General features: G+C 34.9%; 4 protein-coding genes across 5 annotated transcripts; 2 read left to right on the top strand and 2 right to left on the bottom strand.

Annotated features, from left to right (window-relative positions):
- Positions 1–8439: 8439 nt before the first annotated feature.
- Positions 8440–15162, top strand: LOC110100286 (homeobox protein knotted-1-like 13). Of its 2 annotated transcripts, none has more exons than XM_028699233.1 (6): positions 8440–9082; positions 13396–13516; positions 14060–14259; positions 14340–14471; positions 14565–14701; positions 14774–15162. In XM_028699233.1, the coding sequence occupies exons 1-6, from the start codon at positions 8540–8542 to the stop codon at positions 14844–14846; spliced, it is 1206 nt and encodes a 401-aa protein (XP_028555066.1). In that variant the 5' UTR covers positions 8440–8539; the 3' UTR covers positions 14847–15162. The 2 variants fall into 2 exon arrangements, with proteins under 2 accessions (XP_028555066.1, XP_020683382.1); XM_020827723.2 differs by having other exon boundaries at positions 8441–9082; positions 14782–15162.
- Positions 15163–19342: 4180 nt separating this feature from the next.
- On the top strand, positions 19343–19728 carry LOC110100292. The gene has a single exon (XM_020827730.2). It carries the CDS (start codon positions 19343–19345, stop codon positions 19679–19681), a length of 339 nt encoding a protein of 112 aa, XP_020683389.1. The 3' UTR covers positions 19682–19728.
- Positions 19729–28105: 8377 nt separating this feature from the next.
- On the bottom strand, positions 28106–88141 carry LOC110100284. The gene is made up of 19 exons (XM_020827721.2): positions 88019–88141; positions 82542–83205; positions 81130–81218; positions 80945–81034; positions 75227–75932; positions 74050–75108; positions 73801–73906; positions 54449–56049; positions 53881–54016; positions 53634–53739; positions 53471–53554; positions 49151–49630; positions 48855–48950; positions 47904–48068; positions 47649–47822; positions 34447–34560; positions 34150–34332; positions 34000–34044; positions 28106–28450 (listed from the first exon to the last, which is right to left on the bottom strand). Exons 1-19 carry the CDS (start codon positions 88100–88102, stop codon positions 28316–28318), a joined length of 6117 nt encoding a protein of 2038 aa, XP_020683380.1. The 5' UTR covers positions 88103–88141; the 3' UTR covers positions 28106–28315.
- An 8412-nt stretch (positions 88142–96553) lies between these two features.
- On the bottom strand, positions 96554–105888 carry LOC110100281 (40S ribosomal protein S11). The gene is made up of 6 exons (XM_020827717.2): positions 105738–105888; positions 105200–105240; positions 105019–105119; positions 97774–97918; positions 97591–97680; positions 96554–96854 (listed from the first exon to the last, which is right to left on the bottom strand). Exons 1-6 carry the CDS (start codon positions 105747–105749, stop codon positions 96758–96760), a joined length of 486 nt encoding a protein of 161 aa, XP_020683376.1. The 5' UTR covers positions 105750–105888; the 3' UTR covers positions 96554–96757.
- Positions 105889–144179: the final 38291 nt, after the last annotated feature.

Genomic DNA, 144179 nt, shown 5'->3' with positions numbered 1-144179 from the left:
GTCGAATAATGGCGATTTGAAAGTCGTGTTCAAAGGATGGTGATACAATGACAGTGATGGGAAGGCAGTGGTCCAATGATGGAGGCCAAATAGCAATTAGATGTCCCCACATACCATCAAATAGCCTACATTGATATTATGGATATATTATTATTTATTTAATATTTAAATGTCATAATGTTTAAAAAGCGTGATGCCTAACCAAAGAGCAATAAATAAATTTTTTTAAAAAAAGAGCAATAAATACCTCATGATAAGCATTTTATGATAATAAATACTTTTTTATCTTAATAAGTCAGATGGATATACGTTAAAAATAATTTATTTAGTTTGGCCCGTGCCAAAGAAATACTCAGAATCGCGAGGTGTGGGGACCACGTTGGAAGGAGCGATGCAAGCCAGTGGGTAAAGTAGTTGGGGTGGGACCACCGACTCCATTTAAGATACAAAATCACATGCGGATGTGGCGTCCCTTTTCCCGCATAATTAATGACGCTTATGTCGTTACGGCATGGCGGGCTTCACAGTTCAGCACTTAGTGGCTTGATTAAGATTTATCAATTGTTTTTTGCTTAAATATATTTATGCAGCCGGCATTCAGTCCCTTTCATGCGACTAGGATTAGGCTAATAACAAGTTTTAAATTAATTAAGATTAAGTTGTTCAAATAAAAAATATGTGAAAATGGGAGGTCCAAACTTTTGCCGTATGGAAGGGAGTAAGATAAAATTTTAATTTAATTATTTAACGACTCAACAAAAGTACAAATATGCATAAAAAATAATAATATATATTTGTTAGATTCAAATTTGTCCATGAGAGCCATTAATACAAAAACCTATTTTCAATGAGGTTATAGTAGAATACGAAATACAAAGAAGAGAGAATTCTAAAGAGAAAATTGAAAATTTTATTGCTAACATAGAAGCCAAGAATCACTGTGTTTAAACTGATCATCTAACCTCATATTTATATGATTTTTAGGTGTTACGGGAAAGGATACATCTTGATCTAATAATAAATGAATACAAGATATATGATAAGATAATTAGAGACATGTGGACAAATATCTAATTTATGTATGTAAAAATATAGTTATAATGTTTATGTGTAGATGAAAATAGCTCCCCAGGTGAGTGGTGGGAGGAGGCTAAGACCAAATAGATGATGTCACAAATCATCCAAAGGAATACTAATTTACCGATGCAGTCACTAGCTCAGGATGGGCATATGTGAGTCTGTCTTGCTGATTGGACAAGTGGTCCTATAGGCTTGGGTGAGTGGTCTCATAGGCTTTTATGAGTTTGTGCTGATCCATAGCGACTGCATCTAAACCCCTGATGCATATGGTTAAGTGGCACCTTAGGCGTATTTAAGTTATATAAAATTAACTCCAATAACATTTTAAAAGAGTCATTACTTAAATTGAAATTAGTCATGTTAAATACTATCATCTGCCCATAGGTCAATCAACCACCATCATTATATTCATTGTTCGATTCCTACAATCTAATCATCATCACCAGACCTTTATTTCCTACTATAAGCTGATGTTGACAATCATTGTTGCCATATCGCCTTACCCATTTATTGAACGACACTAATTCCCATCATTCCTCATTTTTCTTCTGATTTTATCATTTTCCTCGTACGAGATTGAGCCAACAATCCAGACATTGCAATTCATCTTCTCCAATTGAAAGGTATGGAAACTTTTGTAATATTTTGCCATATGATATATTATTTAAATTTGATCCAACGCAATAGTTTTTTCCACTCTTAATTTTCCACATAAAAATTATTGAGTCTCTTATAAGAATCTTTTATTCATGTGTGTAGAATTTTATATAACATGAAGACAAGAATTTATTCTCTATTGCTCTAATTTTTTTAACAACAACATCAAACATTTTATCTCACTACATGTGATTAGCTACATGAATCCTTCTTTATTTATTGTGTCCTATTAAGAGTCAAATTCCCATTTAAATATAATAAAAAACTTCATTTCTAATACTTTCTAACCAAAACTTTTTAGATCTTCTTCTATTTTTTATTAACACAGTTTAGATCTAATACATCATGACATGAATTCTTTAAAATTTTTAACACACAATAAAAATTCCATTATTTTACCTTTGAACTCAATATTCTCTTACAAATTTATTTTACAGGCTTATGTTTTTTCATAAAATTTCATTACAATGGAGTAAAGAGCTTCTAAAGCTTATAAATACCAAGTTGGAGAAAGGTAGAAGGATAAGACAACCATTACAAAATCTACACACATAAGTGAAAGAGAACCAAACAATTAAGAAGGTAGAGGAAGAAAATTACGGATGGAAAGCTACAAGGATAAATATACAAATATCTATTAGGGTGGGTCCCTCACAACACATCATATTGACAAAAGAGCCATGCAAAACAAATTTGGTTGCTACCTTTTGACCTAATCAAGCTTTTTAACATTTCATTTTCCATGTCGACTAGTTGCTATTTGTTAAGGTTTGGATTTTTCTAAGTAGAATAAAAAGTTAAGTTAATTCATATTGATTCTCTGTTATGTAAAAGGTGCAAATGAGTTGAGTTCGAGTGAGTTAAGATATATTCAACTCTGCTCATTAAATAAATGAGCTAACTTTTTATGTTCGGTTTGTTAACTTATCGAGTCGAGCTGGAGTTATTCATGAATATAAAACCTTGTTGAAAATCATATACATTGAAGAAGATATAAGTCGCAATATATATGAATATTTATTCGTGTTGATGTGAATGTACAACTATGAGCATAAAAAATGCACGTATATACATGTAAACTCAAAAACATGCATGTACACATATGAAAAAAAAGCATAAATTCTTATATGTATACACATAAGTATGCTACAATCGAGGCGAATACAACCTAAGAGGATCATGTTCATCTTTAACTCTATTAACAAACAAGGATGGAACTGTATAGTGGTGACCCCCCTAAAAAAACACTACAGGAAAAACAATGAAAACCGGCGGTTTTTTCCGGCGGTTAGTGTAAGATTACCGGCGGTTTGACAAATTACCGGCGGTCTAACGGCGGTTTAGTGACCGCCGGTAAAAACGGCGTAGGTTTTCCTGTAGTGAAATTAGAACTCTTAATATAATAATGGTTATTTGTAATCTACATGCATGCATATACATGTAAACTCAAAAACATGCATATACACATATACAAAAATGCATAGTTTCTTGTATGTATAGACATAAGTAAGCTACTATCGAGGCGAACACACCCTAAGAGGATCATGTTCATCTTTAACTCTACTAACAAATAAGGACAGAATTGTATAGTGGTGACCCCCCAATTAATTTTTTGCCCCCAACCGACCATTTTTTCTCGCAATTTGTCCCTCCAAAAATCAAAAAGCCTATTTGCCTCCCGTTATTTTCATACGATTATGTTAACATTTTCTAACAATAACAAATAAGTCTGCGAAAAATAATTATATGCAAAATAAATTATTTTACACCATTATATATATATTATAAGTTTGTCATTTGCTCTCTCCCTGAAATGTTTGCAATTTTTTACTTGGTTAATTATAATTTCACTTAGTTATTATTTTCTTACGATTTTTTCACTATATTTTAAAAATTAATGTAATAAAAAATTTATTCTTTATTATCATAATATCTAAGTTATTTTCTCAACATTAATCTCCCAATCAACTTTATAAAATATTATAATCCTTCCAAATAGATTATAAATCTAAGATGGTGTGTAGCCATTAATAGAATGCAACTTTTGAACTTATATAAAATAGAAATCATATTAGCATGAGGACAAAGCTTCTTGGCAAGCAACAGTCAAACTTTTGCTTTGCATTGAGCTTATAATTTTTATTTTTCACAGTGTTGCGTCCTGGAATATTCGCGGCGGTAGAGAAATATATAGTTTAACGTCTTAGCGTTGTACGAAGATCCAGCACACAATCAGATAAGTGAGAGGGTGTAGCGTTCATAAGAGACACCAAAGTTTTGATGATGTATCACACAGGTTGAAAAACCTCTTATTACTTGAACACTTAGATGACTAATAACAGTGAAACTTTTTGAACAGTGAAGCTATTAAGTAGGGAAATATATAGCATAGAAATTTCAACATTGTCATGCTGTCAATCTTTTTGTAAAACAAAAAATTTATCAGCATATACTATTCGGATATTAAAGAAGGAAAACGCAGAGTATAAGTATTGAAATAATTGAGAAATTAAGCTGCCTGCAATATATAATATTGTTTTTTTAGGGAATTGATATAAATATTATAAAAATTGTTATGTGTTCATATATCTAATATCTAAATTTTTATATTTATTTTTATATGTCATAAAAAAATTATGATGATCAGACACGAATCCTGATGACTATATAACTTGAAAACCTCTAAAATTAAAGTTAGGGCCATCACAACTTGGATTTCAATATAATTATAGTCAAATTGAGCGTCATCATGAGATAAACCCAATGATATCAAAGGTGACCCAATTCGAGTACGAATAAGCCCATATTGAGTAATTGAAGTGTAATTTAAAATTTCATGACATTAATTGGATGACCACATGATCTCTAAAACTCACATGCTTATAATCGAATCGAGCATTTCGACAAGACGAATAAATAAGCCAAAGATTGTTTAATTTCAACATCATTAAGATGAACTTTTATTTAGTTCGGTCACATGACGTAGCTCTACGTTCGACCGCCAGTAGAATCACACCACGTGTTCTCACTATTTACCGCGCGCCCCGACAACTTGACCCAGAACGGACCCAGGATGGCTCGGTATTTCTCGATTTTACTAGGTATTGCTCGATATTACTCGGTATTGCTAGGTATTGGTCGATTTTGCTTGGCAATAACCAATACCGAGCAAATACCGAGTAATACCGAGTTGTATCGAGTTTTTCTAGAAAAACTCGGTACAACTCGGTATTACTCGGTATTTGCTCGGACCATTTTGTAACTATGATCGTCAAAACACTAATCAACCTCTATTGTTGCCCAACTATAAACTTTCTATATACCCTTCCCCAGCTATGATTATCTGGCCTCCATCATCTGACTGCAGTCCTCCAATCACCATCATCCAAGTATATTCCTCCAACCATTATATCATTATTATACTCATATGATCACCGTCGCCGATTACAATCCTTCGATCATCATTATTAGACTATAATCCTTTCGACCACCACTGCCCAACTATGCAATATCAACACCTACAAAATACGTTGTACATATTATATGTGTAACACATTGCATAAACACCTCCCTAAGGAAAGACACTATTTATAATCAATGACAAATATCAGTTGAATCTTTTCAACTATTTCGGGCCTAATACTTTTTTCCCTTTGTGAGTTTTGTATATAAAATCCAATTGTCCCTTACAACTCACTTATTTGTTTGTGTGTTGGATCTTTGCATAAAGTTAAAACGTTAAACTATATTTCTCTACCGTTATGAATGCCTTACACGCAATAATTTATATATACTTTATGTTAAATAAGTTAATATTAATAATATTTTTTATGTGTAAAGATTTGAGTATTATATAAACATTTAAATATTAGATATTTAAATTCATAAGAATTTTACAATATGCATGTATTTAAATCCTTTTTTAAAGATGGCAAACATCAAAATATAATTTGTTAGAAACTAATAGTTAATGTTTCAAAATCAAGCCAAAATAAGAAGCGAAATAATAATAGTTTTATCTGCTACTGTTTACATTTAAAAAAAATCAAATCATGAAATAAATAAAATGTAAAATACTTTGTGCCTTCTCATTCTATTTTAAACAACTATAAAAAGCCCTACCAACCAACCTATGAATGAGCCCTAGCCTAATTTACAATATTACCGAATTGTGAGCGCACACTTCTACAATTAAGATATCTACAATGCAATCACATGTTGGATTAGAAACTTCCCCTATATATATAGAGAGGAGGGTGGATAAAATAGGATTAGAGTTGGTATTTAAGTGAGACAAGTCAACTCGTGAGCTTACTCAGGCTCGACTCGATAAATATCGATCATGAGTTGAAATTGAAGAGCTAAAAAGTCAAGCTTGAACTACCTCTGACTTAACTTGATAATTCGTGAGCCTGTACGTTTAAAATAAACTTAAAAGATATTAAATTCATGATTTCAAGTTTAAGATTATTAAAAATATTAAAAATATTTATATTGTGATTATCTATTATTTTGTTCTAATTTTTCATTATTTTTATCATTTTATTATAATAATTGCTTGGAACATATCTTTTTTTTTTCTTTCTTTCTTTCGTAATAAATGAGTCAACTGATGAATCGGCTCGAACTCGTAGAATAGAGCTCATGCTCGAGTTCGTATTCTTAAGCCAAGGATGACTCGTGATTGGCTCGACTTATTTACACCCCTAGACCAAATTAAGCATGCATAATCTTAAGAGTGAAAGAGAACACGTAAAATCATAAATACACAGATAGGGTTGGGAGTTTACCAAAGCTCCCAACCAACATACCAATTTATTTATTTATTTAATAAAGTTGAAATTTTCTAAAGAACATTAAAATAAATTAAAATAAAATAATTATAGTTGTTGCTTTTATGAATTTAATTTCCGTATATTTTCAACTGCTACCAAACTATTAAATGTCACCTCCTCTAAGCCATACAATTAAACTAAAGAATTAGTGTTGACATATTATTGTATAATACTAATTGATTTGATCAACGAGATTTCGTGCGAGGTTAGAAGATTTATTAAACGAGTGAGTTAATATAAATATTGAAGACAAAGCCTTCTTTTTTTTAATATGTTGCAACTTGCCTTAATATATAATAATCATTTTTATGTCGATGTATAATGCATAATTATTTTATCTCAAATTTAACTCACTCAATAATTTTTCTCAGGTCAAGAAGTGAAGCTTCTTAAGAAAAAGTTATGGTTAGTAACTTTTGAGGTGTAATTAAGCAAAAATAATTAGAAAAAGATATTTCTTAGAAATACGGATGTCTCTATCACCGTTTTTGTGGTGAGAAATTATTCTGTGCGGATGTTGAATATCGTTCGGAGACCAATCAGAATAAGCCATGTTGGTACTGCAGCTCAGCCCTGCTCGGTACGGCTCATATCATTCTCGGTATTGCTAACGTGGCTCTAACTAGTTGGTCTCCGGATGTAGAGCTACGTTCGACGGCCGCATAGAATAATTTCTCTTTCGTGACAGAGCGTTTCGTTAGATTAAACGACAGATGTGAGATGTTTGGTGAATGAATGAAAATCCAAATGAACTCCTCATGATATGTAGTGTTAGATGGATATGCTTTTTCATAACATTTCACGAATTTTGATGAAAATTAATGGTGATCGATCTAACATTACCTATTGCGTGGAATTTCCTATAGTCCTATAGATATTTGGTATGAAGATCACACAGGTGGCACTATGAGCACCAAGTCGTGAAGTTGATCCACGTACACGCCCCTCTCAAGCCCATCTTGAATAGGTCAAACTACTTGTGCCCCACAGTTGCCACATGGCACTCTTTAATTGGTGTACTCTAACACAATCCTTGTTATACCCATAGTGGCGGTCCCCACTTCCTCGTGGTCCAACCGTCTAACTCTACTTTGTATGCCATGTGTTACCTTTACTTAGGTAGTCAATTTATGTGGTCCTCGCTAGTAGAATTCCTCTCTAATCAAGAATATTATCATAAATAAATAAATAAATAAATTAATATTTAATTTCTTATCATAAATGAGGTTTTGAAGCTTTTTATAAGAAATAAAGTACAAATAAATTTAACTTCACTATTTGATAAAAATAAATAGGCACACATGTTTTAATAAAATAATAAATTTATTTTTAATCATAAATTTAACTAATATTTATTATAAAAAATGCAAGTTGGAAACACTCTAAAATATGAACAATATATTATTTAAATTTATGATGCTTAAAATATTTTTTGTCATTAAATTTATTTATATTTTTGTAATTTTCAAAACTCTAAGAAATTTCAACTATTTAGTAAGTGATAGTCTTTTAATCTCTAAAATTAAAATTAAAAATTTAAACCCTTATAATAATATTTGATGGTTCCAAAAAAAAATATATATATATGAAAAATATAAATTCACATATAACAGTTTATGTACTAGGATTAAAATGTCATGACAATGACATGTTGTTTTACCTTAAAGTCCTTGTTGTTCTTTTATTTCATCATTAGCATTTTCAAAAATTACAGACATAATATGGCGATTCTGAATTTACATTCCCCACCCCGTCCCATATTTACCCTCTTACATTCGGCCCAATCGGCCGGCAGCTCCTTTTCCCAAAACACCCTTCTAATTTTTAATTATTTTAATTAAGAACATAAATAAATAGTCCCGGAAAATAGAAAAGTCTTCTCTCTCTCTCTCTCCCTACTTCTTCGTCTCGTCGTCCTCTGGAATTTCAACTAATCTCTCTCTCTCTCTCTCTCATCTCTGCAAGAGATGGCCTACCACAACCACCTGACGCAAGAGATAACCCTTCCAGCCTACGCCGACCAGCATCTAGTTGAAGACGCCGGAAAATCACCAACCGTTGCCGCAGCCGCCACGGCGCGGCACCTCGCCGGCGGGCCATCGTGGCTGAACAACCCCATCCTCCGACAACCCCACCAATTCGTGGACGGCAGCTTCCTCCACCTCCAAACCGCCCCGGCTCCCTTCCGGTCCGCCGACGACGAAGTCCCCGCCTCCAGTGACTCCATAATCGTCGCCACAGCCGGCGATGAAGAAACCCCGGCGGGCAGCGGCGAAGCTGTTGAAGGCACGTGGCAGAGGGCTCGGTACAAGGCAGAGATACTGGCCCACCCTCTCTACGAGCAGCTCCTGTCGGCACACGTGGCGTGCCTACGGATCGCCACGCCGGTGGATCAGTTGCCGAGAATCGACGCTCAGCTCGCCCAGTCGCAGCAAGTTGTCGCTAAGTACTCTGTCATGGCCGGCGGCCAGATGCTGGCTGGAGAGGAGAAGGAGCTCGATCAATTCATGGTTAGCCTTAAATTCTTCTTCTTCCTCCTCCTTTCCCAATTTCTTCAGTTTCTCCTATCGATTTAAAATTTCACTCTTTCTTCAAGTTCTTAAATTGAAATTAAAGGATGATAAATTAATAAAATCTGCTCTGTTTTACCCTGCTCTTGACTCGTTTGATTCAGTTCGTTAATTATCAAATCTGTTATTCAATTTTAAATTTTGATTATGCTGTATTGTATTTTGGATCAACGGCTTGTAATTTTCTTAATTGAGAATATTCCTGAGCTATAATTAGGTTAGGAGCTCTTGACCTAATTTTCACAAAAAAAAAAATTAAAATTTTTATATAGAATATTTTTTATAATAAATAGGGTAGGGGGGGTTCCTAGCTAGGCCTGTGTTAATGCTATAAGTGCAGTGTTTGTAGGCTGAGAGCTGCACTACGAACTCTGCATCACCTTCCACAGTTTCTTCAGGCTTTATTTAACTGCATTAATAAGCTGCAGAGTTGCGAATAAAGCTTCTTTACTCTTTCCATGAAAGAAGAAAGAATTACATTCATAGGATGATCATCATAGGTGTATTTTATTTTTTTAAAAATGTTTAGTGCCAAAAATAAATCACAATTTGCACGTTTATCACATTCCTAAGGCCATCTCCAACTGAACGCCAAAATCAGAGTTTGTCATCGGAGAGCTGCTCCATCCGAACGTTAAAACCTGTGACATTTTCGCCTCACGAACAGTGACATGTCAATATTGGGGCCCCACTGTTCAATACCTCTATCTTTTCATGTTATGAAATAGAGCTTCGTTGAACATGAGTTACTATATTATGAGTGTTGGAAAATGAGTTTTTTCGCTTCTAGTTCCCTAAATCCAAATTTTGTTGGATGGAGCCTAAGAAGCTACCAATTGTGCTTCATAGGAAAAAAAATTTAGTTTGAACTTTTTTAATAGATTTTTACATGATGTATTTAATTGGTGCAATAAAAATTTTAATGATATATATATTAAAAATAAAAAATCAAATAACTTTGAGATATGTTAAGCACAAATTGAAGGTGCTACTATGCTTCTTATATAAATTCATATAATATAATATATATTATTATAATATATATTATAATAATATATATAATATATTAATATTATAATAAAGTGGGCTCATCTGTATTTTGGTGACTATTTAAAGTGAAAGAAGGAGATTATATTAAGTGCAGAGACCGAATATAGAAAATCATTCGGTTTTGTCTTTGCGAATAGTAAAAACGCAGTGATGAATAGTAAAAGCGCAGCTCTGTGCATTTTATTATTTACAGAGACAAAATCGGCACGATTCTCTGAGTCGATCTCCACGTAAATAATTTCTTTGAAAAGAGTCGCATACCCTTCTTCAATTTGATTGATCCATTTATAGTAAGTGAGCTCAATCTTATTTTTATGGAAAATTATCATCATATTTATTATAATATTGGATTTATTAAATTAACTCTCCTCTCTCTCCTCTCTATATAATATATATATATATCATATTATATATGAATAAAATACATAAATAATCCTCATTAAATTATATCCGAAATTCTAACAAATTTTTTTTCTACTTTTGTATAAGAATTTATATGAAAGGGCTTCACCAGAAAAAAAAAAATTATTTACTGCCTTACCTAAATTATATCATCCAAATTGAATGCTTAATTTGGAATAGATTTGAGGAATTAGAGAAAAAAATAAGAGTGAATTTTTTTCTCATTTTCTATTTTAGTCAATAAAATCTATATAATATATATATGAATATTTTTAATTTTTTTGAAGGAAGAACTTAATATATATTTATGAGATGTAATCTGTCTAACCTTTTAATATGTTTGCTAAATGTAGCAATCCGTTTCTCCTTTAGAAAGAGTGATATCAATTCCTTGTTTGTTACCTATGTCTTATTAGTTAATGCAATGTTCAGTCTTCAGAGTTTAACTATTCGCAGTGGCCTACGCTATGTTGGTCATCTGCAGGGAACAAAATGCTGACAAATAATTTAAATACGAATATAATATAATATTATATATAAAATATAATATATAAATATTATATATAAATTTATTCTTCGATATACATGTTGAGACAAAATTATTTATGTATGAAAACATCTCAAAATATTATAGATCAATATCATGATACCTCAAAATTTTATTTTATCAGGAGCATATATTTGCTTGAAATAGACTAAGGACGTTTATTTACTCCCTTTATTTTTCATACCGATTATAAATAACTTTTATTTTAACAACTGCTTTCATACAGAAAAAGCCTTTGTATCGATGGACTAAAATCTAGATAATATCCCGAAATTACTTTTTTCGTGAAAAATATCCATGTAATTCGCTATCATCGGAAAAATCTAAGACCGGCGAAGTTTCTAACACGGGAACTTTTCCTCTGGTGGCTTTTCGGCCAAATTACTTAGCGGAAAAATGAGTGTGAAAACGTTGTATTCTCCATTATTATTTCGCGTAATATTCCCACTCTAGTTCTTGAAAGTCCGACGATAAAAGATTTTTTTGATGTTCTGGTCTTTCAAAAAATAATAATATGTAGTCATTTTCTACACGTAAAATATAACTACGTTCTTCAAATCATTTGCAAATAATAAGAAACTGTCCAAATGAAGCTGAAGTTGATTCTATTTGATTTAATACTATAATATGATTTGAATATGTTGAATTTAAATGTAAGACTTATGTTACTACATTCAAATTCCTTCTATCATCTTCTCTCTCTATGGGCCAATACATCTATTTTGTTTAATTAATCAATTCATTATAATATATTTCCTCCAAATTTCTCAAACATTATTGGCTCATGTTATTCTGGCGCAATAGGCTTACTATATAGTTCATTTTGTCTGTGAATGCTAATACAATAAGCAACCATTGCACTCATTTTTTGTCTTCTTCTTCTTGTTCATGCTTCTTTTTACAACTTTAGTATGAAGCTGACAAGAACCTGGTACTTTTTATCTCTTTGATTAGCATCTTGTGTCTCAGTTACGTGGATGCAGCTTGTAGTGATTCAATGAATATAAAAAGAAATGCGCTTCCTGAGATTATTGTACTATAATTGTTTCTATGTTATAACATGTAGGCCTATGGTTTCAGATTATTTGTCATGCCTTCAACATTTCTTATTGCAAACTATTCTTTTATAACTATTTCTGACTATTCTCCTCTGAACTATATCAGAATGCAATGTCATTCTTCAGGATGTTGTCTTGGTGATGCTATTACTTAGGCCTCGTTTGGGGCAACTTTCTTTTTGCTTCTTAAACTCGAAAGCTATTTTAAGAAGCAGAAAGAAACCTGTCACAAATGAAGTCGTAGACACGTTAGACTTAAAAATATGATAATTTATTAATGATGAATTTGTTTTTATTCATGTTGTGCCTGAAAGTAAAATCACCCAATTTGAGAGACTTTTGAAGTATTTTTAGAGTCTAAAAACAATATTGATTTATAGTTCCATCAATCCAAATGAAAGAATCAATAAATTTATAATTTGTCAAAATAAGTTTTATAATTTCGGGCAAGCAAATTGGGTGCAAAGAAAAAAAAAAAAAAACTTAAGCTTCGTTTTAGACAGTTTTTTTTATTGTTTTGTAAAACTTTTGTAGAGAAAGTAATTTTTTAAAGTTGTTTGAAAAACATGTTTCTAAAAAAAATCTTTTTGAAAGCAGCGGGAAAAGTAGTTGGCCTAGTGGCCAAAAAAATTGTGGTTGCGATTTGAAAAGTTGTCTCAAATGAAAACTTAGGTTTCGTTTGAGACGGTTTTTTTATTATTTCTTAAAGCTGCTTTCTAATAAAAAAATTAAAATATAAAGCCGCTTAAGAAGCAGTAAAAAAAGTTATCCCAAACGAAACTTTAGTGTGAAGAGTTTCTAATATATTTTGTGTGATATAACAAGACATTTATTGAGAAATATGAGATAATTTGTAACAAGACATCTAGTTTAACTACAAAATTAAATGAAACTTAAACTTCTTTAGACAAAACTGAGATGTCTTGTGTTTCAGATCTAATATCCTCCTATGTTTAGTCATTTGTCTTATAGTCCAAAACATAATTAATACATTAGTATAGTTTTTTTTTATTAACATGCAAGTGACATCAATGTGCTTGCAAATGAAAATTATTTCAGACAAATAAATCTCTACTAATTAATCAATAAATTTATGACAAAAGCACGCATGCCTAATTAATGAACTAATTTTTGAAATAACAGAAATACAATGACTCTTTATGTTCGCTTACTCCTATTTTTTGTTCTTTGGGCAGACGCACTATGTATTATTACTTTGTTCATTCAAAGAACAACTACAACAGCATGTTCGTGTGCATGCAATGGAAGCAGTAATGGCCTGCTGGGAGTTAGAACAGTCTTTGCAAAGTTTGACAGGTAATTCTCTAATACATTTTCATGAGATTAAACATATATTTTAAACAAAACGATTTTTTTATTACTTTTCATTAGGGACCAAATTAATTTTAAGAAGATTATTTTATATCTTCAAATAGTAAGAACAGTGGTTCTATGGATTATATGAATAAATTGTTGCTAGTGGCTTAGAAATCTGAAGAAAAGACTGAAGGAATCATGTTGATGTTTAGCACAACTTGTTTGCGAAAAAATTCATGATAAATTTTACTTAGAGCATCTCCAACTGAACGTCAAACATGCGTATGGCGTCGTTCGGTTGCTCCAGCATTTACAACCGTTACCTTCGTAGAAGCGCACAAAAAGGAGTTTAATTGGAAATGAATTACGGCATTTTTGAATTTCACTGCATTTTGGAGTGAAAAATGGGATTTTCGGTTGGAGATGCCCTTATCCGATGAACTTTTTACTTATTCGATCTGAAACTCTTCTTTTAATATTCCTTTTGTATAAATTTGTAATGGTTGCCTAAAACTTTTATGTTGTTTAATCTATATTTGTTAGGTGTCTCACCTGGTGAAGGCACTGGTGCAACAATGTCAGATGATGACGACGATGATGATCAAGCTGATGGTGAAACAAACTTCTATGATGGAAGTTTTGATGGCTCAGACAGTATGGGCTTTGGTCCCCTCGTACCTACCGAAAGTGAAAGATCACTAATGGAGCGTGTTCGACAAGAACTAAAGCATGAACTGAAAAATGTAAATCAAACATAAATAACTTCATATATAACAATGCCTCAGTAACTTCAAAATGCTAATCGACCTTGTATAATATATAGGGATACAAGGAGAAGATTGTAGACATTAGAGAAGAGATTTTACGTAAGAGGAGAGCTGGAAAACTCCCTGGTGATACAACTTCTACTCTAAAGGCTTGGTGGCAGTCCCACGCTAAGTGGCCCTATCCAACGGTCAGATTCTATTTTATATTCTTTATTATATGTCAAGTTAATTTTCCATTGTATGCAAGCATTTACAACATTTTAATGTTTAACTAAATTTAGGAGGATGACAAGGCAAGGCTGGTACAGGAGACTGGGTTGCAATTGAAACAGATCAATAACTGGTTCATCAACCAAAGGAAGCGAAACTGGCACAGCAATCCATCCTCCTCAACTGCATTGAAGAGCAAGAGAAAAAGGTAGATCCAGAAAGGCCAAAATTTCATTTGATTATATGACCACTCGTTTGCCTACTTTAGTTTATAAGAAAGGATTGCAGGTGACAGAAATCTGAAGGGATTGGAAGGGACACAAGGAAAGCTATTGAATTGGTCTGAAATTTAAGAAGGCCTCAAAGAAGAATGAACTGATGTTAGGACAAGGAGGAGGTAGCTCTGCAAGCAAATTGTTCCTTCTGTGAACATAGTAAACAAATTGTTACATGCAGAGGCAGTCTTTGTATCTCATTAGATAAAATGATCCATGATTAGCATTACATGTTCAAAATTGTTTGCAGACTTTATTCTCTCTCTTTTCAAATTACCAGCTAAATTAAAGTTTAATTTTAATGTTTTACTTGATTTTCTTAATAAGAGAATACTGGTGTGGTTGTACAGTAGTGCGATAATATTTATTGCAGCATATTGATTACAGTGTTTAACAGTTGAGTACTTTTAAGATAATATTCTGTGGAAGATAATTTTTTGCAAGGTAAAATACATTAGTTATAATTAATGGCTTGGTGTACTAATTTGGAATTTAATATTTAATTTTATCGGCATATCTTTCCAAAGCAAACATGGCAACAGTTTTCCTGTTCTTGTTAAGAGGTTTGACTACTGTTAGATCGGTCCAGGCGGTCCACACGGGACAGGCCCAATGCAACAGAGGCGGAATTTCTCCACCTCCTGCGCATGCCGCGAGATCAGTGGGAGCTTTTTTTGGAAGGTTTTTGAAGGAATTGGGAGGGAAATTTGAATGTAGGGACTGTTTAGAGATTTTCTTTTGATTTGTATGCATTAAATAATTTATTTTCCTAGGATTAGAGCATCTTGAATTTGGCTGAAATTTGATATCTCTTAGATTTAGGTTTTGTTTTGGACTCTAGCAGCGTCTAGAGATTTGGGAGAGATCGATCCTCCTCTCTTACTGAGGATCACTTGTATCTTGTTTGTTTTTCTTCCATTAGTTGATTTCTTGCAATAAAATCTACTATTTTCCCTGATTTTAACTGGAGTTTGGAAGAATTTTCTCATTGTTTTCCAAAAATTGATAGGAAATACTTGAGATCTACAAGTGTTTCCTATCATCTACCAACCAAAAGTTCGAGGTCTTAGATTCAAGTCTTACGTAGAAACTCAATTTGCCTTCTGCACCCTCCCTACTATTACTGTAAAAGAGCAAAGATAAAAGGTGGGTTAAATTATGCTAGATCTCACTGGTAAAGAATTAATGTTGCAGAGGCGAAGTTATAGCAGCATAAAATAATTGATAGAAGTGCTCAGAATACAGATGTACCTGCTGCTAGACTTGTCCCTCAATACAGATTGCTGGTTTCCTCTCAAGAATTGGCGTACCGTTAATTCAGCTCAATATTCACAATTTTTGTTTGAGAGAGACCTCGTTCTTCAGTAAAGAAGCTACATGAGATCATTTAAAAACAAGGGGCCAGCATAACTTTTACCAAACTATCCACAGGTAAATAGGCTATATTCCTAACAATCAATACTAGGGGAAATTATTGGGCCCGGTCATCGGACACAGCGTACCGTTCGGAACTGAAGTATCGAACGGTACTGAGCTTAGTACTGTGAAGTACTGAGTTCGGTACTTCACAGTAACAAGTATACTGAGCTCGGTACTGAGTACTGCTTGGTACTGCTCAGTACCGAGTTCAATATCGAGTAGAGGGTGATATGATGCATTTTCATTGGCTACGGACGGCGTCCAGTGACCTGACCCAATAATTTCCCTTGTGCCCATGAAAGGTTCCCATCTCTCCCTACAAAAAATGCCATTGAGTTGGTCACAAAGAACTGTAGGAGCTTGTGTCCTGTCAGAAAAGAAGCTTCCATAAAATGCAGTCCAATTGCTATTTCAGTAAAGTTTGGTGATCTCCTTGATGGATCTGCAGACCAACATTGTTCCATCAGAGCTTTCCACTCAGGACCGGATCACATGGTTCTTGGGCTCAATTGCTCTTGTTGGGCATTTAAATATCTTAATGATATTAAAATTTGGCAATCTTGAGCTCGTTGGATTCGTCTCGCCAAGCCGCTCAATTCGACTATAAGCATGTCATGTTTAAGAATTGTTTGGTAATCCAAATTAGGGTTTGAACCTTCTAAATGTGTTTCGGGTCTTTGATTTGGACCCATTCGGGCTTGGATTGAGTCGAATTTGGTGTCGCTGTGTTTGTCTTTTCGTGACGTTTAGTTTGACAGTAAGTTTGTAGAAATCAAAGTTTAAATGGTCTCGGATTTAATTTTTTAAGTTTCCAACTTGATTTTGCCTCAAGATTCGTGCCTGATTAAGATAATTTTTTAATGATATAACAATCATAATGAATAATTTTTAATTTTTAAGTTTCCAACTTGATTTTGCCTTGAGATTCGTGCCTGGTCAAGATCATTTTTTAATGATATATCAATCATAATGAATAATTTTAATAACTTGGGGTATGTCCAGTCAGTTACTCTAGAGGATTTACATTTTTATTGCTTGCATTGTAAATCCTTAGGTCATTCAATTCAGAATGTATTATCTTGCACCCGCGTTTATCTAAGCCACAATTGCAATGGGATGTTCCCCCTCCTACTTCTGTGCCGGATTTAGGGGATAATACTATTATTATGTCGAGTCCTAACATAGCTACTTTGTCCCATGTTGCTTTACCATCTGTGAATCCTATTGTGGTTAATTCTTCCCCTGCTATGTCGTCTGTTAATGTGTGAAATTGTTTGAATGTTGCGACTGCGATAGAATGTGAACTTGTTTTGATTCCAGCTGAGGAGGTGGAGGCATCTTTGGGAAATTTACCTGCATTTATTTCTCTTTATTTTGCTCAGGAGGATTCTGTAGTTGTTGAGACCGAACTTGTTATCTTGGCCTCTCGTTTTTGTGTTAGTGACGTTGGTTGTTGTTTTAATTTTAAACCGTCTTTGTCTTGTGTGGGTAATGTGTCTGCCTTGTGTGATTTGGATGAGACTGAAGAGCCTGGTGTGGTTGCTGAGCAATCTGGTTCCTCTTGTTCTCCTATTCGGGTTGTGGCTGGTAGGGGTGTAAACGAGTCGAGTCGAGTCGAGTTTATACCCTTATCGAGCTCGGCTCGTTACATGGAAAGCGGGCTCGAACTCGAGCTCGAGCAGGCTCGCGAGCCGGCTCGACAGCCATGGACGGGAATTTTTAAATTTAGGAGGGATTTTTAAAAATTTGAAAAATTAGGCGGAATTTTTAAAACTTAAGCGGGATTTTTAAAACTTAGATAAAGTTTAAAATATATATATGAAATGTTTAACATTTAAATAATAATTAGGTGATTATTATTATTTTTTTATATTTATATTTAATAAATAAAATAAAATTATTTAAAAATATATTAAAAATTATTTGAGCCGGCTCGTTAGCTCATTTTCATAACTGAGCTAGAGCTCGACTCGTGAGCTAGATAAGCTCGGCTCACGAGCGTATAAACGAATCAAGCTCGAGCCGACTCGCGAGTCGGCTCAGCTCACTTACATCCCTAATTATTGCTTATACATTGATCAATGTTAAATCTAGGCTCACTTATAATTGTGATGTTGGGAGTGATCACATTAGTATAGATGATCCTATTAGTGTGGTAAATAATTGCCCTAGTATTGTTTTGCCTCTGCTTGAGTCAGTTGTTTCCTTGGGGAGGGCGGTTGAGTTTGATTCGATGATTCCTGTTGTTGGTGCTCCTTCAACAGAGCATTGTGGAGTTGTGTGTTGTGATGATGGTGATGTGGGTGATCATGTCTTGGTGGTGACCCCTTGGGGTGGGATTGAGATGGTTCGGGTTGACCCGAATAGTGCCGGGTCAGTTTCGAGTTCGACCCGAACCCGACCCGTGACCCGAAATTGACACCCCTACTTCGTGGTTTGTGCTGGGGGCCTCCTACCTAAGTCCCCTCTCGCGCTTTCTTTTGTCTATTTGGTGTTTTTGGTTGTTTAATTTCTGTACATTGGTCTGTTTTGGCTTTGACTTATTGATTCACGGATTGCTGACATGTAACTGATGTACTTTTTTATCTCCTTTTATTTTAAAAAAATTTTGTTTTTTGTTAAAAAAATGAATACTTTTAATAACTTTAATATTTTTAATCTTCATATTGTATTATTCTGAAAAATAAATAGGTTCAAAATTAATTGCCTCTTAATTAATTTTAAAACGAATGAAATATCTGTTTTACTGATTAGATATATATGCGTTTATATTTTATTTTATTTTTAAATTAGTTGAATGGCAAAAAAAATTGGTAAAATACTTCAAAAATTAGCCGTTGCGGTGATTACGGGATGTAATCACCGCTCCGCGGCGACATTCATGATTTATGAGAAGAGCGGCTGTTTCTTTCGGCCATTGGAGATAACAAAATTATTCCAATTACCGCGAAGATCGTGAACTACTCCCATGAAAAATGACGTTAATGCCTTCGACGCGAAGGTTTTTTCCACCGAAACCGAAACGGTCTTTCTTTCTTCGGCCGCGTCGTCGTTATCCACCCCTTTCCCTCCGAAGCTATAAATGGACTGCTCCGCCTTCATCACCTTGCTCCGTTCTTTCAAAACCCTAACCCTAGAGTAATTCTTCACTGGAAATGGAATGCCGCGACCAGAACATTGGCGCATCACCTTCTCCATCGCCGCGCCATAAAACCCGGCCGATAATCAGGTTCCCTTGTTGCAGTCGCGTTGCCAATTCGGAAGATCCGCCGGTGGTAGAGGCATCGGTGATTCGATCAACGCCGTCATGGATCCGTGCAAAGGCTATGGAGCTCCCGGAGATGAAGGAATGTTGCCGGAGGCTGATCGGGAAATCATCAGGCCGCCAATTTGGAGACTTCAGGTACGACCCTATCAGCTACGCACTTAACTTTGACGACGGAGACGATGGCGCCAATGCAGAGTTGTTCCGATTGCGAAACCCCACGTCTTGATTCCTGATGTTGCCGTCGGATCCTATTGACGGCGCATGAAGATACAATCCTCGCTTCTATGAATAAGAATATAAGACATGCAAGGCATAGAATACTATAGTGCTGGATGGTCTTATGAATTTATTGAGAATTTAAAAGTGATTATTATATTCCATAACCCTATGTAAATTTTATTTTATTTTATTTCTCATTAGCTTTGATTTTTATATATATTTTTTTATTATTTTCCCTTCCTTTTTTGGCATTTTATTTTTTATTTAGATTAATAAGTGATTTAGGGGGAAAAACTCTCATCTACTGAGCTGTTTATTTATCTAATTGTTTCATTTATTGTATTAGATTTAATGATACTTATCTTGCTTTATAAATCATTCTTATTTTATAAGTCAAATTTATTGATCGTTTTTTTTTTCAGAGATTATGGAAATTATGATATACTATATAGATATGATAGCATATTTATCCTAATGATTACAAATCCATCATAGTAATTACAAATCCATTTTTTTTATAAAATTAATAAAATAAAAGAGTTTTATATGAAAATTTATAATTTGTAATTTTGATAATTATATATATTATTGTCATTAATATAATACCATAATTATGATAATTATAAATTTTTATGCATGACTTCTAATTTTGGTTATTTGTAATAATGACTTGAATTTGTAATTATTATGATAGATTTATAATTATTAAAATAGATTTACTTTCATATTATCATATGCAAGTCATCTCTAATACTCCACTTCAAGAAACTATCCCAAAGAGCAAAACTCAATGTTTGAGATTTTTTTTTGGAACGGGGTATCTATTCGCTTCCACTCCCCAGGAGGCGCTTAGCTGCGTAACTAATCACTTAGCTAGCCTACCAGCAACCATCCCCATAGTTGCAGGACCCACAGTTAATTTCTCTCCACTTAAGGGCCGCATGATAGGGGATTCGAACATGAGTTGGTGATTCCCAATCATTCCCACCCACCAAATCAGCTAAGCCCGGTGGGGTTTGGGAATATTTCTCCGATGTGAGACGAACACTTAACGACATACTTACTAACTAACATTTCATTAAAATTATAATTTAATTTTCTCAAAGTTAAAAAAAAAATTAAAACAATACCACAAATTACAGAAAAAAGAGGATTGAAAAGACAGTTCATAATACAAATTTTAAAACCAATTATAAAAATTATAATCAGCTCATCTGGATCTATTAGGAGCTTTGACTATCAACTAATATATCTAAGATTATATAATATGTACTATATAAATTTATTTTAATTGACCTAAAAGTCCCAAAAAAAACCATAATATGTGATATATGCTCACAAAATTTATGTCTTCTATTTTTTGGGTCTTTGTCAATGCATCACAGAGCTAGCTCTAGGCGATGCTGCCATTGCCGCAACGCCGGGAATTCTCCTCTGTATTCACACCATCATCCCCGTCATCGAAATTAAGAGCGTAGCTGATAGGGTCGTATGTAAACTCTCCACGGCGGCGGCGCGGCGATTTCCCCGTCAACCCCAAACAACAATCCTTGAGTTCAGCAGCCATTTTCCGAATCGACGATGGTGGTGATCGGACCGTCGATGCCTCTGTCGCCGGCGGCTCTTCCGAACCGGTGGCGCAAATACAAGAAGGGATTAACTTGGTTGCCGCCGCCGGGCGTGTCGTCTTATGACGCGGCGATGGAGATGGAGATGTCTCAATGTTCTGGTTTTGGCTCTCCATTTCCGCTAAGGAGTCGTTCAAGGGTTAGGGTTTTGGAAGCGCAGAGCACTCTGATAAAGGCCAGGCCGGCTGGCCGGGCGGTCTATTTATAGCTTCCGAGGGAAAAGGACGGATTAACCTTAGAATGGTTTAAGGGCATTAATGTAATTTATTTTTTAGTGCGGTTCACGAATTTATTAATATAGTAGAATTATTTAATATGATTTAGATATTAAAATATTTATAGTCATTATTATTATAATATATTCACATTATTAAAGATATATTTAGTACTTTATTATATTATCTGTATATAGACACTCTTCGATAAGCTATTATTTAATGAAATAAAATTTATTAAAATTTTAATAAGTATTTAGTTGAGTCCCATAAAATATATTCCAGTTATAAATTGTTAAATAACAGCTCAATTGAACGCACGAATTTCTTCATGAATATATATAAAATTATTTGATTCAATATCTTCATTAATAGATACAAAAGTATATAAAAATATAAATTTCATTTCAAATATGAGAAATCTGTGTCATATTTCATATATAAAAACACGAATATATCTCTAAAAATAATTTGAAACACTACTATTAAAATAAGTTATGCTAATAATGCGACACCAATATTGACATCATGATATTCACAGCAGAGAAGAAACGTGATAATGTGTTTGCATTTGGGACTCGAATGAGTGGCTCGCAATAACTGCAAAGGCCCATTTGCAGTTCGATTGGAGATGACATGCATCCAGATTCAAACTTTGTTGGTTGTTACCCAATGGGTAGAGACATGCATTCAGTTTATTTCCATGGGTTGGTTGACAGATTTATTTAAACCGATCGATTTTAAATTTAAAATTTAGAAAATCAAACAATATGTATTATTGAACCAATATAATTGAAATTTCGTTCCAATATTAATTTATTCAGTTGAATTTTGAATAAATTATTTTTTTAGTAACAATAATTTTTTTTAATAAATCAAAAAACTTTTTCTAATAAGAATATAAATAATAAACATGCTGATATTTGTATAAAGAAAAATGTGCATTATATTTAATTTACCTCACTTCAATCATATTTAACATCATTTTATAAATAAAGTGACAAATTAGAATAAGTAAAAAACTAATCTTAAACATTTTAATAGATGGAAAACTCCTATAATATATGCAATAAAATTAAAGAAAAACTTGATTCTTAAATAAAGATGCTTAAAATATTTCTCAAATTTATAGAAACTCAGTCACCCAATCGCTCTAAAATCACCTGTTACAAAATATATAAAATAATCCAACGGTCAATATTCATTTTTATTTATTTACATGATAAATATTTAAAATTTTATTCAATTTCACTCAATTAAATATATAAACAAACTTTGTATAAATGAGCATCAAATTATTCACCCAATGTAATAATTCATTTATTTTCCTATTTGACATCAAAGTGAAGAGAATCCTAAACTGCTCACCAATATGGCTATGTGAAGCATCTTTTATGACTTGGTGATTTACAAGTAGTTTATTGTGTTATAAATAGGGCTATAAATGAGTCGAGCCGAGTCATTAGCCAACTCATATTTGGCTCAATACATAACTAAGCTTGATAATTAAGCTAATAAGTCAAATTTGTGCCGAGCTCAACCCGACTTGTTAGCTCATAAACTTGCTATTTTAAAAAATATTAGTATAAACTAACTTAAATAATATTGATTCAACAGTTAAACTAAAAAAGTTATTAAAAATATTTTTTAAAAAATTATCTCATTCTTTATATCAATTATTTCATATCATTTATCTAATTTCTCTTTTTTTACATTTTAATACAATACTTCTTGAATCAAAAATAATTTTATCTTTTTCATAATAAATGAGTCAGCTCATAACTCAAATCGAACTCGAGCTTATTCGGGCTCAAGTTGATGATGACTAATTTACCCCTCTAATTATAAGTTTAATAGTGGTCTAAAATCAAGAGAACAATTCAATTTTCATGGTAATCATTCCACTGAAAAGGAAGTACATGGATGTTCTTCCTATACTTTAGGATATACTTAATATGTCGTCAAAAATTCTTGCTCGAACACAACCCTAAATGTATATTTAAATTGAAAACTTCTAAAATTAAATTCATAACCATCTAAACTCTAATTTCAGCAAAACATATAATCGAATCAAAGGTCTCGACGAGACGAGCCCACAACACGAGACGAGCCCACAACACCAAATGTAATACGATCCAACACTAAATGAGCCTAGGCCCTAGATCAAGCACTTGAAGCATAATTAAAAACTTCAGGATATTAACTGACAACAAAATAATCTCCAAAACTCACATTCTTGTAGTCAAATCATGCATCTTCACAAAATGAATCCAAAGATTCTTAAATAGTCTAATTCTAACCTCATTATAACACTTAAATGTTGAATAAATATTCTATGACCGAAGCAATCAATATGAACATTTTGGAGAGTTTAAATTTTAGATACATGTACGCGACATGTCACTCTTAAAAGTTTATAAATAAGCATTCACTTTACAAGACGAGAGAAAGTTGGGGCTTGAACCATAACTCGAGATTAAAGGCAGGTAAAAAGCTTAAAGAATCTCAAAGCTCTACCCTAACATCACTGCCCGACCTCCGCCACCCAATAGCCGCAACCAAACCATCACCATTCAATTAAAGCCATTGGACCGTCAATTAGCCATCAACGTCAAGCCACCATCGTCAAACCACCACCCTACCATTATTGTTTGACCATTATAAATCAACTATGGCCCTCCGATCGCCACTATTCAACCACGGTCCTTTGATCACCATCAAACAACCAGGTCATCCCAACAACCATCACCAAATTATGACCCTCTTACCACCGTCGCCAAACTACGAACCTTCAATTATCATAGCCATATATAATAGACATTATTTAATTAGGACTCACTTGATTGCTTGGACATAAACATGTTCTAGAGAATCATTTAACATGTAAAAACAAAATTATTATAGTTTAACATATTGGAATTACATCAAATCAAATAAACAGATCCAACAAATTTTACTAATTTTCAAATAGCAAACTATAGCTTAAAATAATTCCCAACAAATTACTTTTGTATTAGAATTAAGTACTTGACTGTTAATGGGACAATGGAAAAAACAAATTCATGTAGCCAACGCCACTCAGTGAAATAAAGACTTAGTTGTTGATGTTTTAATAAAAATTATACGCCAAGCTGCCAATAGAATTTATCTAAAAATAAGATGAGACCAATACCTCAAGCACCCCCTAGCTTCCACCAATTTATGATGTATTTGCACACTATACCAGCACCTAAACTTTCTTTTATATGAGCAAAAGAACATTTTTTTGTTCAAAATTATACTTTCTACCTACAAGCAACTAAATGGACTCAAAGAAATTCCACAAATATTTGCAGCATTAGCCATTCAATTGGAATCAAACAAAGAGCTTGGTATTTCGTCGTCGGAGGAGGAAGAAAAAGAAGATGCACATGGATTAATATGATATGCAGCATCAGCAGGAAGAAACGTTACAACGACAATCTCGAAATTCTGTAACTAATGCGAGACTACCGACTGTTTATTAATCTCTTCACCATTTCTTCCATTTTCACTTTGTTTATCATTGCTAAACTCTGAGAAGCAATCATTTTATTAATCTCTTCTTTTCATCCTACATACATTGACTACTTAACAAATATTTTACTAAAGCTGCTGCACTTCAATGTTCCAAGAACTTTTGAGGGGTAAAAATAAGTTAGCACCTAAAAGAAACCTTAATGTTCTATGCCACCATATCTAGGACTATTTGTAGTTCAATATGAGCAACATTAACATCATGTGCTCTCAATAACTCCATAAAGCTGTAAAGGAGCAATCTATGCTGCACCGATACACCTATTTATGAAGGCGTGCTGTATCCGATACAACGATACACGAATACACCTCTGATACTCCACCGATACGTGTCGGATACGCCAAAGACGTATCCAATTAAAATACTATTTAATTTCAAAAGGACACGCATATCCGATACACGTGTCCGTTGAAAAACAAACGTCGTATTTACTTCCACGGCAGCGAGCAAAGCTCTCTCATTTCCGAGATGGATTTGAGTCTCTTGATGATATGAGAATATTAGAAATTACTAAACTTTCACTTGATGAGCCTGAATTAAAAGCTATGATATTTATTGAAGATGATATAGAAGTTCAAAGACAAACCACTGAAGAAGCTAATCACATCATTCCTTCTATTGAATATTTAAAACTTTATGTGCTAGACAATTTATGTTTATGCTTTTGTTGTTGTACTAGACATTTAATGCTTGCTTATATTTTGATATTATAAGCTACAAGGCTACAAATGATGTTGTTGTCATTTTTTTGTAATTTCAAATATTAAGCTTTGATTGCTTTCTTAATTTTTATGTATGATTTATAAATTATGATGCCGTGTCCGCGCCGTACCCGTATCATGTATTTTTAAGAATTGACGTGTCCCGTATCCGTATCGTATCGTATCGGTGTCGCCGTATCAATATCGGTGCAACATAGGTAGCAATGGAGTAGTCATTTCAATACACATATTGTTGAGGATAAGTTGTGGACTGATGGGATAAAAATAAATGGCTCAGCAATAGCCATCTAACATCATGTGACCACCCCCAATAACTCCAAAGGATGTCATTATCAAATCATTAAGCAAACAAATTGTTTTAGGCTTGTCCAAAGACGACAATAGAACATCATGAAATCCGATTCAACCATAAACAGTGTGCGAACCAGTCGTCTCTCTAACCCTATCTACTTAACAAATTTCAATGAAGAAACTCCAATTTTATCAAGCTTCGAAGGTGTGACATTTATCTTGTCAAACACTTTTAACCATATCAAACAAGGCCTAGTTTCAGTTCTCTTGATCCAACTCCCCATAGGGAAAGAGGAATCATGTATGCCAGTGGAGTACAATCTTTTGTTCCTTACTCCACCATGAGTCAATCCATAAAGTTATTAGAATATCTCACAATCCATTCTACAATGGAGCAACCAACAAGATTTAACCTCAACAACCATGTGATTCTTGTTAGTAGCAACTGGATCAAATAAGCATGTCTATTTCCTCGTAAATCCCTCTCAAAAGTAGAATATTGTGGATGCTAATCACATTTCATCATATAAGCTATCATTAAGGGCTTCACAAGAGCTATCAAACTCAAGTCCAAACATTATATGCCCCATCAATTCAATGCTAAAAAAATCACAATTAAAAAGTAGATTATTATGCCCATTCAAATGGAATTGAAGAGACAGCTATGATTCTATATTGCAAAGAAAAAGACAACTTTTATGGCTTTATAATCAAACATATGGCATTGAAATTAGTAATGATCACCCGACCAATCTCTAGGCCGCTGATTTCAAAGGAGTGTAGCAATTTGTGGGCACAATATCTCAAAACATCCCATAGATATGAAAAAAAAAAAAAAAAAAATCATCGATATTGCACCCCTTTTGCACGTATTAACAGTGTAATATACGCCAAAAATCCTCAACAAAAATACACATTTTGTATTATTGACATTGTAATTTATATTGAGAAGTTTTAGTTTCATAGTAGGATATGATTGTGTCGATCAATCAGGCCGTACTATTGACTCAAATCTCAATTTCGTCGGTCGAGCTATCCATACAATGCCGCGACATTGTAAATCCAATGTCAAAGCGCTAAGAATCCCCTATGGGATAGAGAGCTTGGTGTCGCAATACTATAAACATTGTGCCACAACACTATGGACCCACTATTGGACAAAAAACCTAGGGCCGATGCACTACGAGCACAAGGCCAAGGCGCTACGAGCCCAACACTGCAGCATTACGAGCCAACTAAGTCATTTTTTTCCTGCAATTTTTATACGATTGTAAACTCAAAAGATGTGTGCATGAAAGGATGTGAATACTAGGAGAACGTGAGTAAGATCTATATAATTCCTCCCATTTTTTATAGTGGATTTCTTGGCTTCGTGTGTCTTAAGGATTTTTTATCATTTTCGAGTTCTTTCAAGTTAAATATTAATATGTTTTCTCTGTTGTTTGTTTCATTCTTTGCTTACTCCCAAGTCTCAACATGAAGCTAAGTAAAATACTACTAAGTAGGTAGACATTGGATTATATATCAAGATCTCCACCACTACCACCACCACCACCCTCCTCTTAGAAGTAGATTATTGTGGATGCTAATCACAATTCATTGTACAAGCTATCATTAAGGGCTTTACAAGAGATGTCAAATTCAAGCACAACCATTATAAGTCTCTAAAACTCAATCCTCAACAAATCAAGTTCAAAAAGTAGAATAGTATGCCCCTTTCAAAACGGAATCGAAGATATTATTGTGACTATATATTGCGAAGTGAGACAATTTTGATGGCTTCAAACAGTGTGGGGAACTTCAAAGAATGTGGGGCACTTCAAAGAGTGTGGGGCACTCTGTGTCAAAAACATCCCATAGGCCATAATAAAATTTTCATCTATGTTGCACCCTTTTGCATTTGACATTGTAATTCAAGCTGAGATCCTCAGCAAAAAATACACCTTCTGCATGTATTGTGATCATAATCTATATTGAGATTCTCAATAAAAAATAAAGGATGTAAAAGCAAGGGGAAGGTAAAACCAACCTCATCACAGCAATCTTATTTATGTTGCAATGATATTATACAGGTACATTACCATTTTTTGCGAAAAATTCAATTGACGCTTAAACGGTCTTTTCAAATTTAGCAGGAAAACCTCATTAAAATCAAACTGGCACAACTTCTCAAGAACAGAGTTAGAACCAATGAGCCTAACGAGATTCTGAATTCCGGAGAAAAGCTTCCTAGTTTAGATACCTCCTACAATTTTTTGAATTGCAGAAACAAGGAATTTTCTTACCTTCATCCTCCCGGTTGAAATGGTAGTCATAAGTAATCTCCTCCCCAGGGTTAATATCCCTTTCAGCAAAAAACACAACCTGCACTTATAAAAAGGAACCTTAATCACTTCTTATGTTTAAAGGTTACAATGCCTGGCAAAATAAAACAGTAGATATAAAGATTCTGAAATGTTTATTAGTAGAAAACAAAAGTTGGGTATTTAAAAAGACGTGACGTTTTTAAATGCAATCTTGGATACTAACTCAAAACTCTGAAAAAAAAAACTCAAAACTCTGAAATAACTTCTCAATTTAAATCATTTTTTTAAGCTAGTGGTGGAACTAGAATTTCAAATGTACCAAAAATTTATGAGTGGCAAAAATTTTATAACATATATGATTAAAACTGAATTTAAGAAAAAAAAAATTATATTAAACATAACTACATGATTTTCTCAAAAAACCTAAGAGGGTTTGAGGAAAACCTGATTCCAATACTCCTTGTAGCATATGGCAAAAGGCCTTTTTTTAAAAGCATATGCTGCAGTTTGCAGGTGGTAATTTTGGGATAGGATCTCGGTCAGGGTCATAAAGAGGAATTTTTATTGCGTCCTCCCACCTGACGTAGAGATACGTCCTCCCACCACCAAAAAACTCGGTTTTTGCTCGGTATTGCTAGGTATTATTTGATAATAACGAGGAATATCATCATGTGAAGACCAATACCGAGTTATACCGAGCTGTACTGAGCTGTACCGAGCAATACAAAAAAATACCGAGTTCGTTCTAGGAAAAACTAGGTATTTTTTTGTATTGCTCGGTATTGCTCGGTATAACTCGGTATTGGTCTTCACATGATGATATTCCTCGTTATTGTTTGGTATTGCTCGGTATTTGCTTGGTATTTCTCGTTTTTTAGCGCGAATTTAGCTCTGGGCTGACGTATCTCTACGTCAGGTGGGAGGACGCAATAAAAATTCCATAAAGAGACAAGAACTTAAATGAATTTCAAGCATTGGTGATGCTCTCAGGTTGTAAAATTTGAGAAGCATTATAATGAACGTAACAAAGCAACCACTTACATTGGTCGTACGAGAAAATGATCAAAATGGTCCCTCAATTCTTTGTGACAGACCAAAATGATCTCATACTCTTTTGAGGGCCCAATTTGTTCACTCAACTCCTTAAAAGGAGACATTTTTTATTCTAACATCAAATTTTGAGGTTAATGTTGTTAAGTCAAAAAGTATTTTGTTCAATTTTTAATTAAATTATTTATTAAATGAAATTATCAAATAATAGTTTTTTTTTATTTATTAAAAATTTCTTTAATAAAAAAATTTATTAACAATTCTAGTCTATAATGATCAAAAATTAAAACTAGAATTATTAATAATTTTTTTATTAAATAAATGTTGAATATTTAAAAAAATACTATTACTTGATAATTATATTTAATAAATAATTTAATTAAAAATGACTAAAATACTCCTTGATTTAACACCATTAATCTCAAAATTTGATGTTAGGACCAAGAAGATCCTTTTTTAAAGAGATAAGAGATCAAATTGGTCCCTCAAAAGAGTTAGAGGACCATTTTAGTCCCTCATAAAGTGTTAGGGGACCATTTTATGACTAGTTCTTCTCCACAACAACTACCATAATCTTCGTAGTTTCAAGGAAAAAAATGAAAAAAAAAAAAAAAAACTAGATCAAGATTCTAGCACTCAATAGCCAAGAAGGCAGGTATTAACACTATACTATTTCCAAAAAGACCCACATACATAAAAAAAAAGTGCTATTATCAAGGGAAACTTCATTTAGCCTCAATGCTACTCCAGACTGGTCATTTATATTTACATGTGTACAGCACAGGAATTGCAGCCATGGTTAAATCTTGCGTGCATCACTTATCAAAAACGTTCATAGAACATATACAATGATGGATAGATGGACAGTGCATATTTTATCTGAGGCACCAAAACAGGAACAAATATACAAAATAATCATATAAATTGAATAAATAAAATAAGTCCCTTGCTAAAAATTTAGCAAAGTAGCATCATTCTGGCCACATCAGTTGGCCAGCAAATCGCATGAGGGCGGGTGATTGTGGTACGCTTCGGTGATCCTGAAGTGAACCAGCGTGGCAGGAATGGTGCAAAGGGGTTCCTTTTTCCTATTTATTTATTATGCCTTTCCAGATAAAATCTGCCTGATAGAAGGGTACAAGAAACACATCATACGCAAATTGTAGCCATCCATGCACACAACTTGCATTTAAAAAGTACTAAATTGATCAAAAATAATGTCATTCACTCAATCAAGATTCTAAGACATTGCATGGATCCCAATTTATATTAATATAGGTGATACATCACCAAAAATTGTCTTTATCGAGCACGAATCTCAAGGCGTATTCAAGTTGGAAACTTCCAAAATTAAATGAGGAGCCATCTGAACTATAATTTCAGCAAAATCTATAGTCAAGTTGAACATCTCAAGAAGACGAACACGACAACACCAAAATAAGTTCAATCCGAGCCCAAATGGGTCCAAATCAAGGGACTAAAGCATATTTGGAAGCTTTAAATCATTAATTGGATGATCGGATGGTATCCAAATATGGCATGCTTATAATCGAATCAAGCGGCTCGACGAGACAAATCCAACAAGCCCAAGATCGCTTAATTCTGACATCATTTGGGCACATAAATACTTGACAAACACTCTATGATCGAGAAGATCAACATGGGCCATCGGATGGAGCACTCCGAATTTGCACCATATCTTATCCATATTTACGAGGCATGCCACTTTCAAAAATTTATAAATAGACCCCCACATATTTACGAGGCATGCCACATTTGGTTCGAAATTGAAGAAAACTCTGAGGCTTCAAGGATCTAGAGCTCCTCCAACCATCGTCACACACCAACTACGGTCCATTCGACCACCGTCACCCGCCGAATACGGTCCCTCCGACCTCCTTCACCCACCGACTACGCTCCCTTAGACCACTGTCGTCCTCCGACTACGGTCCGTCTGACCACCATCGCCCACCAACTACGGTCCCTCCGACCTCTGCCGCTCGTCGACTACGGTCCCTCCGACCTCAGTCGTCCACCGACTATAGTCCCTCCAACCCCATCGCCCGCCGCTGCCGACTACAGTCCCCCCGACCTCCGTCACCGGCCGACTATAGTCCCTTTGACCTCCGTCATCCTACTAACCAATGAATAGGACAATCTTCTCTTGAGAATGACTCCCTTATCATTGGATTCTTCAAACCCCAACTATGTAATGTGTTTTATATGATACATTGAGCCAAGGCCTTCCCCATGAGAAAGATCCTCATTTATAATCAACAATAAACATTACTGGAATCATTTTAACAGGGTCAAGACCCGTGATTTTTCCACTTTTAAATAAAAATTCAATCATATCCAAATCAAACAAGCATTTGAATTAAAACATATTCCTGTGCATAATAAAATAAAAACTCTATAAAATAACTCAAATTTACAAAATTATGGAAGCTCCTACCAAATGTAAAAAATAGGTTAGCAAAGACTTGAAAATGAACCCTGTTCAGATTTGCTTTAGCTTGGATTGAGCCCTATAATTGGCTTTTGTTGGCAAACTTGGCCAGATTTGCAATGCATAAATTCACTTAGCCAACAAAGAACTCTTCTCCTCGTGAGTATAATGTTGACCATGGAGAAGGAAGTGACAGCGCTATATATCTAATGGAAGAAACGAACGTATAATGAAAGGAGCATAAGGAGAAGAAATACACAAAACAGGTAGCTATATGGATATTTTAGGTATTCAGTGGCTTTAAACATCATGCACTTGTAAGGTTTTGATAATGTGGACCAATAATTGACTAGGAGACTTTAATTAAATTCACATTACAGATTTACATCTCTATTAGGCTTAACAAAAGAAAACAATAATCATCTTAAGTAGCAGAACTCTCCTGTCATAATGATAAATGAAGTGGAGATATTCAACTGCGCCTACAAGAGAAATTGCCTCTCGTTGAACAATATTCTGAGGCTAAAGCACTTAATAGATGGATTTCATTTTACTTCAATATAATATTTAAAAATCATCCTCAACCACAATAATAATCTCAAATAAAAAAAAAACACAATAGTGACCTAAAAATCCATCACCACAGAGGCAATAAATATCAACATCATAAGTACAAAAATAAGAGGTGTTGGCAATTTACGAAACATGCAGTAAAAGTGGAGTCAAAAGAATTTGTGGAGCTTGTGTAACAAATTGTCTAGAATCTATGAGTAAAATTTTGAGTTGGATTGTCACATAACATAACCCTTAATATGCTTCATTACTATATACGGATCTAAGGATTTTCATCATAAGCATGTGAATAAGTCATCAACATACAAAGTTTAGGAAAATTTAAAAGGATAAACCTTATATCCTTAAGTATTATATTTGCAAAGTGTAAAATAATATTGATTTTCATAAAAAAAAAGTGATGCACTTTTGCTAAAACCACATGATGCATCTGAAACTTGAGAAGATGGTGGTGAGGAGATTCACAATGTTGTCGAAGTAGAGGTAGTGACGACAAGGAAGTTTAGTAGGTCAAAGTTGAGCGTGACAGAGATATGAAAGAGGGTATGAAAGTGTATATTGAAGAGCTAATTGATTCGTAGGCAAGATCAATTACAACAAGTAGATGGGATCATAAGGGTTGGTGCTCACGAGGGTGTTCAATGCGAGTCGAACTGACATGGCTCAAGTGTGATGTAAGTGGCAGGATAAGTAGGCAAGATGCCTGAAAAAAGGTGGCCAAGAGAGTGCTCCTAACTTGGTGCAAGCAAATCACACATCACAAGCTTCTATGAGCAGAATGTGTAAAAAAAAAACTTAAATAAGTAAGCACTCAATTGGCCACAAATAATTTCATTCATTCAATCAATATAATCTGTTACATAACAGGAATCCTATCTATACAAAATAAAATTACAAAGCTAAGAAAACTCAATCATATTAAAATCTAATAAAAATTCAAATTTAAACTTATTCTTAACCAAAATAAAATAAAGACCTAATATAGTTATTAACATTTAAAATAATGAGAAATTCAAGCATGATTAAAAATGAGCCTACAGAAGGCTTGAAAATGGTTTTGGTTCAATCTATTATAGCCTGAACTGAGTTCTTATAATTGTCCCATAGCCAATTGAGCTTTGCAAGTTGATTCGTACTACATCAGTATCACTTCTTTCAAGGTAAATGGATAAGCTTTACTTTCTCTACTTCTACTAGCGTGATATGTGATATCCCTTGGTAGCGCCACCATGCATTTGAGAATTAAGTTAAAACATAGTTATAAATGTAGTTTACAACATTATCATTTTATTCATCAATTGCCACCAAGTTCAGTTGGTATTTTCAAAACTTCCATAGGATAAATGGCCCAAAGACTCATAATTATGTTATTCACAGTATTGTTGGACTTGCAAACAAACGAAGGGACAAAAGTAATCAATTTTAGAGCATAGGATTACATGAATAAGATTGAAAAAATAATAATAATGGACAAAAGATAGTCTTTACTAAATTTTTGTTTAGCGACAGTTGTAACATGTTTTGAGGTAGCTTACCTTCTTCTCATTCTTGATGGATATTATTTTGGCAACGCAATTTGGCTAAACAAAATCAAATGAAAGTGCAAATATCAGAGTCCAATCAAAATGAAGCAAAACATTGAATCTTTTGAAGATGTATCGATGCATTGGGGATGTCAAAAGTACCAGACATGAGTGGTTGACAAATCGAGCAATGCCCCCTTTCCGAGTAGCATCTATAATATGCTCCTTATCAATCCTAAAGAAGTAACATGCACTTTTGCATTGTAGCCGCCTTCCCGACTGGTACTCAATTTCTCGTTTATCTGCAACTCTAAGTCCTACAATCTCACCCACATACTCAACTACCTGTGAATGAAGGTTAATGTAATTAATAGCCAGCATAAAAGTTTTCAGTCACACAAAGGGAGTAAAATTACATAATCGTAGCAAAATTAAATCTTGTAAAACAAGTTAGGTTACCATAGCTCCTCGAGCTATGAATTGAGATGTATAAAGACCAAGAGCATGAATGCCAGACTTGTACACAACCAAACGCTTCCACCCTTTTGACAATTTGTATCTAATATATTCTTTCTGCAAAATATAGAAGAAACAATAATGCATCATTTTCAAATCCATTTATAGAAAAAAACATTTAGCTTTTCTTAGATCCAGAGATGCATAAATTTCATGAAGGAGATGATTTTCTACCATTTACATTAACAAAGGAAAAAAAAAGGAATAACTTCCAACGTGTAGCATATGAACTTTTTTAAGTTTGATAAACATATTGCCAATGACTAGAGAACAGAATGTCATCAAGAAAAAGGGGCTCTTAATTTATTATATATCCTTATATATGCAAAAGATACTGGTGATCATAATTTATTAATTTTTAGCTAAGAAAAGAATGTGATGCAAATCATAGCAACTTGTAAATATATTTTACATAAGGAATAATCTGATGAAAGTAGATCGACTTTAAAATGGAATATGAAACAATTAGAAAATAAACCAAATTATCTACCATAATTATTTTTCTAGTTGGTCTAGATGAGAATCTTGACAAATAAGGGATGCATTAATTTGGAAGATTAAATACTTCTTTAGGATAAAATTGGTAAGAGAAATCATCAAAAGATCACCTTAAACTATAATACTTCCCCAATTTCTTTCTTATGAAATCCAACAATACATCCATCATCAAATTATTTGCAATCATTACCATCATCATCCTGAGATCATCAGCTTGTTTACAATAGCAAATCTAATAGATAAGAATAATATGGAGAAGTTACTGGATTGGATTTAGCAAAATCAGATAGATGAAAGCTTTAAAAGAGAGAAGATGCAAGAGGAAACCTTATTCTTTTGTGGCTTGTTTGCATGAAAGTTATTAAATTAGAAAAATATACCATATTTAGTGGACGGTGAATGCTTATTTTGTTGTGTCAAATATTATTTGTATTTAATCCTCTATTGTAATAGAGGAATTGTATTTGTTAAAAACAAAGAATTTGTCCTTCTAACATGGTATCAAATCGGGGTTAGTAAAAAAACCTGCTTCTCCTGTCCCCCACTTTTTCCCACTCTCTCTTCACCTGCAACCCTCAACCACTCGCTCACAAATCACGAACCTTGCCCACTGCAACCTCCCCTAGACCCGTAATGACCATCTCACACCCACACCTTATGCATCCAGTCTGCACACTGTCCATTCGCATGTTATGTTGTTCATGCATAGCCACTTTATGCATGTGCCTAAATGTGCACCCACCCATTCAACACTTGCTTCCTCCCACTACCACATTGATCTACTACATTCATAGCTGGGGGAGGATTTCTGGTGGAAATGTAAAGCTTATAAGGGATTAAGCTAGAAGAGAGGAGAGATATTCCTCTTTCAGTACAACCACTCATTCAGTAGTTCATAGAGGCTTTTCAGCCACCCCAAGGCCTCCCATCACTCAGGAAGCAGAAGCACGCCATCACCTTGAGGAAAGGGGGTGTCACCAATTAGCATTCGTCCATATCGTTACCCTCAGATTCAGAAGGACGAGAAAGAGAAGTTGATCCGTGAAATGCTGAGGGCGGGGATTATTAGGCCAAGTGTGAGCCCTTATTCTAACCCAGTCTTACTGGTCAAGAAGGATGGGAGCTGGAGATTTTGTGTGGACTACCGGGCCTTGAATAAGGAAACTGTGCCTTACAAGTTCACTATTCCGGTGATCGATGAGTTACTAGATGAGCTGTATAGAGCAGTGGTATATACCAAGTTGGATCTGAAGTCAAGTTACCATCAGATCGGGATGAAAGAGGAGGATGTCTAGAAGATTGCATTTAAGACACACGAGGGGCGCTGCGAGTTCTTAGTAATGCCATTTGGTCTCACCAATACTCCAACTATCTTGTAGTCCTTTATGAACAGGGCATTCCAACCCTATCTCTGAAAGTTTGTACTAGTTTTCTTTGACTACATACTGGTATATAGCAAGTCCAAGGAGGAACATCTGGAGCATTTGAGGATTAAGAGTTATATGGGAGTATCAGATGAGGGCCAACCTAAAGAAATACAGCTTTGCATAAACTATGGTGGAATACTTGGAGCACGTGGTATCTCAAGAGGGGGTGGTTTTCGATCAAACCAAAATTGAGGCAATACAAAAATGACCTCTACCTAGTAATTTGAGAGAGTTGAGGGTCTTCCTAGGGTTGATTGGTTATTACAGGACGTTTGTGAGAAGATACAACACCATAGCCTAACCCTTGACAAAGTAGTTGAAGAAGGATTACTTCCTGTGGGGAGAGGTAGCTACCCAGGCCTTTAAGCGACTGAAGAAGTTCATGACCATCATACCAATTTTAGCTCTACCAGATTTTCAGTCAGATCTTTATAGTGGAGATAGATGCATCGGGGTATGGGTTGGGGGTCATGCTCATGTAGAATATCGGACCCATTGCCTACTTTAGCCAAGTGTTGACAATCAAAGCTAGGTTGAAGCCAATCTATGAGGGAATTGATGGTCATCATGTTAGCCATTCAGAAGTGACATCCATAATTGTTGGGTCGGCAATTCATTGTTAGAACCAGCCAGAGACGCTTGAAATACTTGCTAGAGCAAAGGATGGTGACTGAAGAGCATCAGAGGTAGCTGTCCAGATTGCTAGGCTCTGATTTTGAGATTTAGAACAGACCAGGATTGGAGAATAAGGCGATTGATGTCTTATCTAGATGTGGGAGGGAGCTCCAGGAGATGTCCATTTCAGTACCACTGATGGTGGATTGGGGGGCTATCAAAGAAGAAAGTGTGCAGGATGAGGATCTGAGGAAGATTAGGAGGAATTTACTAAAGGATGAAAGAAACCACCCACGCTACTCCCTTGAGAGAGAAACTACTGTACTAAGGGAGGTTTGTGATGCCACGAACCTCAGTTCATATGCCCCACCTGCTGCAAGAATTCCATGAAAGCATGGTTAAAGGTCATTCAGGGGTGCAGAAGACCTATCGAAGGTTGGCAGCAAAACTGTATTTGAAAGGGATGCACAAGAATATGGAGGAGATGGTAGCTCAGTGTGAGGTGTGCCAGAGAAACAAGTGCATGGCTATGACTCCAGGGGGATTACTTCAACCCTTAGCTATTCTTGACAGAGTATGGGAGGAGGTGATCATGAATAGATGGGCTACCACTATCTAAGAGGTTCACAGTGATTATGGTGGTGGTTGACAGGTTGAATAAATATGATCATTTCATTCCCATGCAACATCCCTACTGATGCATGCAATTACTAAAGAGAAGAGACAAATTGGAGAACACCAGGACAAATAGAAAGAATCAAACTCAATTCACTATAGCTTGCAAACAACCAAACAAACATACGAAGAAACAAAAGTAAAGATCAAACGAAGAAAAAAAAATGCTATCTTCAGTAAACCCGTTCAGCGGGTTTCCTCACATGCAACGAAAGTAAGAAAATATAAAATTGTGCTTAGGCTTGCAAACCGAGGGTCCACCACTGCAAATGAGTCCAACGTCCTACCAAACTCCTCTGGCAAATGTCTCCAAATTTCAACCAACATACAACTTCCAAAGCTCAAGAAGAAGGATACAGGTGAAGTGGAACTTGCGTACATAAGAAGGGGTTAAAAGCCAAGACGAAATAGAGAGGAGGAAAGGGGGTGGAACAAGCTCTCAACCTTTTTCAAGAGAAGAAACCCTTAGGTTTTTGTAGAGACTTTGCTCACAACATTCAACAACCTTTTTCATCCCAAAACAACTCATTTTTATAGCAAAAGAAGGTAGACAAATAGCCATAACACCTCCAACCAAATCCAATTAGAATTGGGGAAATGAAAGGCCAAAAGTCACTAAATAGAAGGCCAAAAGATAGCAAAACAGCAGCAGGAAATCTGCACAGAAAACAGGGAAATAGTCCACGAAATTCCCACCAATCAGCCACGGGAAACCAGCCAACAAGGGACCCGAAAAGCCAGCACAGGAGACAAGGCAACAGGTCACGAGAAACCAGCCAGCAAGGGACCCGAAGAGCCAGCACTGGAGACAAAGAAGCAAATCACGGGAAACCAGCCAGCAAGGGAAAACCGAGAAGGCAAAGGGAGGTGAAGAGGCACAAGTCCACTCCATAATAAACTCTTGAAATAATAGCATACCTTTTTGAATTAATGAATTAGGAAGTGCATTTATTCCCCAATCATTGAGCTAAACTTCAGCTCAAGCATTTATAACCTAACTCCAAGTAGAATCTAGCATTTTGAGCTCAATACCAAGCAGCCAAGGCTCAGCCGAGAATAGCAACCAGCTCAAAACCATGAACAGCAAGCAGCTCAAGGACTAATTGGACCCAGAAGCCAGCAAAACCAAGGTTTGCCATGCCTCTCCATGCTAAAAAAAATTAAAAACACAACTATATATTGTTCAAATTACATTAAAACAAAATAGACTAAAACATGTATGCATCACCTACACAGCCGTTACAGTAGCAGCAGCATTCATGGAATCTCAGAGTCGATAGTATCTGATCGAGATAAGGTGTTTCTCAGTCAATTTTGGAATCTAGAGGGAGTTGTTCAGGCTGCAGGGCACGATTCTCAAGAGCAACATCGCCTACCACCCACAGACAGATGGGCAGACGGAGGTAGTCAACAGAATCCTGGAGACTTACAAGCGGTGTTTTGCGTCTGAAACACCTATGATGTGGGCCAAGTGGCTAACATGATCAGAGTATTGGTACAACACGTCATATCACTCAACTTCTCAGCTGACCCCATTCAAAACATTGCACAACAACAACCTCCACACTTAGTGCATTTTGGGTAGAGGAGCACACCAGTCTCTTCAGTAGAGTAGTACTTAAAGGAAAATGATAAGGTGCTAGAGGAATTGAAGAGACACTTATTGAGAGTACAACAAATTATGAAGAAGCAGACAGATGGGCTGATGGCATTGTGGGGCCCAACTGGTTTAATAGAGAGTAATGGTTGTAATTAGTGAAGGCTTTGGGAGGAAAAAATTCAAAATTAATGACTGTTTAAGGATTTCTTACTTGTATTTTTCTTTAAGTAGTTTCTTCCTAGGGGGAGGAGATCATCTGAAATTTGGGATCTCTTGGTGTTGTTTGGGCTCTAGTCATCGGCTAGGGATTGGGAGAGCCGGATCTTCTTCTCATATCGAAGATCCATTGTATCGAGTTGTTTCGTTCATCCATTATTCAATCAAAAGCGTATTTCCTTGCAGTTTATTTACAGACTTCTAAAAATCTATTTTGAATATTGCTGAAATTTTGAATTCAGCACAATTTTCTCTCTGGTTTCATTACTATTTCCTACCACATGCTTGGTCCATCTCACCTCTTAGATCAGCATTTTTTGTGACCACTTTCTTAAGGTTGTTGGCAATAAGGAATATACTCTACCAAATCAGCATGAGCCTCCTCATCACTAATATGTGTAGATTATTCAATGATGGCTTGTATAGGTGGCTATGTACATATTTCGAAAATATGTCGAGCTGAAGATCAAAAGCCATTGAAGTTAGATTGGTCTTTGTGAGAAGAGGATCCATGTTGATGTCCACGATTATTTGTCGACTTATGTTGAGGGACTAAAATTAAGTGCACAATAGGGATTGTAAAAGAAGAGTAAGCTCACTCAACAAAAGCATCTTGGTGCAAACTCAGCCTACCTCCACTCTTCTCGGCCTCTTTTCCATCACTTAAAACTACTTGCCTCTTCTTTGATGGAAGCTAGGGTGCAAGATTTTTTACAATCACTTTAAGGAGCTATTCAATGCACATGTTACATCTACAATCACTATTGCATGCTTCTCAATTGGCCAAGTTGATGGAAGATCATTTGGTAGACAATCGCCATCCACAAACTCCAATAATTAAGGGAATGGCTGCAGAGTCAAAAGAGAAAATTTTAAACTTCTGAATCACTAAAGGTCTCAACCATTCCCCCTAGAAGCAAGCCATATTTAACCATGGTTGTTGATGGAGATGTCAGAGGCACTAGGCGAGACACTTGTAGGGCAGAACATTTCCCAATTTTACAACCAGTCTAAATAACATTACTCATCGCTCAAATGGACTCCAATTCATTTAACTATTTATTCTACACAAATAACCTTCACTGTCTTGAGCATCCTATGCTCTATTTATTCAACTCTCTTAATCGAATTGGGCTAATCAAATCAACAACGAGAATCCCAAACATTTAAGCTTTTGGGTTGTTAAAGAGTGTTACCTTATCCATCATTGATGTCTTCTCATATTTGTGTAATAGAACTTTTACCACTCTTCATACTCCGCATGTGCTCCGATCTCTACGTCAAGATGGTAAAAGCAAGATCTGAAAATGTGACGCCCCAAGATCTAACTTGGAAGAATTATTCAATCGATCCTTTAAATTATAACTTACCAGAGATATCTATAATCATCAATCAGATAAACCGTATAACAAAATCTACAATTTAAAAAAAAACATCAATGTACATATTCTGATCATTCCCAAAAGTTCATTTACAATACTCAGGATCTACACATCAATCACAAGTAATCTATCCTGTCATGAGTACAAAAAGAATCACTATAACAAAAGAACAAAAACCTGAAGATTCCTGATCAACCTCAATCTCCTCCTGGTCCCTTACCCTGACCTGAAAATATTAACCACATATAATGAGCTTCAAAAAGCCCAGCAGGTCACCTAATACTTACAATTGAAATCAAAGCACGGTACTGAACAATATGCATGTCAATCAGTCAAATCCATAACAATCACTTACACATGATCATTGAATCTATGCAGATACAAAAAATCAGTAATCAATGCATGATCGGTAGATACCAAAATCATCAGTAGAAGGATCGATAAACAGTAGAGAAATTCATAGAGAAAATCGTCAAATCAATAATATCAATCAAATTAATATCGTATCAATAACCTCAATCAATCGCATCAATAGGATCAATCAAATCAATGAATAAAGAAATCATCCCCGGTCAATAGTATCAATCGGTATAAAATCATATAAAATAATCAATCAATACATCGTAAGAACAATTGAAATCAAATCAATACAGTAAAAACATATTCTATATCATATGGTCAATGTATCACATGTAGCAGATCAATATTCAGTGTATCAATGAATCAATAGTATCAATAAATCTATATTATCAATGAATCAATCATATCAGTGTCCGCAGTATCAATGAATCAATGCAATAACAATATCCATATCAGTATCAATATTCAGTGACATGAGTATGCAATATCAATGAAATCATACAGTAACAGTAAACCCATAAATCCGTCAAAAAATCCATTCAATAGCAATAAATCAATTTCATATCAATAAATCAGTCAATCGATAAATCCATAAAGAAAGTATAAGAACAATACTTTACACATGCATTCAATACAATAGTCTTACTGAACAAGTACAATTACTGGCTATTAAGGCATTTTTCGGTCTTGGAATATCGATGAATCGTTGTATATCCGTTGGCTCAATAATAGAGTCGTCACTCTTTGCCCATCGGCCGCCCGTCGGCATAATAATCTCCTTATGACTCCCAATCGTTGTATCAATGATCAATAGAGGATAACACCAAACCCTTTTTAAAGGAAAGCCCGTCGGCCCACCATCCAGTTGTTGACCTCTGTGTAATGCACAAAAGAAAACAAAAAAATCAAATCAGACCAAACCTCGTATCCACGAAACCGGCCGGAAATCCCACAGAAATCCCGCTAATTTACTGCAATCGGCGCCGCTAGTGTCGCTTCTCCGCGATTCCTGCAGGAGTTCCGTTGGATCGGACTCTTTTCGTGTCGTTAAATAGGAGACGAGGAAGCCGCTCTTCTGGCTGCTCACACGGAGTTCCTCCCACGCACGACTCCTCTCCAACTCCTCCACACACATGAAGCTCTGCTTCCGTCGCTGCTTCCACGACCGACCCCCTCTTCACGATCTCCCTCTTCTCCCAAATCCTTCTTCCTCTGCCCGACATCCAGCCTCCCGATCTCCTCCCAGATGCATTGCGATCAATAAACATGATTTGGCCCAATTTAGAAAACTCCTTAAAATATCGTATAGTAGACAAAAGTCGTTATAAAATGCACAGTTCCAGAAAATTTCCAAATTACTAGAAATCGAATAAAACAACATTTCAAAGCTTTACTTGTACTGAAACACTATTTTTCAACAGCCTGATAATTTTTTATTCGATAAAAACACAAAAGACTACAAAATACCCGGTAAAAACTTTCCAAAAGATACTCAAATCGTGTAATATCATTATTTCAATAACATATCAAAAGTTACGCGGTAAAAGTTTCATCCATACAAAGATAGGGGTCATTTTTCGGTAACAGAAACACAAAACTGAGTAGAAAAATACCAAAATACGAAATCTTCAAAATCAGACATAGGATTCGGATTCCTTACTTTGAGACAAACAAATCTTCCAACTGCGTCGTCGGACGAAAAGCGCTCCGTGGCCACCGAAATCAAGCTTTTCTCTTCTCTTTCTCTCTCCAGCTTTTTCTCTCTCTTCAAAATGATTCCAAAATATCTCAAATCTGATACTTATTAAATAGGATCGTCCCGGACAATTCCTATTCGTCCCGAGACGATTTGCCCTATGGACAAATCTCGTCCAAACGAAATGGATTCGTCCCTGGACAACTTGCTCTCTGGACAAATTTTGTCCCGACGGTTCATCCTGGCTCGTACAGGTTCGTCCAGACGAATCAGGCAGATTCTTCACAATTTTCTTCAGTTCGTCCCGTACTAAATTCAATTCGTCCGAACTAACAGTACTCACAAAAATGAAAATTTGAGGGGTTTTAGAGAAAATGCTTTGCGGATTTGCTAAAAATGCTCAAATCCCGATGATGACTGTGTTTACAGAAAATCTCAATTGGAGGAGACCTTATTTTCAAAATACTCAAACCTCAATGCAAAATACAAATCTTTTAAAATGTTCTATCACCCTAATGATGGCTGCGTTGAATGTAAATCTCAATTGAAGGGGTTAATTCTCAAAAGCATATTAAAATTTCAAAATTTAATCTATACCAAGTTCTAAACATTTAAATAAAAATTTGATCACAAAAAATTTAAAACTAAAATCCATCAATACTTCGCAATGGTTTAACGAGGATGATAATTTGAAGAATAACTTCATATTACAAAGCACAGATGTTGTGTGGAATGCATTACAACAATTCATTCTCAGTTGATTCATTACCATCAGGGATGTAACACGTGCCCTTTGACTGGGTGATTTTATTGCAAAATGGCGGTCAAAGCCCATATATCATCTAAGGGCTAAAAGCTCCTTAAGTAATAAATTATAGGATGCACTATATAAAATATAAAGTCCTCTGTTAACTAAGATTGATTTAAATTCATCACCTTAGAAAAAACATACACCCTAAGTCTAAAAGATATTTTTGGACGACGCAACTCATGACTGTTGACAAAGTTTCTTCTGTCAGGTTGAATCGACTATCTCCTCCAACTAAGTAGACTAGGGAACATGACAGCCTGGGATGATGGAACCGTGGAATTTTGATCAGACCCATCATCATTCCCCCATCACCTGCTTAAAGTATACATTAATAAATTTAAATCATAAAATCCAAAACCAGATTCGATGCTATCATACATTAGGTAATTATTGCGGCCTATTTAATGATTAGTCTTAATCGAAACTCGAAAGTTCTCTTTTATTCTCAGGGGGTAATAAACCTATTGTTCAACTATTTAAATTCAATTTCAATTTCAATTTCAATTATAAATTCAACCCTAAAAAGTGACATTTTGATGTAGAACGAGAATGACGGCTTTGCTAGGGAGAGCTTGAAGGCAATAATTTGTTACGATTCCTATCAGGAAATCTGAAACATTTCAGATTTTTCTCACAAAATCTGAGAGAATTGGAGGTGGAGAATAGCTTCACGCCCTTTCCCAATATTCTGAGAATTACTTCAGGTTTCCTTTCTAAAACCTGAGAAGGAAATCTCAAGTTCAAGTTTATTCGTATCATAGAGCCAAGGTTCTTAATTTCATCATACTAAATCTTATTTAATATTTAAATATTATTAAATGATAATTATCAAATTCATAGCCATCAACAATGCATATGATATATATTATATTAATGAAAAAATAATTAAATTGGTATGTTGACTCTTTATAAATGATCAAAATGATCATCAACTATATTAAGGACTATTTTGATCCTGAAGTATTTAAAAAGGAATCAAAATAATCTCATGATGAGACTACTTGGTTCCTTTTTTTAGGAGTTGAGGGTTCAAATTAATACTTTAATATAGTTGAAGACTATTTTGATCTTTCATAAAGAGTTAATGGACCATTTTAACAGCCCTTTACTCTTATATTAACCTTAAGCACCTTACCATATAAAAATTCTTGGTTGATATAACTTTCACTTACTTTAGTGCCAATAATATAACTTTTCACTTACTTTAGTGTAGGACTCCGGATGCACTACGTCACACATTTAAACTTATTAGTATTGAAGTATGTTTCTATTAGACATGTCATATTTAGCCAATTATGTTATGTCATTTGACAATATTTTGACATTCTTTTCAACCGTCGGAGCAAAATGGTTATTTATGATTTTAAACATATTTATCATTATCTTACAACAACAACAACAACAAGCTTTTATCCCACTACGTGGGGTTGGCTGCATGAATCATTTTTCTCCATTGTGTCCTGTTAAGAGTCAAATTCTCATTTAAATTTAAGAAAGAAAGGTCATTTCTAATATTTTTTAACCAAGTCTTTTCAAAGTCAACCTCTACTTTTTTTAACATAAGTCAAATCTAATACATTTACTCTCCTAAAAGAATCATCAAAAGGCCACCATTTATGTGACCAAACCATCTAAGGTAACTCTCTCTAATCTTATCTTCCATTGGAGCTACTCCAACCTTTTCACATATATGCTCGTTTGGTAACCTGCCTCTAACAGTAAAGCCACTCATCCACCTGAGGTTCCTCATCTCTACTACACTTAACTTAATATTATGCTTCACTTTTAATGGCCAACATTCTACACCATAAAGCATTGCAGTTCTAACCACCATAAAGCAATGCAAGTCTCATTCCGTATCATTATTTTAAAATAAAATTAAAATGATCATGAATTAGACTACCATTATATAATAGAGGTCATTAGGTTGTAACTAAAGATAATTGAGTAATGAATAAAGAAATGGCATTTGATCTAGCAATTTTTCTCCTAATTGAACTTCCACCCTTTCCCTTACCATAAGCGTCATTCATGCTTTGTTTCTCTCAACATCCTACCTCCCTACTCTAAGGAAATCTTTATTTCAACCCTCTCAATCATCTTCATCTTTTTACCTCCCTAATTAGTATTATGCATTAATTCTCATCTTCCCAAAAATAAGGTATCAAAGTCCATTATTTCCATTTCCACTAACATGCTCAAATATGAAATCTCATTTCAAAATTATGTCATCTACTAATGACGCATCTCATGATAGCTTATTTTGAACATCTTATGTAAGAATCTATATAAGATAGGATATAAATGTAATGCTCATATGAAATCCAACTTTAATTTAGGAAAACTCTATAGTCAATTTACAACTACTTATATAGATAGCCAGTAATCATTTTACATATTTTTATGACTTCAACATAACTTTGATACAGACCTTCATTAACACCTACAAAATTGATTTCAAGTACTAAACAAATGACTCTTTAAGATTAACCAAAATATATATATAAAGATCCTTTCATTCTATCCATACATCTCCCAATATCCTTAAAATTAAAGTGAAGGGTATGCTCCAGAAGCAAAGTGAAACGAAACAAAAGAGCAAAACATTGTTTTACCAAAAAAGTCGGGGAAAAACTAAATAATGCTTTGAAGCATTGAAGTATGTGTTTCTTTTTAAAGTGGAAAATGCTTTAATTATTCAAGCTTTTTTATGTGACTGCCATTATTTTAACTTTTTTTTTTAAATTGGTTTGATCATCATAGGCTCTCTTTATTAAAACTATGCTTTGATCATATTGTTGTTTTTTTTTTCATTGTAAAAAAACATCCAATTATTTGTTAATAAAAATTAAATCATTTGAAATACAATCTTCTTACTTTTTAATTGTCAAAAAACAACATATTGATTTAAAGCTATAAAGTTTTTTATATTGTTTTTTATATTATGATGAATAATAGTGTTTATGGCTAAGTTTAAACTTTCAAGTGCTACTTACATAATTTATGCTTCATATTATTTAGCATCAGGCCTCCTCATAAATCATAATCACTGCTCTATCAAATTTAACTTGAGAACGGACCTAAATCTTACATGCTCTTAATTGACTATATAAAATAATTTCTTTATTAAGCTATTGCTACATGTATAACAATATATGCAACTATAAATGGAATGGTCTTCAGTTAACTAAAGCACTAATTTACTTTGCACTTTAAACTTTGAAGCTAAAAGAAATCTTGTACACTTCACTTTGTGGATTGCACTTTCAAATCAGCAAACATTTCGTGTTGTAAGTGTGAAAAATAAATTTGCTTGAAAAGTTCCAGTATTGCCTATCTCTGAAAAGTTTGATATTTATCAACATTTAATGGTTGAACCCTAAATTGACTCCAACTGCTATCACCATTCTATTTACATAAGGTGAAGAGATTTTGCGGTCATCAAGGATCTTGGTCGTTGCAAAATAAAGAATAAAGTTTCTTCATGGCATATATTTGGTATATTAGTTTGACCAGAAGTTAATAAATTAAATGGGGCTTGTACTCCACTACCAGTCATTGAGGTTAACATAGGCTCCTTAGCATTCGTCAAAGAGATAACAGTTTGATGAACCAATCAGTCTAGACAGTTTCAACGGCATATTCCTTGCCTTATTTTCTTAGCATGAAAGTTGTACAGCCAAAGATCTGATGAGTATTACAGAAAGCAATGGCTGCTTCTATGCCCCAATAAGCAAAAGATTTCACTGGAAAGAGAGTGATTATGAAACAGCCAGTTTACAGCAGCATCTTCTATATCCATTAAGTCCTACTTTAGATTTTGAAAATTAAACAAGGATTAGCTTCAAAAAGAACTTGAAATTACCCGAAGATCATACTCAACATCAGAACATTCTGATTTTACACCTCGCATGCATGATTTCTGCCCATTGATATGAAGCCATGCATTTATCTGCACTTGAGACACAATGCAACCATCACCATCAGGGAATGACTTCCGATAGTTGAGAATGAAGCATCTATCACGGCCTCTAAATCCCTATGTAACAGGCACACATTTGTAGAGATCATGAGACAGGAAACAAAAAAATGGATAAAGAAAACTCAATAATGCATATACCTCTGTACGAGCACAAGCCCACTCCTTTATTCTAGGATTTGGTGCTTTCACATTCATAGGTTGACTATCAGTATGATGATAATTATTTCTGGCATGCAGTATACAATTTCCATAGAAGCCAACCTTTTCATTATCTTCTCCTTCAAGCTCACTTTGCAGTAAACCCTAGGAAAGAGGAAAAGCAGGAAAATTAAGGAATGGGCTGACAAGACGAGCACCAATTTTCACTTACAAAACAAAATTTTCCAGAAAGTATAAACATAGAGGATGCTAGAGTCATGATCAACATCAGTCCATTCTGGATTTCTGGGTTAATTTGGTTGCATGTAGATAATAGTTTTCATACTTTAGAAAATGATTTTATCTTCAAAAAAGTGTGAAAAATGAAACAAGTGCATTTGAGGAAGTCATGAGGAGTTTGGAATAATTACTAGTTCCTAACCATATCCAATCAAATGATAGGCTTAACAATTTTGAAATTTTTTCAAACTTTGTTTTCTGTTTTCTAATTTCAACAAATGACGCTTTGTCTTTTTTAAAAAAGATATATTAGCATGAGTGTATTAAAAGATGTGAGGCAAACATGTAATATCTCTTCACAGTCGAAGTTTTATTTCCTAATAATTACCCTCAAATGATAACTGTTGTCAGCACCATAATCTATAAAATTCTGACTGAAAAGTTAATAATAAGCAAGAACAGGCTCAAATAGCAAACGTTTCTGCCAATCAAAACTAAGATAACACATCTTGATGTCAAAATAATGTGGCCTAAATACTACGATTAAAAAAGGATTTTTTCTTCCCCAAGATATTCTATAACTAAAGATGTATTTGTCATGATTGAATTGATGTATTTAGAATGACCAGGAAGAACGAAACTGTAAATAATACAATGGACGCAATGATAACAACAAAAGTAAAACGGCTGGATTCAATTAATCAAGCATACTTTCTGGTGAGCACACCAAGGATGGAAATGGATAGAGCAATTTGAAACTCTGCACTTAATGCACGAACCCCCATGACGGCCACAAAGAGAGCAAACCTGGAGCCAAGGAATTGCAGCCGATAATCAGTAATGTAGATTGATAAAGAAAAGTAAATTATAAGAATAGGATTGCATGATATTACATTAATAAGTTTTAGCGTTGCATAAAGGTATTACATTAAAAAAAACCCTTAAATGATCATCTTTTTTTTATTCTGAGATTTATTAAGAATGCATTTCTGCCCAAGGCAACTTACAATATCTTGAATGGCAGGTTGAGCACCACAAACATCAAAAGCGTTCATTTTGCCAACATTTGGGCATCGTGTACCAGGAGTCCATAGCCCACAAACTACATGCACCCATTGCGTAACAGATGGATCAAAAGCTCCTTCAATAATACTATTATTGACATTAATTTTGTCTGCAAAACCATCAGTCTCTTCAGTAGTATTCTTCTGGTCGTGCTCATCTATGTCAGCAGCAGCGCCTGGAAAGGCTTCAAAGCTTCTAAACCCAACAGATGGAAAAAAAGAATATTCATCATATTCAGCTTCATCTAGTTCTAGCGAACTTGGATTCAAAACTCCATCCTTCATACTTTCAAATGGCCAAACTATTTTTCTTGAAGTGGATCCAACAGTAACTTTCCAGACTTTTAATAGACTTTTCACAATATTTGAACTTCTCAGTGCCCGTGTCATTGCACCTCCATCATAGCCACACAGAACACAAGCCTACGTACCCATTGCAGGAACAATAAGAAAACAAGGATAAGGCCATAATAACAGTCTTGTACATTTCAGTGACAATATCATTCCATTTTCCACAGTTATATATGTAGCACTCGCCTCTTATACACGCACAAGAAGAGGAAAAACCAAAGAAATAAAAAACACAGCTAGACAGCATTAAGACAATCCCAACGAGAATCCACTAAAGCCTAGCAGCAAACAAAAAAGAACAACATAACACATTATGGATTCTTTTTGAAGTGAAATTTTATAACTAGGAAATAATATAGGTGCATCAAGGGAAATTTTTTAAAATTGCTATAAGGAAATAAAAAGTTCATAAGACAATATAGCATTTTATGTAGAGGTGTGAGAATTGAGGAAGCAACTCATCACGATGATAAGATGTGCAAACTTCTAATTCAAGAAGCAACTTCTTCAGTTTTTTTGATGGGGACATCGACAAGAAGTTTCGACGCATTTATCAAAGGCGACACAGGAGATCGATGGCCATGATGGAGAGTCTTTACTTTTGATGCATTTTCTATATTAGCATTTTAGGTATTAATCATGTTATTTCAGTTTTTCCGTTTTTGCCCTTATGGGTAGTTGGTCGCTATTGTAGCCCAAGGGGCATTCTAGTCTTTTGTTTTCTTTGTCATTTTAGAGGCCTATATATATGGCCATCTTCTTATGTATGAGGATTGATTTTTGATGAATGAAAAGTTATTTTATTGATCTCTTTGTGAGTTCCAAAAACTCCTCTAGATCTCTTTGTGAGTTCTTGAGGAGAAAGCATTGTTGATCTCTTGGTGAGTTCTATTGGAGGAAGAGTCAAGGTTTGTGTGTTTTGATTTTCCTTTCCCTCCTCCAAGAACCGTGACTCTCTCCCCTTTTTTTTTTCTCCCCACAACCTTCTCCACCAAGCCATCCCGCCGCCCCTCCCAACCTAGCCGCCGGCCAAGAGCCACCCGCCGACCCCCCTTGCAGCCGACCCATCTTGTCGTCGGCTCCTCTTGAGTCTTGCATTTGAAATTCAAAATTTTCTCATGAGGGATTCATTACTTTCCTAAAATAAATCCTAGAATTTAGGCAATCATCATAATTGAATTTCAATTCCAATTTGAAATTCAAAACGTTGCCTAATGTTTGCATTCAAGTTTTCCTTTTGTTAAAATCTTTTAATTAAACATGTGGGCCCAACTTAATTAAATCTTATTCCCCTCCCCTTTCTCTATTTTAGCAGGCCCTTCATGGGCTCCTTCTCTCTCACGCATTAATTCCCAATCTCCACAAAATCAGCCCCTCTCTCTCCCCATATGGCCGGCCACCTCTCTCCAATTGTTTCTCTCTCCAATTGCCACCTAATCACCACTTAATTACCTCATTAATGCCTTTCCCTCCCAAGATCTAATTTCAATTTCAAAACTTGGAATTGAAATTAAGATTTCTTCTTTCTTTCTTAATAAAAATCTGAAGTTAAACTTCAGATTTTCTCCTCCCCCAAAATAGCCTCTTCTTCTCCCCTCTCTCCCTCCCAACCGTGACCCCATCTCTCCCCCAATCCCACGGCCCAACCCTCTTCCCCTCCAAGCCGCCACCTCTTCTCCCCTTCTCCCTTTTTCTTTGCTCCGTCAATTCCCGGCAATGATGTATGGCGGATCCCGAAGTTGATCACGGCTTCGCGTACCACGAGCAAGGGGAGATCGACATCTTTCTCTCCCCCTTCTACGAACCGGATTGGGAATACGACATCACCGTTGAACGCTACGTTAACCGGATCGTGTATTGCCTTGCCCACACCATTGAGCTTCAACAACCAAGGACCCCGTGGTCCCTCACCAGAAGATACGTGCCACCTCCACCTCCGGCTACCTTCCCAACAACGACGTTCCTCGGCTCGTCCGTTCTAGTGGCTACTTCATTTCTAGTGTAGAAGATCTTTCTCCGCTCAACCTAGATTCGTAGGGAAGAGAGTAGATCCTCAAAGGTGAACACCTCATTATTAACTTTTGGTTACAAGCTTTTACATTACTTCACCTTGTATTTGATTGAAAGTGTCTTGGTTAATCTCCATGCAATTCTTTGCCTAAGCAAGTGGAAGACTGAGAATTCTTGTAACCTACTTTGAATTGACGCATCATTTTATAAATGTTAAGCTTCTATTAAATTCTCTTGATAATCTTGTGTAACTCCAAGCATGTATCACATCACTTTTTGTATGTAAAATTGCACTAGAGCTAAAACTAAGTATGAAATGCATTAAAAATTCCTTATATTGTTGAAAGCATGTCTATAACTTGGTATTCGTGTGCAAATAACAACCTATAAATTTTAATGATGTAAGCTCAAAATTACGTGCCTTGTAACTATATAAATATTTCACTAATTGATAATACTTTGAAAATAAAGACAGTGTGTTAACTTTCTCCTTTTTTTTAGATACTTGCATTGCATTACTTATTTATTTTATATTAATGCATGAAACGTTTAACTCCAAGTTATATAAATTGATAATAAACTGTTAAACCTAAGGAATGTCATATTAGATAGTGGGAGACAATAAAATGTTATGATACTTGCACAGGTGGGACAAAAGGGACCCCAATTGAGACATCAAGACCTCAATGTAATTTAATGATGAAAATGCTAATGTTGGGTTTTACATGGGTTTCATTGAACATTATTATGAAACCTTAAAGGGCTAATTTATGTTATAATGAAGGCCAGAAAATGTAGACATCTAATCAAGACATATTCATAGGCTTAAGATGAAATGAGATGTGAAAAAGAAGAAATTATTAAATGAAATATATATAAATAAATTCAAGGTTGGTCCTTTAAATCATTAAATGACATGATATCATCTTACATATAAGATTTTGCATTATGATATTATTAATTAATGGTAACATCTAAATGTTAATTCATTTTATAAGAAACTTATGAATTTTAGTATATGGAATGTAAAGGGTGTTCAAATTATGAATTGTGATCGGTTAACGTTAGAGATGCATATCTTTATAAGTCTCATAGCTCACCAGATTTTTATTATGATTGTTTTTACATGAAAAGGTAAGCTAAAGTTGAAACCTTGAGTAGATTTAGGTCAATTTAAAACTCATCTTTTATTGTATAGTCGAGTAAAATAAATCCTAATATGAGGTATGTAAGATATTATTATGGGAATGTTTTGGGGGTTATTAGTGGCTCTATATATATTTGGAATGGTTTCATTTTGTTGATGAAAGTGATAAATTCCATCAAGAATATTATTAGAATGTTTATAAATTATGAATGTTAGATGATTTGGATATTTTTCAGTGTTGCATCATGCATCATTTGGTAGAGAGGGTCAATGTGATACGTGACAGTATATATCCCTAACCACTTTTTTTTTTTATATATATATATATCCCTAACCACTATGAATCATGAACACTTCTAATAAGACTATCCAATTTGCTTTCCTTTCTTATAGCTCTCTAATAAAAACTTATGACACTTTTCAACGCATCATGGATACTTCATGAATACCCCCTAACATTTTAAGTATGAGAACAATGAAGTGTACTACTTGATTTAGAAATCCTGAGACAATAAAACCTATAGTTTACTCATATTTTTTTCTATACTTGATTTAGAAGTATATCATATCAGTAAAATGCCTTTCTTAACAATTTAGAATCACATTTTAGATTCCATATCTAGCTAGTGTTTGTGCATCATAATCTCCACCAATCATACAACTTTTTCAGAAGTTGAACAAAATGTCCATGTTATCATTACTAGCATAAAGACCTATATATTTTCATAGATGTAAATAGGCTAGTTATTGCTCACAATGTTCTGAGAGTTCGACTTGCAAGGTCTGCAATACCAAAGGTCCTTTGGAAATTTGGAAATACCATAGCAGGCCTGGTGCACCTACATAACATTTTTCGCATTTTTATTAACGCTAAAAAATAGCCATATGGATTAAAAAAAAACTTCATTAATCACGCACTCTAATCATGCATCGGTTGCATTCCAACAAGCAATTCATTGCTTCTTTGTTTGAACCTCCACAAACACAACACAATGCTTCTGCGTCAACTGGAAAGGGCTCACTCCTGCTCCAAATAATGAACATCAGAGTTTCTAGTAGTGACAAGGGGAATACTAAAATATAAAACAATGAAATCGTTAAATAGAATATAGCTCCACAACTTCGATGGCCTTCCTAAGCACATAATTCCTGAACATGCGCATACCTTCTTCTGTTCGTTTGCAATTGCTCGCCAGTATCAACTTTATTATTCACAGAATTGCTTCTAGATATCATGCTAGCATACCATGTATCTTTTATAGCCTTCCCGAAACCTAAATTCAACACATGAGATTCCGTACCTGGGTGCAGGATGCGTTTAATTACCATTAGAGAAGAGAAGCATAGCTCAAATACCCTGAAGATGCCAGAAATCAGATAAGCCTATCAAAATTGAAGCATTTTTACTCCAACTAACATTGAGCATGAAATCCAATGGTCAAAATATAAGGATTAGCTTAATAGCCGAACAAATATCACCCAAATCAGTTCAATCACTTTTTAAAGCTAAATTTCTAAACATCAGGAATACAGATATCCTTTGTTGTATGATCAACCATTCTTCTCGTGACATCAAATATGAAGTTCCTTATGCCTTGTTTCAATTGGAAATCTCAATTATCATAGCATGAAAAAGGTTTTTTTTTATATTATTTGAACAAGTTGTAATTCTAAGAAATAACTATTGGCATGTTATGTAAATACCATTAGTTGTAGTCATTTTCTTATTTTACCTGACATGAAAAGTTTGCCAATGTATGGATTCCCACTGTCATTCGGTGATTTGCAAGTCGATAACTCACTGCATTGCTGGTCTTTTGCATCAGTACATTCCAATTTTGACAATCGATATGTTTTAGGCTCAACTTCCCAGTAACTCTTGCATCTTCTAGCCTTTTTAAGAATTAAGTTAAGCGGAACTATTTTCGCAGGTTTTTGTGGAGCATTCAACGCACCCCCAGAAATGATACCAGAATTTCCACAAACAACTGGCCTTTTGCTTATGGTAGAATCTTCTGTTGCATGGTTCCTAGAGTCCACTATACAACTTAGTGACATGTACTTGGGTGGTCTTTCACCAGTTAGATGATTCAAACTCTGATAGAAATGCCTTTTCCCATGTACAGTAAAATTATCTTTCTCCGCCATTGCAAAAGAAAATTCTAATTCTTCAGAAGGATTTTTACCATTTTTCAACTGAAAATTATGGTTCTCAAACTTATTCAAAGATATGAACTTGGAGGAGGTGAAATCAGATCTCTTGCGCTTGACGTTCGAGGATCCACTAGAAACCATGCCTGTGCCTTCCACAACATTGTCAGGTTGCATAGAGACACCATCCCGTGTTGATGATAGGAGATGCTTTGCTTCATCAATAGAGTCGAGAGGCTCTGAATGTGCAAAATGGGAAACTGATTTAGAAACTGTTTTCTCCAACTTGTAAGCTTTAGGAGATTCCTTTCTACTCCCTAGTTTCCAAATGTTAGTTAACTGCTGTCTCTGACAATTATTTTCTTGATCTGTACATCTAGTAGTAATTTTATTTCTAACATTCTTTTGATTGGATGCGTATCTAAATTTAAGCTCATCCATATTGTTAATGGATGAATGGCTCGACATGCAGTCAGGCCCAGTGTTATTACCTGAAACCTTGCAACAGGTATCAGGAACTTCTTTACATTTTCCAGCGTCTAGCATTTCATCAGAGGAACTGCATTTCTCAATTGCTGATCCTTCATCAAACTCAGAATTATTTAAAATCATGGTGGTTTTAACATTTGAAAACTGGGCATCTTTCTTGTTGACTTCAACTGAAACTTCAGTAATCGCTGGAGCTGAAGATCCAGAACGATTGGACAACTGTTGCTCATCCAAGGACGTGGATGCCTTGAAAGTTGCATCTGACTTCTTAGATGCAGTCTTTGTTTGTCTGTTTACTCGAGGGACCTCAGAGGTCCTTCCATGATTGTCAGAAGTAGCAGTAGAATATCCTATGATCTTACCGGAAACAACCCTCCGGAAACCAGTCTGGCAGTTGTTTTGCATGACAATCCTTTTCTTAAAGCATGCACATTGATCTAATTCAACTGTTTTTTCTTTCTCAAATGCGGAATCCTGATCAAAAGTTGGATTTACGTGCTTCAACGTTCCATTAACATTGGGGTCATTAATGGTATCAGCAGCGCATACAGCCTCACCAAAACAATAACCCGTCTTGCACTTGGAGATTGTAGCACAACAACAATTTCCAGAGACGGGAAGATTTCCTGCCTTACAGATACGCATTTCATGCTGAACATTATCTAAAGATGTATCAATCAAGATATCCCTTGGTCTACCAAATAAAGGTAAGCTTGTAAGATAAGGTAAATATAACAAAACTGCAACTCAGAGAAATTTTAACATAGACCAAAGAAAGTTTTAAGGGGAAAAAACAGAAATGAGAGCAATAACTAGAATCCAAGCAATCTATAAGAGAGTATCAGTAAAAGAGAACAGGCCCTAAACCTTGAAAAAAAAGGGTTGCTGAAAACTTGTGAATCTGATATAATGTCATTGTCTTTAGCCATAACAATAAGCTATGGTTGCACCCATCGCCGGCCCCAACATCACACACCAATAAACATGTGTATGCCATAAAAAAGTTCCCAGACCCGTACAAATTAAATCAGTAAATTGATAGTTAAATACAAGAAATAAGTGCACCAGGGGGGGGGTTGACAGCAGGGCTGTTGGGGTCAAAGTCAAGACTTTATTTACACATTGGACAATAATAAGTCAGTTCAGAGGAGATATCAGAGTTGTTGGCCTTCATCTATAAGAATAAAGATACATGGTGGGATGCATTTTTAACTAGTTTATAGAGAAAAACTCAAATAGGCTGTCATCAGTAGGATTAAACTTACATGGTGAGATGCATCTTTAACTAGTTCATAAAGCAAAACATAGTCTAGAAAGACTTCTCATCAGATTCCATCAGTAGTTCTTAAAATGTTAAAAGAAATATACCAATGCCGATGTTTGTTAAGGCACACCAAGAATAAGGTACTTTAAAAATGAAGGGTGTTACCCCAACCCACCCACAACAACACCACTCAGTGTTTGTGTGAGGATACCTAGAGTAAAAATGCATATGTTATTAATATTTTATTTAAAAAACAGATTTTATTTTATTAAGAGTTATATTATAGTGCGCCTTAAAGAAACGCTATAATTGTAAATAGCATGACATTTCAACCATTCTGGAATAAAAATGAAAAAAAAAAATGAGAGAGTTTATTGGATATTTAATCAATGGTTGGAGCATTTTAACAAATTTGAATGTAATACTCACCCAAAAAAAATTATAATGTAATATAAATTTAATAAATATTTAAAAAATGTTATATGCATTAAAACACTTCAAGGACAAACTTCAATATATACAAAAAATCCCAAAATAGTCTCCAGATTATCCGTGTGTGGCCAATTTAGTTCTAAAGTATCACATTGCAGCACAAAGAAAAAAATATTCATTTTGTTTTGACCCCCCCTTGCCTACATCAAAACCCCAAATTAAAAATTATATGTTGTCATTTGCACGTCGTCTTCTGTAAACGAACTCTTCTCATTCTATTATTTCTAAATCTTTGGAGACTTACCTGAAACATTTAATTAGTTGAATGTGTTTACATAATAAACTCAGTGAGTAACAATTAAAATAATTTATATGCTTTAAAGTACAATATACATATATATATTTATATAGACATAACATTTGATATTGGTTCATTTATTTAACATTTGAGGCATATTTTCTTTCTTTATTTCATTTCATTTCATATACATATTATATCATATTCATTTCTTTACTTTTTACATACCATAGCATGTTCATTTATAACATTTACTTTAACAATTATTATTTTTTCCTTATTTCATATTGTACAAGAGAACCATCTAATTGTACCAAAGATACAACCCTTTCCATTTCCATAACATTTTCCTTAATTTTTTCGTGCATGGGTACGTTGTTTCCCCAGCCAGTATCATACGGGGATGAACTCCTGTAAACTTTGCATGCATAACATTTTCCTTTTCCCATTTTCTTAATTATATTTATATCATTTCTTAAACATTTATTTATTTACATTCTTATGTGTATAAGTATATGTATGCCTTTCATTTTCACTTCTCATTTCTTTCACATGTCTTGTTCATTCATATATTTTCTTATCTCATATACGTCTTCTTTCACATATCCATACTTGTAAAAAAAAAATTCTTCGTATAACAGTTTTCTAACATTATATAAATTATAAGCTTTAAGCAATTAAATGCATGCTCCTTTCAATGCAAACTAAAAAAAAAATCAATAAAGAAAATTTCATAAATACCCACTTTGAATCTTCTAAGTCTTTGATTTCATCACCACCTAAGGAGATACACAGTAAAGCAAGTTACATATAATTAATTTTATCAAACTTCTCAATAACATCTATTTAGGGAATGATGGAATCGAAGGAACAACCTGCATCAACGTTAGATACATCTATCCTTACTGTCCAATCATTTAATAGTAATGATGGAGATCATCAGAAACGAGAAAGGTCTTGATGTGATTATTGGAAGAAACTAGGTCATTATAAGGAAACTTTTTTGAAGCTCCATGACAAATCAGTTGATTAGAAATCAAAGTCATGGTTTGTGTCATGCCCTAGAATCAAATTGGAAGAATTAGCTATCTTTTTAATCATTTGTCAGAATTTCTATAAATTACAAAATAATTTAATATATCAAGCAAACGAAAGTAAATATTGTACTCCAAAAAATATATCACTATATTCTTTTACCAAAATCACATTTATAATAGTCAAGAGATCACTAACAATCAATAAGTCTATCAATAGCTCATAAATACAAAATAATATAACAAAAAATAAACCCAAAAAGAAGAAACTTGAAGATCTCAATACACCTCACTGCACAAAATTATGGCCCCTTCCCTGACTTGAAAGTAATAAAATCACATATTGAGCTTAAAAAACTAGTAGAAACTCAAAACTAGGCAAAGCCTTCAATAAAAGATCTAGGAAATAAATATGCATGCTCATCTCAATTAATAGTATCAATAACATCAAACATCATCAATACTCGGTCATCACTGATACAATTCAATATGATCAAATGAAAAGTAAGAATCATCATGCTTAAAAGTAAGAATCTGGCTTGAATTCTACTAATAATATCCCCAGTTTTCTTCTTTTTAATCTAATCATTGAGTTGGATCGATAAAAATGAAGAATAAATCAAATTCAGTTCATTTGTGCCTTCTCTATAAAAAAATATTTGGTAACCTTCTAAAGAAAGACATGATTGCGAACAAGATACCAATTTCAAGACATGCAAGCAAACCACTGCACGTCTACATTTGCATTGGCTTCTAGAATGCCCCAAAGCCATAGTGCATTGCATGGATGATAGCTAGAGGTAATCACGCGAAGATATATTTAACTATATCATTCGACTTAATCAAGATCATTCATTCCAAACAAGGGAGATTAAGTCACATATATCCGGACACTATTTGTGATGACTCAAATATGATCAAACTGACCTCCTGTGAACCAGACCAACCCTCATCTCATGCGACAGCATGACAAAAAAAATTCTTGCCTACAAGTCTATTTGCATGTAATTGTTTTCATTGACCCAAATACCAATCCCAAGTTTTTGCAAGATTCTCCTGCCCTCCACTTGCCTCCACACATGCCCTTCTCCCAGTTGCAGCCCTTGAGCATCTTCCTTCTTCTCACCGCCTCTCTCTCTCGTAGTAATAACTTTCATTCTCAATAGATAAGTGATACGTAAATGACCCAAAAAGAACATGACCTGAAACCTTACATGCATAGAAATATGTGCTAGCGAGCACAATGACGCTTGCCTCTCCGTTTAAAAAGTTCTAGTTGATCGAGCGTCGTGGCACTAATGAGCTGGGCACAGCGGCACCGGCTTCTCTGGTCTATAGCACATCGAGCGAGCGGTACAACACAAAGATACATCAACATCAACATCATCATCAAGCCTTTATCCCACCACGTGGGGCCGACAACTTGACTCTTTTTTCCTCATTGTGACTTGTTAGGAGTTAAATTCTCATTTAAATCTAATAAAAAAATATCATTTCTAATATTTTATAACAAAATCTTTTTAGTTCTACATCTACCTTTCTTAACATATGTCAAATCTAATACATCTACTCTTCTAACCGGGTCATCTAAATCATCTAAGGCGACTGATGCCGCCAAGATCTGCGTGACACTTAGAGGAAGGAAACGCAAGCAATGGAACAATAAAAACAGAGCAGATATGCTCTTCAGGCTTTTCTATTGAAGAAGAAGATTAAAAAACTGCTTACAGCTTTCACATATTTCCTATATATATTATCTTCTAGAAAGTGTAAAGTTGCTATAAAAGAAATTGCCAGAAATAAAGTAAATAAGTAAAGCAGCTAACGGAAATAGTACTGTAGGTAATGGGAACGTATCTGGTAGTTAGCCCTGGTAGTATGGCTCGCGGGTATAGCATAGAGTATGAGCTGCATCAGTCCTCCCCTGGTTCCGAAGAGCTCGACTCCGACGAGCTAAGATTGATGATGTCGTCATCAGGAGGATTATAGGTCCAAATATCGGACACATTAAAGGTTGGTGATGTGTTGCAACCCGCGGGCAGTGCGACAGAATAAGCATTGTCATTTATTTTGGCTGTAATGGGAATGGGGCCTATTTTGCGATGAGCTAATTTGGAGTAGGTACCAGGTGGAAATCGCTCCCGGCGCATCCTCACCATAACGAGATCTCCAACATTAAATAGTCGTTGAAGGCGTCGTGTATATGCCGCCTCTTTGTACTTTTGATTGGATTTAACAATTTGATGCCTCACTTCATATAACATTTCCTCATATTGCTTTGTGAAGTTGGTGGCTGCCGAGGACTTGCACTTAGGCAAAATAGATATGTCAAGAACTGTATTCGGATGTTTGGTGTAGACAATGCTAAAAGGGGCCTTGCCCGTAGTTCTGTTGACCATTGAATTATAGGCAAATTTTGCCTTGCTCAACACATCTTCCCACTGTCGGGGGTGCTCTTGGACTAAACATCTGAGCATGTTGCCCACGGTTCTGTTGACGACTTCGGTCTGACCAACCGATTGAGGGTGGTATGCGGAACTGAGACGTAGTTCGGTGCCCAACCGATTCCAAAGCTCACGCCAAAAGTGGCTTATAAATTTCACGTCCCGATCCGAAGTAAGACTACGAGGTAAGCCATGGAGGCGAACAATTTCTTCAAAAAAAAGATTGGCAACCACGAGAGCATTGGAGGTCTTTTTGCAAGATAGAAAATGCGCCATTTTCAAAAATTTGTCAACAACCACCATAATAGAATCGTTACCTTTCTTAGTCCTTGGTAGCCCCAGAACAAAGTCTAAACTAAGATCTTCCTAAATGGAATCTAGCACGGGTAGTGGCATGTATAAACCGGTATTTTGGGCACCTCCCTTATAGCTTTGACAAATAGGCAGCTATCAACAATTCGGAATACATCCCGCCGTAACCGGGGCCAGAAAAACCTTGCTTGTAGCTGACGGAGTGTATTATCTCTTCCCACATGAGCTGCAAGAGCCCCTCCATGAGCTTCGCGAATCAAGTGCTAACGCCAAGATGATACCGGAATACATAGCCGGTGTTGTTTAAACAGAAATCCATGTCTCATGGAGTAATCATCTACTGTGGGCTGCTCTTGACATTGGCTCCAAATGGTACCGAACTCTGGATCGGAGGCATACATATCCTTGAGACACTCTAGTCCCGTGAATTCTATTTGCAAGGTTACCAACAAACTTCTTTTCCGACTTAAAGCATCCTCCACTCGATTGTCGGCTCCGGGTTTGTGCTTAATTGTGAATGAGAACCTTTGCAAAAACATTAGCCAGCGAGCATTGCATGCGATTGATGGTTTTCTGACTATTGATATATTGGAGTGCTTTGTTATCACTGCAAAGTAGGAATTCTTGGTGCAACAAGTACGGCCCCCACTGTTTCAATGCACGAACTACGGCGTAGAGTTCTTGTTCATATGCTGCCCACTTTTGGCGAGAAGAACATAATTTCTCACAAAAGAAGGCTACCGGTTTACCCTCCTGAGACAGTACCGCGCCGACGCCGACTGCCGACGCATCCGTATTGACTATAAATAACTTGTCAAAGTCGGGCAGATATAGAACAGGGGCAGAGCTTAAAGCAATTTTGATGGCATCAAAACTTTTCTGTTGTTCTTCTCCCCATGTAAATACTTTGAATTTGAGGCATTCAATTACCGGGGCCATTATAACACTGAAATTCTTGATGAATTTGCGGTAAAAGTTAGCCAAGCCATGAAAGCTCCTAACCTCAAAAAAAGATTGAGGAATGGGCCACTCGATAATAGCCGAAATTTTCTTTTCATTCATGCGAACGCCTGCTGCGGAAATCACAAAGCCTGGAAAATTTACGGTGCAGACCCCCATTTCACATTTCGAACTATTTATGACTAGTTGTTGTGTCTGTAGAGTGTCGAATAGGAGAGCAAGATGTTCCAAATGTTGTTGCCAGTTACTACTATATAACAAAATATCATCGAAATAAACAATACAAAATTTTCCCAAAAATGGTTTAAGAACCTCATTCATCATCCGTAAGAAAGTGGAGGGAGCATTACATAAACCAAACGGCATGACCTTCCATTCAAATAAACCTTGAGGTGTTTTGAAATCCGTTTTCCATTCGTCTCCGGGACGAATGCGAATTTGATGATAACCGCTCCGCAGATCCAACTTGGAAAAAATAGAAGCTCCTGATAATTGATCAAGCAATTCATCAACTCGAGGTACGGGAAATCGATACTTAACTGTTATTTTGTTTATTGCCCGGCTATCTATGCACATATGCCAACTACCATCTTTCTTCGGAACCAATAAAGCAGGTACTGCGCACGGGCTCACACTAGCTTGAATCAGCTGTTTCTCCATTAAATTGTCTACCAATTCTTGTAAAATTTGCTTCTCCTTTGGATTAAGACGATAGTGAGGGAGGTTCGGTAAGCTTGCACCTGGCACAAAATCTATTATGTGTTGAATTTCTCGAGTGGGGGAAGTCCGGAAGGCATATGTTCTGGCGTGATACCCTTGTATTGTTGTAGCAGCTCCAGAATTTCATTCGGCCAACTCTTAGTAACTGAGGGCACAGATTGTTCAGTCATCACTAATGCATACAATGGAGCAGGCTCCTTCCAGCTTTGTAACAACATAGCACCCGATACAATATGCAATGTGGTATGGCTTGAAGACCCCGCTTGGGATTTATTCTCATTTGAGCTGGGGAGTAATCGTAATATGCGTCCCTTCCACTCGAGGGAGTATATATTAGTTCGACAGTCATACATTGCTCCGGCATCAAATTGCCAAGGTCTCCCAAGAATAAGATGACAAACGTCCATTTCGACGACGTCGCATACCACCTCGCAAACGTATTGTTTGCCAATTGAGAACGTTAGACGGCACGATTCGGTGACTGATATTTCCACGCCTTTCTTCACCCAACTAATCTTGTACATATTCGGACTCTTCGTCATTTTCAATTGTAAACTGTGTACTACCGAACGGGACACGATGTTTTCAGTGCATCCACTGTCAATGAGAAGCTCGCACACCTTTCCCTCAATAGTGCATCGTGTCCGGAAGAGAGCATGTCGCTGTGATTTGAGGCTTTGTCTAGGAGCTAATAATAATCGTTCTAGAACTGTAATTACAGGCTCTCCCTCATCCGCATAGACATCTTCAGCTTCTCCTTCGTCCTCGGATTCAACCTCCCGAGAGCCACCGCCCTCTTCTAATTCCGCAAAGTGTGCTTGTTGTCGTTGTGGGCATTCGTTGGATTTATGGCCTTGCTGAAAACAACGAAAACATTTGATAGTAGATGGCTTAGCATAAGGATTGTCCTTACCTTGAGGTATCGCCCTCAACTGAGTCTTCGGTTCCGCAACGACATTTGGGGAGGTGGTAAGGTTGTTGGGAACAGGAACTGGAGACGTTTTCCCCACAGAGGCTGTAGTCTTAGTGTCTTACTGTGACCAACTCCTTGATCTTGCCAATGCCGCCGGTTGACAGTAGGTCTGGATTGGCGATTTTGCTGCATCTCTACCTTCATAGTGAAATTTACTGCTTGTGCCATCGACCATACCGAATTCAGCTCGAGCTTGTCCTGGATGCTGTCTTTGAGACCGCCGATGTAGCGAGCGACAAGTTGGTTAGCAGATTCGTTCAGGTTGTTTCTAGCACTCAACCTGTTGAATTCTTCGGTGTATTCACTCACCGATTTGGTTCCTTGTATGCAATGTTGGTAACGCATATAGAAAATCTGCTCAAAGTCGGTGGGTAGGAATTGGGTTCGCAGCAATTGCTTCATACGAATCCAATTACGAACAGGTCCCTTTCCATTTCTTTGCCTCAATTGCAATGTCTATGCCCACCAAGCACTGGCTCCTCCTCTCAATCTACAAGCCACGTACTTCACTTGTTTGCTGGGATCGATCTCCATGTAATCAAAGAAGTTTTCGACGGCTTTTTCCCAATCGAGGTAATCCTCGATGTGCAAATGACCGTCAAAAAACGGGATATCTAATTTTACTTTGAATTCGTTATGATGATACGGCATTGTTCTCCGGCGGGCTTCAAAGTAATAAGGATTACCAGTATTTTCTTTTCGCCTGAGTCCACGGTGGTGATACCTCTGTGCCATTGGGTTTCATCCTCCGAATCTGAAACTTCCTGCAGGATCGTGTGATTCTGTTGCCATTGACGTTCCGGGGCTACACCCCTTCTTCGCATTGGTCTGGTGACCGCCGGTAGCTCTTCTTGATGAATCCGATTGAACGGATCTCGCCTTAATGAGATTAAACTCACGGCGAACTTCTATCGTCAGTCGTTGTACCTCGGCAGCGAGCTCGTCGATTCGACGATTGACGTTGTCCTGGTTTGCCCATAGCGAATCGAGACTCCGCAATTCTTCGGATGCAAGTGCCTTGCCGCGATCTCCCATCTCCTCTCCAGCCCACTGTGGCTCTGATACCAAAATCTGATGCCGCCAAGATCTGCGTGACGCTTAGAGGAAGGAAACGCAAGCAATGGAACAGTAAAAACAGAGCAGATATGCTCTTCAGGCTTTTCTATTGAAGAAGATGATTAAAAAACTGCTTACAGCTTTCACATATTTCTCATATATATTATCTTCTAGAAAGTGTAAAGTTGTTATAAAAGAAATTGCCAGAAATAAAGTAAATAAGTAAAGCAGCTAACGGAAATAGTACTGTAGGTAGTGGGAACGTATCTGGTAGTTAGCCCTGGTAGTATGGCTCGCGGGTATAGCATAGAGTATGAGCTGCATCAGCGACTCTCTCTAATCTTATCTGCCATTGCAGCAACTCCAACTTTTTCACATATATGCTCATTTTGACTTTGGTCTCTAAGAGTAAAGCCACTCATCCACTTGAGCATCCTCATCTCTGCAACATTAAATTTAATTTATGCTTCTTTTTAATGGCCAACATTTTGTGATAAAGCATAGAGCTGTCAACATTTGACCCGACCTGAAAACCCGACCCGGGGTCGAAAATTTCGGGTTCGGGTCAACCCTAACCCGAACTGGGTCGGGTTCGGGTTAGAGATTTCGACCCGTTTGTAAAACCGGGTCGGGTTCGGGTTGACCCGGAAACCCGAAATCAACCCGATTTGACCCGTTTTTAATTAATTTAAGAGAATTTTAAAGGATTTTTATGAAATAAGTAAATGATATTTCAAAAAATTATAAACAATGTTGTTCAAATTAAATTAATTTTGATTTATTTTAAACTAATTGAAGTAAATATTACCTTAATTTGATTTAAATTTAAATAAATTGAATTAAATAAAAAAAAATTAATGAAATACACCCGAAGCGGGTCGGGTTCGGGTTGACCCGAACCTGAAGCGGGTCGGATTGAACAGTGTCGGGACAATTTCGGGTAAAACCCGACCCATGACCCGATTTTAACCGCCCTAATAAAGCATTGCAGGTCTCACCACCATCTAATAGAATTTTCTCTTAAGTTTGAGTGATACTTTTCTATCATAAAGCAGGCCCAAAGCATTCCTCCACTTCAATAATCCAGCTTGAATTCTACAAATAATATCTCCATTTATTTCACCCTTAGATGCAAAAACATTAATACATTTGAAATCAAAAAATCAGTGACTAATAAGTCAGTGTTGTAGCATTAACATGCCAGTGTCAATGTCATCAAAGTCATCAATCTTGTCTATCTTATCAACTATCTAAAATATAAATCAGTACATGTAAACATTCATATGACACCCTATCTATCAATGTCATCTATCATTGTTATCGATGTATGTATGCATCAGTATATGATTCAGTGATTCAGCAAATCAGGACATACAACTTTAATGTGGTATTTTCATTCTTTTATCTGTATTCATTGCATCATTATATCATCTTTATTATCATTATCTTTATTATTCTTATTACAGGTGGCTTTTCATAAATCATTTAACAGTCATCACCCACTATCCGTAGGTGTAATTCGGTCATGAATTACAAACTACAACCGAAATAACACCACAAATAATGTTTAAAGAAAAATCTATCGACTCACCCTCCTGTACAGTATATTATGTTTTAATAGCCGACCCATACTATTATGATGTTAACAGCTAGTCTTTCATGATTATATGCAAATACTACATTTATTTTATATATGTTCTATTATTTTATCTTTAATATATGAAATGCTCAAATCTATAAAACATAGGAAAATCTGTATAATAATCGATAGCTTCAGAAAAGTAAAATTCTCTTTTACCCGGTGAAATTGAATAATATTACAGTCAAAATGTCCATAAAATTTGTATATATCGTATATGAAAAATTACACCGTAAAAGTTCGACAAATCAGAAAAAAAAATTATATTTTTATCAATTTATGAGAGATTAAATTTAAAATCATTGAAAACTAAAATGAGATTTCGATTACTTACAACGATCAGAAGACTTTTCATAAATGAAGCAACAGGCGAAAATGACCAAAATTAACTTTCTCTCCCTTCCATCTTTCCTCTTCCTCTCCCATTCCCTCTCTTCCTCCACGACAAGCATGCAAGAATGGAAGAGGTGGCAGTGTTGGAAGGCTTTAGTTCTCAGGATTAATAATTATATATATATATATATATATTGTTAGTGGTGAACTATACTCCGGACTTAAAATCGGAAAAGATGATTGGCAGCGTAGAACTATACTTCGGGCTCTATCTCCTCCCATGCGACCAATCCTCAAACCAAGATTCTCAAGCAAGTTGTGTCCAATCTCAGAGTTTATTATAATCATTCAATTGTGTCAAATTCCAATATCAATAAAGATAGTAAAATTATATAGTTACACTGTCATCTTGGTCATCCTAACTTTGTGTATCTTGCAAAATTATATCTCAAATTATTTATCAGTTAAAGTATTGCATTTTTACAATGTAAAACTTGTCAGAATGCAAAGCATACTTGAATTGTATATCCTCAAATTACATACAAACCTTCAACTGCATTTCTTTGATTCATACTGATGTGTGGGGTTCCTCAATGATAAAAAATATTTTGGTCGCTCGATGGTTTGTAACATTTGTTGGTGATCATATAAGGATAACTTGAGTTTTCCTTATGAAAAAAATATGAAGTTGGGCAAATTTTTCAAACCTTCAATTTTATAGTTCAAAATCAATTCAACTCTAGAATTCAGGTACTCAAGTCAAATTGCTAGGGAACACTTCACTAGTGGTCTTAATACCTATACCTACCTTCAGAACTATGGGATTATCCACATAAGTTCTTGTGTTGACACCCCTCAACAAAATGGAGTGGTTGAGCGCAGGAATAGACATCTTTTGGAGGTTGCCTAGTGCCTTATGTTTTTCTTTAATGTTCCAAATTATTTCTGGGAGGAAGTCATTCTCACAGCTACTTATAATTTGATCAATTGTATACTATCTAGAGTCCTTAATTTTCAATCTCCATGTCAACTTCTTCCGAAAATTTTCCTAACATTCGTGCAGCTTCATCTGATTTACCACTAAAGGTATTTAATTGCACAACATTTGTTCATGTGTATCCTCAACATCATAGCAAATTTGATCTAAAAGTCAATAAGTGTATTTTTCTAGGATATTCTCCAACTTAAAAACAGTACAAATATTATTCTCCAACCAACAAAAGATTTTACACCACCATGGATGTCTCTTTCTTTAAGCATGTGCCATTCCATCCCAAATCTCATGTTCAAAGGGGGAGCATGAACAAACATCAAGTTTGGGATTTCTTTCTCGAGTCTATGCCCTTTTCCCACTCAAAGTCACCAAGTTCTTCTCAACCCACGCTTGTTCCCAAAGATTGTACACAAGACTTGTACACACTCATGCATGTTCAATTATCAATCCAACCTCAATCTGTGACTCCACAACTAGCTAATGAAAATTTTTATATTTAAATCAAGAGTAGAAAAAGACATGAGCTAGAGTACGGATCACAGCAAGCATGTGACCAAGATATTGACTCAATATTAAGTCCACCTGAAGAAAACATATGTACGAAAAAGACTGGAGATGTTCCAATTCCCAACATTGATGGCTCTACTATGCTAATTACATTGAGGAAGAGTGTTAGAAGATGTACAAGTCATCAAATTGGGAATTATCTTACTTATGAAGGGCTATCACCATCTTGCAAAGCATTTGCCACTTCTCTTGACAATATCCAGGTTCTCAGCACAATACAATAGGCATTACAAAATTCAAAATGGAAAAAGGCAGTACAAGATGAGATTGATGCACTTGAGCAGAATAGACCATGAACTATTACTAATTTTCCAAATGGAAAAAGGCCTATGGGGTGCAAGTGGATTTTCACTATAAAGTACAAAGCATATTGATCAGTTAAGAGATTAAGGCTCGGTTAGTAACTAGAGGATTTACACAAGAAAAATAATCAAAAAAAAAATGCTCCTATGAATCTGTCTACTAAAATTTAGGAGAGAATTAAGCTAGTTAATAATTTTCTTTATTATCTTTATTAGGCACTTTTTTAGTATATATATGTAGATTTAGTATATTTTTTAAAAAGAAAAATAATCAAATAAGAAATTATTCATCTTCTAGAATACAGGTTACACTATTGATAATACCAGTGACAGATATATAAAAAAAAAGAATACACACCTAATGCCTTCCATGTATAGCTCGTTGTACGCTCAAGAAAAATGTGCCCAAGCTCTGCCTTCTAAGCTAGGATTTCATTCCTCGTGAAATAGATTAATTTTTAATTAACTAAATTCCCCCCCCCCAATATTTATGTCGGGGGTTAGATCTCAAGCCTAAACTTTATAGACGCAACCCCTCATTGTTAATTACCCCTCCCACTAACCACCTCACAACCCCATATCATGAACGTTAGCTCCCCAAATGACACGATTGCATGCAATAGAACCACCCCTCACGTAACTCCCCTCACAGAAATAAAACTACCAAATGAACAGCTCACCCTCTCATTCGATAGAAACCGCAAGCAAGATCATCCGGCTTAGTCCCATTTGCGACTTCAAACTCAAGCCAACACTCGTCCTCAGCATACCTGCACGGGCAACATCAACTGTGTGGCCTGATGTGAAGACCAACCCCACGACATGCTTCGCTCATGCTTATACCCCAATTTGCCTTCCACTTGCACGACATGGCGTCCGTCCCAGCCCGTTGTCCGCTCGAGTTACCCAGCTTGTACTCCCGTGCCTGCATGTTTGACTTGAAGCCCACCCACGTCCGTCGCAAGACTTAGCCCAACGTGCACTCTTGCACTTCTGTGTGCCCGACCCGCATTCCGTGAACACCATAGACAGCTTCCACGCCGACCCCAGACCGCTTCTGCGCCAAAGATCCTGACCTCCATACCACGGCCAATCCCGCACCCGTGCAATCGCCAGTAACCGTTCTAACTCAAATAGCTACCACGCCCGGCCTGCCTAACATCTGCCTCTAATCCATCCAAGCTCGTATGCACACCAAACCAATCATTCTGAATAATTTCCTAAGAGCATATGAGTTCAACAATGGAGTGTTTGTAAAGAGAGAGAGAGAGAGAGAGAGAGAATAGGAAAAAAAATCTACTACAAATTGAAGACCCGAAGACCTATGTCGGGATCAATTGTCCTGAAGCCCTCGCGACGTCGTATTTTTGATCCGACCAAACGGATTGAAAGATAAGTGCTTTCCCTACCTCCCTTCACAGGGAGTGCCAGGAGGCTGCTGAAATTTTGACGAAAGACCTTCACACAATAATTTGTCGCTTTAAATGATTTAAAAACACATACAGACATATATATGTAATAAATTTAATTATGTGTAATTTTAATTAATAAAAAATTACTACACCTAGTAGCTTAAAGAAGCAAGCATAAAATGGAATTTAATATGAATGTTTCAAATCACTCAGAAATTCTAAATATTTAATATTTTTGGGGGTGGCGCTATAATTCTTCTTTTTTGGAAGACTGCTCTTCCAAGAATTCAAACTCTATAATTAAACCAGCCACATTTGTGAACTACAACCTCTTCCAAGCCAAAGGACAACACTTCCAAGTACAAATCCACTCTTCTTAGTCACATATATACTCTTCCTTGTATTAGATCTACTTTTATGAGCCAAAGGACTACACTTCCAAAGCATGGATCTATTCTTTTAAGCCAAAGGACTAATTCTCCAAAGTACATATTCACACTGAACTCTATAATATCTATGTATGGAGATGGTCGAAGAATAAGTGAAATGAAAAGGAGTATATTGGGTTTCAACACATGGGCATTAAACTTGATCTGACTATATTCAATTTTTAATTAATTCATATGCTAAGGTTGGAAAGTACGAGAAAATGAACAATGTTATGAATTTAATGAAGGGAAAGTATTTTTCTCCCCATAATTACATTCAATACATTGATTGAACATTTTGGGAGAGCAGAAAAAGTTGATAAGATGGAGTATTATTTTAAGTTAATAAAAACTCAAGGAATCAAACCAAACTCCATTACTTACGGTGCACTTGTTAGTGGATACGCAAAGCAAAGCTTGTAGAGAAGGTTCCTTTCTTCATTAGAGAAATAGAAAACACTAAACTAGTGTTGTTCTGGATACTCCCTCCTTTAATAGGGTAATAAATGCATATGGGCAAGCTAGAGATATAGATGTAATGAAAAAAATGTCCTTGCTCATGACAGAAAATAAATGTAAGCCTGATAATATCATCCTCGCCACAATGAAAAAAGCATACAATCACATGAGCATGGATGCAAAGGCTCAAGAGCTGAAGGATAAGATTCTTAAATTGAAAAGTGAAATCATGGTTAATGGAGTGATACCACATAATTATAAAATCCAGATATTAAGAGGGGAATAATGAATGAAAGATAATTACTCTGAAAAGGCCAATCAACGAAAGAACTAAGGTGGAAACATTTTGATATTGTCAATCCCAGAAGCCATAGACAATGTATTCTCGCTAAGAGAGCTAGTTCTATATCCCTTCCCATTAAAGAGTCTTAGGCCGTCGTCAATAAGCAATATTAGATTCTGCATGTGCTGTGATCTTTACATCAAACTCCTAAATACGAGATCTAAAAATGATTTGCATATTCGCTAAAAGTGTTCAAACACCCGACAATAGCACCGATCTATACGCTAAAATATATTTTGCATGTGCTACGATCTTTATGTCAAGCTCCTAAATGCGAGATTTGAGAATGCTTAGCAGATTTGTTTAAAATGATTGCAAAATCACCTCGATAATAGCCATGTTGACAGAAAATCTCAACTGGAAGGGACCTTACCTTTCAAAATACTCACTCCAATGCAAAATACAAATATATTTAAAGTAATAATAAAATTACCTCGATAATGGTTGCTTTGAATGTAAATCTCAACCGGAAGGGTCAATTCTCAAAGCCTATTAAAATTTCAAAATCTAATATCTATCAAATTCTAAACATTTAAATGAAAATTTAATCACCAAAAACTTAAAACTAAAATCCATTCACACTTCGCAACGATTTGACAAGGATAATGAATTGAAAAATAACTTCAACTCACAAATAGCAGATATCTTGTTTAATGTATTACTACAATTCATTCTCAACTGATTTCACGCCAACAGGGACATGACATGTACCCTCTGATTGGATGGTTCTGCCGCAAAATGGCACCACTATAGTACGGTCACAGTCAAAGCCCGTATGTTCCCTAATGGTTAAAAGCTCCTGGAGTAATGAATAATGTAATGTGCTTGATAAGATATGAAGTCCTCTGTTAGCTAAAGTTGACTTAAATTCACCAACTTAGGCAAACATCTACCCCAGATCTACAAGGTATTCTTGGACAAAGGAATCCATGGATGTCAACAAGGTTCCTTCTATCAGGACAGGTCGACTACCTCCTCTGACTAAGTAGACCAGTGACCTTGACAACCCGAGATGACGAAATTATTGTCATTCCCCCATCACCCGCTTTAAGTTTATGGTGATAAATTTTAAATCATAAACTTCAAAATTCAAACCCTAAAATTGTTGCTACTATATGCTACCTAATTATTGTGACCTATTTAACGACTAGCCTTAATCAAAAGTTCTATCTCATTATCGGGAGGAGTAATTAACCACAGGGAACTCGTCTATGGAAAACCAGAACTCATATCATAAAGTCCTTGCAAAATTAGGGCAAAATTTGAGTAGTATCTTATCTAAAAATCTAATATGTCTTCTGAAAATCTACCCCAAAACCTAAACTCGTTAAAACACTCCCTCCGTCAACAAAAGAGACGCGGAGAGGCCGGGGCAAGAATTTTTGGAGCCCACAGATTGTTAGCATAGAACCTTTGCAATGGAAAGCAAAGATAAGTTTTTCTTCGCCAAGGCAGAATCTTATAAGTTCTCAAGAGAAACCCACTCCGATACTATAAGAGAAATTATCATCTTTGCTTCATAATTTCTTATGTAGCTCAAGGTAAATCATTTATAATCTAGGCGATGGATACATTATATAGGAAACATTAACAAATGTAAATTATTCCTAAATTAATGGCTTATTTAAAGGAATCTGATTCTTAGAATGATGGCTTATTTTGACTCATGCCTTCCAATGTATACCTCACCTTAACAAAATCGTATGTCACTTTTTAAATAGTAATATAGATTATTAGATTCCAAATTTTATTAATTTAAACAAATTCAAGAATATTAACAAGACATTAGCAAGCTCAATAAAAGTAATGAAAGAAATTATCAAAATAAGAAATCAAGACCGCACAACCATTTAAGGAGACAACTTCTTCGAAAATCAGTATTTGCATTTGTATTGTGTTCAAAGGAATCATATATCCAACTTGCACACAAAAAACAAATAGAATAAGTTTTTATTCAATCAAAGATGATAAGTTATATGCTTCAAAACATTTATTTATAGACTTCTCATCCCTAAATTTATAGATAAGGGCTGACAAAGTATCAGCCCAATCCAATTTCAAGTCTTGGCTAGATAAGCAAATAAAATTTTAACTTCAAACCCTATAATTGAACCAGTTCATGTAAATTCATTGAAAGATGCAGGATAGCCATAAGGAAACTCATTTTAAGTACAACAGCTAGCATAATAATCCCCACAAAGATGACACGTAGTAGTGCCTATAACAATACCAGCAGGAATAAGCTTAACAGCCAAACCCAAAAATTGGATATAGCACATCCGAATAGCAGCAGTATAGCTACAGTTCGAGAGCGGCTACAGCCCCACATAGAAAAAGCATGAAAATAATTTTCAAAGAGGATTAGAAACAAATTAACGCACCTTGGTAATAAAATAACAAAAAAATGGTATTTTAAAGAGTGAAATTTCAATTAAAGTTGAACAATTTAATAGCAAAGAGACATGTTATTTTCACCTAAAGCAAATATGGCTATCAGTACCACAAACATGATAAGATGAAAACGTTGAACATGGAGTGGTGCTTTGGGTTGAAGCTGCACAATTGCAGTATTTGTATGAAGCTGCACAAAAACAAACAGGACAAATGAATAAGAATGATGAGAAAAGTATAATTATGGCATTCACAAATAAAGAAATCATGATAATCAAGGCTTTTATATATTTCTAAGCAATTGATATAACGTGAAAAGAATAAGAGATGCACCCGCAGAACCACATTTGCAAAGCGAAGCCCCATGATTATTACAGTAACAACTAGGCAATGAATGCAAGTCTGACGCATTCTGATGAATGTTACAATAAGTTATATCCTTCCGTTCCACCAAGTCATTTGCGCATGAATTCCGGTGGGGTTCCATAGGTGAGAGACAGCAAAGTTTTCCATGTTGTTTCATCTTAAATGATCTGCTTAATGGTTCGTGTTTAGCCATCAAGTTTTCATGCCTTGCAGAAGTCAATAGCCTTATATCTCCATTTATCAATTGGTCTGAAAAATTTTTGTCATATTTACATGACAAGCAACTTGTTTCTGAAATATAATTGGAGTTAGAAGATGCCCGAGTTATTGGGGATTTTGAATCTGGACAACATAAACCTGTCCAATGGGAGGCTTGAATCTCAGAACCATGAACAAAACGCTTATGATGACACCCATTTTCAAGGATATACAAGTTTCCCTGTTTATTTGAGTTCTTGGCATCAGGTCCCTTGTGTATTCTTCTTTGTAGCTGACTAGAAAACAAAGACGACTTTCCCATGCCCACAGGACAAGGGTGAAGGCATTTCCCACTAATAAAAGGTGAACTACTTCTATCTTCAATCTGCTTACTATTTGCACCATTATTCCCCACCATATTGCTACAATCAGTGATAACATTCGAAGGGTTTCCTTTATCATTAAAATTATCGAACTCATTGAACGAAGATACCATACCAGCTTCACCAACTTCATTTCTAGCACATAGAGAAATGTTTTCTCTAGAAGATAGCAAATCATAATGAATAGAACCCGTCATATTACTTATTCCATCATGAGCTTTGCTAGAAGTGTCAACTAAGCCAGTTCCTCCACTTAGGTGTGAGAGAAACAATGAGATTGATGAATCCTTATTAGCATAGGTCAGAAGGTCTTCTGACTCAGAGTTGTGTAGACAAGTGGCAGTTCGACATTCAATATGTGCCGGTCTTCTATCTGAGGATGATCCTTCTACAGGAGTATATGGCTGATTCAGCCTTGCTCTCTTTACTTCCCTGGCACAATCAACTGCAAAAAGGTAGATGGAAGTCCCCATTTGCAAGTGTTAAAAGAACAATCTACAAAGTTGAAAAACTAGGCAAATTGTTTAAGCTAATCTTTGAGAAGAAAAAAGATTGCATAATACCAGGCAAATTACTTTTATCAGATGGTTGGTTTTGTTGCTGGACCTTTGGGGACCTGCATGCTTCCTGTAATGGTAAATTCATTGCCGTTGAAAAGGAACATAAAGAAGAATGCTTATGCTGAGTTGGTTGCCCCAGCCTCAGATCAGATCCATCCCCAACTACAACAAATGTTTCATTTGATGTGTTAGGTCGGGTACTAACGTTCTTGTCATGGCGGAAAATTTTCTTAGGCCCTCCGGATGCGTAGGAAACAGATGTTTTTCCAGAGTTCGGTCTGAATTTAAGATTATTAGATAATAGTTGAGAAACAACATTTTGCACTTGTCCATTTGGAGTTGAATGTCGCGTATTCATGTTCACGAATTCGGGAGTCGCCTTTATGGAATGTAAATTATTGCTCTCGGATATCACTGGCATGTAAACTCGTGCTAAATCCGTAAGGCCTGTTCGATGAAGACCATTGACCACTAAGTTTCTCTTTTCATGATCGTAATTCAAATCATTTTTCACTGGATTTTCCATAGAAGCATGTCCCACCAAATTAGGATGATGAGCATATAGATTCTTCCTAAGCTCTCCGGATCTTCCTAGCCCATCAAATGCCTCTGAGTTGATTGTTTCAGGATATTTAGATCCAAAAGAAGACCGTTCCACTGAGGAATCTTTTGGCTGTTCCGATCCTCTGAGATCACCTGAAGCCCGATTCTAGAAGCACCAGTGAAACATTACAAGATTGTTCCACAAACTTCAAACTGGATTGTGACCACCCAAGATCGATAATCAAGATTTTCAAGGTTATTACAACAAGAAAAGCAGAGTAGAATGAACGCATACTCATATGCTTGTCTAGAGAGAAAGAGGGGGGACCAATAACCAATCGAGTGAAACAATTTTTTCCCCGACCTCATTGGTCAGTTACAACAAAGTTTCTTGAAAGCAAAATCGTTATTGCTGATCTTGTTTTACTACTAGCAAGTGACAAAAAACAAACTTCACGATAGTTTACAACAGTACCCTAAGCATCAAACATAGATCAAGAGGGAAACTGTACGAGCAATGATACTAGAAAAGTTCAAAGATATATTATTTATTTAAAAAATCAAAAATAAATAGTTTTGTTTGAGACATGATGATGGAGCATTCGAATTAAATACTTCCAAGGGCTTATAGTTGTTGTAAGTGTGTTCAAATATACCTTAATAACCCTAGCTTTGAGTTTGAAGAGATGTGGATTGGTGTAGGAAGGGCTAGGTTTGGCTAAGCATGATAAACACTATTTGGCCAAGAGTGTGCTTGTGCATTTTCGGGAGGCTAGGATTAACAAAACGAGGAACATATGGATAGACTTTCAAAGACTTGGAGATGGTGAAAGAACATTTAAAGAAGTGATCTAGGGTTGAGTGGAATTTTCAAGGTCTTCTGTTGCAAGAGTCATGCCACTCAGAACAAGCCTAGTCTAGGCCGACAGCATATAAGCTAACTTAGAACAACCTGAATTTTCAAATAGGAAGGCTTTTGGACTTGAAATCACTTGTAGATTATATCTAGATTTTGCTGAATTTTAAGTGATTCAGATGGTTCAAAAGAGAGCGAAACTGAGATGAAATGTGATTAGCCTGTTATAAGCTGACCTTTGTAAGTTAAGCACATATTTCACTTTTCTCAAAGGAAAAGAAAGGAAACAGCCATGTGATATTAGGAAAATTTTAGGGGAAGATTAAAGTCAAGCTTAATAAATACTACATTAGAAAAATAAGTTTCAAAATTAAAAAACCCTCACCAAAGTGATTATCGGCCACACCAATAGAGGAATTTTTTGGACAAAGATTTCAAATTTTCATTCAAATTAACATTCTTCATTACATCATTCAATACAATTTTATACAGTCTTTCAGGTTTGATATTATTCTAGACAAGTGAATTTTGATAATTTAGTGGCTCGTCATATGTTGAAAACTATTAATAGTAGAAGATGCATAAAAAATTTATTAGATATTAATTAATATTAGTAAATAAAATTTTAAAACTGAGTTCAACAATCTGTCGTCACCTCAATACTCTTAAGCTCTTGTACCAGGCCATGGCACATTATAATGCAACCTTACAGTATCAAAGACTCGTGAAATGTTTTTATAGCCCTCATTTAACTTAAATTACAAAAACATGGTCCAAACATATAATTAAGTTAACATATACAACAATACGACAGTAATTATCTTGATACATCAATAAACTCATAAATAATAACAATTACATCACAGCCAATAAATATGACAGATAATTATTTAATAATATTTAAAATATTCTTGATATTTTCATATGAAGGTGGCCATATATCTAATAATGGTTGTGAAATTGAAAATTCATTAAGATCCAACAACTTATGATGCCACATTAGTTCTACAAGAACTCTACTCTAATTTGAAGAATTCTGCTTTGCAGAGTTATGATCTTTATTGTTGGTATGAATATTGGGAGGGACTCAACGGGCACTTGTTGAGTAAGTGCACATTGAAATGACGCACATGATGTTGCTTCACATGGTGGATGAGAGTGGAGTTTTCGAATAAATAATTTTGCATAGCATATTGGAGAAGAATGACTAATTATGTTATTCATATTTTATGTTTATTCTTTATTATCTCATAATTATCAAAAATTTCTTCATATTGTTATAGCTTTCATTGTACAATCTCTTCATTATACAAATAAACCATTCAAAAAAGTAACTCTATATAACTCCATGAATGAATTTAAGGAAACTTGGCTAGTGGATAAGTCGAATAGGATCGATGAAATATGTAAACTCTACTTGGCAGAGATCACGCAAGTGGGATTGAGCAAATTAGGTTTTGCAAATATGGGGTCCAAATGGCTTCAAACCACTTGAAGGAAGTATAAATAAATTTGAATATGTGATCTGGAGTTGGATGCAAAATTTCAAGGGTTTTAGGATGGTCAAGTGGCAGCAAAACCCAAACTAGGTCAATTAAGCCTTAGTTTTGGCCAAGTTCTCTAATCTTAGATTTTTTTTTTCAAAATAGGATATGGATTTTGGCCATGAAAGCTTGGAGGGCTTGTAGTAAAAGTATGGGAGATGAAATAAAACATAACCAACGGTAGAAAAAGTTTGAAAACAAAAAATCTTACCAAAGGAATGTTTCCTCAGCCACCAAACTCCAAGAGAGGAATTGATTGGACAAACACTTCCAATTTTCATTTATCTATACTTCATTCAGTTGAACTTTTTGTCAAAAATGATATTGGAAATCTACATTGCCTTCCACTTCAATTGCTCCTACTTCATCTAATCTGGTAACATAAACCCATAAAGGTTTTTGCCTCATTCTCTATGGGGTTATTACCAATATATTAGTGCCCAAGTAAGAAGTCATTATCCTATGAAACAATAAGAGGAACTTAAGAATATGCAAAATAACCATGAATTTCATGAGAACACAAACAAATATAATCAAATGATGAATGTGAATGGAATTAATGACCATTAATTTAGTTTATATAAAGGCTAAAACTAAACAATTCTTTTTTTATGAATGTGAAATGAATTAACCAGATGCCTCTTGTATTATGACGAATATGAAGAAAACATAAGAGGGCAAGCATTATACCTTCACATCACATCATATAACTTCATAAAATCTTGAATGAAATGATTAATGACAGATCAAATAACTTATATCAAATCATGGCATCATGTTCCAAAAAAAATACAAGAGAATCCATCCAATAGAGTCATAGACTAATTATATATGTACATCTAATTAATTGTCAACAATTATTCAATGAACTAATTATATAACTTTCTTGCGAGGGCATAATTGGTTGGTTGGGTGATGCAAGCAAAAATAAAGGGAGACCTCAACTTTTGCAAGCATATAATAAAAGATTTCCTAGGCTATAAGAAAATACATAGAATACTCCAATTAAACTCTATAAGATACAATTTTCATATTATAAACGACGCTTACAAAATTTTTAAAATAAAACAAACATAAACAACACCTAAAGGAGCTCTTCTTTGATTGACACGAAAGATACAGGTGGCGTCAAACTTGCGGAGAGAAGAAATAGGTAAGAAGTCCAAGACGAAGAGAGGACAAGCTCACAAGCTTTCCTAGAGGGAGAGGAAGCACCGAACAAGCTCGCAAGCTTTTACAAAGAAGGAAGAAAAACCCTTCTCAGGTTTTTAGATCCAAAAATCATCCATAACACACTTTTTTATTACAAATCATTTAATATATATAGGAGATAAAAGGTAGCTAAACAGCCAAAACATCCTCAATTACACCCATAAAAATAGGAGAAATAGAAGGCCAAGGGGCTGCTTAGGAACAGCACCCAAAGAGCCACAAAGGGGGCCAAAAATCAGTCCATAATAGCACCCAAACAGCCACACATAAAACCGGAAAAGGCAACACTGGGTACAGGAAAAGGCAGCCACAGGACAGGCAGCTAGGGGAGGAACCGAAGAGGCAACATAGGGAATCAGAACAGGCATCCAAGGGGGAAGGAATGGGCAGCCAAGGGGAACCGGAACAGCAGCCAAGGGGAACCGGAACAGGCAACCAGGCAGGGAAAACCGAAGAGACACGGAGAGGGGGAAAGGACAAGCCACGGGAAGGAGCCAAGGAGGAGAAACCAAGGAGCCACAATGAAGGGGGAATGAACCAAATAAAGGGGGAATACTTTTGGACAGGAATTATGAGCTGAAAAGGAGATAAACTACAAGTAATAATGAGCTGGAAAGAAGAAGATGTTCAACATTAATGAGCTGATTTTAGAAGCTCACCACAAAATTAAAACCCAAAATATTTTGACCCCCCTTTGCCTACATCATCGGGGCACTAGGGTATGAACGGATTTGAAGAGAAGTATGCATGAACATGAGACATCTTTGCAGTAAGTGTGTGCATGATCACGAGTCATCTTTGACTAAAGGGCGGAGAGGAAAGATAGCTTGAATGAAGAAGCTGAGATGCGAGGCAAAGAGACAAGAAAACTTCTAAGAAAGGGCTGAGATGCGAGACATTACAGATGGCTAGGGCAACTACTGAAAGTAAGAAATACAAGTATTAATTCATTTACATGTTTCATTTTTTAGTTAGGCCTTTTATATGTCCAATTCCACAATAAAAAATTTTGGCACAATTTATGAAGTGTCAGACACATGTCGGGCCATATTGGAGCTATGTTCATATCCAACATGTATCTAACACGAACATGGAAGGCATTTAAAAATGTCCATGCCTCATAGATCATTGCATTTCCTTGCATTAAGGTATTTCATCCAGCACAATTGAAAGGCTCATGTTTGTTATTTAATTATTGATGGAAAGGTTGGCAATAAACATAGCACTACTAGTGCTAATCAAAGTTTTCCTTACAAATTATTCACTAGGATTGTTATTTAGCAGTAGATCGTTACATATTCAAAATCATATAAATTTTATCTCTATAGATGCCTCGCAATCGGATGTAATTAGCTCAAAACAAGAAAAAAATTGAGTACAATATTTTGCCTTTAGTGCAGTTCAAATCTCCAACTCTCGGCAAAAATAAATGATATTGAGATACAAATAATAATAATTTATCGAAAACACTAATTAATAATTGAGTCAAAAACTAGAATTAGCACAACATTTTTTCAAATAAAGATAATTCAGAAACAAAAATAAAAATCATTAGAAAAACCATACCCCAAAGCACATTTTGCACCATTGTGCAAGAGTCATGCCACTTTCCATCCTTACAACCTCACTCGGGTTTGATGAAGACAAGCCGGAATGCTGAAAGAAAAATGCATTAGGAATATGCTCTGCATACCTTCCCAGGTGATTGAGTGTGGAATGCAAATCAGAATGTTTCAAGTAAATATCGTTACCTGACAAAATTTTGCCACGGACATAGGCAAACAATGACAAGAGCACAAAATTCCTAGTAGTCCCATTTCATTAAGAAAGAGCTCTCCAGCTATCAAACATCAATAAAAAAATGGCAACTCCTAGTCATAATGGTTTTCATAAGTTTAACTTCAACAGAAATAAGAATTCATTTATATTACCAAACTAGTCATAACAATGTCAGAAAAGTGTAATTGAGTAGGGACTAAGCTTTGTTTGGCACGGCCATGGATGTTGGGAAATTCAGTTTGAAAGTTTATGTAGAGAAAGTGGAGTTTACTGCAACTAAAGTTAGAAAATGTTGTTTAAATAGCCTGTTTGTTTTGTGTTGTTTGAAACTAAGAAATAGTTTATTATTTATGTGGTTAAACTAGCAACTGTTGCTATTTGAGCATAAAACCTAAATTACCCATATTTTATAAAAGTTAATAAGCATAATTTCTATTTTAATCTTTATACAAATAATTTTAAACATTCAAAATTATCATTTGGTGATTCTTTTGATGCTTGTCTTTGTCTAATATGACATTCGACCCGCATTATTTGAATTACTTTAATCTTTTTATTTTTTTATTTTTTAGCTATCACAGTGATCTCTATTGATCGAACAATGTCAAGGGCCTACGTTGTGCTGGTTATCATTTTATGATATGTGATGACCTCATCTACTCAACTACATTCTTTATGTGCCAAATGATAAGTTCATAAAATATAAATAATAGTAAAGTGTTGGATACTCAAAGCATAGTATAAAATAAAAAAGTGATCCAAAAAAGCTTAAAAATATATAATATAGGCATCTTTTGAGACAGCTTTCTTACTATTTTTTAAAACAAATTTTTAGTACAAAAATTTATAAATCAGAAATTTTTTTTGCTAAAAACAGCTTTAAAAAGCTGTAAGAAGCTGTCCCCAACAAAACCATAATGTCATTAGGAGTCGTAGAGGAGACATGTGCAGGACAAGCTGGGATTGGGAGATGTGATCGAAAGAAGAATAAAGCGTGGGTACTTTGGACTTTTTCTTTGATCAGAAGAAAGACGTCAGGAAAAGCAGTTAGAGAATAGCTTTTGAAAATGCATCAGACCGGAGCTTTTTTATAAAAAAAGCGTTTTCAAGATAATTGTGCAGCCAAAAAGTTTATAAAATAATTTTTTACTTCCATAATAACAAAAAGCAATAATGAAGCTGTTTCAAACAAGCCCTAAGTGTTTGTTTCAAACAGCTGTAAAGACCTGCTCCATTGTACAGCATGCGGATTCCTGGGACATGCCCGTGTGCGTCCGGTGATGCAACAGTTTTAGCAGCAAGCAATAGCCTCCGCACCAAACCCAATATGTCATGAAACAGACCATAAGGAATAAGAATTATGAATGTTAAGGAATGCACTTACTAGTATTCATGCACAACACGCGTGGACGTCCTATAAAAAAGCTTGAGGGAGGAATAAGGCCATGAACATTAGCATCTGATGGCGAATTTTGAGATGTCTGGTTATTCTGATGTAGAATGCCATAGCTATTTAGAGGAGGTGAGCCACATCTCTTTGAGGACACTCCTGTGCCTCTAGTGATATCTTCAGAAGAGCGTCTGATAGCAATTTTGGGACCTAAAATATGAGAATGAGAACAGGGTGGTTGAAGGACTTTATCCATATCGGAGGCTTTGGAGTTACTTGAGAATACCGGCCGAGATGCAATAAAAGAAGAAAGATCTCCATTAAAGATAGAATCATTGCAATGGAATTTTGATAAGGGTGAAATGCAATTTGCTGAGAAACTGAGACTTGTAGACTGTCCCAAGGCATCACCGTTAGGAACAGGAAGCTTGGCCAGCTCTGACCTTGGAATAGGAGAGTGCAAAAGTTCACCTGATAAATGATTTGAATTACCGGACAAAAGAGCAAGAAATGAATTGGCGGCCTCCGAGTTACCAGATTTGCTCAAATCTGCGTTAAAAGAATACGGAAGCACTGGCTCTTGTAACATTTGACTGCCCCGCAGATTAGTAACTTGCATCACTGAGGGATGATGAAATTGTTGTGCGTTCATATTAATCTGAAAAATATATATATATCAAAATTATCTAAACCTACAATAACGATTTTAAAATAAGATTAAAAAAAACAATAAAATATGTAATGCTTGAATTAGGATATAATAGAAGTGCATCGTAAGCCATACCAAGAAAAAGTACACCGCTCATAATTGACAAATATATATACTGAAATCAGCCATTAGCTCCCCATACAGTGACGATCAAATTAGAAATCAGGAGCACCAGTAATTGTTTCACAAACTACAAAACCACATATTATTTGAATGTTTTTGAAAACTTTAAGACAAAAAGTTTAAAATAATCCCATGGCAATTTGAATGTGAGCAATTTGGTCTCAAATTGTCACCTCCCTCCACTTTAGTCCATTAACACTGTGTAAGTGATCTCAAATGGTCCTTGAGTTAAAAAAAGTAATGGAAAATGTAGTAAAAAAGCTGATGCCTAAAGTTAACTATGAGGGTGTTTTAGGTATGGCAAGCAATTCTGTATTTTTCTTTCTTATATTGTTATTCCTCACCCAACTGCGCTAAACATGAGTAGAAGCAGCCTGACATAGAGGAGCTCAATTTTGAGATATAAATACTAAGTTTAAAATAAATAAAAATTCCGCAAACTTAACCTCAAAGCCAGGCTCTTTCTTCATTTTAGTCATCTTACACTTCAGCCAAGTAGTTTTAAAAACTTGAGTTCTAGAGGCACTAATTTCAAAACCGTATCTCTCTCTACCCCTACCCCCACAAAATGCCCAACAAATAACAACAACAACAAGCATTTTTCCCATTACATGGGGTCGGCTACATGAATCTTTTTTCTCCACTGTGTCCTATTAAGATTCAAATTCTAATTTAAATCTAACAACAAAAAATGCCCTTTTTAATACTTTTCAACCAAATCTTTTTAGGTCTACCTCTCCTTTCTTAACATAAGCCAGCTCTAATACATCTACTTTCCTTGCAGGGTCATCGGAAGGCAAATGTTTTATGTGACCAAATCATTTAAGGCGACTCTCTTTAATCTTCTCTACCACTGGAGTTGTTCCAACCTTGCCACGTATATAATCATTTTGTATTCCTTCTCTAAGTGCAAAGCCACTCATCTACCTAAGCATCCCCATCTCTGCAACACTTAATCTTATGTTTCTCTTTTACAGGCCAACATTTTGTTTCATAAAGCATTGCAAGTTTCACCATGCTCTTATAAAATTTTCCCTTTAAGTTTGAGGGGTACTTTTCTATCACACAGCAGACTTGATGCATTCCTCCACTTCAACCATCCAACTTGAATTCTACTAATAATATACTTAGCTATTTCACCATCGCTCTGAGTAATAGACCCGAGATATCTAAAACGTGCACTCTTTTAAATGACTTGATCACCCAATGTCACAATCCCACCACTAGATTTATTACTACTGAAATTACACTTTATGCATTCAGTTTTAGCTCTAATAAAACAAAAAATCTTAAGACTCTAAGGTTGACCTCCGTAATTCAAATTTTTCTGTAAGTCCCTCTCTAATCTTAATAAAAAGAATATCATTAACAAAAGGCACACAAAGGTACATCCTCTTGCAAATGTCTAGTAAGAACATCCATGAAAAAAGCAAAAATATATGGGCTTAAAGGTAATCCTTGATGTAATCCAAATGAAATAGGCAAATACTTGGTCAACCCACCTTGTGTTTAAACACAAGGTGCAACTCCTGTATGCGCATCCTTAATGACTTCATTATAAGCATTATTAACTACTTCATTTTCTAGAAGTCTCCAGAGCATTTCCCTTAGAATTTTATCGTATTCTTTCTCTAAATTAAATGTCCAATGTACACATTAAATATTTTTGGAGCCTGCCCTTCGAATGATTCATTCCCTACTTAACTAACCTATAAATATTATGGAAACGTCTAGGTATCAGCGGATCCATAATAGGAGCACTTAGAACCCGTGACCCCACGAGCCTGACCCATTTTTTTAATGTTTAAATCGTATGTTATTAATATTTTAGATTTTAAGCTGACCACACCTCATATATCTAGTATAGCCATTGATCCCAACAAGCCCAACAGCATCTTCTCCAACCACGACTCCAACCATACCCTTGCTAAGATGAGCGAAATCATGGAAGACATTTCTGATAACCTAAATGGCCTCACTAAGAAGGAGATGGTCATCATCAACTACTAGGAGAAGAAATTCTATATTCTTTCCCATGAGTCTCTCTCACCCTCTATCTTTTATGCTCTTCATGGTTTTTAAGTTCTTGTCTCTTTTAGATTCTCTCTATCACTCTCTCTCTCTCTCTAGATCAACTATCTTACATGAATGAAGAAAGGCAGTGAACCAGATTCTTTTCTTTTCAATCTTGTGGGGTACACTTACACCAACTCAATATCACTGAATCAAAAGAAAATGTGTTCATACTACATAGAAAGAATATTGCTTGCTCAATTGTGCACCTACTATATTCGCAAACGAAAATCTATATATGTTTCACACAAGCAAGTCCCCTACTTAATTCGATACAAAGCGGAAAACCTTACCATCCCTTGACATATGAACAACAAAACATGTCCTCCATTCTCAATTGAATTTGAACGAACCCAATCACGTGGTGCTTTGCAAAAAAGAAATCAAGAGTGTGTTTTCAAACCTTATCCGAGTTAGATTCAACAAGTTTCTCGCCCATGGACAAAAGAATCCTAACAAGCCAAACCTAAGTCAAACGTGTTTCCAGAATAAAATTTCTACTCACTCGACCTAAGCAAGCCAAATCGAACACCAGAAAAAGTTCTTTCTCCGATGAACGGAAATGGACGAAGAGCAATGTCTTCTTCATAGAGAAGAGCCTAGAGAAATTTCACGTTAACTAAAGAGGAAATGCGGCTTTACTAGTTTATAAGATTATATACTCAGAATATAGTGGTAAGAGGACCTAGCCAGGCAACGATGGTTGGACAATATTTTGACAGTGGCGATTGGGCGGTGGTCCAACAAGATAGTTGGATGATGGCCCGACAGTAGTGCTTGAGTGGAGTTCTTTTAAATCTCATGCCAAGGATCAAGATCTAGCTCCCAGCCCTCCTCATGCAAAGAGTGGGGCTTTGTTCATAGTTTTTTTAGAGTGTCATGCCTCATAAATATAGAGAAAATCCAATCATAAATCATTCATTAAACATTTAAGTGTCTTTATAATGTCAGAATTAAGCGATCTTGACTCATTTGATTCATACTCATCAAGACACTTGATTTGAGTGTAAGCTTTCAAGATTCGAAAATCATTTGGACATCTAATTGATGTTATGAAATTTTTAATTATGCTTCAAGTATTTAGTATGAGCTCATTCAAGCTTAGATTGAACCACTTTTGGTATGATTGCGTTTGTCTCATTGAGACATTCAGTTTGACCATAAATTTGTTGAATTGGAGTCCAGATATCCCTGAATTAAATTTTAAAAAATTTCAATCTAAATATGCATTGAAATTCATGCCCAATTAAAGTGATTTTCTATGACAAATATTATTCACCAATAGTTTTGAATAAACATCTCTAGTCATGAAAGAAAGTTTTCCATGTGAAACAGAACAAAATCTATCATTAGTTGTTTTCCAAACCAACGTAATCTCAATCCACCCTTTCTAGTCGGCCAAAAATGAGAGTAAGTCATCCATTCTGTTTGAGATCTGTACAAAGCAATCCACTGAAGCCTAAAATAAATTAAGTAATTATTACATGACTCATTCTAGTCACTTTTACCTGCTGCAGGACTATACGTGGATTGACTCGTCTACATCTAGGCCAAAATATAAGTTGTAACAGGGAATAAGTGGCATTAGTTCTGTAACCCGCTAGTTCCATACAATTCATGAAAATATTCAATGTAACAACATTACTTCATGGATGAATCACAATTAGTTGCAATGATCATCATCAAACATAGAACCAGTAATGCAGAATTTTTCTTACGAGCAACACAAGTAGGATCTTGATTCCGGCCAATGGACACCAGCAGCATTCTCATTGACTCCAGCCCAAAATAAATCATCTGAAATCAATCAAATTATAAGTCCCTGGCCATGCTACAGTAAATTTACCTCCACTCCCTAAGTTCTTCCGAATACTTCAATCAATCAATCTCCAGAGCATCCTGGTACCTATTCCATTGCCAAGCCCACTTTCACTTCCATTTTAATATCAGGAAATCAGCAGTGAAACCAACCATAACCTTTGTCAACCAAGATTGCTGGCTGCACAAGCAATATAGGTTTATCAAAGCTGCGTAAGTAATCTGCTCGACCAAACACGGGTTTAGGTAGGTTCCTGTGCCCCGGGTGGGAGAATAATTAATCTTCAATGTCATTTCCAATACCTAAAGCATAAATAACATTGCACAGAAAAAAATTTAAAAGATTTCAAGGTACCCTCCAAGCACACTACGCAATGACCTATACATATATTGCAGAAGTTCCATTTACACCATCTACAGCCCGAGACAGAGAAACTCCTTCATCACAGAGCAGCCAAATACACTCGTCACCAGCAATATAACGATCATCCTCCTCACCCATCCACATAGGTACCGCATTACCCCCCACCTTCAAAACAATGGCACCCTTGTTCCCAAACTAAGCGAGCAGAACCAGAAACAACATCTCTTTTTGTCATTTCACTTGCTGCATCAACCATTCCTTACAAGCTAAGCCACCCCACCATGGCCTCCATTCATTCACACTAAATAACGAAAATTTCAAGCCAACCATGAAGAAGGAATAAACAAGCAAAACCGGTAAAACCAAATCGAAACACCGACAAACCTGATTGGACGAGGCCACCGACGCCGGCAGCGCCGGCCGCACCGGCCAGCCGGAGCTGCATTTGACCTGCCACGCCTCCTCCATAGCTACTGTTTGCCATCTGCCATCGGAAGAGGCACTCAATAATTGTGAGAAATATAAGAGAATAAGAGGGATTAGGCAAAGAAAAGGCAGACATGAGAATAAAAAAGACCTTTTTTTTTTTTTTTTTTTTTTTTTTCCTCTCTCTTTTTTTTTTAATAAATAAAAATTCTGCTTCTCTGTGTAAAGCAAGAAATGATGAGAGGGAGACGGTGCAGCAAGGCGAACAGGTACATGAAATTTGGCCGTTCGATCTTCCAGCTGGAAAGATCTGCTGGCATCGAGGATTACTTTTTTATTTTTATTTTTTTTGGTAAGTGAGGAGATTGCAGTTCAGCGGGCTGATGCTGACCAAGGTGGGACCCGTTACTCGGGAATCGCATTGGATTGTTACATTCGAAGCGGTTTGCCGCTCCTGAGGAACATTTTACTTAAGATGAAACTCTATAGGTGTGAATTTTTTAAGGTCAATAAATATATTTTTTAATTAATAATAAATAGATAAAGTGAGTGGTTTTTTCCCTCTCTTTTCTCTCTTCTTTGTCGACAAGAGTGGAAACAATGTTTCAACTGATGATGGTGATGCTGATATAAAGAGGTCGGGTGTTGGTTCGAGAAGTTTGAAGAAGACAGTTAAGGTTAGATCTGCTAGCAAAAGCAATTATGTCCAGATAAAGAGGAAGCTTCATGCATTTATAAAAAAAATAGTGGATGAATTTGATGATCGATAATTAGATGGGAAATCTTTGAATTATGTCACTAGGTTAGGTCATTTGCAGAGTAAGGAGGGAATGTTGCGGTCAGAATTGGCAGAATGAAGATGAGGCCATCCTCAGCTATTTTGAGTGAGGGTATTGGAGAGATGCAGGATGTGAAGGTTACAGTTATCCATAATCTGACATTCTCGGAGGAATTGTCATTTATGTATGTTGAAATTGCTAAATGAATAGGTCGTGTTGATTGTGGATTGAATAGAATAAATGAGCAGGTGTCTAGGGTCCTCTTATAGAAAACCAATTTAATGGAGGTATGTGAAGGTACCTATATCCCAGTTGATATCGAATATAGACATTGTGTTATGGATGTATATAGGAAAACTAATGTATGTGGAAAGGGTGATGAAATTTTATATATGTGTGAAAGGCTCTAATCTAAATGATAATGAATTGCCCGCAAGGCACTCAAGATACTATGTTGGATGACTCATTTGCTTTAGATAATCAAATGTTAGGTGTACAAAATAAGGATATTGGGGGAAATGGGAGGGTGCCACCAAACCGAACAGCCAATGCTTGGATGAGAGCTGACCATAATCAGATTTTACAAAAAGAAGTTTTAGCTTCAATTACTAATGATGGGATCAAAATGGAGCTTCACAAAAAGTCAGTTAGGGAACACATCCAGCTATTGGATCGGGCTGTTCGTTCTTGGTAGGAAATTGCCTTTGTTCTTTTTGAACTCCAAATTAAGACTGCAGTGTGGACGCTTTTGCTAGTTTCAATTATCCTCCATTAGATAAGATTGTTTTTCTTGTGTTTTTTATTCAAAGGAACCTTCAGATGTAGTACTCTGTGGAGAAATATTGTTCATTGGGAGGAATATTATTCGGCACAGGTGGACACCGAATTTCTCTCCAATTTTTATGGAAGGATTATCCTCGTCGATGTGGATTTGACTCCTAATTTGTCATTGCAATTATGGGATCTAAGGAACGTTTTGGAATGCCTTTATGGGTTGATGCCCAGGCTGGTGATTGGGGTTGATGAGATTTTGCTCATGTTTGTGTTCGGTTGGATCTTGCTAAGAAACTTCATACATGGGTATAGATAAACGACTTAAAAGGTTTTTCTTTCAAAAGGTGGAATATGAAAGGATTTCATTTTGAAGTTTTAATTGTAGTAAAATTGGTCATAAAAGTTAGTAATGCCCTTCTCGAGTGACCCAAATGATTACACCTTATGTTGGTGATCTTTCAGTACATGTTAGAAAATGTGCTTCTAAGAAAGCAAGGGTACTACACTTTGGTTAGTACTTCGCTCTTCCACGGGTAGCCATCAAGAGCAGGTGATGAGTAATGTGAATAAGATGTTTGGTTCTAATAATATGATCAAAACTAAATTCATTGTTATTAATATTAACATTAATTATTAGTTGTCTAACATTAATCCTTAATTCATTTCCATTTATTATTTTGTAATTATAATGTAATTATTTTTGGATTTAAAGAAACCCTAATTTTTTTTCAAAACCCTAATTTTTTTTGTCAAATCCCACATTTTTACCCATTCTAGCTCATTCAAATTTCCTAATTAAATTAAAAATGATTTTGATTTTTGATTTTACCCTAAAGCCTTAAATTTGGAAACCAAATTTTCATTATTTTCATCACCAATTTATGTTAAAACATTCCCCTTTCCTAAATTAATAATTATACATAAAAATTTTCGTATTGTTCTTAAATTAAAATTAGAGAAAATGAAAAATTGTGATAAGCCCTAAATTTTACTATTACAAACATTTCTAAGGCTATTAGGAATAACATTTGTCAATGCACTTTAGAAATTTTAAGTTTTGAAAAAAGTCCTAATTTTGGAAATCTTAAAATTTTAGAAGAAATATTAAATTTTGTATTTAGAACTTACCATTACATCTCCCTAAATGTCCCTAAATATTTTTCTCTTAAAATTTCTAAGTTTTGAAAAAATAGATTTTTTTTATCATGATAAATCTAAGTAAAAAGAAAGTATTATAGGTTTAGAAACATATCTTAAGCTTTTTTAAAAAATTTCCTTCAATTTCTCCCAAACCTAACCGCAAGAAATCGCCCACTCGAGCCTTGCCCGCTGCTCTCTCTCCCTCTCTCACGTTTGGCCAAACAAACAAAATGAAGGTACCGAAGAGGCCATTTAGGCAATGGGGGGAAGGGGATTTGCCAAATTACGCATTTACCCTTGCATGCATAAGTTCTCTTAAGGGTTAGGAAGGGTTATTTAGTAGTTTACTCTTAAATAATCTTTGACGCTTTGTAGTTCCCAATCCAACTGAAATTAATCCTAAGTTCTTTATATCAAAATGATTGAAATTTAAAATATAATTTTATAAAAATTTATTTCATTGCATTCTGAGAAGTTTAAAAATTCGCATATTTTCATCGCGATGCGTTGAAATGCGTCATTATGCTATGATTCGGTATTTTTGGTTTTTACTATGTTGATCAAAACAAACAACCATGACAAGATAGTATCTGAAAGCTGCCAACATAGAGGCTAGGGTGGGAATTTGACTTAGCACGATGATGATGAGAATTGATACAAAACATGGATTTTGGTGGCCCCTCTTAGAAGAAGGGCAAATAGATCACAACCAATGGCACTAAGTGGTATGGAATCCTAATTTGGGGTGGTGACCCCTATGCAAGTTAATTTGGGCATTATTAGCGACCCACCAATTGATATGTTGAAAGGCAAATTCAAGCAACCAAAGATAGAGGCTAGACTTGGCGCTACGCAACCCATTTTAGTTATAGCTATAATTAAACAAGATAAACACACAAATAACAAGAATTGGTCTTTAAGGCTCATTTTGTATATGAGCTCCAACAATTGGAGCCAATTGATTAGCTCCCTAAAAAGGAACAAGGAGGCGGTGGATGAATAGGACAGCGGAGATGTGTCCCCTTCAAGTAAGAAGGCGACGAGTAACTACTTGCGTCACCTTGTTGACAACAATGAGGTGTGTTTTGTTGGATTGATTGACACAATGGTTGAAGAAATTCAAATGCAAGATGTTGATACAATTATTGATAATAAATGGAAATTCTACCATCATCTTGTTAATGGCAAATCTTACGGTCTGATGGCTATGTGGGGACAGGATATCACTCAATTTGAAGTCAAATTAGCTACTGAAGAGTATTTGATTGGCTATCTTGATTTGCCTAATTCCCATAAATACACTATTGTTATTATTTATGCTAATAAGGAATATCTAGTTCGACTTAGCTTTTGGCATTTGATCAACACTATCATGAATTGTGAAATGCCAACAATCATTGGTGGGAACTTCAATTGTTGTCTTTATCAGGATGGGAAAAAAGGTGGGAAGAAATTTAGTTACTCTATTAGAGTTTAAGAAATGGGTTAATTTACAATAATCAATGACCTCCATGATATGAGTTTTTTTGGACCAAAATTTAGTTGGCGTAACAAAAAAGATGGCAATAACAAGATATGAGTATGCATGGATCATTTCCTAATGAATTTTGATGCTATAAAGCCGCACCTCTTGCTTATAGAATGCCTTCTCCTACTATAAGTGCCATAGCAAAATATAAACATAAATAGTCTAGTATCCATTAAGAGAAATAAAGAAGTTGTAAGTGTCATGGAAAAATAGATATATAATGTTTTCTCCTGCTTTTTAAATTTTAATATAACAATAAATGTAATTCTTTCAGTGATTATATTATCATTCAAGGTCTTATTTCTAAAAATACGATTATTTCTTTGTTGCCAAATATAATAAACAATGATACACATAGCCAATAAGAACAAATTTATACTAAACTTGTAAGAAGTATTATTAGAGTAATTGAGAATCTATTGCATAGTATCGCCAAGGTGAAATAAATCTCTCTAAAGTATTTAAGTATATGAAGAGATATCAAGCAATTAAAGAAAAGATGAATATGACTTTCTTTGCAGTGAGAACAAAGAGAACATGTGTCGTTGGAACTAATTCCGTTTTAATAAGAATATTAGTGGTTTTAATATCCCTCTAATGAATTTTCCAAGCAAATAATATATAACTGATAGTTATTCCCATAATATATATATATATATATATATATATATATATATATATATATATATATATATACGAAACAATTGAACTCAAATCGACTCGAACATAACCTAATTGAGGCTAATTCAAGCTCAAATATGAACCAAATCAGTTCAATTGGTTAAATAATTAGTTTGATTAACTTTCTAATGAATTTGAACATGTTCTTTAATCAAAAATCCCATCAACAGCTCTTATTTTTTCCATAGTCCATTTTTGCCATGTTTCAGTAACCCAGTCGCGTGACTTTCTTATTTCCGAGAGGATTCATATGACTTTAGAAGGACCGGGCATGCCTAGGTCCCTGCTTGTGCCTCTTCTCATGTGGAACTGAGCTAGAGTCCTTGAGATTTGAAGGAAGAAAAGCTCCAATCAAATGGATGAAAGGGGGTTCAGTCTCATTCACATGCTCCTCAGCTTCTCCTCCTTCTCTTGCTAGAACAAAGTCGAGCCGAACCCTTACTCTCCTCTTGATCTGCTACTCCTCTGTGGATCGCACACCTTGGAAGAAGACAGGAGCCCCTGTTCGATCTAAGAGGTCAAAGCCTTCCTCATATCTCCCTATTTCACATGCTCTTGGAAGGCTGAAGCTCCCTTGCCTCCGCCTCTCCTCTTGCTTGAATCAACCCGAATGGAACCCCTCACCTCCGTCAATCACACGTATGTTCGAATTGAGCTAGCATTTGAGTTTCCCCCAATACCCGAGCACTCCAACACAACTTGATCCCACCTCTAACCGTTGATCCACAACATCTTAGCAGCCCAACCTGACACTCATCAGTCCTTCGGCTGCCGTAATTTTCCTCATCATCGAGCTTTTGACCTCATTTCATGTGAGGTTAGCTAAAAAATCATTTCCAAATTTAAAACCAAATCAAAAACTTCAAATAGAAAATCAAGGCCCAAAGCCCATGTCCTATAACCTTTTTTGGTGCTTTTTTTAATTCCTCAAAATCAAACCAAATGACCTATAATTCATGATCAGTCAATTGCATATTGATTAGGCATGTCTATAGGGTCATCCCTCCAATTTTGAGGCCAATCTAAGCCCTATAACCCTTGAAACTGAATTGATATTCAGATGTTGTAAACCTTTAAATATTTACAGCCCATGTCACTGGACCATGCACTTTATAAAATTTGGCCTCGAAACTTTCCCAAAACCTTTAAGCATTTCCATAACTCTTGTTATGACATGTTAAACACAAAACTGCGTTTTATTGGATCCTGATTGACTATAGTTGACCATGGGCCCACTAAACCCCAAAATCCTTAAGGGAAAATAGATTTTTCCCTTAAACCTCACCATTACTTATTCTAATCAATCTTTGAAACCTCTTCCAATGCATTATACATATAATTTATAGTGTATTGAATCAAAACCCAAGTCTTGGTTTGACCTGATTGACTAGATCAACCATGGTTGACCAAAGTGCCCCTAAAAGGCCCAAACATGTATTTCATGTAAAGAGACTTCACCATTTCATGGGACTGCTTTCATTGGGTTCAAAATATCATTTCAAACTTATTGAACCAAACCCCAACCCATGGTTTCATCTGATTGACAAAGTCAACTATAGTTGACTAAAATCAACCATACACCCAACCAAATTTGAATCAAATGCTTCAAGAATTGTCAATCCAATTCAAATCCTCAAAATCATTTGATTGCATGTCCCATTATCTCCAACATTTTCTTAAGTCAAACCATCATTAATTTGACTTAGTTAATCCATCATTAGGGGTCAAATCCATGCATGTAGCTAAATACCCATCCAAACTCCCAACCATTGGGCCCAAACCCCTTGGAGTCTCTCTCTACACCATGCATGACCTTCGTAACCTCCATCCCAGTCACAATCGACTAGTCAACAATTCAATGGAAGCTCAAAATGAGTGGAAATAGGTCAAATGGATCAAAATGAGCAAACCCCATTAACCCTCTCATTCCCCCAAATTTTCCTATCTTAAAACACTTAAATCAACTCTAAAACTCTCATAAGCAGCTCTTTAACCAAGCCCAACCCTTTGGCTTAGTCTAAATGGTAAGGTGTGGTCCCTCTCCCCTCACATGAGCCCAACAACATCACACTCAAGCCCAGCCTGAAAATTATACTAAATAATTCACATTCTTGCACTACATTGATATTTTATTTATAAATTTTGGCATTCAATATTAAAAATATAAGCACTTTTCGAAAATCTTTGAACATCGCTGTCAAAATGCAAATAACCTACAAAAACACAATCTCGGCCTTGCTAATTTTAGAAAAGCCACTTTGCTTCTATCAGAGTTCAATCAATGGATAATATTTTTTTTTAAAAAAAAAAACAATGGATAAATTATGTCATAAAAGATATTTGATATTTTAGCATTAATACAAAAGCATATAGAAAAAAAAAATTCTGATGGACATTCTAATTTTTTTTTATTGACATATCCAACAGTTAAATTTTAATATTTATTTATACAATACACAAAACTTTAAATTACATAAATTAAATTACAAAAAAATACATTAATATTATTTTATTTTAATTAAAATATATTCAATAATACATATATTGTGATATTATTTAAATATTAAATAATTTATAAAAAAATTATTAAAATTTAGAATTAGCTATAGAAATATATAAAAATTTCCTTTAAATTAGTACTTTCTTCCTTAAATAAATAAATAAATAAAACAAGCCAATCTAGCATGAATGTCACAACGTCATCATCGTCCACAGACAAAACTACGAATTAAACTAAATTAAGAATTTAAAATCATAATCAAATTTTAAATTTAAATATTATCTACTTCAAATTATTATATTGAATTAACACTTCAGTAATATACCATTTCTTATAAAAGAAGCAAAAATTAAAATAAAAAATCTGTAAAAACATTTTTCTACCCAAAAATGAAAAATGTATTCCAATGTGATGAAGTTAAAATGAAGAATAACTATTTTTTAGGATATCAATTGGTGTACAAAAATGAATGTAGAATTAAATGGTATATATATAACCCCCCATAAGGAATAATTATTAGGTCCGGACACATGACGTAGCTCTACATCCGGACACCAATAACATGTCGCCACGTGCTCTTACTCTTTACCTTGCGACCCGACGACCGGACTCAGACCGGAACCCGGTATTGCTATGTTCGGATATTGCTAGGTATTGCTCGGTATTACTAGATATTGTTCGGTATTACTAGATATTGCTTAGCAATAACGAGAAATACCGCTCTGTAAAGACCAATACCGAGTAATACCTAGCAAAATCGGGGTATTGCTAATTATTGCTAGTATTGATCTTGACAGATTGGTATCTTGTTATTGCCGAGTAATACCGAGCAATACCCCGGTTTGCACAAATAAGCCAATACATAGCAATACCGGATCCGGGTCGTCGGGCCACGCAGTAAAGAGTAAGAGCACATGGCGACATGTTATTGGCGTCTGGATGTAGAGCTACGTCAGGTGTCCGGACCTAATACTTTTTCACCATATAGAGCCTCTTTACTGATATCCTGTAACCTTGCTTTAGCCAAAAAATGGATAAAAAATAAAAAATTTCATTTAAAAATAGCATAAAAAGAGCCATGAACTGCAAAATGAAACAAAAAAGAAAGATCAAATTGCTAAAAAAATTAAAATGAAATAGTTCAGATGTTTTTAACACTTCAGTTTTAATTAGAAGCCTCAAAATCCGATCACAGTCTTAAGAAAAGAGTACTGTAATGATGCACTTAAAGCTAAACACAAAACTAGCATGATCTTCCAACTACTGAGTGATGCTTCAGAATACTGGAGACAACCTCAAGCTGCAGCAAATGCTTTCTTTCCTTTGGAGCCACCGCTAGACCCAGCTGGGATAACTTTCAGCACATTGAACCGCACAGTCTTTGCCAATGGCCTGAATCACAAATGTAATATATAATTCCAATTAGTAAGAGTTAGTTCATGCAATCAACTAATCCATCAATCAGTTTATGCACAAAAATAAAAACAAAGATATGAGATGCAATTCAAAGGACAATGCTAGGGGTGTCAATTTCGGGTTACGAGTCGGGTTTAGGTCGAGCCCGAAACTAACATAGCATTATTCGGGTCAATCATAACCCAACCCGTTTTTTAAAATAGATTGGTTTTCTAGATCCGAACCGACCCACTTCGGATTCGGGTCAACTCGACCGACCTGTTTCGGGAAATCCAGTAACTCTATGCCTTTATTCAGCCAAATCCCGCTTTTGAGTCAAAAATTTAACGAGCAGCGGCTATGCGGCAGTTACTCGATTTCTGCCTGGCAACTGGCAACATTTCGGCCAAACGACGTGTGCGGGCAGCGACTACCCGGTAGACGACGCGCTCGGGCAGCGGCAACGAGGGCAGATGACGCTTATGGCGGCAGCGGCTATGCAGCAGGCTACGACGGGCAGACCAGAGCAACGGCTACGCGGGCAGAGTCAGTTTCCGGGTAAACCCGACCTGATTTTTGAAACGGGTCAATTGGTTAAACCTGATATGTTTCGGGTCCGGGGGGGGTTTGCCCTAATCCAGAAATTTTTGGCCAGATTTTCGAGTCGTGTCAAATATTGACACCCCTAGACAATGCATATAATGATATGAAGGAATACTGAATGAGGTTCTACCTGCATTGTCCAATGATAACGTGATCACCTTCCTTCACACGGAAGCATGGTGAAATATGTGCAGCAATGTTGGAGTGTCTTTTCTCGTACCTGAAAGAGGGGCGGCAGTTTAGACATTTCACAATTGGAAGAATATATGTATATAAGAAGAGAAAATGATGATTAGCTTCCTCTTCTATGTACCGCTGATACTTCTTCACATAGTGAAGGTAGTTCCGACGAACAATGATTGTCCTATTCATCTTAGCACTGTGGCATGTGCCTGCTAAGATGCGACCTCTTATAGAGACAGTACCAGTAAATGGGCATTTCTTGTCAATGTAGGTCCCTGCAAACAAGAGGGCAAGTAATATTTGCAAGGAATTATGTGGTTCGAACAGGAATCCAAGTCAAAATGTGCTGGAAATAATTTGACAAACGGGAAAAATAGTTGTTTTAGGGTGGAGAAGATAACATTTAAGGAAAATGTTCAGGGATTAGATGATTTTAAAATACGTGATTGAAATTAATATACTTTAGGAATAAAAGGGTTATTCTATTGGATGAAAATGAAATGCATTGAAATAGTTTTGTTACTATACATTTCAAATATTCTCTGTATCATCTCAAATCTGTAGAGTAGTAATAGAAGGGATTGACGGGCTGAGTAGGAGGAGGCAATGTGAGCGGGCAACCAGGATGCGAAGGTGATGCAACGAAAATGCATGAGTGATGGCATGTGGTGAAGGAATTAAGGCAATGTGGGATTTGAAAAACGATTGATTTGAGGCTTCGTTTGGGACGGCTTTATTATTGCTTCTTAAAATAACTCTTTAGAACAAAAATTAAAATTTTTGTACTTGAAAGTTGCTTTAAGAAGAAGTAAGAAAGCCATTCCAAACGCAGCCTGAATGATTTTCGAATGTAGGAAAATTAGATGTTTTGGTGCATCTCAAATCTCGTAAAATTTTACCTTATATTTTACTTGCCTCAAACCAAACAACAAAAAAATTGAAATACAAGAAAATGAACTACAATAAACTCTTCTTTTTTTTACAATAAAATCCTAATGCTTCTGACCATACGGCATGAAAAAAAGGCATGAAATTTGAATTAGCACAAAAAATATTTATAATAGAAATAATACAACCATTTGAATAATGAGGATCCAGGGAAAAAATAGTATTCAGGATAAATGTACATTAATATTAAGCATACAGAACAGATGTAAATAATCCATAAGATTAACCTTTTGAGGATATCACTAGTTAAACTTATTTAAAGTTTACAATAATCTCTTCAACATTAAAACTACCAAAAACCAGAAATTTACACACATAATATCACATCAATCCTGATATATCATAAAATGATCGAACATATAAAGTATATATGTCGAAATAAAAGATAATCTGCACAAGTACCACCATTTCTCAGATAATAACTTCCCAAATCAGACTAAACAATGTATTTGTTGTAAAGGTGAAGGAAAGCAACAAGGGCTAATCTCACAGTTCGCAGTCAACTAGTTATAACATCATTAAAACAAAATGTAAACTCATTTTTATCACAGAAAAATGTACATCTAATATTGGCCTTGGATAGTAAGACAATAATTCATACCTACAAGGTCGAGCAGTACAACAACATCAAGCCTTTATCCCACTACGTGGGGTCGGCTACATGAATCCTTTTTCTCCATTGTGTCCTATTAAAGGTCAAATTCTCGTTTAAATCTAATAAAGAAAGGTCATTCCTAATATTTTTTAACCAAGTCTTTTTAGGTATGCCTCTACCCTTCTTAACATAAGTCAAATCTAATACCTCTACTCTCCTAACCGGGTCATTAGAAGGCCGCCGTTTTATGTGACCAAACCATCTAAGGCGACTCTCTCTAATCTTATCTTCTACTGGAGCTACTCCAACCTTTTCACGTATATGCTCATTTCTTATCCTATCTCTAAGGGTAAAGCCACTCATCCACCTGAGCATCCTCATCTCTGTCACACTTAACTTAGTATTATGCTTCTCTTTTAATGGCCAACATTCAGCACCATAAAGCATTGCAGGCCTCACTACCATCTTATAGAATTTTCCCTTAAGTTTGAGGGGTACTTTTCTATCACACAACAAGCCTGATGCATTCCTCCACTTCAACCATCCAACTTGAATTCTGTTGATAATATCCTCATCAATTTCACCATCACTCTGAACAATAAATCCAAGATATCTAAAACATGTACTCTTATTAATGACTTGATCGCCCAAAGGCACAATCCCCTCATCACTAGGTCTATTGCTACTAAATTTACACTCCATATATTCTGTTTTAGATCTACTCAAGCGAAAACCTTTAGTCTCTAATGTTGACCTCCATAATTCAAGTTTACTTTCAACTCCCTCTCTAGTCTTATTAACAAGAATAATATCATCAGCAAAAAGCATACACCAAGGTACATCCTCTTGCAGATGTCTAGTGAGAGCATCCATAATATCGTGTCTAACCTGTGTTTGTGTCATATATTTTTAATAATTGACGTGTATCATGTCCGTGTCGTGTCGTATCCGTGTCGTCGTGTCCGCGTTTGTGCATCATAGCTATGACATCTAAGTATCACTTTATAAACCTACAAGGTCGAGCAGTAATGGGGTAAAATAATATTGTTTATTTTCAAAAAGAGCAATGTTAAATTTTGCTTTAGAAAAATATAAAATTAACTTTCACTACTTTTCACCCTTATTATGTACTAGATTAATTATATACTATAATTTATTAAATGATAAAATAAAGCAATGCAATCTCAATTTCTCTTGTAATACCTAAAGTACCCTTCAGACTAGAGTTAACTTTAACTCTTACTTTAGGCTCCGGGACTAAATTAGCTCAATTTCTAATACTTGAGGGGCTAAAATAGGGCAATGTGAAACTCTAGAACTAAATTGGACATTTATCAATAGTCGGGGGACTATTTTTAGTTTTTACTCTCTATAATACATTTTAGATTGAGTTTCAAATATCTGTTGCATTTCAAATTGTATCATAAGCATAATAAAAAAGTATTAAAAAGGTAAAAATAATAATATAATGTTAAAATCAAGTCTATGTGATATTCTCTTATCAGATAATACTTATAATGCAAACCTCCATTTTAACAACTTAGTTTCAAATCCAAAATATATATCCTCATTTTTCTTTATAACAAATCAAAGATGTTAGCCTCTGACACTATGATGCACCAACACTTCTCCTCAAAGAGACATGCAGTGTCCGACACGACACTTGTTCGACACTCCTCTGACACGTGTCGGACATGCTGAAAATGTGTCTGATTAAAAAATATATTAAATACAAATTAGACACGCGTGTCCAACGATCGTATCTTAAATATTTTTTTATTTTTTAAAAATATAATTTCTTTTATTTGTCGAGATTTAAACTAAATTTTTTATTTCCTACCCACAACACCAAATCAACGTCCGCATTTAACACCCATTCATTGAATATTCTCATTTTCATTTCTCTTTGACAGTGAAGGTATTTTCATCTCCTCTCTAGGTGACTGATAAACGGCATCGACGTCTGACTCTCGATATTCTAATAATACTAATCATTTTAAGCACAAATTCTAGTTAAATGACTTATTATTTCTATTTTTTTAAATTAAACATATTTAATTTTTATACACTATTTTTAAAATATAAAAATAATAATATCGTGTTCAACCTGTGTTTGTGTCATATATTTTAAATAATTGACGTGTCTCGTGTCCGTGTCGTGTCGTATCCGTGTCGCCGTGTCCGTGTGTGTGCATCATAACTATGACATCTAAGTATCACTTTATCTTCTAACAATATCAATTAATAATAGTTGATATCACAAAAAATTAAGTTCATATCTAATAATTGATATTTGTTCTATAAATAATCCTCAGCCCCCATTATCCTAATTTTTCACTTAATTTCAATTGACATAGCAACTCATTTAGAGTATACTTCATTAACATATCTAGACAACCAAGACACAAAAAATAGCAATCATTGATGTGATCATTTTGTAATTTGAAAGGTATTCAATTAATCCATAACAATTAATACTAGTCAACGCACAACCATACATCACTGTAATAGCTTCAACATAATCTTCACACAACTTTTTTCCATAATAGACATGAAATCAATTTTTGTGTTGCTAAATCACAACTCTTATTAAGATTCATTAATAAAAACAACCATAAGATGTTCCTTTCTTTGCTCTAGATACTATTCCATTAATTGCTTTGCCACAAAAATTGCTTAGACAATGAATCTTCCTAGCATGTAACCAAATTGATTCTATCACACCATCATAATTTCTCTAAGTGTATGTTCCATTGCTCTCTCATAACATCATTTAGGACTCATAAATTAGATTCATCTAAATTAACATCACTTAGCAAGCTATCTTGAAAAAGTTATAACTTCACACCTATACAATTTCAATATCATATACCCTTTTAATCAAATTCTTGACATTCCCAAGATATGCATGCATAACTATTGGTCCATATTGTGTGATCAAACTTTCTCTCAGAATCACCATACAAGCTTTACAAAATGATTTTTCCCTTCTATGATATAAAAAACAATCTATTAGGTTACCCAACCTTCAAAAGTAACTAAGTTCACTCCTCATTTCTTAAAGTATGTCATTGTTATAAGATTATAGATTACTACAAAATCAAACATGATTTCACTCATTGCATTTCCACCTATTCCATCCGCACCACAAATGCTCTAATAACCCTATCTTATTATAACCTATAAATTCATGCAAGCCGCCTCAACAACCCCTCAATACTTATCCCCTCTTAGTCAAGTATAAAATATAATAATTCAACCATCTCTTCTCAAAAAAAATTTTTGCACCACATTCTAAACCAACCTGAGGAACACAAACACTTATGAGGCACTCACAATTATTTAGCTTTATAGCAATCAACATATCACCAACCTTATTAACCTAAAAAAATACATATTATAACACTCTTCATTTTTATTCATAACATTTCTATTGCTAACATTTCCAACATACAATAACCAATAAGCTTCACCAATGCCTTGGATTTTTTTCTTTACATTTAGTTTCTTACAAACAAAAAATAATTCTCTCTTTTAATTATAGTACACCATTTTTCATGCCTTCCCATTAAAAGTCCTCGGAATTCATGTGGCAAGCTTAATCTTATATTTACACACACTCAAACCATGTCCATCTTTCACCACAATAAGGTAAAGTTATGTTGAATCACTTGCAATTATTATAACCTTTGTCTGCTCTTCACCATAACAAATTTAAATGGTATTGGGTTGAGTGTCAAAAACATTATATTATTTAAATACAAATTATAATTAATATAAGTATTAATAAATTAAAAAAAAAATATTAGCCATATTTATTTATATAACTACAAAATTACAATCTTTAATTCCAATATTAAGGAAGGACAAATTCTTCAAAGTATAAAATTATTTTTTGGAAGTTTTAAGAGATAAATTACAAAGTATATGGCTCGAGCCCATCACTTCTGATAAATAATCTTTTCCTCCAAACACTGGGCCACAAATTCTTCCACTCAAACTTTAATACACAAAAATCAATAATGTTTTATTTTTTAGAAATTAGTAAAATTATAGATCATATTGTTTGATAATTGATATAATTAGCACCTTGATTGTTCATTCTTTCACTCTCTACACCCATACCCCTTTTGAATGCCAAAAAATGATTAGTCATAGGGCTTCTACAAAGACTTAAGATCAATAAAGAATAGGTCCCTAGATCCATGCGACTTAGGATTGGGTTGGGTCAGGTTGAAGTCTTGAGACAGGATTCTTTCATAAATTGACCGGGATTGGCAAAGCAAAAAAGAGTGTTAAATCTTTGATCATGGACAGGAAAAGAAGAAAAAATATCATATGCATATGCAAGTTTAAATGAAAAAAATGTTAGCATGATTTCATCGGCAGAATCTATCCCACCTAAATCCCGGAGTGTCACCAAGATCCTCAGTTCATTTAAAAAGTTGTTTTGCTCAAGTCCCATCTCAATGTTTGATCTGAAACATATAGAATTCCAAGGTTGCACTAAACCCTAGCACTAATCAAAGATTCTATCAAGCATGTTCTAATGCAAGATTGCACCCAACCCTGCTATTTATACCAAGGTTTTAGCCCAACTCTATTGTATTGAACTTTCATCAAATGTTAGTAAAATACTAAAATTGCAATAAACCCGTATAAAACTTTCAAGCAAAGTACTTAGTTCCCACCAAACCCAAATATTTTGCCTAAATTTTCTATCAATATTACAAGTAACTTGGTATTTCAGCAATCAATGTTTCATGAAAACTTGTCATTCTGCTAGTCTTATGTAAACTCTTAGTATTCTAATAAGATTCGGGATAACAATAGTATTCTATTGAAAATGTTCTATTATAATGTCCAGCTGAGAAATACAAAAAACTTAAACGTGGATTTGATTCAACCTAAGCATTGTACATAGGGTGGATCAGGTCAATCATGAATCTTCTTGGTTTATTAGTTATCATTGTTAGCCAAATAATGAATGGTGCAGGATCCCTCCCATCAATCCCATATCCCATGGAAAGCTAGCAAGTCTCATGAAGGCGGCGGTGCTAGAGGTTAAGGCCACATGCTAGTCAAGATTACCAATAGAGAACTAATTTTTGGAGAAGAAAAACTAAATAAACAATATAATTCATTGATGATTAGATTTTTAAGAGTCGTTGTTTATAAAATATGAAAACTTCATTATAAGTAAAGGAATGTTGTCCTTTACCACAAAAAAGAAAAGTATAGGGAATTATTCTGACATATAAATTTCCTAAATCTCAGAAGCTTAGCCATAAGAATAAAGCTAAACTCCCCAAATAAACCTAACTTAAACAAATTTCCTTGATGCACTTAGGGCATCTCCAACCGAAAATCTCCTTTTTCACTCCAAAATGCCATGAAACTTAAAAATATTGTGATTCATCTCCAATCGAACTCCATTTTTGCCCTGTAACGGTCGTTCTCTTCTTTCGCGCGTTTCTTCGGCAAGTTCGGTAGAGGCCAAAAAATGTCGCAGATTGGCGTTGCATTGTTCATCCACGATGAAATGGCGTAAGAATTGCCGCTCGGTTGGAACGACAGAAGAATGGCAAACAGTTGTTTGTCGTTCCCTTGGAGATGCTCTTAGGCCAGCATGTACGTAATTTTACCATTTTTATATACTTCATGTGCTCAGCCACATAAGCAAAGACACACAAATCTATTAAATTCAAAATATTTTGGAATTTTGTTAGGGGAGTGTAAAACTACTCTCATTTTTGCAGACCGGGATGCGTACTTATTATGATTTTTGTCAAAATAATGTTCAAAGCATGGCTCAAGCTTCAGAGTTCATACCTTCAATGGCCTCCCTAGGTGTCTTGAAGCCAAGACCAATATTCTTCCAAAATCGATTCCCACCCTTCCCAGGCCTATTACCCTTTACAGGCTTTTTTGAACTGCACCATCCTTGACCTGGTTAGATTAGCAATCAAAACAGAAATAAAAAGAGATGAAATGATTGCGCCCACGTTCTTACCTTAAGAACACTTTCGGTTGCTTGAGGAAGGCCCTCTCAGTCTGTACAATTATAAAGTTAACCACTTCAATGGAGATTCAATAGATCCCAATATCTTTGCAAAATATGCATAAGATCTAATATAAATGAAAACCTAAAGACGTTTCAAATATATCCTTCATCATTGTAGATGGACGTATAAAAGATTTATAACCAAGGCTAGTAAAAAGTTCGAAATTTTCTTCTGCAACACAGAGAATATGATGAGCACCAACTACTTCAGAAGAAAATACATAAACTGAATGGAATTCAATGTGAATCCAATAAGCCCGAAAAGAAAATAGCATAAAATATGCGTAAGAACGTGGCCAAAAGCAAATTCACCCTAGTGAAAAATAATTCTATCAAAAAAGCAGGACTACAAATTTAGTATCGCCAGTTAACGAACTGAAGCTCTAATACAGCGTATTACACGACAATATTTTCCTTAATCAAATCAACTTGATCAAAACATTCGAAGCAAATAGCACAACGAGTGGCAAGAGGAAAAAGAAACTACCTGCTCCGCCATGGCTAATGAAGGGCCCTAATGAAGATACGAACCGAGAACGGCAAGCTTCGAGGTGCAATCTGAGAGCGGCGGCGGGACGATTTCGCCTTTTTAGAAATATATATAGAAACCCTAATGACGAGTGAGTGCGGACAAGATATAAGGGCGCAGGTAGCTTAGATCGATCGGACGGCTAAGGGTTCGGTTGATCAATGAACGGTCTGAAGAAGAAAAAAAATCATGGATGAGATTTTAAGTGATAATATTAGGGCTGTCAATTCGGGTCAACCCGTCGGGTTCGGGTCGAATCCGACCCGACCCAAATTTAAACTGGTCAACCCAAACCCGACCCGTTTTCTCAAACGGGTTAAACATTCCAATCCGGACCCAACCCGAGTGGGTTACGGGTTGACCCGACACGACCCGTTTACCCGAATAATCCTCATTTTTACACAGGTTGCCGGGTTAACCCGACCCGACAACCCGATAATTTGTTTTATATATGTATATATATTTTTTTGCTTTTAAAGGAAAAAAATGCATAGAGCAATAAGCCAATTATAAATAACATAAGATTACATATTTACATCATTTTTTGAATACAAGATTATCGGGTTACACTTATAATAAAATAAAAGATTACAAGTTAATAATTGACAAATGTCAAGTTACAACTTACAATACAAGATTTTTTTTTTTAATACAAGATTACAATTTACAAGTTACAATAAAATTAACTACAACTAGAAGTCTAGAACAGTAGAACAGCCGGAGTGGTGAGTGACGAGCTCATTTTTGTCTTTCACCCTTTAATGAACCTGCAACTCTGCAAGCCTGCAAAACAAAAGAATAAACAAATATTGGCTTATTAGGGCCGTAGGCTCAGGATGAACCTAGCAAAGAAACATCATATGCAACTAGAACAGGAAAAATGCCATCCAAAGTTACAAATTGGTAATTCTCTATTCAATTAAATAATATCTGCTCAAACCAAACCAATTTATAACTCGGTTGCATTTAACTGTGTCGCAACTAATGCATAACTTCACCAAGTTCTTCATCATCGCCTTATAATTTATAAACATCAGCATTCAGCCATTCAAACTGTAGGCCTAAGCATCTGCAAGCTGCAGCTGCTGCAGGTCATAGCCTATCAATTCGGGTTAAGCAGCTGCAATATTCTCAAACGGTCAAACCAAAACAATAGGCCTAAGCAGCTGCAATAATACAATATGCTCAAACCAAAATTCAAAAGTTCAAACAGCTCATAGCCTCAGATAATCAGATTCCAATACCCAAATTCCAAAACAGAAGATTAGTTCAGCTCAGCTCAAGAGCAACAAAATCCAATACCAGTTCAGACTAACCATGACAGAAAATTAACATGAAATTAACATGAATCAGTAATACCCAAATCCATCAGTTCAGCTCAGAGCAATAAAATCCACCAGTTCAGCTCAGAGCAACAAAACAAAGATTAAACATGAAGCAGTAATACCAAATTACAGTTCAGACACTTCAGCTCAGAGCAACAAAACAGGATTAACTGCAGCAGGATTAGCATAAATAACAGTCACCAGCAGTTATAACTCGAAATTAAACCCATTAACATTATGCAGCAGGATTAACAGCCACCAGTTTCAGACTTTAAGTTCTATCTCGGTATCTCCAGGCTCCAGCATTCAGCCACCAGCACGAGCCAAAGTGCCAAAGCAGCACCGAAAGGCAACCAGATTCAAGCATAAAATAAACTTTATAAGCACTAAGCAGTGAACTGTGAACATAAAGCAGTGCATAAATAAGAATAGAATTAAGATGCTTATTCACTGAGTCTTTGAGTGTTGATCGTTTGAGTTGCGTCGAAATTTAATCCATGGGTTAGTGGATGCAGTCGCGGGTCAGGCGGCTCAAGCTCTGGGATCTTTGGATTCTACTTACAAAGCAGCAATAATGCATATGAATTTGTTACCTTTTTATACACTCATACACTAAATTCAATAAATAATAACTGTTCCTTTCATCACAAACAACAATCTTTTGTGCATACCAAAGCTCCACAATATCTATGTTTTCAATGGCACTTCGATATTGTGGTCGAGAACTTCGACCCACTATTTGCTAAAAGTACTTTCAGATGCCACAGTGGAAATCGTATAACAAAACATCACGCAGCATTCTTGCGACTTGAGGAAACCTGAACTGGTTTAATTTCCAATAGTAAAATATCATAACTCAGGAATTCCATATTATCTTCTAGGATCATCCAAGTAACTTTCGGCTCTGATGTTTTTAGGCTGTGGTGTACTTCGTAACTTGAAAAGAATGCGTAATTCCTTGTGAGAGGTATGGACGCAAAAAATGAAGACTGTGACTAAATTTTAAACGTGAAGAATTGACAAAATTATAATGGAAAACAAATATACTGAAAGGATTGTGATTTGGATTGTTATATGAAGTATGAAATTGGAAGAAGGTCTTTTGTGTTAATGGTTGGGATGTTTGTGATTCTGGGTTAAAGATTTCCTCATTGGTTTGTTGCGGTAGCAAGAAATCAAATTTTCCAGCTTTGCCTGGAACCTTCTCAACTCGGCATCAGTTAGTACTCCCCACATACAATTTCTTTGTACACCACTCGACAAGTTAAAAATTATAGTATTCTGGGTCAAGAATTACAGTCAATGCTAAATTACAACTGAATTTTCTGACTAATACTTCTTCAATTTGCGAATCAATGCCAAATGTCATTTTTTTATATTAATCCTGAGCCATCAAAGAATTCATAACTTCAATTGTGGCTATGCATAGAGAATATGGAAAATAAAGATTTAGCAGTAGTGTACTTAGATCCAGAAATTGAGATTAGTGATTCGTAGAAATAGGTGTGCTAATAATTACGATAGTAATGTTATACTTAAACCTTCCCACTCACACAACTGAATGGTAATCATAGCTGGAACATACATGCCAGATATAAGCAACGAAATTCTTCAGAACATAAATTTTATTTGAAATCATCGAACAAAGAAGTGCTTGATTTACTTTGAAAGATAAAGTTGACCAATATCTTGAGACTTTTTCTTACAGTTTGCAAGTGGGTTTTAAATTTTCATGTACATTTTTACTATCACATAGTATATTTAGCCACCACAAATTCTTACATTTTGCAACGTTTTTTGCCATCGTCTGCAATGCAAACATTTCAATAAAGTCATGTAGTCGTGCGCCAATACTGTGAAGTCAACTTCGCTCTGTCGTTTTGCTATGGAAACTTGCCCTCAGTTGGGAATGGGTTGTGTTCACTCATCAACTATCACATTCCATTCATTATCAATCAGAAACAATAGCACATGTTCATTTATTTCAATATGCTCAGAAGGAATTACTACATAACAATTGATATTGAATCCTGACATAAAAACACAAAAAATTAAACTAACATAACATCAAGCAATTGTAACTATTCATCAAGACATAGACAGCACTGCAATGCAAGCGCATCATACTATACCTATTATTCTCATAACTACAAGCATAAAAGCAAATATGTACTTTCAACCACCGATACAGGCATATTGAAGAATTATAAGGCGATTTGATACTTAAAGCATTTTATTTCGGATTCAATAAATAGGAGAGCAAGCAACCCGATAATTCCATGAGACCCAAGCAACAACTATAAACAGAGTAACAGACATTAAGACATACCCGTAATCTCAACAGCAAAGGCCAAAGAGAGCCATAATCACAACATCAACAAAATTGATAAACTGTAATAGTAAATCACTAAACGAAACTCTAACTAACAGTATAACTATAAGAGAAGAAAGAAGCAGAAATTTTTAGCAAGAAAATGTGCAGCTGCAGCATACTGCCATACGGCCCATACTCCAGATTCCAGAAAACTAGATTAGTCGACCATGGCACATAGCCACAATGCCACATAGAGTGATAGAGTAATACACTCATACTCTGATACTCATAACTCATAAGGAACTAAAGGAAGAAGAAGAACTTATCCAAAAAAAACCCTAAACCGAAGCCATCAAATTATCAAACCACCATCAAAGTATCAAACATTCAAACCAACACAGCAACACTACAAATAATTAAGATTTAAGAGTTATTCAAGATATTACCAACCGTTGCAAGTCGCAACTGAGAAAATGGAGAAAGGAAGAGGATTCAAGGACGAAAAACCCTAAACCGAACCAGAATGCCAGATGCTTCAGAACTCAGAAGATCAGAAGAAGATATCAAGAAAACTTCATCAGCTACTCAACGATTCGTCGTTTTTACGGCTCCACCCCAGAGCGCGAGAGGTTGAGAGCGAGGAGAAACCCTAGAACCCTCTCGAATAGCGGAACAGGCGAGGCGAATAGCGATGAGAATGAGATGAGGCGATCGGATTCGGGATTTAAGTTTTTAATAAAACGAGTTAGCGGGTTAATCGGGTCGACCCGCGGGTTGACGGGTTGACCCAAACCCGACCCGAATTTATAAACGGGTCAAATCCTTCAACCCGTATCCGACCCGTTTCGTTCACGGGTTGACCCAAACCCGGATTTTTCGGGTCGGGTTCGGGTCGGGTTGGCGGGTCGTGTCAGAAATTGACAGCCCTAGATAATATTAGTAATACTAAGCTTAAAATTTAAATAGAGAAGCAAAGCAAAAAAATATATATGTAATGTATTTAAAATGTTTTATAAAGATATTTGATTGAGTGTAAAAAAATGTATTGTATCTTTTTTTAAGTAAAATTAATTTAACATAAAACTCAATGAATGTACAATCACCATCCATGACAGCTGGAGTGATCGGCAGCAGGTTCTTTGTAGTTTTAAGTGAGTGATGACTACTAGAGATAGGTGGCTGACAATGATAGGCGTTTAATAGCAATGGTGGGCGAGAGTCACAAGTTGCGATGGTTGGGTGGCCATGGCCAACATAGTAACATCCTAAACTTCACATTTAATGCATTTTGAATTCGTCTAAGACATGTAAATTTCAAAAATATTAAAAATAAACTTAATAAGTCATATGTCACCAAAAGATCGCATTAATCAATCACAAATCTTGAGGCATATCTTAGTGAAAATTTTTCAAAATTAAATTTGGGATCATCTTAACACCAATTTCAGCAAACTTATAGTAAAACTAAACTTCTCGAGGTGACAAATCCAACGACGTGAAAATATATCTAATACGAGCCCAAGTGGGTCCAAGTCGGGGGTTAAAGTACATTTGAAGTCAAATGATATCCAAATATAGCATGTTTAAAGTCAAATCAAATGATCGACGAGATAAATCCAACGAGCTTAAGATCGTTTAATTCAGATATCATTAAGGCACATAAGTGCATGAGTAAATGATATCTCAGGGGAATCGATATGAGTTGTCCGAAGAAGCACTCCGAATTTGGCATAGATCTTCTTCATATTTATAGAGCGTGCCACTAACAAAAATCTACACGTAGAATCATGCACTCTTCATGAAGAGACCCTTATTGGCTGGAGATTTGAGGCTTCAAGGATCCCAGCGTTCTACCCAAGCACAACTACAAGCGAACTTTTGTCGACCACTGCCGAACCACCATATGGTAGCTGACAGTCGTTAGACCACCACCAGTCCATCGATCACCACTGGACCTCTACCTGGCAATCGAACATAACTGGACCTCAACCTGGCTGCCCTCGACACACCACTTCGACCATCGTCACCCATTGAGTACAGTCCCTTCCACCACTGATGCCTGGCAACTACGATTCCTCTGACCTCCATCGCACATTAACTATGAACCCTCTGACCATCGTCGCCCACTCGACTACAGTTCCTTTGAACATCGTTGCCAACTGAATGTGATCCCTTCGACCTACGTCGCTAGCCGACTACGATCACTTTTATCACCATCGCCCATCGATTACAATCCCTTTGACTTGTGTTACATTCCGACTACAATCCCTCTGACCACCGACGCCCGTAGACTATAATATGTCCAACATCCTACACAAGCCGACTACGGTCTATCCGACCACGGTCGATTACAATCCCTTCAAACACTGTCGCTCGCTAACTGGGGTGTCTCCAACCCCTTCGCCCACCAGTTATGATCCCTCTAACCTCCATTGAGTGCAGTCCCTCCGCCGCTCGCCGACTACGATCTCTCCAAAGTCTAACCGCCTTCGTCTAACAACTATAAACCCCCCCCCCCCCCCCCCCCCCCCCCCCCCCCCCCCCCCCCCCCCACACACACACACACACACACACCCACCCGCGAGTACATTTCCTCGACCTCTGTCTTCTACCAATGCTTTATAATAACTCACATATCACTAGATTCTTCTAACTCCCATCATGTAATGTGTTTTATATGATGTATATTTGTTACATCGAGCTAAGACATTCTCCCCAATGAAGGACCTCATTTGTAATAAGCCATAAACACTAGTTTAATCATTTTAACTGGGCTACTCCCAAAGATTTTTTTGTATCTTTTTCAGATATTTCTATGTAAAAATATTGATATCTCTAATGACTCGTGCACATCTCTCTTATCTGTTTATGTGCTAAATCTTTGTACAAAAGGGACACTAAACTCTATATCTCTCTCCCTTCACAAATGTTCTAGGAAGGAACAATAATAAATTTGATTGAACTTAAATTTAATGTAAAATATAATTGAGACATTATGATCAACTTTCTCACACATATATTTCTAAGAATTTTAAAAGATAAATATAATGGTTTATGCTCCTCCTTTTTTTAACCATCATCAAAGAATAGCATGGTGGTACTTGTAAAGATAAATGTTTACCTTACTTTCACAAATAAACCACACCAAAGTTTATAATTACCTTATAAATTTTGGCTTTGTTTGAGATGACTTTCTTAATATTTTTTAATGTTGCTTTTTAGTACAAAAATTTTAATTTTTGTACTAAAAGCTGTTTTAAGAAACAGTAAGAAAGTCATTTCAAATAAATCTTAAACTTCTTTAAAACCCAGTTAAGCATATAACATTAAAATTTGAAACTATAAAAAAAATGTGATTTACTATTAATTGAATTCAATTAATCTAACATCAAAATATATAGAAAATAAGGTTCAAATCAAGCTGGCACGAGTCAAGTTATTCAGGTCAAGCTAATTCAATCTACCCGGTCTCTACTAAAAAAAGACTCATAATTTTACAAGGAAACAAATGACTATAATCTAAGAACTCGTCATATTCTTATGAGCACGACTTATCAATTGGCCCTATCAAGTGCCATATATAAAGTTAGTCCTAGTAACAACTCAATGAAGGATGAAGATCTAAAGAAAATTATTGATTGGATACTTGGCTTGGCTATTTGACCACAAATGCAGGTCAAATTATTGACTTCTTAGTAGCTTGGAAAACGACTTCATCAAGTTGGTCGCTTTGATTAAACTACACTATTATTATATTCATAGCCAATTATGTAATACTATAAGAGATATAGATCTACACTTGTTTTTTTTCCATAACTTGATATTGATTTTTTTGTTATAAATAAAAAATTATTTAATTTTCAAATCTCTTAGATATAAATAATGCAATAAATTTATAAACTTGATGTGCATAATTATCATACTAATGTAATGGGATGACAAATAAGTATTTTTTGTTGAAGAAGGTTATTTTCTTATAATAATGAAAACAAATTCAAATCACATATTTTGTGATTTTTTGCTCACTATTCTCCAAAAATCATTATACTAAGCAATCAATGATTACCAATTATTATTATAGAAAATACTCTCTCAATTGTAACAGTAATAACTAGTAAAGTTAATATCATGATGATACATACGTGAACTAGAGAATATAAACAATCTTTTTTTTACCTTAACAATTTATTTTACAAGATCAATGTTGTTGTTTGAGGATGAAAATTCATAGTGACGCATATATCAATAATATAAGCTAATACCTAATGTTCAACAGTCATAAACTCAGCTATAACAAAATCACTTAGATATGATTCTACAAGAAGTGTTGATTTCATCTTATTATAAATATATAATGAATTATTTGAGCTTAGGAATGTCACTCTAAGAATCAAAGATACAATTCAACATTAGCTTTAAATAAATGATTATTTCGCCTTCGAATTTATATATCAACAACAATCTAAATTAGTTGAACATCATAAAGACATAAATTATTTGGTTATCTAATTTAAAAGACTCATTGTGACCATGTAATAATAGTACTTGAGGACGTGGCTTATTTTGAAGAGATTGTTGATATTATGATTAAGAGTAGTATTAAGTCATTAGATTGAGTTAATGAGCCTGAATAGTTATATATTTATGATGTCTAACTCCCTATTAGTTAATGTATCTTTTGAGTCCTTATGATGTTATAAAGATCTCCCCATTGAAAGTATTAGGTAATCAATGAAATGAACAAGCCCCTATTGTTGTGAAAATCTCTTCTTTCTCCTCGCCTATCCCTCAAATTTTTAAGTTGTCAACGAGCTCAAAATCATCTTTTGTAGATGCAATTCGTTGGGGTTCTCGTGTTTCACAATATCTATACTATCTATACTACTATTAAAGTGCCGCATCCCAAACATCATCCTGACCGTTAATAAGTTTACTCTTTACCTCCATCGTTCATTCTCTAAACGATTTATCTCTCATCTGCTTGTGAATCAAATTCGACCTTAGAATTAGAATTCAATCAAATTTTAAAATTCCCAAATAAAACTAATAATTTTTCAAAACCTGTTTTCAAAATTCCACCAACAAACAGGAGCAACTAAGGGTTTTTGAATATATCATCCTGGCCGATCCCACGATTATCCAGGATAATGTGATCGTATCAATTCATCCTTAATTGCTTCCTTGATTGCCAGATCAATTTAGGCATAATTGTGCAATATTGTTCAGCCCGATCTCATGATCGTCCTGGCCAATTTCCAAAAATACAGAACACTTAAATTGATCATGGCGGCTATTTCTTTCTGTTTTGAGCATATCGTCCTGTCCGATAAATTTATCATCCAGGATGATAAGCTAATTACGGCTGCCTTAACTAAGAAATCCTGATTGTTTTTGTTTTAAACTCGATCGTCCAGGACGATATTAATATCGTCCGGGGCGATGTGAGTAAAAACAGAAATTTTAAGTCACTAAAGTGTGTGTGTGTGTGTGGGGTTACTTAGCATCAGTCACTTCAAAGATTACAATTGACTCAAGAAAGGGAAAAAAGAAAATTACAGACTGACTCAACCCTAATATACCTAGTCTTCAGCTTATTCCATTATTCGTCTTATCTTTGAATCTTGAAAATGTCAGCAGTAAAAGGCAGTCGAAAAGAAGCAAGAGTGTTTGCTAATCATCAAAACATAATCCATGAAACTGAATTTGCAACAAAAATCTCCACTCGTGGAATAAGCTTTAGTTTTTTAAGCCAATTCAAATAAATCTCCATCACCATTTGACAAATAGAGACATCTGAAATAAGATAAGAAATGCTTCACCCTAGTTTATGTTGAATCATTTCCAATTGGTCCTTAGGAAGATTGGAAAAAATCTGAATTTTAAATTTTTGATTAACCAAATCACCTCCAAAACAAATTTTCAACTCCTCTATACTCTAGCTTCCATGAACAATGAACCTATCCACAGCCATATCATCACCCCCATGGACCAAAATAAAAGTTGGCCACCTATTAAGGCATTTATCCATTATCCACACATCTTTAAAAACATTAATAAACTTCCCATCCTTCAACTTCCACTTGATAACAAGAGCAAGAGCCTTTGCCCCATTTAAAATAATCTTCCATGCAGATGATGACCCCTTCTTAGGTTGAGCATTCCAATTACAAGAACCAGAATTAGCTTCCAAAACTTTGTATAATATACAACAAAATCCACTAAGAAGGTTCCGAGCCAATTTGGCTCTTATATGACTAACCTTATTCATACAAGAGTGAAATCCTCAGCCACCTAAGTTAACAAGCATGCATAAGGCCTCCCAACTCACATAATGAAGTCCATTTTTCCCATCATGTTCGTGTCAAATAAAATCCCTGCACAATCTGTCAATATCTAAAAAGATTCCCTGAGGAAGATGGGAGTGAATAATTAGAATGATAGGAAGTGAAAAAAGATCATATTGTTTACCCAATAATTATGATGCTAAGGTTATTACAATTTTTGAATCAAAAGATCATAATGTTTATTCTATAGATAACTTGATAGGATTCATTATTTCCAATGAGCAATGTGTGACTTAGAGATTACAGGATGCAGGAAATAAGAGAAAGTACAAAGTGGATGTCTTAAAAGCGAATGACTTACAAAGTGACAGCTCTGTAGTTGAGGAGGAGGATGACATTGTGTTGATGACCCAGAAGTTCAAACGTTTCCTAAAAAAAGGTATCAAAAGCATCATTAATAAAATTGGAACTAAGGTAAGAATACTAAAAAAATTAAATTGTCACCTGAAACAATCTATTTTTTATGTAAGAATTCAAGCCACCTGCGAACTGATTGCCCCAACCTAAAGGCTCATCCAATCAAGGAGAAGGGTGAAGAGAAGGAAAAGATTAAAAAGGTGAAGCAACGAACATATAAAGCTTTCTACATAGACCACACCTTAGAATCATATGAACAAGAATAAGAGAAGGAGGTAACAAATCCATATCTTATGATTAATGATAATCTTGATCAGTTAGATTAAGATGAGCTGTGTTAATTATCCTATGATGAACTTTTTATTATATTTAAAAAATTCATGATTCTTATAGGAAGATTAAAAAGATGCATGCTAGCTTAAGCACTAACTTTTCTAATCTAAAAAAATTGTATGATAGGCTAATAGTTGAGCATTCTATTTTAGATAGTGATCATATGTCTTGACTCGATGAATTCGATACATTAAATAAGAAGCATATCAATCTAACCAATGCATATGAATCCTTAAACTAAAAGCATCTTGGATTAGAAGATTCATTCAAATAATTAAAAGCACTTGCAAGTGAATTACATAGTAATGAGCATGCATTGAAATTAGAAATAGCAATCTTTGAAAGTGCCAATGAATTCCTAAAAGAAAAAAATTCAAGCATTGCAAAAAAATAAAACACCACCAACATTGACACAATGGGATACTCCTACATCACTGCATGCATCATATATCCCTAGGAAGAGGCACCAAAACCCATATAGATTAACAAACCCTTTCCAAGGTGTTAGGTGTCATTCTTGTGGCATGCTAGGTTACATAGCCCACACTTGCACAATTCACCATATAACACATTTAGTGTGGAGACCAAAATCACTTGCACCAAAGCATAGCATGCATGTAAGTGATTCATCAAATCATAAGGTGGAACCCAAATTCACATGGGTCCCAAATCTAATGTTTGATTGAATTTATAGGATTTCTCTCACAAAAAGCCTAGTGAGAGCATATGGTACCTAGGTAGTAAATGCAAAAGACATATGGCTTGAGACATTAAGCAAATCATCACATTAGAGGCCAGGGTAGGAGACAAAGTAGCATTTAGAGATAATTAGACAATGAAAGTGGTTATTATAGGTATGATTGGTAATTCCAATAATTTTATTATTGAAAATGTTTTGCTAATAGATGGCCTAAAATATAACTTGCTTAGCATAAGTCAACTATGTAACAAAGGCTTTAATATTAAAATTCTTATCTACTAATTGCATGATTAATTTAAATGAAAATGACTTTTATGATAAAAAAGGATTAATAATGTCTACATGCTTAATTTGAATTATATCTAGTCTACTAATTTCTTATGTTTATAAAAATCATTGGTGAATCCCGATCATGGCATAGGAGACTATGTCATGTAAGCATGAAAACTATTAGGAAGAAAACCTAAATGGAACTAGTTAGAGGTATACTAAAACTAGAATTCTCTAAGAACTAACTTCATGATGCTTGTCAACTAGGAAATAAAATCAAAACCTCCTTTCATTCAATCAAGGACATCATCACCTATAGGTCATTAGAAATTCTTCATATGGATCTATTTGGATCTATTAGTATAGCCACCATAGGAGGAAAATCATATGGTTTTTTTTTATTGTTGATGACTATTCTAAATTCACCTAGGTTAGATTCTTAGCACAAAAGAGTGAATCGCTATAGAAATTTAGAACCTTCTCCACCTATATACATAAGAAATTAGGATGTGAGATATTGATCATTCATATTGATCATGGTGGAGAGTTTGAAAATAATATGTTTGAAATCATTTATCAGGAGATAAGAATAGAGCATAATTTTGTAGCTCCTAAAACCCCTCAGCAGAATGGGATTGCTGGAAGGAAAAAAAGGACATTGGTAGAAGCCATTAGAGCCATGCTAGCTGAATATTAACTTCCTAAGTATTTCTTGGTAGAAGTAATAAATATAACTTGTTATGTTCTCAATAGGGTTAATATAAGATCCAAACTTAATAAGACACCCTATTAGGTGAATGTTCATGAAGGTTATTAAATCTATAAGAACCAGGCTGAGGCTAACCAAGAGGGGGGTGAATTGGTAATTTAAAATTTTCTTTAACAAAAAAAAAAATCTTTTAAAAACTTTTCCCTATTTAAAAATAGAAAATTTTATCACTCGAGGTGGAAGCGAATTAATTTAACAATAAAAAAAAAATTAGAGTTTTCAAACACATAGTTAATTGGAGAAAAATAAAGTGTAAAAAATAATAAGAAGAAATACACCAAAATTTATAGTGGTTCGTTCAAATAATGACCTACCTCTACTCCATGAAGTCCTTCAAGTATTACACTAAATGTTTAATAACTCTCTTTTAGCCCCCACATCTAGACAGAGAATCCCTTAAAAATCCTCTTCCACCATCCTACTGCGATAGATTACCTTACTCTTTTCACCCTCCTGGTGAGGCAGAGAACTTGGATTTCTTTTTCATCCTCTTAGTGAAGGTAGAGAACCTAAAATTCTTTTTCAACATCCTCATGAAGGTAGCATACCTTGAAGCTTTTTCTCCTTCCAGAAGAAGGTAGAGTACCTTGAATCCTTTTTCACCTTCTAGGTGATAGAAGAGAACCACAGCCTAGTGTTATAGAATGTCTCCCCAAAACCACCAAAGAATCAAGGCAGATGTTGACCTCATTATTCGAGATCAATTTCCTCGGATTCAATTCTAGCACCTAGGTATTTGTAGCCTAGTGTAGATATCGCACCCGCAGGATTTCCCTTAGGTGGACACCTAATGACGTAGCATCGACTCGAACCTATCACTCAACTCAAATCAAATTCGCCTCGACTCAATCAAATTCAAATCGTTGTAAATGAGATAAAATTAGTATTTCAAAATTATCTCTATTTTAAAATTAACTCAAAATATTTATTTAAAATTATCAATTATTTTCTAATTAATCTCTAAATCAATTTGAAATATAAATTAACTCTTGAACTCTTCTTTAAGTTGTGATTAATCTAAGCCGTTCAAATTTAAAATACAATAAAGGTAAGTATGAGATTCAAGTGCCTTTTAGGCTGGTTCAAACCAGCACCCATGACCCATCTCCTCTATATAATTCGTGAACCACCCAGCAGTTCGCACTCCCTCACGATCTCCATTCGCACAGAAGAAATGAACTCTCACATTGGCTTCTCTCTGTAATCCCGAATTCCTCCAACCCACACGCCTCAAGCCTTCGTCTCCCCCCCAGATGGAACCGTCCCCAACAGTTCGCACAAAACCACCCAACTCGCGAACTCCCTCTCCTACTCAGACAGTTCGCACAAAACCACCGACTCTATCTCTACAGTTTCGAACTGCTCTCTCCCTCACTCTTAAAATTTGCACAGCAGGCTCGGCCCACTCTCGGAGTTCGCAAGAAACGAAGTCCAGTTCGCTCTCTCTCACAGCAGTTTCTAAATCCCCAGGCTCTCACTCTCTGCAGTTGGCAACTCCTCTCCATATTCGGACAACCCAGGCGAAATCTACCCCTCACCGTTTTCCCTCTCTGAATCGCACAACCCAGCCCAGTCGCTCCAGAGAGCAGTTCGCGAACCAACCTTCTCTCCGTCGCTCTCTCAGCAGAACGAATCATCCAGCCCCCCCACCCCTCCCACGTCTCCCTCTCATTTTCGGAAACTACTCGCCCCTCTACAGTTCCCAATCAGCCCCATAGCTCTTCTGTTCGCACGATCCAGATAGAAAATCATCCCCCTTCAGTTCGCAAATCCGGCTTCCTCTCCTTTGCAAGTTGCATGAAGTCCTCCTCACGATCTCTCCCAGAGCAGTTCGCAATCTCTTCCAGGCAGTTCCAAAAATCCCTCTCTCTCCGATTTGCTCACCCAACGTAAGTCTTAACCAACACCGCCTGCAATTTTTAGTTCTACATTACGATTTGTCTGAATAAAGGAAACAAGGAATTAATAGAAGAGATATATTTTGATTCTTTTCTTTAGGAAGAAATTAAAGAATGTAGATTCCACTTTTTCTTTTTGTTTTAATCTGAAAATAAGATTTAGATCTATATTCTCTTGCCATAAGATAAGTTTTCTATAAGATCAAATTCCTGTTAGATTTGTAAAAGCATATGAATCGTCTCCTCTTAACTTAGATGTTGTTATTCTTGAATAATTTTTTTTTTTAAGTTATCATTTTTGATAGCAAAGAAAAACGAGAAAATGAAATACTAAACTTTTGTTGATAGTTTGCTTTGCTCTTATAAAATTTGAGAAGATTTCTTGAATTCAATTGCTTAAGCTTCACTAGTGGTTAGTTCTCATAATGATTTAGTGAGTATTTTGTTTTTATTCAATGAAATCTTGACGGTGAAATAAAGCAAGTTGTTATAGGCTCTTTATATTGTATTGTTACCATTCTCATCTCAATGCAATCAAATGGCTTTGTGTGAATGTTTATATACATGTGTTCTTGAGGCTTATAAAGTTATTGGGAAAATAATATGCTTTACATTGGAAATATTCATGAATTTAAAAAAAAAAGTAAAATGGGTTTAATTGTTTTTCTCATTATTACTGTCAAAAGTGTTTATGTGAACTTGTATGTTGCAATGATTAGCATGAATATGTTTTAGAAAATGAAGGGTGGTTATGAATGGTAACTTGAAACTTGATTGTTGGAGAATAAAAATTTGTTTTGTTTTGAAAACGTGATATGTATAGAAAAATAATAAGTAGGGCTTGTGATTTCGAAAATGTGAAACTTATGTGTTATAGAAATGTGAAATTGTGTATTTGTAAAGAAAGGTGTATGTTTTGAAGGATGATTTGTGAATGTAAGTGTTAAGAGTGTAGTTTGATCTTTGAATAGTGAAGTGTACATTTTTGAAAGGTAAAATGTGTAAGTGTGAGAATGCTTAAATATGGGAATGTGGTGGAATTTGTGTATATTTTGAGAAAGGAAATTGTGAAGATTTGAAAGGTAAAAATGTGTTGGTTTTGAAAAGTAAATTCTGAGTTTTTGGAGAGTGAAAGGTATATGTTTAAAAGATGAAATGTAAGAAAGGAGAAAAATAAATGTTAGATTGTGAGAAATAAAAATATGTATATGTCAAATTATGTTTTAAAGTGTATGTTTGTTAAAGGTTGAATTATTATAAGAAGTGAGGTGCAAGTGTGTCGAATGGTGTTTTGAATGTGTAGTTATTCAAAGTTGAAGTATTTTGAGAAGTGAGAAGTGTGTATGTGTGTTGAAAGGTGTTGTGTAGGATAATGAAAAGTGGGATTGTTAGAGAGTGATTTGCTTAAGTATTTGTTAGAAAACAAAATTGTTTGTGATAGAGATTGATAGTTTTGGGTGAAATTATTGAAAAGTAAAGCCTCTCTCTCTTTTTCTCCCTCTTCTATTCTCCCTTTCTTATGTCTCGAGATATATGTTGAAAGATTACAAAGTGTATTTCCAAAAGTAAAGGTTCTAAAAGCAAAGCAACAAAACCGGCATTCAAGCCCGAAGAAATGTGCTACTTATATTTATCATAATTTTTAAATATATTACCTATTATTAATTATTAAATGTAATTTTTCTAATCCCTGTTCTACCTGCGTTTCTTTTCTATATTGGCATGAACTAAACTCGTAAAACATTACAGGTACCGTTCGAGGAACAAATATACAAGGAGCTAATGACGTCAGTCGCCCTATCCAACCGAGGTAGAGCGTGTGTCTACGGGATAACACCGGGTCGTTGCCCCCGGTGACTGTAGAGTTAATTTCTAAACTTAGAAAACACTTTTATTGACCCCCTTGTATGTAGGTTGTGAGCAAATTACCCTTACTTTTGGTCCTCTTAGTAACTTTCAATTTAATATGGATTATTTTGCACTTGACCCATAAACCTCGTATAACGATTACAAACGTCAGTCTATAGGATAGTGCAATAACAAATTTTATACCCTATAAACAGTAGTGACATTTAGCGAAAAATTAAGGACCGGTCCTAGAAAACTTAGATTTAGGATGCATGTACCACTTTAGGGTAGAAAAACATTAACGATAGATAAAATATAACGTGATAAAATTATTATAATTTATATTAATTTTTATATTTAATTATATTTACTAATTAACAAATTAAAATTAATTAACTATAAAAATTTTTCTTTTAAATAATAAATTGATCCTAGGACATATCAAAAACCACATACTCATAATGTAACACACTTAGATTGTTTGTAAAGGGCATAGAAATAACTCGATCTAGATTTAGGTTAGGCCGGTGTTTATTTTCTCTACATTGGACTAGCTGTGACGGGCTTTTTTATCGAGTTTTATGCATGCTGGTTGTAAAATGTTGGTATGTTTGTTTATTATTTTTACTGCACTCTGTGTTGTGATTTGATTAACGATTAGATTACACATAGGTTAGGAGCGATCTCGATTGTTAATATGATTTTCTGCAGGTGGCCACACACATGCTGACAGTGAAAAGGGGGCTAATTAATCAAAAAAATTTTATATAAATGCTACAGTATGCTTCAGCTGCTTAGCGCCAAATAAAAAAAATAGTGTGGCCAAGTGTGGCTAATTAATTTAATTTAAATGCATATATATAACTGCTTTGGAATGTATTTTACTTTAGGATAACCCTTGCAGGTGGTCTAGATTTTCTTTCTTTTCTGTGAAATGTAATGTAAATAAATATGTATTTGAAATTATCATATAAGTGAAAAGTGATTTTGAAAGTGGGATATTACATCCCATTTTGAAACCAATAGAAGGAGAATATACCTTAAAGGATTATTCTTTTTTATTTGGAAGACCAAATTAGAATGATTAATCATCCAAATAGAAAGAAAATACCCTCATAGGGATGAGTGTTCTTTTCATTTGGATATCCAGAACCCGACGGACCTGATAAGTTTGTAGAAGAAGAAAAATAATAGACGAGAAGATTGAAAAGAGATAATAGAAATAGGAATCAAAGAACAGATATACCCATTTCAAAAATCACTTGCGTCATTCTTAGGATTAGAATCCGGGTTTGTTGTCAGTGGTGCCCGGCCACTTGACTTTTTCTGCAAATATCTGGCTGTAATATGGACATTGGACACTTGGACATATAATTTGGATTATTAAAAATTATTGTTTTACATTGTTATGTGCGTAGAATTTTTAGGCCATTGCATGCCGTGTTTTGTTTACGCTGGATTCGAATCGGAGATTTTTTTCGTAAGGGTACGCTTAAAATTCTTTTACTTGTTTAATTAAAAATAAAATATTTTAGGCTCACATAGTAACTCTAACGTTCTAAAGAAGTAGCTCGCGGACCGCGAGAGTCGCATAAGCTATTATTACTTTCTCTTCCTGTTACACCTCCCGCCTGCGGGTTCTGACAGACCACTTGACCTATGAGGGTGCAGTTCGTGTCAAGGGGAAGTTGTGCAATCTCTGAATCCAGAAAAACATTTTAAACTATTTTCTAAGTCTAATTTAAACGCGATTATCATTTTTGCATTCGAGTCAATTAGCAGCATTGCATTAGATACAAATTAAAAAAGAGAGCTAAAATTATATTGCATTAGCAATTTCTCACCCTATCATAAGTTAAGGGGCCAATTAGGAACTGTCTTAGATGTCGGCCCAATTCTTAAACTTAAGCAACTATCCTACCCATCTTTCATAAGAGACTGGACACATGGTTTTAAACAGCTGGGTAGTGATAGGCTGCCTCCTCCAATCCAGGCGGTGGGTAAGTCCAGATTATGCACTTATTAGTTAGTTATTCGGGTCACTAACTTATTAGCTATCCCAATTGGATTTAGGTTCTGAGGCAGATTCTTTTTAGATCTTAAGTCCTCACCCTCCGGGAATAAAATCCCAAATTTCTAATAAAATGTCAACTCAAATATAAAATTTTCTCTTAAAATGTAAAGCCCAACATAGGATAGACTGAGGTTGCTTCTGAACTTCTCAGAATCCGGCTCCTCCTACTTTTCCTCTTTTGGCTCGCTAATAAATATTCAATATTGAGCTTTCTCCTTGAAAACTCTTTACTTCTATTTCCTTGTCTTTTACTTTGTAGTCAAAAGGGTATGAAATCACTGCTTTAATCGAGAGTTTTCTTAGGAGCTTTTCTCCTAGGATGTAATTAACTATAGGGGCTTGCCTCTATAGGGATTTGAGAACCCAGACTAAAATAAACCTTGTTTTATTCATATAAAACAAGGGAAGAATCTTTGGGAACGTAGATATTTTTAAAACCTCATTTCTAATTTTGAATAGATTTGTAGAATATTATTATTATCTTTTCAGATAATATAATATTATACTTGTTATATTCAACTTTAGAAATGATGAATTTTATAAAATTCATTCTCGCTTTTGGACATCTTGAAGAATGTTATGTTCGTCTTTTAAGATGATATAATTTTCTTCTTGCCATATCTAAATAAAAGAATGAATAAACTTTTTCAAAAAAAAAATGTATTTCTATCCTTAAACATATTCTATAGAATTTCATGTTCATCTTTTGAGATGATATGTTATTCTTTGAACTATGTTTGATTATGGAAATATCAATTTTCAAAACCCTATTTTTATATTGAATCCATTGTAGAATATTGTGTCGGCCTCTCGAGACTGTACTTTATTCTTAATGTAGTATTCGATTACAAAATATGAGAAATCAAAATCTGCGTGGAGACATAATTTTTCCCACCAGCAGAGACTTGAAGAAGACTGGCAAGAACCTTTTTTAGAGTAACCTTATGAATTCCTCAGAGCTCACCCTAACAAAAGCTCTTCCTCTTTTCTCTCCAAAAGCTCTCCTAAACTCCTTCTCTATGCTCCCTCTCAAGACACTTAGTAGCAAAAAGCTCTTCAAACAAGTCTAAGTGGGAGTTTAAATAACAAGCATCTCAGAAAGCCCTGAATTTCAAATAATCTTTTATCATGTACAATTACTATGAAATTACCCTTTTAGATAATATGAATTGCATTGTCCTATACAAATAGTTCAAGAGTTTGTATTGATTGTCTAGTATGATAGGCAATGATAAATCATTATCACATGTAGTGCTCAATTCATAAAATTTAAAATTAGGGGGTCATCTTATACGATTAGTTAAAAAATTATGGTATTTTGTCTTGCATGATAGGAGACAATAAATCATTATTTTATTTATCGCTCTAGTCGTACAGTATAATCATCACCAATAGTCCTATAAAATTTTGATATAACAAATTAACCATAATTGTTCCCCTAATCACTTGATTAATTTAGGCAAGATTATTATATATCATATAGTATGAAGCATAGCATATGGTATAATTAATACAAAATTAGAATTTTAAAATATTCCCTAAATTATGATAGGTGACTGTTTTCATGATTATAACCGATCATCATGTATGATAAAAATCATCTAGTATAATTAGTTTAATAAATCTAAATTAATAAAAAAAGCCCAAACTAATGATTTTTTGGTTAATCATTTATCTAGTATAATGAAAAGCATACATTAAGATTAGTTTAGAAAACTCATCTTCTTTTTAACTCACTAACTCACTCCCTTAAATATGTGTGTATGTGTGTGTGCAAGTTTACTTAGCTTTAGGATCCACCAAAATATATGATTTACTCAAGAAAGACAAAATGTACATAAAGCCTAAAAATATAGACTTTAATCTTAGTCAACCTAATCTAGAACTGATAGAAGTTGCAAGTGAATAGTGAACCTGAAAAGTTAGTGACTATGGAAAAATATATATGTAATAAACTAAAATATCAGGAGATAGCATAGTAAGAAATCTAATAATATTTGTTATGACCAAAATCATAAGACTTGGGTCCAGATTTGCAATATGAGTTGCTCAAAGGATGGACACCCAATATCTCTCACCTTCATGTCTTTGGATGTAAGGTGTTCATTCTAAAGTGATAAATCCCTATTAGGAAAATTTAACCCTAAATCAGATGGAGTTTTCGTTGAATATTAAATTATAGGTAAATCATATATAGCTTTAAATAAAAAGATATTAGTTGTAGAGAAGACCACCCATGTAGTATTTGATGAATCAGATAGAGTTATTGAGCCAATGCTAAAAGAAAAAGACGTTGTTGAGGTCACCCAAAGAGTAAAATCTATAAACCTAGAAAATAAAGTAGAGCCTTAGGACCCATTTCCTAAAGATTAGAGATATTCATCTAGTCACCTAAGGAGCCAATCATAGGAGACCAAATAATAAGAGTAATAACTAGTCATGGACTTAGAAAGCTTTTTATCTCTATGGTAGAACCCTCAAATATATATCAAACTTTTTTTAATGAATTCAAGATCCTAGCGATGCGAGAAGAGTTGAATCAATTTTTTAGGAATGATATTTGAGAGTTGGTTAGCATACCTAAAGACTTGAGTGTTGTACGAACTAAATGGGTTTTTATTAATAAAATAAATGAATATAGTATAATGATTATAAATATGGTGAGATTAGTCGCTAAGGGTTATATTTAGGTTGAAGAAATTGACTTTGAAGAGACCTTCTCTCCTATAGCTAGATTAGAAGTAATTAGAGTGCTATTAGCTTTTGCTTGCTTTAGAGGATTTAAGTTATATCAGATGGATGTTAAAAGTGTCCTCCTAAATGGGGTAATTAAAGAAGATGTATATGTTGAGAAACCCCCAAGCTTTAAGAGCTATAATTTTTTTAATCATGTATGTAGACTAAAAAAGGCATTAAATGGATTGAAGTAAGCACCTTGAACATGCTATAAAAGGCTGAGCTTTTTTCTCTTAGATAGATCTTTTGTTAAGGATAGCGTAGACACCACCAAATTCCTTAAAAAAAAAAAAGGAGAAGACTTACTCATTACTTAGATTAATGTTAATATTATACTTTTTTCATCTACAAATGAAAATCTTTGTAATAAACTTTTGAAAATAATGAGTGAAGAATTTGATATGAGCATGGTGGGAGAGCTTATCTATTTCCTTGGATTTAGTGTGAAGAAAAGGGATGATGGAACTTTCCTTAGCCAATCAAAGTATATTAAAGATAATCTTAAAAATATGATATGGATAATGCTAAGGAAATCAATACTCCAAAGAGCTCCACCATTCAATTAAATAAGGATTCAAATGGAAAATTAGTTGAATAGAAGAAGTATAGAGAGATTATTAGTTCACTTCTTTACTTGACTCCAAAGAGCTCCACCATTCAATTAAATAAGGATTCAAATGGAAAATTAGTTGAATAGAAGAAGTATAGAGAGATTATTAGTTCACTCTTTAGCCTCTCTCCCAGACTATAATTAAACCCATGCCAATGCTACTATTAAGGAGTCATTAGTCAACTACCACATTTCTCACATTAACACTTTAGTGAAAGATACCAGAATAATCCAACATATCCTTTGTAACTCAGTAAATCTAAAAACTGTGGATCGAATTAATATCACAGCCCTTCTATCCCTTACTACCAATTTTATAACGGAGGAAATAGATTTCCATGAAGCTAATATAATTATATTGAACAACTTACATGTATTTGAGATCTTATAAATAAAAGAAAGCTAAATCTTTCCTTAGGACATATCTTTACCTTTCTCCTTGAATCCAAATATAATTTCTAATTCCATGCACCACTAAGCCATCTTCAAAATTTCTACTAAAACAACTCCTTCCACATCCTTCATAGTGCTCAATGTCGTAATGTTCACTATTTTGACCTTGAGCTAGAAGTAGTAGAGGGAGGTCCAGAACCAGCACCTGCTTAGCATCCCTCTCAGTACAATATACTACTTCAGAGATTTGATCATTGGGAGACTCGCTTCAACAACTACATAGTAGAGAAGCACTAACAACATGAGAATGATATGGCTTGGTTTGGAGAGAAATTTGCTTATATTCATTGATACTTCCAACCACCACCACCGCCTCATTCACATGATCAGGGGGCTTTGTAATTTTGAGTATGCCCTATTTAGTTTTTGTGTGTGTTATTTTTCTATTTTTATTATGTTTTCTACATTATTTTATTTAGTTGTTCCTGCTTTTTATGATGTCAGAAGGGAGAGTAACATGTTGTTGGTAGTCAGTATTTACTATTTTATTATGATTAGTCCACTGCCTTGCATTTATTTTTTTGGTCATGTTTTTTATGTTTTTATTTCTTGCTCATTTTTTGTGTACTTATTATTCCACATTTTAAAATTAAAAAACCTCTTTATTTTCAAATATTCACCTAGTAAGGGGGAGATTAGGACATAAAAAAAAATTAATTTGAAATTAAAACCAACAATGTTTGCCATCATCTAAAAGGGAGATATTATTACAACCTGATCAGAAAGCTAGTGTGTCAGGGAGAAGTAGTGTGAGAGGTTCACATGGTTTATCCAAGCATGTGTCTTTCCTTATTTCCTCCAAGTGTCTGTTTAGATTTCTTGGGTGGTTTGGAAAGATCTTTAGCTCAAAGACCGTAGTGGTTCTTTGCCATCATCATGAAGGTAAAAAAGGAGGTCGTGGTTCTATTCCATCACCAAGAGTCTGAAAAAGGAGGTCATGGTTCTCTGTCATCACCAAGAGGGTGAAAAAGAAGGTCATGGTTCTCTTCCTTCACCAAGAGGGTGAAAAAGGTGTTCAAGGTTATCTGTTGCATCGAGTTGGTACAAGGATTGTAAGGGCTTCTCCTCCTAGCTGTGAGGGCTAAAGGAGAGACACTAAAGGTTTAGCGTAATACTAGGAGAGGAGGACTCTAGGGAGTAAACGTATGTCATTATTTTATTGAATCCCTTTAACATTCTAGTGTGCTTATTCTGATTTTTTATTTTTCATATTTTACTATTTCACATTTAGTTTCCTTGGTGATTGCTTGGTAGAAATCTATAATAGCTATTTTATTGTGTTGATTAAACTATCATCATCATCTTTGTAACTTTTGTTAAATCAATTGTCTTCTGTATCAAGTGATAATTTTTACTTGCCTTTTAATTATTGAAAAATAAAAAAAATTAAGTTTTGTCTTAAAGTAAGCAATATGTTTTTTAAACTACCAATTAACCCCCCTCTTAGTGTGCCTAGGGACAGTTCACTTAGACTTCGTACAAAGCTTTTAAAATTAATACTTGTCACGAGGTACTTCAACCTTTTCATATATATACTTATCTTACTTTTTTTCTAAAAGCATTACCTTTCATTCATCTGAACATCCTCACTTCTACAAAACTTAATTTTATTCTTCTCCTATTATGGACAACATTATCCACCATAAAGTATTATACGCCTCACCACATCTTATAAAATTTTCTTTAAGTTTGAGGGGCACTTTTAAAGAAAAAAATTAGGCACGATGAATTCCTCCACTTCAACCATTCAATTTGAATTCTACTAATAATATCCTAATCTTTTCATCCACTCTTTGAAAAATAGACCAAAGATATCTAAAACGTGCAATCTTTTTAATGACTTGATCATTAAATGTCACAATTTCACTATTAGATCTATTATTACTAATTATAATATATATTCAGTTTTAGATCTACTTAAATGAAAATATTTAGAGTCTAAATTGAACCACCATAATTCAAGTCTTTCATCAACTCCCTCTCTAGTGTTTTCAACAAGAAGAATATCATCATCAAATAGCATACAACAAGGTGCTGGGGGAAAAAAAATACCACGTATATATGGAGCTTCTATTATTGTGATTGAAGATTGCATTAAGAATAACATACTATCTTGAGATACAGATGCAGTATTTTATAATAGATTCAAAGATAAAAATAAAGTTTTTGAAAAAATTATGATTTCTGTAGTCAAATACAATAAAAAGAATAACATACTATCTCAAAAGGTAGACATGGAATTTAGAATAGTATTTAAAGACAAAATTGGAGTTCTAAAAAATGGTTATTTATGTAACCAAATATGACAGCTATAATATCATATCACCTCAAAAGGTGAACACGATATTCTACAAAAGTAATTGAATGCAAAAATGGATTTTAAAAAAATTGTCAACATACCAAGAGATGTTTAATATAAAGTTGTAGGTTCCCCACAAAAAGAAGCCTTTATGGTTTATCATATCTCAAGAATAGTTAGTCTCTCGAGAGTACTCTCGGTTAAAAAAAAATGGAAAATATTTTATAATATTTTAATGTTTAAGTCAAGGATAAGAGATTTTAGAGTTTTCAAACGAGACTGATTCAATATTGATTAATTCTTTCATGAGGCCAAAGGATTAAGAGTAGAGAGCACAAGGCTTATGAGACCACCTAGAGTGCTCCAACTATCTTATATTGCATTTTAATATTTTATAAAGAAAGTTTAGATTTGAGTTGATATTTTATTAATGATTGGGACTATATTCCTAGAGGGTGAGGATATATGATTTAAATTCTAGCTTAGAACCTAGATCTAAGTTGAATCATTATAGGGTAGTGACTCGAGCCAAGTTTAATGATGTACAAAAGTGTATGATTTTTTTCTGGACATATAACTTGCTTGGAGTGAAATGCCAACTAAACCACCTAAGTGATTTCAAAACCATGATTCCCTTAAAATGCAAGATAGGAAACCTATTGTTACTAAAGAATTTTAAATATTGGGCCAATATATAAAAAACTTCCTAAATAGCCCTAAACTTATGAAGGGTAATTATGCAACAAAACTAAATAAAATTAAATTTCAAATTATTTCTATTCATTTCTAATACAATATATGCAAGTTGACTCTTATACAATAATCGGCATGTAAAGTTTTGTTTTTTTTTTAAGCTTATAAAATAATTTTTTCCCCAAAAAGTAGAAATCCCCTAAGACAAAAATGCACCTTATAGGTCAGGTGGTCTGCTTCTACCTGCAAGCGAGGAGATACTTAAGAAGGAAAGAAAGAAGAATATGATTTATGGTACATTTCCAAATTGATTATCTTTTTATGTTATCTTAAAATTTCAATTGGTTAAGAGTATTAAAACCTTTATTTCATAAGAGCCTAGTGAAATTTCTAAGCAAAAGCACATGCAAGAAATAAACCTTAAAAAGCAAGAATTTCTAGTATGCAATCAATGTAAACAAGAATTCAACCAACCATAAAGTAAATAAAAGAAATTGCAAAGTCCATGGGGAAAGTGCCACTTAATATAAATCAGGGCCTGCATAAAGTAAAAGGTGGCCCAGCTCCACCAACAAAAACCTAGATTCTATTCCTATGAAATGACGCAAATCTTTTTAAAAAATGAGGCATTTTTTAGTCTTCAATTCTTCTTTTCAAGCTTGAATGTTCATTCCTTCATTAGGGCTTTCAAATGAAAAGAAACATCAAATAAAGAAAGTTCATTCCCTTTGATTCCCTAATCCTTTTCTTTGGAGAAAATATATAATTTTCTTTAAAACTTTCATAACTCTTATATCAAATTACATTTTAAAAATAAAAGACTTTGTACTCCCTGCATGTTAATAAAGTCATTTATATGAAATCTAAAAAAACACATCACATAAGCATTTGTTGGTTCTTTAAGTAACAAAAAATCTTGGCCATGCTTTTAATAATTAAGGGGGCTAAGTTGTAAAAGCACATTTAGAAAATTTGATTACTTTCAACTTTAATTAATTATAACTCCCTTTTTATAGCTGTCCTAAATAAGCATGGTCCACGTAGAAAATTATGATTAGTAAAAGACATCTAGATCACTCTTAACCTATAGAAATCTAAATACCCATTATAGATAATAAAAGAGAGCAATAATGCAGCACAAATTTTATTATAACCAATAATAACAAATAGCATCACATCCACAAACCAATAATTTTTACATCTCAAGAAGATATATATGAAAGAATAATGGCCTAACCTAAAGTTAGAATTGATATTCCAAACAAATAATCTACATTTTGTGTAGTAAACAATGTGATTTGGATATGTCCTAAGTTTGCTATCATTTGAAGTTCTTTATCAGATGAATTTTGTTTGTTTAAAGCCAAGAAAGATTTAGTTTGAATTCAAGTTTTAATATTTAATGTTTTAGGATTTATTTTAAGATGGATTTTGAATGTTGAAATTCATTGATGATTGGTTATCTAAAGTCTTTTATTTTGATTAATACATTTAATCTTTAAGTTCAATAAATCTAATAAACTTATATCCTCCAAATAGAATATAATATAACATAAGAAAGCTTCATTTTATTAATGATTTATTATATATAATTTTTCCTGTAATTTTAATTTTTTTTGGTGGATTTATTATTGAATTTAATAATTAAAATGTATTCTTTTATTATTTAATTATTTTTATTCATTAGGTTTGACTTAAGTTTATATTTTTTTATTTAATTGAGCTTTTGAACGATTTTAATTTTTAATAAATATTAGATTTAATTTTAAGTTCAATGAAATTTAGTTTGTATTTTTAGGATTTTAATTTATTTAGTTATGATTTTTATAAATTCAGTCAATTAATTGATTTAATTAGGGTATCTATAGTTTATGAACTAAACCAACTCCGAACTTCTTGAAATCTTTATGAGAGAGGTCAATAATAATTGTTAAACATGATTATAAGTGTTTAAAATTTTTTAAAACTTTTAATTATATTTTTATTTATTTTATTTATTTATTTGTGGAATTTTCTTAATTTTTTAATTATTTTTTATTTTCAATATTTTCATGGGGCTTTTATTTTTTCATTAAAGCGCATTTAATTATGAGCAGTATGATACTTAGTATCTATTTATATGTTTTAATTTAAAATAATAATGAATTAAAGAAAATTCTAGGTTAGTTGAGTGAGGAGATTTTGGCTTCCCTAGTGAAAGTTTGCTAGGGATGTTAAGCCCTTAAGAACCAGCCCCATGCTAACCAAGAGGGGAGGTGAATTGGTATTTTAAAAAATTTCTTAAACCAAATCACAATCACAAACCAAAATCACCATAGAAATCAAAGTGCGAAAAAATAAATGCGAAAATGTAGTAAGAAAAGAACACAGAGAATTTATAGTGGTTCAGTCAACTTGACCTATGTCCACTACCGGAGTTGCCCTCTGAGTATTGCACTACAAAAGTGACTCTCCTTTTGCTCCCACAGAAAGGCGGAGAAGCCCTCACAAAAACTTCTTTCTGCCAACTCCCGACGAGGCAGAGAACCCAACTCCGTTTGCTTTTTCCTGAAGTAGACAGAGAACCCAACTCCTTTTGCTTCCTCCTGAAGCAGGCAGAGAACCTCGACCAATTGCTGAAGCTTACCTTCCTTGAACCCCCAAAGATGAAGGACAAAGATTGGAGATGATGCCTTGGAACCTTGCTTGGAGCAACCTTTGTGAATCCCTCTCACAAACTCCCCCTCACAAGTTCCTCCCTCTCTCTCCCTCTCTCTTCCTCTCCTCTTGGCTCTCTCAGGTCAAGACAGCAGCTGAAGGTCACATTGCATGAGAAAATTTGGGTCCTTTAAATAGAATTTCAAGAACTGACATTATCGTCCAGGACGATATTTCTATCATCCTGTACGATCAGTACAAATTAAGCTTAATCAGCCTGGACGACATTGGATGATCAGAAGAAATTTTGTTCACATCATCCATGATGATAACATATCATCCTGTACGATTAGTTCAAATCACAGAATATCGGCCAGACAATCACTCGGAAAGGAGGTCTGGACAATCCAAAATTAGCTTGATCATCCGGGCCAATCTCACGATCGTCCCAGATGATTAGTTCAAAATTGAGGAAAATCATCCAGAACATCGCTCGGAAAAGAGCTGGCCAATGTTCGATCATTCAGGAGCAACCAAGGATTTTTGAACTGATTGGTCCGGACGATCCTACGATTGTCCAAGACGATGTGATCATATCAATCAAGCCTTAATTTCTTTCCTTAATTACCAGATTAATTTAGGCATAATTATATAAAATCGTCCATGCCAATGTAATGGATCGGCCTAGCCGATGTCCAAAAATAAATCTTACCTATATAGATCTGGCGGCTTATTCTTTTTGATTTGAGTCTATCGTCCATGCCGATACAGGGATCGTCTAGGATGATGTCCTTAATGACGGCTGCCTTAACCATGATGCCCTAATTAGGGTTTCTATTTTTGAACCGATCGTCCAGGCCAATATGAATATCGTCCCGACCGATGTTACCAAAAAATAGTAAACTCTAAGAAATAGTCACAAAAATTACCAAGGTGTGTGTGTGCAAGGTTACTTAGCATTAGGCACCATAAGGATTACATTTGACTCAAGAAATGAAAAAAGTACATAACAGATTGACTCAGACCTAATCTACCCAATTTGAGCTGGTTCAGCTTGCAGTCTCGATCCTGTGGTCCTGAAATGTTAGTAGGCAAGGAAGTCGCAGATAATTATGAATGTTTGCTATCATCAAAAGTCTAATCCATAAACTTAGATTTGCAACACCTAGTTGACTGGCCAAATGATCTCCAATCTTCTTGAAGTTTAAACTGTATGTTTACCAAAACTAAAGGACTAATCTCAAGAAGTTTGAAGACCATTAGAGCCATCCTAGGGATTAAATGAATTTCTAAGGTAAATTTATCTATACATTTTGGAATTCGTTTACTGACATCTGACTATTAGATTAGGGCAAAATAAGTGACAATATAAGCCAAGAACAATGAATTAACACACCATATAAAATCAAAATCTATGAGATAATTTGAATCCATGAGACAATTTCTGACCCATGACTCTAAATTGGCTAATCAAAGCATTTAATCACTTCAAACATAGGTGAATAATTTTGGATATGTCAAAAGTAATGTCCAATATTATTCCTCATAAGTTTGAAGGGGAATTAGATTTTATAAATAATTCCAAGAATAGTTACTTAAAATTTATTAGCAATTTTAATATCAAACCATAAGGCTTTTGTAGTGCTTCTTAAAACAAATCCAATGAACCAAAGACCACCTAACTTAGATAATCGTGTGAGGAGTTATGAATTTTCTAAGTTCAATTAAATTCCCATGATTTTTATTACCTGCCTTATTACATAGTAAACCACTCTTTATACATGTTATGCTTTGAATGATTGGGAAAAAAGATTGTATAGCTAATAGTATAACATGGTATTTATCATGGCCTTTTAATCAAAGATCAAACTTTCATGATATAAGGGTGATAGAACCGTGGGATCGAGTGAATATTTAATCGGAGCAGTCAATTATAATCAATAACTTTGTTTTTTTGTCCTCAACCTCTCATAGTTTCTTCAAACCGTATAAAGTTTGCAACTAGATCTAAGAAAACCAACTAACTAATCATGTATAAATTGATCATGTTGTTTCATCTGATCAATAACATTCAATCCAACAGTAAAATTCCACTAGATTGAATATTTGTTTCATAATTAATCTAATCACCTAAAACTTGAGCTCTAGATTGGGTAATTACCTGAAGAAATTCTCCAATGCCGTAAGTTTTGTTTTAGTTGTGTTCAACTGACTCCAAGGACACCTCTTCTTCAACATGTAACACTAGAGGAAGACCAACGTGGAAATTAAACTTTGGCTAGAAGGTTCTCTCTAAATGTTGCTCAAATTAGCAAAAGAAGAAAGGCAGAGGGGCATGGGAAGCTAGGGAAAGGTTCTTAGACACTCCTAAAGAGATTTCAAAAGCAGAGAAGCGACCACTCTTCAAGAAAATTGAGAGTATTTATAGGTGTTTTAAAATGCATGTGGACAAAAAAATTGGCTAGGTTTGACCTCCTCATGACACCAATTGGGCTTGGGATTGTCTAATATGAACCAATGAAAGTTTATAAAAAGCTTTATGGTTTAGGGACACATGGCTAGGGAGTTTGGGCTAAACCCATGGGCCACATGGTTTATTTCATAGATTACATCTAATCTCAACCATTACATGACAAGGGGTGAGGTGGCAAGAAGTTTGGAATATTCCCAAAAGCATTGTAAGGGTTAATTTGGATTGGGTATTTATAAGCATGCAAGATAACTCATTATTAGGTGTTTTGAATACTTTGGGTCAACCCAATTGGCTGACCTAGGTTATCCCAAGGGTTGGGCTGACCAAGGTAAGTGTGCACCATCAAGGTTTATTTAATGTATGTATTGGCTTGGGCCAGTTGAGTTTAGTTTGAGAGATGGATCAAGGGGAACCCATTTTGGCCACTTGGGTAACCTAAGTTTGTTAAGAGAGTTATTATTTGCATGTTTTACATTCTTACAACTTATATAGTTTTGATGATTCCAAATATTATTATTTTATGTGTAGTTATCTCCTAACACTTTTTGAAAGATTTGTTTTTGCTCTTGTGTGTACTAACATTTCAGGAAAATCGAACTTCAAATTACGAAGACTTCAAATCAAATTCAGCATGCAATCCTTTGTAAATTGAAGCCTTTAATTGTTCTTTAAATTGAGAGGGAGTGATTGTAACTGAGTGAATAAAAACACACACACACACACACACATAACAAGATCTTAAAAATTTGTACTGATTGTACAGGACAAACCTAGTTCGTATGGGATGATCAAATCAGTTATCTCCTACTAAGAGCAATGGAACAAACAGGAACTAAAGAAAATTTTTTCTAAGTCCTGATCGTCCAGGACGAAGTGAATTCGTCCCAGGATGAATTGGCCTCTGGAGAAATCTCATTCGGGATGAAGTATATTCGTGCCAGGACGAGTTGCTCTATGGACAAATTTCATCCAGACAAACTGAATTCGTCCCATGACGAAGGGAACCGACTATGGAAGCTTTTGGCAACGTTCTGCAGTTTTGGAACTAACCTTTGATATAATTTTTCATCCTAGGACGAACATATTCTATCCCAGGAAGAACATATTTCATCCCAGGATGAATTTAGTTCGTACTGATTCACAAATGGTTTGTGTGAGACAGTTTTTGCACAATTCGTACGAGACTAACTCAGGTTCGTACGAAACGATCCACTGGGCAAAAAAACTTGAAATTAGCAGTTTTTTGGATGGTTTTTCTTATCCTTTCTATATAAGGAGTCCTGGAAACTATTACAAATGCCTTTGGAGTTGTTTTCTCTTGAGAGGAATCATTGAGTGTGAGTATTTGGGAGAGATTGTAAGAGTGAAGAGTGAGAGATCAAGTGAGGGGTTTGTGAGGGATTCACAAGGTTACTTAAAGTGAAGATCTCTTTGTTTCCTTCAAGTTTCTGCCCATCTCCTCTGAAGGCTCTCAAGTGAAGTTTAACAACATCGGTCTGGTTCTCTGCCGACACTTGGAGAGTGTAAAAGGATGATAAAGTGTATCTTTGACAGTCATTATGCTTCGTTCTTTTGGAGAAAACTAGAAGAGAGGACTTGAAAGGGAGAGAGGAAAGGGTGGAGTTTGAGAGGGAGAAGATCCTTGGAGGGGATTTCAAGGGAGTGTGGAGGGGATATTCACACGGTTTCTCCGGCGAACTTGCACCTCAGTACCATCGGATTCAAGGATCGTCTTGAGGAAAGTTTTGAGAAGAAGAATATCTATTTGGTGTCAAAGGGCCAGCTCCTCTGCCTCACCGGGGAAGGTGAAAGTGATTTTGTACAGACTTCTCCATCTTGCTGTGGGGGCAAAAGGAGAGTCACTTTGTGGTATTAGTGCAATACTCGGAGGTGCCTCCGGGGAGTGGACGTAGGTCAAGATTTGACTGAACCACTATAAATCTGGTATGTTCTTTCTTTTTTTTTTGCATTTAATTTAATTATAAGTTCTTTACTCTGGTTGAAAAGTTTATTTTTAAACTTTAAATTTAACTTGCATTAATAATTAAAAAGATTTTCTAAAAATCCAAGAGTATAAGTAAAATTTTAAATTACCAATTCCCCCCCCCCCCCCCCCTCCTGGTTAGCCTTGGGACAATAACTTAAGTCTAACAACCTATTCACGAGCACCAACAAGTGGTATTAGAGCTTTGTTTCAAAATCATAAGTTTAGACTACTTTTTGAAAAATGAGTACGGCTAATTTTAGAAATTGTAAAACATTATAAGGATATTCGATTGTTAGACCACCTTTATTTGAAAATATTTTATTTGATTTTTAGAAAATTAGAATGTCTACTTTCTTGCAATCAATATATTATCGAATGTGTCATATGATTAAAAGTGGTTATTCTGTACCGTCACATATTATAGATGGAATCAAAACTAAGACCCCTTTTTCTGAATGGAGTATAGTAGAACAAATTTATGCTGAATTAAATGCTAAATGTATGAATTGTTTGTTTTGTGCTATAAATTCTGAAGATTATATGAGAATCTCTACATGACTATCGGCAAGAAAATTTGGGATAGTTTATGCATTACATATGAAGGCACTAGTGAAGTCAAGCAATCTAAGTTGAATTTTTTGATGCATGACTATGAATTCTTTAGCATTAAACCTTATGAGATAATCTTAGACATGTATACTAGGTTTATTCAAATTGTAACATCATTGTATGCTTTAGGTAAAGAATTTTCAAACTTTAAAATAGTCAATAAAATTCTACATTGTTTATTTGACAAGTTTGATGCCAAAGTTGTTGCTATTTGTGAATCAAAAAATTTGAATGAATATTCTATTGATAATTTGATTGGCTCACTCATTGCCTACGAGCAATGTTTGGGTCAAAGACTTTTGGATGAAGGTGAAATAATAATGTTAAAAGCGGAAGACATGGAGAAAAGTAGCATAGTTGGTGAGAAAAGCGATGACTTAACAAGAAAATTGAAAAGTCCAGTAAAGCATAAGCATAAGCATCAACAAAAGGAAAATAAAGGTAAAAATGATAAGAATGTTCAGATTTCTTCAAATATTATTTACTAGGAAATCTGGACATCTGAAAAGTCAGTGCCCTAATTTGAGAACTCTTCCTGCTAAAGAAAAAGGTAATCCTAAGCAAATTATAAAAAGGGATAATAATAAAAAGCAAAAAATCTCCTGGGCAAATCTAGCTTCTGAATCATCATACCAGGAGCAAAATGATGTTAAACCCTTTGTTTATGTGTTTTTATATGCATGTTTTTTATTTGTTATATTTTTATTTTTATTTGTTTTGTGTGTTTTTTTTTCTGTTTTTATTTTTAGTGTTTTGTATAATTTTGAAATGTTTTCACATCTGATTCCATGTTTTAGATTGATTGTGCAAATTTTTCTAAGTATTCTTTTCGTACTGGATGAAAATATTTTTATACTGTATGAATTCTGTAGCAAATTGATAGTTGGTTTTGACTGATTACATGTTGTTTAATTTTTCCAATACATATCGTACTGTACGATCTCCTGATCGTCCTAGATGATTTGTATTACTTCTTCTGTACGCATATAAATGGCTATACGGGTAGATTCAGTTTTTATAACTGATCGTACGTACGAAACCCAAAGTTTGTATGTACGTACTTCGTGTCATTCAATGTTGAGAATGAGTCTACATTTGGAATGTGATATGAAGATTTTTATAATTTATGTAATTGTGTTTTGTTTAGTGTTTTTCTATACTTTTATTGCTTTAGATTTTTTATGTTTAAGTGTTTTTGTTCTGTGTTTGAAATGTTCGTTATCCTATATGAAAATTCCTTAAATTTTTTATCTTACAAGTGCTATACTTTGAACTGCAACATAAAATTGAATTTATTAGAAAATCTAAATTTTCTAGATTTAAGTTTTGCTTATAACTTGATATTATTAAGATTGTCAATTTCATGTATTTTATTTAGACTATATTATTGCAATTGTGATGTTTTCTTAGTTTGTATTTCACTTATCAATTAATATTTATGCACTTAGAAAGATTTGAAATTTTAGATTATTGATTTTGGAAAGAATACAATTACTCTTGAAAATTATATAAATGTATAAAAATCAAAAGAAATGCGCAAAGATTCGCAATGTGAAAAAGATGCATAAAATAAGCCCAACAAGTAAAAAGATGCACAAAATTGTGTCATAAATTTGAAAAAGATGCGCAAAGCGCCACATATGGTACTTATTTCTTTCCGGACTCTTTTAATCTCTTAATTCAAATTGATCTTATGTTCAATTATATTTTGTATTGAAATTTGAAATATATAATTTTATTGTTCATCCTTCTTGCAATAATTTTCTCTATCTTAATGTCTAAATAGACTCATATTTTGATAAATTCTTTTTAGTTTCTATGTTATATCTCTTCTTAAATTCTATGAATTTTTATGATTTGACTAATATTTTAATTTTATTTGCATGTATTATTTCAATCACTTTCAAGGTTAAATTATCAAATGATTTTCATATGTCTGCTTACATTTCTAGTCTTTTTCTTCTTCACTTTTTCATATTGTCAAAAAGGGGGAGAAATTATTTATTGTGTCTTATGTATTTTTGTATTTTTTATTTGTTTTATCATATGTTTTCGTATTGTGTGTTTATGTTTTTTTTTTTTTTTGTGATTATTTTTGTCTTGTATAAAAATTTTAAAAAATAAAAGAAAAATGGTTCAATTGTCTCCTTATTTTCATATGTTCATCATTTCACGGGAAGTTTAGGAGTTTCTTAGAATTTGAAATTATACAAATAATAATTGTTTTGCCATCATCAAAAAGGGGGAGATTGTTAAGAGAGTTATTATTTGCATGTTTTACATTCTTGCAACTTATATAGTTTTGATGATTCCAAATATTATTGTTTTATGTGTAGTTATCTCCTAACATTTTTTAGAAGATTTGTTTTTGCTCTTATGTGTAATAATATTTCAGGAAAAATGAACTCCAAATTACGAAGACTTCAAATCAAATTCAGCATGCAATCCTTTGTAAATTAAAGCCTTTTATTGTTCTTTGAATTGAGAGGGAGTGATTGTAATTGAGTGAATAATAACACACACACACACTTAAGGAGATCTTAATAATTTATACTGATCGTACATGACGAACCTAGTTCGTACGGGATGATCAAGTCAATTATCTCCTACTAAGAGCAATGGAACGAACAGGAACTAAAGAAAAAATTTTCTAAGTCCTGATCGTCCAGGATGAAGTGAATTCGTCCCAGGACGAATTGGCCTATGGAGAAATCTCGTTCAGGACGAAGTATATTCGGGCCAAGGCGAGTTGCTCTCTGCACAAATTTCGTCCAGATGAACTGAATTCGTCTCATGACGAAGGGAACTGACTATGGCAGTTTCTGGCAACGTTCTACAATTTTCAAAACTGACCTTTGATATAATTTTTCGTCCTAGGACAAACATATTTCATCCCAGGATGAACATATTTCGTCCCAGGATGAATTTAGTTCATACTGATTCACAAATGATTCGTACGGGATAGTTTTTGCACAGTTCGTATGGGACTAACTCAGGTTCGTACTGAACGATCCACTGCACAGAAAAACTTGAAATTACCAGTTTTTTGGACGGTTTTTCTTGTCCTTTCTATATAAGGAGTCCTTGAAATTATTACAAATGCCTTTGGAGTTGTTTTCTCTTGAGAGGGATCATTGAGTGTGAGTGTTTGGGAGAGATTTTATGAGTGAAGAGTGAGAGATCAAGTGAGGGGTTTGTGAGGGATTCACAAGGTTACTTAAAGTGAAGATCTCTTTGTTTCCTTCAAGTTTCTACCCATCTCCTCTGAAGGCTCTCAAGTGAAGTTTAACAATATAGGTCCGGTTCTCTGCCAACACTTGGAGAGTGTAAAAGGACGATAAAGTGTATCTTTTGCAGTCATTGTGTCTTCGTTCTTTTGGAGAAAATTATAAGAGAGAACTTGAAAGAGAGAGAGGAAAGGGTGGAGTTTGAGAGGGAGAAGATCCTTGGAGGGGATTTCAAGGGAGCGTGGAGGGGATATTCACACGGTTGCTCCGGCGAACTTGCACCTCAATACCATCGGATTTAAGGGTCGTCTTGAGGGAAGTTTTGAGAAGAAGAAGATCTCTATGGTGTCAAAGGACCCGGCTCCTCCGCCGCACCTCTGCGCCGCCACCGGGGAAGTGAAAGATGATTTTGTACAAGCTCTTTCTCCACTTGCTTGATGGGGAAAAAGGAGAGTCTACTTTTGTGGTATTAGTGCAATACTCGGAGGGTGCCTCCGGAGAGTGGATGTATGTAAGGTTTGACAGAATCACTATAATTATCTGGTTGTGGTTCTTTCTTACTTTTTTTTTGTATTAATTTAATTGCAAGTTGTTTAAGATCTGGTTTAAAAAGTTTATTTTTAACTTTAAATTTAGCTTGCATGTTAATGAATTAAAAGGTTTTCTAAAATATCATAGAGTATTAGTAACATATTAATTTACGGCAATTCAGCCCCCCCCCTCTATTGGTTAGCCTGGGATAATAACTTAGGTCTAGATAATATTCACGGCACCCCTAAAGGTTTGAGCCAGTTAGACGGCAAGGTTGGTACGCTAAAGGTTGACCCTTAGGGATCCAATGATAAGTGAATGGGGTCAGTTGTTTTACAAGTCTTGGAGCTTTTAAGATTTGGCTTCAAACTGGTTTTTGTTAGGGTTAGTTCAACCAAGCTTAAATGCAGAGTAGGGGTCAGGCTTCAACTCATTTTAAAGATCATTATTTAGGAAATTGTTTTGAAGAGGTACTTTGTTGACTCCAAGAAGAGGCACCGCATGAGGGGTCAAATTGGAAGACAGATTGGATCGTGCATCAGACTAACCAATTGCAGCGATAGAGGCTGTCGCCAACACGACCCGATCGGTAAGCAACATCACGACCTATGTCACGGGTTCCCATCCGATACACAGAGCTCGATGGGGTTTAGTAGATGTGGATCGAGTTCCACGGCCGCCAAGGCCCCCGTGGTTAATTACATTCCCCACAGGCGAGCGCATGAGAAAACTCTCGATTCGAGAATCATAATTCTCTCCGCAAAGTGGGATCGGCACGAGGTACAGGACTAAGGAAATTCCTGCTACTGCAAAAGGGAAGACAGGTCTGAAGGGTGGAATAAACATGCGTGGCTTCTTCCAGCATTCGGAGGTTCAGGCACATAAAGAAAAATAGAGAAGAGAAAGCAATGCTAATGATACGTCGATGATATGCGGTGAGAAGAGATGGATGGGCGTCATCCTGTTAACCGACGATAAGTAGTGATGTTATAGTCCTGAAAGAGGGGATCTACATACTATTTTAAGGACATTGACTACGAAGACCGAATCGTAGTATGCCTCGAATCCTAATCTTAGGTTGGGCTTAGTGCTCTACGAAACACCCAAAGACTCGGTGTCCTATGAGCTAATGCAGTGCAAAACCTAGACCTTTCTCGCCGCCTGGTATTGGCGGAAGCCACGAGTAACAACAGTAACCTGTTAAAACACTATGATAGATCGAAGTCAATTAAGAAAGATGGGTGGGAGGTACATGCTTTTTGGAAATAAGGCGACATCTAGGATTTTCCCTTAGTGGTCTATTCGTATCTTATGTTGCGGTCAGATGCTGTAGCTGGATGCATTAAAGTTTTATTTAATTGGGTTATAATAGCAATGCATGGCGAGAGTTTGAAAATGTCGAGCTCATGAATGCTATTGAATTTTAAAAATAGGCTTATAGAAAATAATTTTTTTGAATAGGACTGGCGTCTCCTAGGTCCGGCTCTGTATCCCTCATAGGCCAGTTTATCGGACTCTACGGCGAGGAGAGGTAGTGTCGTTATAGCAAAGGAAGAAGAAATGCATAATATATATGCATGACCGACCTCCGGACGATTCGGACGTTATCTTAAATTATGAGTGTAATTCTCTTATCGCTATATTTAACTAAATATTTTCCCATTAGAATTAATTATGAGTATAGAAACCATTTTTATCCTTAGAAGAGCCGCATACGGGATTCCCCAGCGTAACAAATATCGACATGCAAGGAAAGATACCTAAAACAAAGCAGGTATTGTCATACTGCACAACCAGAGAAGCCACATCTAATTAGCAATCCCAAAATGAAATCATCTAAGTGTCCATAGAAAACTGCCTTATTACAACCAAAAATTTGTAGAAAAAAAGTGGCCGGGCACCACTTTGCACAC

The sequence above is a fragment of the Dendrobium catenatum genome, unplaced genomic scaffold (assembly GCF_001605985.2).
Source record: "Dendrobium catenatum unplaced genomic scaffold, ASM160598v2 fragScaff_scaffold_1221, whole genome shotgun sequence".
Taxonomy (NCBI): Eukaryota; Viridiplantae; Streptophyta; class Magnoliopsida; order Asparagales; family Orchidaceae; genus Dendrobium; species Dendrobium catenatum.
Note: the sequence above shows the minus strand (reverse complement) of the source record. Positions and strands in the feature narration are given on the sequence as shown.

What these genes read in the sequence shown, in the direction of transcription:
- LOC110100286 (XM_028699233.1), top strand. Translation starts at nt 8,540, where the DNA reads ATGGCCTACCACAACCACCTGACGCAAGAGATAACCCTTCCAGCCTAC. An exon ending in AGGAGCTCGATCAATTCATG is followed by an intron (nt 9,083 to 13,395) that starts GTTAGCCTTAAA and finishes TTCTTTGGGCAG; the next exon opens with ACGCACTATGTATTATTACT. An exon ending in TAAAGCATGAACTGAAAAAT is followed by an intron (nt 14,260 to 14,339) that starts GTAAATCAAACA and finishes TATAATATATAG; the next exon opens with GGATACAAGGAGAAGATTGT.
- LOC110100292 (XM_020827730.2), top strand. Translation starts at nt 19,343, where the DNA reads ATGGAATGCCGCGACCAGAACATTGGCGCATCACCTTCTCCATCGCCG.
- LOC110100284 (XM_020827721.2), bottom strand. Translation starts at nt 88,102, where the DNA reads ATGGAGGAGGCGTGGCAGGTCAAATGCAGCTCCGGCTGGCCGGTGCGG. An exon ending in GCAACCGATGCATGATTAGA is followed by an intron (nt 53,555 to 53,633) that starts GTGCGTGATTAA and finishes AATGTTATGTAG; the next exon opens with GTGCACCAGGCCTGCTATGG. An exon ending in ATGTTGAGTATGATCTTCGG is followed by an intron (nt 34,561 to 47,648) that starts GTAATTTCAAGT and finishes TATATTTTGCAG; the next exon opens with AAAGAATATATTAGATACAA.
- LOC110100281 (XM_020827717.2), bottom strand. An exon ending in ACCTAGGGAGGCCATTGAAG is followed by an intron (nt 97,919 to 105,018) that starts GTATGAACTCTG and finishes TCTTGTTTGCAG; the next exon opens with GGACCTACATTGACAAGAAA. An exon ending in TATGTGAAGAAGTATCAGCG is followed by an intron (nt 97,681 to 97,773) that starts GTACATAGAAGA and finishes CCCCTCTTTCAG; the next exon opens with GTACGAGAAAAGACACTCCA.